This window comes from Myxine glutinosa, chromosome 5, assembly GCF_964187855.1.
Source record: "Myxine glutinosa chromosome 5, kmMyxGlut1.1, whole genome shotgun sequence".
NCBI lineage: Eukaryota > Metazoa > Chordata > Myxini > Myxiniformes > Myxinidae > Myxine > Myxine glutinosa.
In genome coordinates, this window is record NC_136265.1 from 29799925 (window position 1) to 29944103 (window position 144179).

A 144179-nucleotide genomic window follows, 5' to 3' on the forward strand; every position below is an offset into this window, starting at 1 on the left:
CTTCTTTGGGGTCTATAAGAGTCATCGGCGTCTTCATGGTCTTTAAGGGTCTAGGCAACATTATTCAGTCTTTGGGGTGTTTTAGTCTCAATACAAAACCTGCTAAAATATAGTGTTACTACCAGTTCAGAGATATAGCGACGTCATGTATGACTTCTGTAGTGAAATCGTATTAACGCTGAACCCAGGTGATGCTCGCTGCTCGCTGACACCGCTAGGGGGGCGCGGCTATAAGACCCGATGCGGCCGCTGCTCTAGGCGACTTCTCCTGTGACATGTTACAATGACTAGTAGACTCGCTAACGGTACGTACCGCATAGAATATTACGCTTGCTTTCATTGAACTATATTATGGATTGACCTATGTGATGCCAAACCTTATTTCTATTGCATTCCTGTATTTGCAGAATGATGTCAAAGGTCTTAATGGAATTAAACCAACAGATGGACTAAAGTTGTGGACTTGAATGATTTCCACAACACTTAATTCCATTAAAATCTACGGACATGGCGGGAAGCAAGATGCTGGTGGTATCGCAATTCTGCGCCGACCCGCAAGCCCCGGATGCTGGTTTGCAACTGACTCACTGGTTGAAAACTTTGGAGAACCAGTTCGCTGACCAGGACGCCGTGCCGACAGCTGCCGTGAAGCCAGCAGCGCTCCAGTCCAAAGTCGACTACAAGGTGTACAACAGTATTGCACGATGTGCGACGTACGACCTCGCTGTTGCGGAGCTCAAGCGATTGTACATAAAGAAAAGGAGTGTGGTGTATGCTCGGCATTTGCTGTCATCACGACGCCAGCAACCAAATGAGTCGATGGATCACTATGCCCAGGAGCTCCGGCAACTCCTGCTAGACAGCACCCAGGAGCCACGGACTCACGAGCAGGTTCAAGATGACCTTCTCCTAGACGCTTTCGTCTCTGGAGTCTCCTCTCAGGACCTCAAGCTCAAGCTCTTGGAGAAGACCGACCTGACCTTCACGGCGGCTCTAGAACAAGGAAAAGTATATCTCGAAGCGCGGCTGCAGTCGAACGACTATGATCGCATGCGCCTCTTGGCGGGGACCTCGCTACACGCACGGCTGGAGAGTGCTACCGCCGAAGAACCGGGAGCGGACCCGCTCGCGGAACTCCAGGTTGCCCCGGCGGAGGATCCGGGGATCCTGACGGCTGCCGCTACGGCCAGACCCAAGACCTTACGCGGAGCCACATGCTACTTCTGTGGGGGTCAACGACATCCCCAGTTAGTGTGTCCGGCTCGGGACGCAATATGCCATATGTGCTCGCAAAAGGGGCACTATGCAAAAGTGTGCCGGAAAATCGCACGCGGTTCGCGGCCGCGCGCGACCTTGAATGGGCTTATTGCAGAGCCTATGGGCTGAGCACGGAACACGGCGCCTTACCCGGCTTTGATGGGCAGTGCCCCTCCTCGCGGGCCCCTGGTCGCCCAACCGACCTTGGCAAGAGACACCGAACAGCCACAACTGTCTCATCCTCAATCGGACATGGAACGTGCGTCCTTGACGAGACTCCGGGCAACGCGAGGGACTTTGGGGTTATGCCAAACCCCAGTGGTACGTAACCGTCACGTCTCTCAAGAGCGTATAGCGTCCTCTGGCGGCGACACGTGTTTGGTACAAACTACGGAGGCCCATACTCGTCAAACAGCGATTTTGAATGGCAAGACAACGGACCGCATGGGGGAGCTCTCTGACGGCTCTAACTCCGCCAAAGACCGCGAAACTGCGGAATGCATGGGAAAGCTCTCTGACAGCTTCAACGAATGCCCCATGAACAACGAATACTCTGGCAACGACCGCAGAACTGCTGATTGCATGGGAACGCTCCCTGACAACTTATACGAAACTCCACGGACACCCTCTGACGCCCGGAAAACTGCACCTGGCATAGGATCCACCCGCGAGGCGCGACCGACTCACACGGGTGGTTCGGACCCACTCCCAGCAGGCTCGTCCGGCCTGGCTCAAGCCATTATTCCCCTCATGGTCGAGGGCCATTGTGTGCATGCCTTGGTGGATACAGGGTCTACGGATAGTTTTATCGATCAGCGACTAGTGCACAGGCATGGTTGGCAGGTCTTGAGGGCTACGAGACGGATCTTCATGGCTTCCCAGGGACTTTGGCTCAGCACGAAGGGGGAATGTCGATTGAAACTCGTGATAAAGGGACGGGTTTTCCCAGATGTACACCTCATGGTCTTACCTGCTTTATGTGCTGATATTCTGTTGGGACACGATTTTCTTAAGCGACATGGACGACTGGAAATGGAGTTTGGTGGGCCTGACACGCTTGCTGTGTGTGCCCTAGTGAAAATGGAAATCCAGCCACTTTCGCTGTTCCCCAATTTAACCTCCGACTGTACACCTGTGGCGGTAAAATCACGGCGCTACTCTCGAGCAGACATGCAATTCATTGCAGGAGAGACGGCTCAGCTCTTGAAAGACGGTATCATAGAACCTAGCCGGTCGCCGTGGCGGGCCCAGGTCTTAGTGGTGCGAAGCGAAGCACACCGCAGACGCATTGTAATCGACTATTCCCAAACGATTAACCGCTTTACACAGCTGGATGCCTACCCCCTTCCGGGGATGGACGCGCTGGTGCGACAGGTGGCCCAATACTCGGTCTACAGCACTCTCGATCTCCGTAGCGCATATCATCAGATCCCTATCTCTAGGGCCGATCGTATCTATACCGCATTTGAGTCGGGGCAACGGTTGTACCAGTTTACTCGATTGCCTTTTGAGGTGACGAACGGGGTCGCCTGTTTTCAGAGGGCCATGGATGACCTCATTGCGAGGGAGAACTTGACTGATGTTTACGTCTATCTAGACAATCTTACGGTTTGTGGGTATGACCAAGGGCACCATGATGCTAATCTGAAGTGCTTCCTCGAGGTCGCGCAGAGGTATCGCTTAACCATGAACGAGGCTAAGTGTCAATACTCCCTACGCAAGATAGATCTTCTGGGGTACACCGTGACCCATGGCTCTGTCGCTCCGGATAAGGAGTGTCTGCGACCTCTGCTCGACATGGCCCCTCCCAGCGATCGGGCGTCCCTGAAGCGCGTGCTCGGGCTATTCGCCCATTACTCGAAGTGGGTCCAAAATTTCTCCGTGAAACTTCGCCCCCTTGTGGCCTGCGACACTTTCCCTCTGCGTCAGGCCGCTTTGGAGGCCTTAAGGCCGACATCGCCAGTGCCGCTGTGGTGACGATGGACGAGGGCGGATCTTTCGTCCTAGAAAGTGATGCCTCGGATCATGCCATAGCGGCGACCCTCTCCCAAGGAGGGCGTCCGGTGGCTTTCTTTTCACGGACTCTTACCTCCGCTGAGCGGAGACATTCGTCTGTCGAAAAGGAAGCGTACGCGATCGTCGAGTCGATTCGGCGATGGCGCCCGTACTTACTCGGGCGATGCTTCCAAATCATCACGGACCAACAAAGTGTTGCATTCATGTACGACACCTTACACGCCCAGCGCATTAAGAATGAGAAAATCACTCGCTGGCGTATAGAGCTTGCCGACTTCTGCTACACTATCAAATACCGCCCGGGGAAGGATAACCAGGTCGCCGACGCCTTATTGAGACCGGTTACGTGCGCGGGCATCGTCATTCTGGAGGGCCTACGCGCTTTGCATGAAACTGCGGGGCATCCGGGCGTAACGCGTTTCGCTCATTTTGTGCGACGTGGCAATCTACCATACTCGATTGACGATATCCGCCATATCTGTCGCGACTGCGCTATATGCGCGGAAATCAAACCACGTTTCTATAACCCTCCCATGGGGACGCTGGTTAGGGCTACGAGGCCGTGGGAAAGATTGGCGATGGATTTCAAGGGCCCGTTGCCGGTGTCGAGTAACTCTCGCTATCTGCTCACTATCGTCGATGAGTACTCGCGGTTTCCTTTTGCTTATACGTGCGTGGATATGACGGCTGCCACGGTAATGCGATGCCTGCAGAATTTGTTCTCGATGTTTGGGTACCCGGCCTACGTGCATACTGATCGGGGTGTGGTCTTTTGTCTCAGGAATTGCGAGGCTACTTGCTCCAAAATAACGTCGCTTCTAGTTATACCACGCCGTACAGACCCCAAGCGAATGGGCAGATCGAACGCTTCAATGGGATTATATGGAGGGCCGTCGTGCTCAACCTCCGGACCCTCGGCCGGGGCCTCGATAAATGGGCTTGGTCGCTACCTGCGGTGCTGAACTCGATCAGGGCTCTACTATGTACGGCCACCAACCAGACTCCCCACGAGGGACTTTTCCACCACCCGAGGAGCACGGGGTGTATACGGTCTTTACCCAGTTGGCTCGCTGAGCCCGGGCCGGCCTATCTCAAACGGGCGGTTCGCACGAGCAAGTACGACCCCTTAGTGGATAAAGTGCAGGTACTCCAGGCTAATCCCTAGCATGCACGTGCGATGACGGCAGATGGGCGTGAGTCCACAGTCTCCGTACGCCATCTTGCCCCATGCGGGGTCACCGACCCTTATAAGGAACCGGACGAGCCAATCTATGAGACTATGGACTCTTCCGACACTTCCGTCACTGAACGTCTGCCGACCCTCCCTTCGCCACATCCACCCTTACCTGACGGTTTGGCGGTACCCCCCCCCCCCCGTCACCTGACTCCGGCAGCTACTCCGACGCCGGGGTCTCTGGGTTACATGATGCCATACCCGAGGAATTTCGGACCCGTGCTGGCAGGGAAATTCGCCGCCCGGACCGGTACGGTTGGGCCGACTGATACCATAATTCCGCACCCTGTTAATGCTGACGCTCACTCGATTCTAGCCGCGCGGCAGTGTAATTCTAACGGTGGGGAGAATGTAGTGAAATCGTATTAACGCTGAACCCAGGTGATGCTCGCTGCTCGCTGACACCGCTAGGGGGGCACGGCTATAAGACCCGATGCGGCCGCTGCTCTAGGCGACTTCTCCTGTGACATGTTACAATGACTATTAGACTCGCTAACGGTACGTACCGCATAGAATATTACGCTTGCTTTCATTGAACTATATTATGGATTGACCTATGTGATGCCAAACCTTATTTCTATTGCATTCCTGTATTTGCAGAATGATGTCAAAGGTCTTAATGGAATTAAACCAACAGATGGACTAAAGTTGTGGACTTGAATGATTTCCACAACAACTTCAACTTTATCCAACCAAATCATTCATCATATACAAATTATATTCCACACTGTGGAAGAAATATAGAAATTAAACAATTTGCTGTGTTTGTAACAAATTTAAAATGCAATGTATCATCATAACCAGGTCTTTCAATGTCCTAAACTTCAGTTTCTTCATCATGTTCATTGTTATCATCATCCACTGACACAGCAGTGATCGTACATTCATTCCTTCACTCATTGCCATGACTTGGAGAGAACATGGAACCTGACAGCTGTGCTGCAGATAAGCTGCAACGGGATGTTGAATATGGTCCTGAAGACGTGCATCCACACCTCATCTTCAACACCTCTACTAGTGCAGGGGAAACATATGGTGGCAATGCAACTGGCACTAACATCTTAGAAACCATGTCTGACGACCATCCATAAAGAACTGGGTTCAGAGCTTGAGGATCGGCATCCAGTGCTGCTTTCCAGATGGCTGTTTGGAGATGTGCTCTGTGTACGAGCCCTCAACTCTGGAGCTGAACTGAGTTTGCGATTGGACATCTTTGTCAACCATAACTCTTACCTGAGTGCTGCCATCTTATTGAATAAAGGTGATCCATAGCACGCAGCAATTAATTTAGTGGTCTGTTGTGAAATTGGGCATCTGTTCCTGTGTTTCAACGAGCTTTGTCAGTCTTTTACCGGATTTCAGGATTTTCACCACTGTCACCTTGCCAACCCCCCATAAGTATGACACAGCATCACACCCAGAGAGGACATGTGCAGCTAGAAGATCCCCAATGATGTCAGCATGTTTCTCAGCTATGGCTTTGATATCGATGCTTGATCTTACCTGGCTGGTAGCAAACATCACTAGATTACAGGAAAGTTGCTGTTTAACATAGAAATGGAGTAACATGGCAAATATACACAAAGAATTAAGTTAAGCACCCCCCCCGTTTTTTTACAACCTCGCACATTACAAGTTTGTTGTCGTCAAAACAGTGTAATATACCCATGATATTGCTATATTTTCTGGAGAAGTGATATTATGGTCACATAAAAACATAACAATCATGCCGTTTTCAATATTTTATTCTGAATAATTTAAGGTGAAATTTTTTGGGAATTTTAGGCATATTTTCACCTCAATTTAAGTATGGAGCTATAGGTCCATCACGGACAGTGTGGATGACGTTTATGTTTTCTAACGTACAGTCATTGTTCTGAGAAGACCTCTAGCGATCTTTGCGTCAATAACGTGTGTAGGACCCACGTGATCGGATCACTGACTCAACCCTACGTCTCATAGACCCTGTAAGCCGTCGTATGCGTTGCTGTGGCAGGTTGTTCCATTCCCGATGTAATGCACGTTCCAATTCATCCAGATTGGCTATTGGAGGGACCATCTTCGCAATTTGTCGTCCCAACATGTCCCAAACGTGCTCGAGGGGGTTCAACCTGCCACAGCAACGCATACGACGGCTTACAGGGTCTATGAGACGTAGGGTTGAGTCAGTGATCCGATCACGTGGGTCCTACACACGTTATTGACGCAAAGATCGCTAGAGGTCTTCTCAGAACAATGACTGTACGTTAGAAAACATAAACGTCATCCACACTGTCCGTGATGGACCTATAGCTCCATACTTAAATTGAGGTGAAAATATGCCTAAAATTCCCAAACAATTTCACCTTAAATTATTCAGAATAAAATATTGAAAACGGCATGATTGTTATGTTTTTATGTGACCATAATATCACTTCTCCAGAAAATATAGCAATATCATGGGTATATTACACTGTTTTGACGACAACAAACTTGTAATGTGCGAGGTTGTAAAAAAACGGGGGGGGGGGGGGGGGGTGCTTAACTTAATTCTTTGTGTATACATCAGTTTCATCAGCCATCACTCCAATACTGGACATGCCTGCAGCTATTGGGCATACAACCTGTTGAACAATGTTAACATCTGCTTCTGCATGTGTTCTGTGAATATTTGGCTTCTCTGATCTCTCTATCACATATCTCCACATGTGTTGGCTCTGGTCCAGTGATGATAAGCCGCTTCCCATTGTATGGGAGCAGTTCTGCTCGATCTTTCAAATGATGAGACAGATCAGCTGAACATTGTTCTCTGTGACAGTGATACTGACCTTCTGTGATGGTAATGGAGTGTTCAAGGACAGCCAAAGTCATCTGCTTGCATCTTTCCCAGCCCTGGCAGAGCATGTTGTTGCTTTGATACTGTTTTCATTGTGTAAGTGATTAATCTGCAAGCCTCCCGTGTGTAAGTGATTAATCTGCAAGCCTCCCATGTGTGAGTGATTAATTTGTGAGCCTCCTGTGTGTAAGTGATTAATTTGCGAGCCTCCCACGTGTAAGTGATTAATTTGTGAGCCTCCTGTGTGTGAGTGATTGATTAATTTGTGAGCCTCCCATGTGTATGTGATTAATTTGCGAGCCTCCTGTGTGTAAGTGATTAATTTGCGAGCCTCCCACGTGTAAGTGATTAATTTGTGAGCCTCCCATGTGCGAGTGATTAATTTGCGAGCCTCCCATGTATAAGTGATTAATTTGTGAGCCTCCCATATGTGATTAATTTGTGAGCCTCCCATGTGTAAGTGATTAATTTGTGAGCCTCCCATGTGTAAGTGATTAATTTGTGAGCCTCCCATGTGTAAGTGATTAATTTGTGGGCCTCCTGTATGTAAGTGATTGATTTGTGAGCCTACTGTGTGTAAGTGATTGATTTGTGAGTCTCCCTTGTGTAAGTGATTAACTTGCAAGCCTCCCCTGCGTAAGTGATTAATTTGAGAGCCTCCCATGTGTAAGTGATTAATTTATGAGCCTGCCATGTGTAAGTGATTAATCTGCTAGCCTCTTGTGTGTCACATCAGGCTTAAGACTAACATAGTCACCTCCCATGTGTCACATCCGGCATGTTGAGAAAGCTGCCGCCATTTCATCTCTCGCGATGTGGGGACGAAGTCTCCGTCAGAAGAACGGGGGGAGGGGAAGGGGATTTGATCGTAGTTGACTGATGTGAGATTCGGACTGTTCGATCAGCATTCTCATTTTGTTCTATACTCTGGTTGGACAGGGGTAAGTTCCTTTAGAAATGCTGAGATGCTTTATGATTATTCTCGTTGTTGAACCAAGCTTGTTGTGTCTTAATGATAATGCAGTTGTATTTAATTGCAAATAGAACTTAAAGTTACATGGTTTGTGTGATCTATGGGAGTAAAAATTATTAGATTTGATTGGGTAATTTCGTCACCTGTGTTGGTTTGATACAATTAATGAATTAAATAATCTTCTTGTTTAATTGAATTTGTTTTGATGATTCGCATCTCCATTATTTTTTAACATGGTACTGCAGCTGGTTCATAGGTAAGCGCATCCTTCAGATTAACATCCTTCACCTCTGAGGACCCAATACCCTTGAGCAAATGAGGAAAGTGTCATACATTGGTACTTGGCCAACCTTTATTTGCTTTTGCGAGACCGACATTGCGACTACCTGCTGTGTCAGAGGCTTGTGGAAACTTTTGGCCAGCTCTCTTCATACTGCTTCATTTGCTTAGTTCTTGTCTCAACAGAGTCGACTGCGTTTACGGAATCATGGGAGATTCTGCTAGTGACAATGTTGGTAAGACTGGAAGGAAGATGGCTGTCTGGTTGAAATGGATCAGGTTCAGATAAAAATTTCTCTCCACGGATAAGGTATTGCTCTGCGAAAGTTGAATGGGGTTCCTTCGAACCTACGACTCCGTTTTATGGTTGGTTCCACTCCGACTGCACTTTGGAGATATATCTCTTGATATGATGCTTTGACCTATGTAATGATGCACAGTTTTTATGGCACCGATAAGTTTCCCTGTAATCATGTTCTATTTGTACCTGTAGGACCCTACCCCTCCCCCCCTCCCTGTCCTGCACCCGATGCTCCCCCTCTCTCCTCATTAATGGTATGGACCTCAAACATCCGGGGCCTTCGCTCAAACCTGATTGATCTCTCCATTCAGGTTGTTTCTGACAATCCAGACTTGATCTGCTTAACAGAAACTTTCCTCCTTCAAGATGTCTCTGACTCCTTAATATCTCTTCCTGGTTACTCCCTCCAACGGTATGATAGACCTCAGCCTCGTCCTGGTGGTGGGGTGGTTATATTTATCAAAAACACTCTTCCTCACTCTCCTTGCACTGCCCTCTCTCCACCCCACCCCCAGGAGTACCTCTGGCTACGGCTTCCTCTCCACTCCCACCTTTTGTTCATATGTGTTCTGTACCGTCCTTCAAACAGTGATGACTCCATTTACATTTCGCTGTCGGACAACATGGACCAACTTCTATCAACTCATCCAAACTCTCTCTTCCTCATATGTGGCGACTTCAACTGTCATCATGCCAGCTGGCTGGGTGTGGGTTCCTCTCTCACCAGCCATGGCACCTCAGCAAAGGACTTCTGCGACTCATTGGGACTGACACAATCTGTCAATTTCTCGACCCGGTTCTCAGTCAATGGAGTATCTTCTCTTCAAGACTTGGTTATGACAAACTTCCCTGCAAATGTCTGCTGCGCTTCTTCTGCTCCAATCGGTTCTTCTGATCATGTGCTTGTTAAAGTGGACATCTCTCTGGCCATTCTCAGAGAGCCTCCTCGGTGCCGACACGTCTGGCATTTCACTCAGGCTGACTGGCACGGTCTGCAAGCAGCCATCAATCATCTGGACTGGTCTCCCATCTCTACTGCCTCTGACATCAATTCTTCCTGGGAATTCTTCCAAAGCAAACTGCTCTCTCTCATGCACAGATTTATCCCATCTCGTCTTCAGTTGTCTTACCCCTCCTCCCGTCCATGGTACACTGAATCTTGTGGTGAGGCAGTTGCCCTGAATCAACTTGCCTTTGCCTCTTGGAAGACAAATCCAACTGAAGGCAATCTCAGTTCCTTCCACCAAGCTCGGAACAAGTGTGTGTCTACCCTCAGGAGTGCCAGGAAGCACTATCTCTCCACACTCAAGATTGAACTCTCAAACCTGTCTCCTTCCTCCAAATCCTGGTGGCATCTGGTCAAATCCGTTTCTGGTGTTTGTTCCCCCTCCATCCCCTCCCTTTCCTCAAATGGCTACACAGTTGACACCGCACATGACAAAGCCGAATGCGACAAAGCCGAATGCCTCAACTCTGTGTTTGCCTCAAAATCTTGTGTCCCAAACCCATCTCTCTCTATTTTCACCTTTCCCAGTCGAACCCAACTGCTCCTGGACTCTGTGTCCTTCTCTCCTGACAAGGTGGAGAAGTTTTTGTCAAACCTCGATTCTGATTCTGCAACTGGACCAGACGGCATCAGCCCACAGGTCATAAAATCCTGCTCTGCCGCTCTATCTTACCCCTCTCTCTGTTCTTTTCACCCTCTCTTTTGCTCAAGGTCATCTGCCAGCATCTTGGAAATCAGCAAACATTACTGCTTTGCACAAAAAAGATGCAAAAACAGATCCTTGCAACTACAGACCAATCGGCCTGCTCCCAATTATCAGCAAAGTCATGGAATCCATCATTGCTTCGGATATCAAATCTTTCCTCTTCTCCAATGGCTTGATCTCTGATCATCAATTTGGATTCAGACCGGGTCATTCTACTCTGGACATGTTGCTTCTGCTGTCTCAACAATGGATGGCGGTCCTCAATGCCAAACAGGAAATCAGAGCTGGCTCCCTTGACATATCACGTGCCTTCGATACTGTCTGGCACCCAGCTCTGCTCACCAAACTCTCCTCCTATGGTGTCAATGGAAATCTCCACTCATGGCTTGCAGACTTCCTCTCTGGTCGTGGGCAACGTGTGGCCCTGAATGGATTTCTCTCATCTCCCCTTCCTGTTCTGGCTGGAGTTCCCCAAGGTAGTGTTCTGGGCCCTGTGCTATTTCTGGTCTTCATCAATGATCTCTCCGACTCTCTGGAAAATCCTCTCTATCTCTTTGCCGATGACTCCACTATCTGCCGCTCTATCCCTCATCCCTCAGATCGGCAGTCTGCAGCCTCCTCACTCTCTGCAGACCTGGACAAAATCACAGACTGGTCAAACAAGTGGAACATGTCTTTCAATCCTGACAAATGTCACACTCTTACTATGTCTCTCCGAAAAGACCGACTGGAAAACCCTCCCATCTAATTTCTCAACAATCCTCTCCAAGAAGTTCTGTCGCTCAAGCTTTTGGGTCTCACTATCTGCCATGATCTTTCTTGGGAAAACTACATTTCCAAGCTGGCCTCCAAAGCTAGTCGCCGACTGGGCATCCTCCATCGTGCGAAGTCCTTCCTTGGCACACCTGAGCTCCTCACCACATACAAGTCTTTCCTCCGCAGCTCAATGGAATACTGTTCCCCCCTCTGGGCCAGTGCTCCTGCCTCTCACCTAGCTCGGCTTCACGCTGTTGAAACCAAAGCTTTCAGAATCATTGGAATCTCCTGCGATGAAGGTAACTCCGAGTAGCCTTTCACTCACTCACCGCAGGCAGGTTGGTGGTCTTTCTGTCTTCTACCGACTCCTCTCCAGCCTTGCTCCCCCAGCTCTCTCTGTGCTCTGTCCCCCTAATATTCCTACAGGTCGCACAAGATCTGCCAGCTACCCTCTTATGGTTAAACTGCGAAAATCTAGGCTCTCTGCTCACCTTCTCTTTCATTCCTCTTTTCTCCCACCTCTGGAACAAGCTTCCCCACTCCCTTCAATCCCACTCCTCCTTCCAGGTCTTTAAAACAGCTGTTCACCACCATCTCTTATCTTCCCCCATCCAAAACCTTGATCTTTTCTACCCCCGCTAATTCACCCCAGATACACTTTTTTTTTGAAATTCCAACTTCTTTTCTGGAAGTCCTTGCAGTGTCCACATGTTTTATACCTCTCCCACCTCCCCCCAAGCCCTCCCAACTCCCACATTTCTCTCAATGTCCCTGCTCTCAAATGTTGTGTTTGTGTCCTTCCCCCTCTCTCCCCATTGTCTACCGCTCCCCTTGTTTTGTGTTTTATGTGTCGGTTTGACTTTTTGTGTGATTAATGTTAGCTCTTTCACGAGCCTCGATCTTGTATACAAAAAAAACAAAAACAAAACAAAAACAAACAAACAAAAAAACTATTGTCTGATGTGAGAGTGGTTCACAAAAAGTGAAACGACTAGACCCAGGAAGATTGTATGAGAAGTTCGGACAAACCTCAAATCAATTTCTACTTCATGTGTGAGACGTGTTGAACTGCAAGTTCACAACATCATGCATGACCCATCATCACATCCATAACATAATCGTTTTGCTATTCATGGTCCAGCCATTCCCCCTTTTTGTTCCATGGACTCGAATCTCTCCCAAATATAATCCATAACATGTAAAATGGCAATTCAGGAAAGGTTTCATATGATGTATACCACTGTAGATGTGCATCCTGATCCCTGATCTCTTACCTTCAACGTTCCGAAGATTATTACCTGGGCCTACCAAAGGTGGACAGAGGTTATGTTTTCACCCTGTCTGTCTGTCTGTTTGACTGTGAGCAAAAAGTTATGGACGGATTCGGATGAAACTTTGTGGACACGTTGGGTGTTTGACAAAGACGGACTGATTCAATTTTGGTGAAGATACGAGAGTGGATGTGGTTTGTATGCAGACTGTGGTTGCTTGGCTGCATCATTTTTCGAGAGTGTGGCTATGCCGCTGATGCAGTGCCCCCATTACCAGTAAGCTGGTACTCATTTTGCCGACCTGGGAAGGATGACAGGCTGAGTCAACCTACCTGGTGTTATTTCCACGGCACGACAGGGGCTCAAATTCAAGACCCTTAGATCTCCAGCCAGTTACCTTAACCGTAAACCCAACACCAGGCTTATTTTTAGCTCACCTGCAACAAAGTTCAGGGGAGCTTATGCGATGCCGCGTCGTCCGTCCGTCTGTCCGTCCATCCGTCCGTAAACACTTGAAACGGACGCTTCTCCGAAACCGCTTTCTACCCCCGTTATTTTCTACCCGTTATTTTCTACCCGTTATTTTCTACCCGTTAATTTCTACCCGTTAATTTCTACCCGTTAATTTCTACCCCCGTTCATTTCTACCCGTTCATTTCTACCCCCGTTCTTTTCTACCCCCGTTCTTTTCTACCCCCGTTCTTTTCTACCCCCGTTAATTCACCCCAGATCCACTTTTTTGAAATACCAACTTATTTCCTGGAAGTCCTAGCTGTGTCCATGTTTTTTTTTTTTTTACCTCTCCCCCCCCTACCCATGCCCCGTTCCCCCAAGCCCTGTCCCTCCCACAGATCTCCCGATGTCCCTGTTCTCTGCTGTTGAACTTGTATGCTTCCCTCTCTCTCCCCATCTTGTCTCCCGATCCCTTTATTATATTGTTGCGGATATGAGGACTGTATTTTTTTGATTGTGTGTATTATTATTATTGCTTGAGTCTGGCCCCTCCTGCCTCCAGTGTTGTGTAAAGGTCAAAGGGCGTCCCGGTAGTTAATTCCATAAAAGCACACATTGAAGGACACGATAAAACCCTTGTTCAGTAGCTTATATCTTTATTATGTGTTTTAGATTAAGGCTTTGTCGTCCATTAAAATGACACTCCATTGCACCAAGTGAAAAAGATAGATTCCCTTCATCCTTCATTCCCATTCCCAAAACCTCCATTTCCCCTTTCGTAATGGCCAAGCCTCAATTTGGCAATTACATCCCCTCCAAAGCCGCCATTGAACATGTGCTCGGGTTGGGGAAGAAAGGCGTGCCCGCCCGTCGTCATCAAGGGCGGAGCCAGAGGGTCGCGCGACCAACCATGGCCGAGGTGAGCACACCGATGGGCGTGTCCTGAAGGCCGGCGGCTTAATCGCCGGAGGCGTTATAAAAGCGCGGGCGCAAGAGTGAGAAGGAAGGGAGTCGTCAGGGCTGAGCTGCGTGGTGAGGTCCATGAAAAGAGCTGAGTCGTCAGAGGAAAGCTGCGGAGTTGTAAGGTCCAAGAGAGAGAAGGGAGATCATCCAGCAGCGATTCTTGTCCAAGAGAAGAGATCATCCAGCAGCGATTTTTGTTCAAAGGAGATCATCCAGGAAAGCACAAAGCCTGCTATTCGTCGCCTTGCTCGCCAGCAGCAGCATCCACAGCAGCAACAACCCTCAACAGCTGCTTGGGGCCCGGACGGCGGTTTTGAGCAGGGCCGCGAAGGAACGGCGGCTGCCCAACGCGCCGATCGTGCTGCCGGACCCATTGGACCTCCCTCTCCTTCCAGCCAATCCACTCTGCAATCCCCCGTGTGAGTCCGTTTCTGTTTGTTCTGTCCTGGGTAGTTAATTAAGCTTGTATAAGCTAGTATTTTCACTGTGTCTCTAAAAGCTTCTGTATATTATTTTATTATCTTTCCTTCTCCTTGGTTTCTTTGAGCCTGTACATAGTAAATAAATTTAGTAATATTTTCAACCTTTTGTCTTCTTCTTCTTCCTTTTCTTCACATCCGTCGTTTTAGTCTTTTCCATATTGAATAGCTGTGGCGCGATACGGCCAACGTCGGGTGAATCGGGTGAATCGGGGAAACTGTTAGGCCGCGGTGCCTCCGCTCGGCAAACAACATCCTTAACCGCGGACCGTAACAATATGTTTTGTGTGTCCGTTTGTTTTTGGTTCACGAGTTATCAAGTGACCACTATATTCGTCGTGTGTGTGTGTGTCTGTCTGTGTGTGTGTGTGTGTGTGTGTGTGTGTGTGTGTGTGTGTGTGTGTGTGTGTGTGTGTGTGTCTGTCTGTCCGCAGCATAACTACCCGATGATATCATCCGATCTTGATGAAATTTGGGTGGGAGGTTGATATGATCTAGTTGTGTCCTGCTTAGAGTGGGCGTATTGTGCCCATTGTAGGTGGAGCCACGCCCGAAAAAGATGTCTTTTTAGGGGGTAATCGAGTTCAAGCTACATCTTCTCCGAGGGGTTTGGTGGAATCTGACAGGGGTTTCGATATTTGGTTAGGCCAATGTCATGTGTCTAGCCCCACGGAGCTCGATTTTTCATTTTTTTTTTTTCATTATTTTTATTGATTTATTTATTTCCATTTCATTTTTCACCGAATTTTCGGTATTGTGTAGCTAACTAACCTCATAACTGATTATACATTCTTTTCTATCTCATTTCAAGGTCAGTTACCTTCGTTTTGACATTTCCGGGCCTGGCCTGTCCGGGCCTGTTTCGGTTATAGTCCGTCGTTTGTCATTGAATACCGCTCGCTCGTGAACCATCGTCGTCTCCTGACTTGTTTTGTGATTAATGTTAGCTCTTACACGAGCCTCGATGTTGTATACAAAAAAAAAAAAAAACCGCTAATGGGAGTATGACCAAACTTGGCACAAATGATATTTGTTGTGTTGTGACTAAAGTTTGTTCACGGCATTAAAAAAAATCGAGGTCTAAGGGGTTTTCCCGGGGTCAAAGTGGATCCAGGTTTGACCCCCCAACATCGATATTTGCTTTATTCTCCGAATCTACACACACAATTTCGATGAAACTTCACCACAACCTTAATCACCTGCGATGTACCGAAGTTTGTTCACGGCATTAAAAAAATCTGCCCCTTTGGGGATCTACGGGGGGAGTTGCCCCCCAAAATAGGTATTTGTTTGCTCGTTTGTTTAAAGTGTTATGATTATGTTAGTATTATTCTACCTGCTGCCCTGTCTCCTAGCAACCATTTAAATTGGTTTAAAATACCTTTAGTCAGTTCAGTATACTGTTTGTTCTCCCAGGTGAGCACCAGGGATATTGCCCCTGTGTTTTAAGTGATTCTTCACCGTTAATTGATCCGGCCAAAAATGATGTATAGCATGATATTTCAAAAAGTTGTGGATGGATTATGACAAAACTAGGTGCATGAGTTGGTTATGTGACAAGAACAAGTCGATTCGATTTTGGTTCAGGTCCGAATCCAGATCCGGTCTATCATTGGAATACAAAACGTATCCTGTTCAGCCTGGTGAAGGTATGCTCCCTACCGAGTGCCGCTCTCGTTATCCCGTCCCGCAGGCAGTGGGAGATGGTGTTTTGCAATCACTTGTGTGTGTGTGTGTGTGTGTGTGTGTGTGTGTGTGTGTGTGTGTGTGTGTGTGTGTGTGTGTGTGTGTGTGTGTGTGTGTATGCGTCCGTGCGTGTCGTCCGAGTCGTAACTTTTTATGCCCCCGCCTACGAAGTCGGCGGAGGCATTATGTTTTCAGGTTGTCCGTCTGTCCTTCCGTCCGTACGGGCTAAACCTCGTTTTTCTCAGCAACCATATGTCCGATTGAGACAAAACTTTCAGGGTATGAGTGGCAACCATGCAGAATGTTTTTATGATAATTGTGACATCATAGGTCGCGTGGTATGGCAGCCATCTTGGATTTAAAAATTTTTTTCTTGGAAACCGCTGATTGGAAAAATTTGAAACTTTGCACATTTTCAAGTTTTCCCAATGCGGAACAAAAGCCTGATAATGATGACTTCATAGGTGAAGTGGTATACCAACCAAAAATGTTTTAATCGAATTCCTTATCCTAAAAATCTGAAATTTCATTCACATGATCTGTGACCCATTTGTATTGAAGTATGAAATTTATGACACCATAGGTCACATGGTTTGGCAGCCATATTGGATTTAACCTAAAACCTTAAAAAAACATCTTCTCCCAAACCACCAAATTGATTGACTCAAAACTTTACGTTTGTCATTGACCAGGAATGTTGATTAAAAGATGATCACGAAAACATCATTGGTCACATTGTGTGGCAGCCATATTGGATTGAAAGAAAATATTAAATAATTATACCTCTGAAACCGCTTACCCTATCGATGCGAAATTTTACAAATATCTTTGAGCACCATTGTTGCATTTAGTTTGAAAATGATGATGTTATAGGTTACATTGTTTGGCAGCCATCTTGGATAGAGAAACGAACCTTATCCGATCAACACAAAACTTCACAAACGTGATCCCCTCCCCATACATAGGCAGAGTGTACATTTTTAAAGGTCATATGTCATGTGGTGTGGCAGCCATATTAGCTTGAAGGCCGATATTTTAAAAAATCCCTTCTCTGAATCCACTTCACTAATCGATGTGAAACCTGTTATGGCTGGTGAAAATGTGATACTTGAAAACAGCCGAAGGGATTTCAATTCAAACTTGTTTATTTTTAGGACAGTGAACGAGGGCATCTTGCATCCACCCGTTGTGGGACTATGCGAGGCATATTGGCGACACAGTCGCATTGTTCTGGTTTTACCATTTGAGCTTTTGTCATCAAATTCCAACAAAGCGTTATAATGAGAAGACGGAGAAGACAAATTATTTATTTTGTCCAAAGGTCAAAGGTCAGAATCACCTAAAATCATGAATTTTCATCCAATGACCTGAAACTTAAATTTGACATTTGAGCTTTCTCATCAAATGTTCAATAAAGCTTTATTGTGATAATGTAGAGAAGACAAATGAATAATTAGGTCAAAAGGTCAAAGGTCAGCATCACATAAAATCGTCAATTTTCATGCAATTAACCTGAAATTTTCAAAATTTGCATGTTGGGTCACTGAATCGGTTCACCAATCAAAAGCTGGAAGCCGATTTTTTTTTTTTGATCCATAGGTCAAAGGTCAAGGTTGTGTAAAATCTCCAACTTTTCGTTTCGTTTTTTTTCCCGCTGTTTCCGTTGTTTGGCATACGGAAGAAGAAGAATCCGTCGAATACAAAGCGGATGCGGATGTGCTTTGCATTCTAAGATGCCTTCTACTTCTAGTTGATTCTTGAATTTCCAGTGGATGTAAAATTTCTCTCTTTTATTAAATTATCTTAAATTCCGGTGTGGCATTTTGAAAGCTTGGACAAAAAATTCAAGTAGTCAAGTTAACTACTTGAACTTTTTGTCCAAGCTTAAAGTTGAAGTAGCTAACATCGTTAACATTTTAGTTATAGGATATTGATAATACAACAGGATGGTGTTGTGGTAATTTCCGCCATTTTGTTCACGTATTATATCGATAAATTTGTCATATATATATATATATATATATATATATATAGATCGATGTAGATCTGGAGAGGAAAAAACGTTTTTATTGCAATACAGTACAATCATAATACGAGGAGAAGAAGAGGACGTTTTATTGGAGATCTACCAAGGTGTGCAAAGATTGATTCTGCAAATAGAGGAAAAGGTGAGGAGGACAGGTACCGTCTTACAAGTATTTTGGTTCCGGGTTATTTCCACGTGTGTTCACGATTTGTATCTTGGGGAAGTTTGTCCCATTGAGAGTTGGTTGGACCAATAGGGAGAGATCGTCGTGCTTTGTACTTCTTCCCCCTTTATGGACTCCATGCTGGGGGTCGTGAACCGAGACCCCCCGAGCTGCGCCCCCGATCCGAGATCCTCGGACTCCAAGTGGAGCTCTGATGGAGGGAACAGAGGGGATCCGGGAGGGGTTGAATGTTGATGAGATCTGTGGGTTCAAGATCCTGGACGTTCAGAACCTTCCTGTTGGAGGAGTTGGGACACACCTGGGAACAGGTACCGTATGTGGTTTTCTGTCTGGTTCTGTATTTTATTCTCCTGAAAATCAAATTCTATTTCAACCTCTTGTTGTGTGTTTCCACCAGTAGGGAGGGTTATGCACCATGGAGCACGCCCCTGCATGTGCCAATACGTTTAACAAATCTGTCTGGAATGTTTATATGTAAGGAAAGATGTGATGGTTTATTTAGGGTGGTGGAAGAAATGTGGTTCAAATGTCATTATATTTTTTGTATCGAGTGTTACGTGCTCCTCTCCAAACGCCCTGGTCACGGTGTACCTCCGAGCCCCGAGAGGAGTCACGGCAGAAAAATGGGTTATTCTGTATGTCAAAGATCAATGGTGAAGCCACACCAATTGTTACCAACCAACAAATATTGTATTAAGATCACACAAGAATAACAACACAAAAACAATAGTAATCAATTGTACAACAAATAGTATATCATTCCTATGATGGTACCATCAGGTTCGTACAATATAACTCGCTGTGCTTCAAGTGAGCGAAAAGAAGAAGATTCCCAATGTCTCTATTCCCGGCTTCAAGCCAAAGTTGATTCCGGCTTCAAGCCAAAGTCGATCCGCTCCAGCGATCGTCCGTACGATGTCGTATCGAGACCAGAATATCCCGTTGGGTTGACAGTCACAGTCACGCGGCCAAAGCTGTGCAAAGGCGCCCTCAGGGCGACTGGGAAATCCAAAGGCGCCCTCCAGGCGACTGGGAAATCACACCCACGGGTATGGACGTTTCACGGCTCACAGTCGGGGAACCGCAAATTAACCTTCAAAATCCACGTTACACACACCCACACCAGATAAACGTCTGAATGCGGTGAAAACGGCTGAAGCGAAGCAAAGAAACCTTGCGCGACGCGCAAAGCGCACGAGTCAAAATGGCCGACGGCCCGTACTCGAGACGTAACAGCCCGACGATGATTCTCTTCGGAATCAACCGCAAAACCTGACACGCAGGTTGATCTGTCACAGCGATAACAACTCTGTCGCAGGAATCCCTTTCCCGGGAAACCAAAAGTTCATTCGTGACTCTCGTTCGTCAACGTTCCCTCCAAACCTCCAAGTAGCTCGGCTCCTTCTTGTCCGACTCACTCGCTCCGCCTTCTTTTTCTCCTCCTCCTCTTCTTCGTCGTCCGGTTCCGGTTTCATTTAAAACATTAACTTTTACCTTTTGAAAATAGCAATATCTATTTCCCTTAAACGACAACAATAATAGTACAGGGAATCAAAAATGTTTACAGTGGATGAAAACCACAACAACGGAAGTGACGAATCCGTAACAAGAGTCAAAGCTCATGGAAGAGTGAGAAGACAACGGATCAGGCCACAACACAGCAATTGGAAGAGTGAAAGAGGGGAGAAACACCAACGCCAGAGTTGAATGACAAAATAGAGGGGGACTTGGAAATATAATAGAGGTGGAAACGAATGACTGGTAGGACAGGACATGGGGTGGTCAAGATAGACACTGAAGCAAACTCTCAAGAACTGAAAACTGGGACTTTGGAAGGAGTTGGGCTTGGAGGTTGTGTGGGGTGTGTTAACGAGGGTAGAAAAGATCATAGTTTTGGATCGGGGATGATCTGAGATAGTGGTGAACAGCTGTCTCGAAGACCTGTATGGGAGGATGATATTTTTTATTTTTTATTTTTTATTTTTTTTTGTATACAGAGTCGAGGCTCGTGAAAGAGCTAACATTTATCAAACAAACAAATCAAACAAACAAGCAAACAAAGTATATAAAAAGGGGAGCGGTCGACAAGATGGGGAGAGAAGGGGAGGAAGCACACAAACACAACATTTGAGAGCAGGGACATCGGGAGATGTTTTTGGAGGGAGAGGGCCTGGGGGGAGGCAGGATAGGTATAAAACGCAAGGACACCAAGGACTTCCAGGAAAGAAGTCAAAAGTCACCTCAAAAAAGTGGATTTGGGGTGAAATTAGCGGGGGTAGAAAAGATCAAGGGTTTGGATTGGGGAAGATAAGAGATGGTGGTGAACAGCCGTTTTAAAGACCTGGAGGGAGGAGTGGGATTGAAGAGAGTGAGGGAGTTTGTTTCAGAGGCGGGAGAAAAGAGGAATGAAGGAGTGAAGGTGAGCAGAGAGTCTTGATTTTGGCAGTTTAACCATAAGAGGGTTGCAGGCAGATCTTGTGCGACCTGCAGGAATATTTGGGGGACAGAGCCCAGAGAGAGCTGGGGGAGCAAGGCCGGAGAGGAGTCGGTAGAAGACGGAAAGACCACCAACCTGCCTGCGGTGATTAAGTGAAAGGCCCTCGGAGATAGCGTCATCGCGGGAGATTCCAACGATTCTGAACGCTTTGGTTTCAACAGCGTGAAGACGAGCTAGGTGTGAGGCAGGAGCACCAGCCCAGAGGGGAGAGCAGTACTCCATTGAGCTGCGGATGAAAGCCTTGTATGTGGTGAGGAGCTCAGGTGTGCCAAGGAAGGACTTCGCACGACGGAGGATGCCCAGTCGGCGACTGGCTTTGGAGGCCAGCTTGGAAATGTGGTTTTCCCAGGAAAGATCATGGCAGATAGTGAGACCCAAAAGCTTGAGTGACAGAACTTCTTGGAGAGGATTATTCAGAAAGTAGATGGGAGGGTTGTCCAGTCGGTCTTTTCGGAGAGACATCGTAAGAGTGTGAGATTTGTCAGGATTGAAAGACATGTTCCACTTGTTTGCCCAGTCTGTGATTTTGTCCAGGTCTGCAGAGAGTGAGGAGGCTGCAGACTGCCGATCTGAGGGATGAGGAATGGAGTGGCAGAGAGTGGAGTCATCAGCAAAGAGATAGAGAGGATTTTCAAGAGAGTCAGAGAGATCATTGATGAAGACCAGAAAAAGCACAGGGCCCAGAACACTGCCTTGGGGAACTCCAGCCTGAAGAGGAAGAGGAGATGAGAGAAACCCATTCAGGGCCACACGTTGACGACGACTAGAGAGGAAGTCCGCCAGCCATGCGTGGAGATTTCCATGGATACCAAAAGAGGAGAGTTTGGTGAGCAGAGCGGGGTGCCAGACCGTATCGAGGGCACATGATATGTCGAGGGAGACAGCTCTAATTTCCTGTTTGGCATTGAGGACCTCCATCCATTGTTGAGACAGCAGAAGCAGCATGTCCAGAGTAGAGTGACCTGGTCTGAAACCAAATTGATGATCAGAGATCAAGCCATTGGAGAAGAGGAAAGATTTCATATCTGAAGCAATGATGGATTCCATGACTTTGCTGATAATTGGGAGAAGGCTGATTGGTCTGTAGTTGCTAGGATCTGTTTTTGCACCTTTTTTGTGCAAAGCGGTGATGTTGGCTGATTTCCAAGCAGATGGCAGTTGACCTTGAGCAAAAGAGAGGGTGAAGAGAACAGAGAGAGGGATTGAAAGAGCGGAAGAACAGGATTTTAGGACCCGTGGGCTGATGCCGTCAGGTCCAGTTGCAGAATCAGAGTCGAGGGTTGACAGAAACTTTTCCACCTTGTCAGGAGGAAAGGACACGGAGTCCAGGAGCAGCTGGGTACGACTGGGTATGGTGGGTACAGAGAGGGATGGGTTTGGGACACAAGATTTAGAGGCAAACACAGAGTTGAGGCATTCAGCTTTTTCACGTGCGGAGTCAGCTGTGTAGCCGTTTGAGGTAAGGGAGGGGATGGAGGGGGAACAAACACCAGAAACAGATTTGACCAGATGCCACCAGGATTTGGAAGAGGGAGACAGATAAGAGAGTTCGGTCTTGAGAACGGAGAGATATTGTTTCCTGGCTCTCCTGAGGGTGGACACACACTTGTTTCGGGCTTTGTGAAAGGAAATGAGATTTCCTTCCGTTGGATTTGCTTTCCAGGAGACGAAGGCAAGTTGTTTCTGGGCAACAGCCTCACCACAAGATTCCGTGTACCATGGACGGGAGGAAGGGTATGACAACTGAAGACGAGATGGGATAAATCTGTGCAGGAGAGAGAGCAATTTACTTTGGAAGAAATCCCAGGATGAGTTGATGTCAGAGGTGGTAGAGATGGGAGACCAGTCCAGATGATTGATGGCTGCTTGAAGACCGTGCCAGTTGGCCTGAGTGAAATGCCAGACTCGTCGACGCTGAGCAGGCTCCCTGAGAATGGTCAGAGAGATGTCCACTTTAACAAGGACATGATCAGATGATCCAATTGGAGCAGAAGAAGAGCAGCAGACATTTTCAGGGAAGTTAGTCATAACCAAGTCCAGAAGAGAAGATGCTCCGTTGACTGAGATCCGGGTCGGGAAATTGACAGATTGTGTCGGTCCCAGTGAGTCGCAGAAGTCCTTTGCTGAGGAGCCATGGCTTTTGAGAGAGGTACCCACACCCAGCCAACTGGCATGGTGACAATTGAAATCACCACATATGAGGAAGAGAGAGTTGGGATGAGTAGATAGAAGTTGGTCCATATTATCAGACAGCGAGATGTAGATGGAGTCATCACTGTTTGGTGGACGGTACAACACACATATGAACAAGAGGTGGGAGCGAAGGGGAAGCCGTAGCCAAAGATATTCCTGGGGGTGAGGTGGAGAGAGTGCAGTGCAGGGCGAGTGAGGAAGAGAGTTTTTGATAAAGATAGCAACCCCACCTCCAGGACGAGGCTCAGGTCTATCATACCGGAGGAGGGATTATCATACCGGAGATTGAAGAGAATGTGGAATTTGGTTCCACAGGTAAGAAAAAGGAGGATTGAGAACTTCACTCGGTAGAGCGCATACTTCCGCCAGGCTGAATTTGCATCCCACTGATAGGTCGGATCTGGATCCAGACCTGAACAAAAATCTAATCCGCTTGATCTTGTCGCCGAACCAACTTGTACGCAACTTTTTGAGATATCCTGTTCACAAACAGACAGACAAACAAGAAAGACGTCGTGCAGAAAACGGAACTTGTGAAATCCCGAAGGAAATTTTTATCAGCAAAGTAATCCGAAGTAATCCCGAAGAAAAATTTTATCATCAAAGTAATTGGTGGTTGAATATACAAATTGTTGACCAAATATGTAAATCCTCTTCAAAGAAATTTCAAGTCAACCGGATGAAAACTGACGATTTTATAAATTTGCCCGATGTTGACCTGTATACCTCAAAAATATTTGGTTGAATTTGGTGACTTGATGTGCAAATCTTTTTTAAATATCAAGTCAATCGGCTGAAAGTTGATGGTTTTAGAAAGTGCACCTAAGTTGTTGACCTTTGGCCTATGTTGAACTTTTGACCTAAAAGTCAAACTGCTTCTTTCTTATGACCAACTCTACCATTTGGTGAAGTTTCATGAAGATCGGTTTAAAATTGTGACCTGCAGGCGACTGATAGACAGACAAAGATGAATATTAACGGATTTAATTTTTGGGTGCAATGGGTCAAAGGTCATGTGCCCTTTGAGTAACTTTGCTCTTTAATGTTATGTGTAAACTGTATTAATAATCTTTATTCCATTGCTCTTTGCTTTGTTTAAATCACAGTTTGTTTTTGGCAGAATCTTCTGTTGTGGTGATGAAGGTGGAACCTGAACCTCCAAGAGGTTATCCCTCACAAAGTAAGAATCTAAAATAATAATATTGAAATTGAAGGTGATAATACTTTGATGATGGTAATTGTGTTGACTCATTGAGTTTGTATTCCACAACGTTATCTTTTGTCCTTGTATTCTTTGGTTTCCGCAATATTCGCATGGGTTTTAGGACAGCATAGTGGAAGCTAAAATTAAACCTGCCAACGTCCATGTGCATATTGGTAGGTGAATGGCCTCCGCTCCACAGACGCAGTGACCAATGAGGAGCAGAAACCATGCACTGCGAACCGTTTCCATGGATAGCCGATTGGAATTACTGTAATTTAGTTGACCTGAAGCTCAACCGAGCGGTGAGAATGTGCCTTGTGCTTCAATCGGGATCTAAATCCCATTGGTTTTTTTATTTATTTATTTATTCGAGATTTTAATCAATTTGACCCCGATGGCATTTTCCAAACCAAACTAAGACAGAGACCGCGTCCGGGACACAAGGTCAAGAGAGATGGCGTCGGCACTTACTCTATAGCCCTTTTTGGGGGGAGAGGGAGACAGCTCGGTGAGGCTCTGAGCAAAGCGCTCCTCTCCCTAGCTAACCAGAGTCCACAATACTTGTAACAGTCCTTTCCCAGGTTATCTAGCCATGGCACCCGGTGAGGAGCCGTTGGGCAATCCTTGCTCTTCCTTCCCAATAAATCCTGTGTCCCAGAATGGTTAGTCCCATCAGCCCACGTGCTTAGCACAATGCAAGACACCAGCACAATTGCATCCTGCATGAGCAAGTTTGACTGCATCAAAGCCAACCCAGAGCTTCCAATGCATGAAGACCTGCAGAATCTGGCAAATATGCAACTCAAGTCATCAAACCTTTCTGGGGGATGTGCAAATGTTTTGAGTGATGCAGGGTTTAACACAAAGGACGAGTGATGCAATTTCTCATGAGACAACAACGTTGCTAACAAAGAACTCGTGTGTGATCTGACAGAAGAAGAGTCTCCTGATTTCGACCTCCCCCAGAAGCAGTGGTCTACACTCAACAGGATCCATACTCTCCACACCAGGACATCACACCACCTCCACGTGTGGAATTTCAAAGACAGACCACCATGTGATTGGTCGCCTAGATCAGAATATTCATCACATTGTGACTGAGTCTTACCTATGGAAATTTGATGAAGGATTTAGGGCAATCCTGGGGGTCTGAACCCAAACTCACAAACTGGTCAAACACTTGGAATATGTCTTTCAATCCTGACAAATCTCACATTCACTATCTCTCTCCAGCAGAACCGTCTGGCAAACCCTCTTGTCTACTTTCCTAACAATCCTCTTGAGGACGTTCAGCCATTCAAACTCCTGGTTCTCACTATCAGCCATGATATTTCTTGGGCAAACCACATTTCAAAGTTTGCCTCACTAGCCGCCGACTGGGCATCCTCCTTCGTACAAAGCCCTTCCTTGGAATACTTGAAATCATATCCACTTACAAGGCGTTCATCCTCAGCTTGATGGAGTGCTGCTATCCCCTCTGGGCTGGCTTCCCTTACATCTTGCTCAGCTCGATGCCGTGGAAACCAAGGCCTTCAAGATTTTTTTTGGAATCTCCCATGCTGAAGCTGTGTCTATGGGTCTCGCACTTCCCCATCACAGACAGGTTGGTGGTCTCTCTGTCTTCTACCGCCTCCTTTCTGGTCTTGCACCCTCTACGCTTCCGTGCTTTTTCCCCCCCTCCGCCCGCCCCTAGGTTTCTGCAGGGCTCACATGGTCCACTATCAATCCCCTTCTGGTGAAACTACCTAAATCTAGGATCACTGCTCCCCTCCACTCATTTGTTTCTCTTTTTCCCCACCTTTGGAATCAACTTCCAATTCCTCATCAATCTCATTCTTCCCTCCTGGTCTTCAAGAAGGCTGTACCCCACCATTACAGATCGTCAATCCAAAACCATGATCTTTTTTACCCCCATTAACCCTACCCAAATCCCTCCTCCTTTTAAATGTTCTATTTTTCCAGTTTTCCCTCCTTGGAGTTTCCTTCTGTGTCCAAGCAAACGATCATTTGCCACGATGTCTTGAAGAGAACGATTAAAGGCCTCCATAAGAAAATGATGACTCATCAGAGTAGTGTCATGGTGTATGTTGCAGATACAATTCTCGAGGTGGGATGGGAAACCTAAACCAGGAGTACGCAATGAGCCCGAGCTTAAGTGTTGACGCTATTCCCGAATAAGCTGTTGCAAGAGCAATTTGTCCCTGTTTTTGAACATAGGGTAAAATCAAATTTAAAAGAGAAGTGTTGTCTGTTCCATCTGGTGTATCAATGAAGTGGATGCCACATTCTCTGCCATCAATTTTACTTTTGATGTTTTCAAAGGCAATTAGCTGATCCATGGTACGATGTTTTAAGCGTTTGTTGAAGTCATCTGCTGCAGGATCTTCTTTTTTCTTTTTTCTTTTTGTATACTGAATCGAGGCTCGTGAAAGAGCTGACATTTACTTCACAAACAAATCAACCAGACAAACAAACAAAACAAAACAAACAAAAATCAACCAGACAAACAAAATATATAAAAAGAGGGAGCGGAAGACAAGATGGGGAGAGAAGGGGAAGCACACAAACACTTGAGAGCACACAACATTTGAGAGCAGGGAGATGTGTGGGAGGGAGAGGGCTTGGGGGGAGGAGGCATGGGAAGGGGGGGGGGGGGTGGCAGAAGTATAAAACACAAGGACACCAAGGACTTCCAGGACAGAAGTTGGTATTTCAAAAAAGTGGAATTGGGGTGAAATTAGCGGGGGTAGAAAAGATCAAGGTTTTGGATTGGGGAAGATAAGAGATGGTGGTGAACAGCTGTTTTAAAGACCTGGAGGGTGGAGTGGGATTGAAGAGAGTGAGGGAGTTTGTTCCAGAGGCGGGAGAAAAGAGGAATGAAGGAGTGAAGGTGAGCAGAGAGTCTTGATTTTGGCAGTTTAACCATAAGAGGGTTGCAGGCAGATCTTGTGCGACCTGTAGGAATATTTGCGGGACAGAGCCCAGAGAGAGCTGGGGAGGGCAAGGCCAGAGAGGAGTCGGTAGAAGACGGAAAGACCACCAACCTGCCTGCGGTGAGTGAGTGAGAGGCCCTTGGAGTTAGCTTCATCGCGGGAGATTCCAATGATTCTGAAAATCTGACATTTTCAATCTGATTCCAATCCAATCCAATCCAATCCAGATTCCAATCTGATTCTATTTCCTCTATACTAAGGTCATACTGACTGCGCAGTTGCCAATCTCATTGCTGAAGGCTGAATTTGAGTACCGTGCGGCCCTGCTGCTCTATCTATTATTTATCATAAAGGCCCAATTTCGAGCTGCCAGCCTCTTCTTTGACTAAGGTTGTGCTCTTTGACTGAGGTTGTGCAACTGTTCTTGCCTTTTCTCAACGTCTTCATTTTGAAGGTATGTTGTCTTTGACTCTGGGCTTCAAATCGTGCTATTTTTCTTCAGGCTATTAATTTTGAAGATGGGTTTGTGCTCTTTATAACTAAGCCTATCCAATTCTGTCCTTTCTACTTCCAATTCATTTAATCTTAGTCACATGTATCTGTCTGGGGTACTGCATCCAATATGTTGTTATCTGTGAGGCACATTTTTGTCCCCCGTCGCACCGCGGAGCGAAAGGGGGACTATGGTTTTCCCCTCCGTCCGTGTGTCCGTCCGTGCGTGCGTGCGTAAGCGAAGGACAGCATTCGAATTTGGTGTGTGGGTGCAACCCACGTCAAAATCCAAGATGGCCGCCGCCATGTATGTCTGACGCCATGTATGTCTGAACCTTGTGAGCGGAATATCTTGAAAAATAAGCGAAGTACCAACTTCTAATCTGGTGTGTGGGTGTATATAGGCATAAGGAAGAACGCTATTGAAAATTGGGTCGCCACGTCAAAATCCAAGATGGCCGCCTTGCGTCTTCCACTTTGTCAACTCGCATCACTTCACCGACGGGGGACCTCGGCGTAACGCTTGTCTGTGTTAAGCTTTACCCGATGGATACTTGTTGAACCTTCTCCATCACGGTCGGCGCCTATAGATGTTTGCGTGCATTTCAATTTTAGCTGCTCTCTTGTTCTGCTTAACTCCCGGTGTGTACCCCTGTTTAGAATAGGTACACCGTATCCCTGCGCATCGTAAGAGGCGACTAAGGGTTGGCGCCAGGAAGGGCATCCGGCCATAAAAAAAACATTGCCTCAAACAGGGAACCATGATTGTCATGGGGCCCGCAAGGCTAACCCCTGCTCCAGCGGGGAAAATGGCCTTAAAACGATCATTCGTTTTATTCATTCATTCTTGTTCTGCTTAACATGAACGAACCCCTAAAGTGAGTAGCTGTATATTCGAGCCACGGGATCGTCCTCAAGTGTCATCGTATTCCCCGATAAAACCGAATGCACACTGCCGTGCGGCTGATAAATTAAACATAACCGCACTGCACCAAAGTGTGTGCGATCTGCTCTTCCCCAAGAACACAACCCCAAGATAGTCTTCAAAGTTTTTTTTTTTGCACGTTCCCCTATAAAACCAAATGCAACCTCATCTGATTAATTAAACCTAACCACACCACAGCAGTGTGTGCGACCCCGCTCAGTGTGGTGGGAGGTATTTTTTGCGAGCCTAATCACATTCCCATGTAAAACGTTGGAGTGCACCACGGTGCAGCTAATTGCCTATGTAGTGCATTTCAGCTGCACTTCCATTTTGATTTAGGGTCATGTAGCAGGCGAGTGTATAAATACCATTCCAGTATTTTTGCACTGCATGAGAAGATGATTTGTAATACCGGATACCACGAGGTGGCGCTATAGGAAACACATGTCTAAGAGAGAATTGGGGTCTTCCCCCCCACCTTGAACTCCCTCCCCCAGATATGTTACCTTGGCAGAAACCATACTTGGGGTACCCTTTGCCAACATGCCAAATTTAGTTTGATTCAGTTTTGTTTTTTTTTCGTTTTTGTAGCATATATAAATTAACTTTTGTATGAAAATTAATTAAAATCGAAAACGATCATGAATGATGAACATGGCATGCATTCAGTAATTAAATGCTGTGATGCTCCAACGTTGGATTTTGTGCAGGTGAAACGTGTCCAGTTGAGAGGAGAGTTCTCCTTGATAACGCTCTTCCTTCTTCAAATACCATCCAAGTGAAGGAAGAACCGAGCGAAGATTCCTTCGATGCCGAGGGTGAGAAAGTTTTTTTAAAAAGGCTTCTTAAAGTATAGAACCACACTTCTTGGATTTCCTGTTCCGAATTCTACCTTGTTCAGATTTATTTAGTCTGGAACATATCGAGATAATTTCCCTTTTGAAAAAGAACGAAGTTTGCTCTCAAAATGTGTTTGTTTAGAACGTCTGAACTTGCCATGAAAGACATGAGATTTTCTGAGAGTGGTTTTGGTTGCGTTTCGATATTGATTTACTGTAAGGTGTGCAAACAGCAAACAGGAAAAATTTGGAAGCAAACACAATGCTAAGGTCTTCTCAATTTGCACAGATGTTGTATCAGACGCATAGTGAATACAACACCAGAAATTTTTTCACAACAAAATGAAGGAAATAAATGTTTTTCTTTGACCGAGGATCTTGCAGCAGGTGATTGGTTCAATTTGGGTACACTGTCTTTGGGTACAATAATGTGTGGGCATCACATTGTGATATCATGTACAGTGCCTTCAGGAAGTATTCACACCCCTTGACTTTTTCACATTTTGTTGTGTTGCAGCCGGAATTTAAAATGGATGTGGTAAATTATTTTACAATTTGTTTATGGTTTGTCCTTTTTCACGGTCAGTTGACTAATATACAGATTATACTTTTTCAGCAAGTTACATACAATCTCAATCAACCACGAGGCTCACTACTCCACAAGGTGGAACAGAATTAGCATATTGGGTCATTAGTAGATGTAAAGGGGGATATCCAGAACAGCCCCCTCCCCCCCCAGAACACCTCCAACTCAGGCCACCCTCCCCACCTCAGACCACATTCCCCGCCGTCCCCACCCTCCCAACATTCCCCACGCCCCTTACCCCCAAACCGAAACTGCCTCAACCCAAAAACAGGAAGTGGCTCACCCAAAACCGGAAGTGACCAATTAATTAATTATTTTTTGCTTTTCACGAATTTCTCGAATTTCCCAAAATTTCCCATTTTCACGAAAGTAATTATAATAAATAAAAAATTGATTTTTAGTTTAACAGGATGAGAATTGTAATACAAATGAATAACCTAAATGAAAAAATAGATATTATTAACATTGATAATGAAATAATTAATAAATTTAACATGGAATTTGATGTACTTCATGGTGTGTTGTTATCCCTATTTGCATTATAATTATGTATACATATTAGAAGCGATTCAACCGACCGTCTAAATGTGTTAAATATATCTTGAAATATCTTGAAAATGGGTTCGTCCATTTTATATACTCGAACAAAAAAAGTTTTTTCTCAAATATTTTAAAAGAAGTATAACATAAATGTTATATTTCTATAATTTTAATTACAACTTGCCCACAACTCATCATGTAAATTTACCTGTGTGTTACCACAGTATTAACATCACTAAACATACACGTCGCCGCTGTCCCCATAATTTTTTTTGCGGTCGTAAGATTGCCCATATTAATCATCAACATGTCTGTTTTCAAAAATAGTTCTTGAACAATAACATCATTTACTTTCATTTGAATGGATGGTTTCGCATCACCGATAAAAACGTTTGATATTTCAATAGAGCAATCAACTTTACATCTCTTGTACACCAATTCCTCTGGGTTAATACAATGACCTACGGGGCATGATTCTTCGCTGTCTGTGTTGTTGTAAAACGAAGTTATAATTTCGAGGGGTTTATCCACTTCCCTATACCATTCATATTTAGTCAAAAGTTTTGGGTACATTGTCGGTGGGTATCCTTCAATGCAAACTCCTCCATCGCGTTTTCGCCAGAATATATCAACCCTGTTAACAATGGCTCTAAACTTGTTCTGTTCCTTTTTCATCTTTTCAATAACATCGGCTTTCATCAGATGTGCTTTAATGGCATTAAGAATTTCTTTAAACATTTCTATTGTTTTTGTTTCCGCCGTCGTCATGGATCCTCAAAAATTATACATAACAAGGGGCAACGAATATGATTCAACTATGCCCCCTTTAGCATTATTTTTATTTTCGTTAATACCCCATGAAAACAACGTTGAAGTTTTGATAAACAGTTTTCTAATATCACCTTGTGGGCGAGTATGATCATAATTATATTTAATCATAATGCGGTTATAGTTAGTTCCGTTGTTGTAATATTTTGGCTCTTCAAAGATAATATTTTTAATATCAAAATTCAGATAAGTTAACGCCATATGTATTTTATATAGGGAAAGTATTTTTTTTAAACTCAAAATCAATTTTTTAATTTTTATAATTATTTTAGTGAAAATCGGAAATTTTGAAAATTTTAGAAAATTTTAGAAAATTCGAGAAAATCGTGAAATTGTGAAAATTAAATAATTGGTCACTTCCGGTTTGTGGTGAGTCGCTTCCTGTTTTTGAGTTGAGGCAGTTTTGGTTTGGGGGTAAGGGGTGTGGGGAGGGTGGGGAGGGTGGGGAATGTGGTCTGAGTTGGGAGGGTGGCCTGAGTGGGAGGTGTTCTGGGGGGAGCTGTTCTGGATATCCCCCTTTACATCTACTGTCATTGAATTGGTATAAAAATGAAAATCTGGAAGCATGTTGTTTACTTGGATTTCGCAAGCATTGTGCGATGCACTACATTTTAAACTCTGCAACCAAAGGTGGATGGAGGTTTTGTTTTCACCAATGTCTGTCTGTCTATTTGTGAACAAGATACAGTCATTGCTAAAAATATTGGCAACCTTGCACCTTTTTCAAATAATGCGCAATTTCTTCCAGAAAATTGTTGAAATGAAAAAATATTTTTGTATCCACATTTGTATTTCTTTGGTTTGCAGTGGAACAAAAGAAAAAAAGCTAAAAAAAAATTACTAAATCTTAGCTTATTCCAGACAGAAATCCTAAAATGACCTGGACAATATTATTGACACCTTTTAGAACTTGTTAGAAATCATGAGATTTCAAGAAGGTGATTCTCCTTTACTTTGGAATTGAACTCACCAGTGGTGAGTTGCAGGTGCCTGCAATATTTAAAAAATCACTCATTCGACCAGTTTAAATGGAGAAAAGGAGTCATTCTGATGTTTTGTGTCACTGTGTGTACCACAATGAGCATGGAGAAAAGAAAGAAAACCAGAGAAATGTCTGAAGAGGTCAGACACAAGATTGTAGCCAAGCATGGACAATCTCAAGGCTACAAGTCTATCTCCAGAGACCTTGATGTTCCTGTGTCCACTGTACGCCATGTTATCAGGAAGTTTAAGGCCCATGGCACTGTAGCCAACCTCCCTGGACGTCGTCGCAAGGGAAAACTTGATCGAAGATTGCAGCGAAGGATTGTTTGAATCTGTTTGAATGGGTTTGAATGGCAACTCGATCAACTGCCAAACAGATTCAAGCTGACCTTCAGACACAAGGTATGACAGTTTCAACTTGCACCATCCGTTACCAACTCGATGAAAGTGGGTTCTATGGTAGGAGACCCAGAAGGACCCCACGGCTGAGAAAGCATGACTGGAGTTTGCCAAAAACACCTGAACAAGTCCAAACCATTCTGGGAGAATGTCCTGTGGACAGATGAGACCAAATTAGAGGTTTTTGGTAAAGCACATCATCTCTATGTTTACAGAAAACAAAATGAAGCCTTCAAAGAAAAGAACACCTTCCCTTCAGTCAAATATGGAGGAGGTTGAGTGATGTTTGGGGTTGCAGTGCTGCCTCTGGCACTGGGTGCCTTGAATGTGTGCATGGTATCATGAAATCAGGAGATTACCAAGGCATTTTGGAGCGCAATGTTCAACCTCGTGTCAGAAAGCTGGGTCTCCATCGAAGGTCATGGGTCTTGCAGCAGGACAATGACCTCAAACACACTTCAAAAACACCCAGGAATGATTTAAGACAAAACGCTGGACTGTTCTGAAGTGGCCAGCAATGAGTCCAGATCTAAATCCTATTGAACACCTGTGCGGAGATCTGAAAACAGCAGTTGGGAGAAGGCACCCTTCAAATCTGGGAGAACTGGAGCAGTTTGCACAAGAAGAGTGGGTCAAACTGCCAGTAAAGAGGTGTAGGAAGGTCATTCATGGCTATAGGAAGCGCTTGATTGCAGTTATTTTGTCCAAAGGCTGTGTGTGCTACCAAATATTAAGTCTGGGGTGTCAATTATTTTGTCAGCCATTTATTTTTATTTTCTGATTTACTGGATATATTAAGTTCTGAATCAAAAACAAAGGTTCTGTAATATTAACAGTAAAATAAAGAATTGTGGAGACCAAATACTTTTGTCAATTTCAACATATTTTAAAAGAAAATTGTGAGTTATTTGAAAAAAGTGCAAGGGTGCCAATATTTTTGGCCACGACTGTATCTCAAAAAGTTGTGGACGGATTCAGACGAAATTTGGCAGAGAGGTAGTGCATTTGACAAGGACGAAGTGATTAGATTTTGGTGAAGATCTGGATTCGGATCCGGCTGCTCGAATTTTGAAAGTGATTCTTCACCATTGGGAGATAGGGCCAAAAACGATACATAGCAGGATATCTCAAAAAGTTATGGATGGATTTGGGCGAAATTTGGCAGAGAGGTAGTGTATGTGACAAGGACGAAATTATTAGATTTTGGTGAAGATTTGAATATGGATTCGGATACGATAATTATTTAATTTTTAAGTGATTCATCACCATTGAGAGATCGGGTGAAAAGCGATATATAACATAATATTTAAAGAAGTTATGGATGAGTTGTGAATAAACTTTGTGGACGAGTTGGTGAGGTGACAAGAACAAGCCGATTCGATTTTGGTTCAGGTCCGAATCCAGATCCGGCCTATCGGTGGGATACAAAACGTTAAACTGTTCACCAGTTGGAGGTATGCTCTCTACTGAGTGCCGTTCTAGTTCTTTATTTATTTACATTAGCCGTGACGGTTGGAGGTAGAGCTGTTTAATGCATTAATCATAAATGTTTAATGCATAAAAGAAAAAGCATTAATCTCCACGGCTGTTTTATATGTGGGAAGGTTCAATCTCTAGTTAAGTTTTCTATCTACCGAACTGACTGTCCACCACGTAAGTCGAACACTGAAAGGTCAGAGAAAGATGTTTTTTCTTTGAGACTGAATATACTTGATATTTAGCCCATGCTTCAAAGTGAAGAGGAATATACAATGACCTGATGTCCCAATGGGATCAGTAACGTTGCCTGTGAAAATGTCTTTGAACTCAGATATGTTGATTGGCTTCCAGGTGAAGTCTTCATAAAACTGCAAGTTTCCTTATTAATTGCTGTTGAAAATGCATCTTCATGTGTTGTGTGTTTTTGATCCCTGTGACAAATTTCCTTTGTTTCTTTTTCTGAACAATCTTTAGAGAGACGGAGCCCGATCTTGGGATATGAGGATATGAGGATATGCGTGTTGCGGATATGAGGACTGTATTGTTTTTGATTGTGTGTATTATTATTATTGCTTGAGTCTGCGCCTCCTGCCTCCGGAGCTGTGTAAAGGTTAAAGGGCGTCCCATAATTAGTCCATAAAGCATCCACACCACAGCTAATCATAGAATACCCCTGTTCGATAGCTTATATCTTATTATGTGTTTTAGGGTAAGGCTGTGTCTCCCATTAATTGAAATACTCCATTGCACCAGTGAAAGAGATAGATTCCCTTCATTCCCACTCCCAAAACTTCCATTCCCCCTTTTTCGTCAATTGCCATTCGCATTGCCAACCAACAATTGCCGCCATTGGCCACGAGGCAGGGTTGGGGAAGAAAGGCGGGTCCCCACCTCGTCATAGAGGGGAGGAGTGAGTCAGCCCCACTCAACCAACCACGAACAAGGGGTTGGACTTGGAGAGGGTGTGGAGAGAAACATCGAGGAGGTTCGCGAAGGTTGAGGGGCGGGGCCTATATAACCCGCAGCTAGGGCGTTTCCCGAAGAGATGAGCCTTTACAGAGAGACGAGAGGGAGTCCAAGCGGTTGAGTCCAAGAGAGGCGCTTTGAGTTGAGTCCGAGAGAAGTCCAGAGTTGAGCTGCAGCTCGAGCCACCGAAACTGCATTTATTGCAGCTCGAGCCACCGAAACTGCATTTACTGCAGCTGGAGCCACCGAAACTGCAGCCACAGCAGCGTGAGGCCTGGACGGCAGTTTGGAGCAGGGCCGGGAAGGAGCGGCGGCTGCCCAACGAGTCGATCGGTTGCAGGACCAGTTGGACCTCCCTATCCCGCCAGCCATCCATCTCCCGCCAGTCCTATCATCATTCCCCGCGTGAGTCTGTCCTTGTTTGTTCTGTCCCTGGGTTAATTAAGACTGTAGGTAAGCTAGCGTTGCACTGTGTATCTAATATCTTCTGTAAATAAACGTGACTGCTTTCTTCCTGCTTATATGTGTAAATAATAAATCCAATTATTCATCTGTACGTCTTCTTCCTCTTTGTATTCGGTCGCTTTAGAGTTTTCCATATTGAGCAGCTGCGGTGCGATACGGCCAACGTTTGGGGTTGAATCGGGTTAGTCGGGGAATAACTGTTCGGCCGCGGTTACACCACCGCTCGGTCAAAATAACATCTTAACCGCGTCCGTAACAATATTTAGCCCATGCTTCAAAGTGAAGAGGAATATACAATGACCTGATGTCCCAATGGGATCAGTAACGTTGCCTGTGAAAATGTCTTTGAACTCAGATATGTTGATTGGCTTCCAGGTGAAGTCTTCATAAAACTGCAAGTTTCCTTATTAATTGCTGTTGAAAATGCATCTTCATGTGTTGTGTGTTTTTGATCCCTGTGACAAATTTCCTTTGTTTCTTTTTCTGAACAATCTTTAGAGAGACGGAGCCCGATCTTCAGGATATTCTCCTTTACCAAGAATAATCTCACATTCACTGAGAATTCTTTGCAGCAACACAAGAAGAGTGACGATGTGAATTCTACGGATTATAACGAGAAAAGTATTTGTGGCGAGGAGCAGGTGACGATTCCCACTTTTGAAAAGCTGCACAGGTGCACCATGTGCAATCAAACATTCGATTGCATTTCAATATATCAGGCACACATGAGGATCCACCCTTCAGAGAACCGGTTCAAGTGTTGTGTGTGTTTCAAATTATTCTCTGACACCTCAACGTATCAGAAACACAAGAGGACACATATTAGGGAAACACCGTACACGTGTCATGTTTGCAACGAATCGTTTGTTCACAACTTGTTATACAAGGTGCATATGAGGACACATCCTGGAGAAGAAACACACATGTGCATCGTCTGCAATAAAGCATTAAAGTGCAAGTCGATATTCCAGGCACACATGAGGAATCACTTTGGGGACAAGCCGTATCAATGCATTGTGTGCAGCAAAACGTTCAGTACAAATGGGTACTGCCAAGAACACATGAGGATTCACACTGAAGAAAATCAGCATAAGTGCCCAATCTGCAACAAATCGTTTCTTCGTTATGCCTCCTACAATAGGCACGTGACTATTCATACCGGAGAGAAACCGTTCAAGTGCGGCATCTGCAATAAATTATTCCGTACAAAGGCGGAATGTAAGAGTCATCTGAGAATCCATACTGTGCGGTTTGTGGAATAACTAGTTCAGCAAAATGGCAGGCCGCAACAAACGTGTGAGGATCCATAATTGGGAGAACCCACTACGCTCGACCATTTAATAAACTTATCCAACGGAGAACGCAATGGATGAGTGGTTCACCGAAGATAACACCTTTGTTGTCCCATAATCTGAAGAAACCAAACTGCCTCACAAATATCGGTCGATAACATGTCTACGAACAGCATACAAACATTTAACAAGAATCGTCACAGAAATGATGCACAACCACTGGACACAACAAATAGGTCAAAAGACAGAGCAGAATGGATGTAACAATCTTTTGGAACAATAAGCCATCTATTACTGAAGAAGAAGATCCTCTAAAACCACAAGCTGCGAAGGACCAAATTGTCCAGAGCCTGGAGAGATTATAAAAAAGCTTTTGAAAGCGTCAAGCTTCCTTCGATGGTAAAATGCATGTAAGTATACAAGATTAATCCCCAAGTAGTCAACTAATTGAGAAAGCAATGGAGCTTCGGAATGCAATGAGAATATTACAGCATTCAGAAGGAAAGTTTGAAATACCAGGAGTGAAGTTATGACACGAGAAGTTCATGAAGATACGAAGTGAAGACAAGGACACGATATGAGAAAGTGCAAACGCATGTGAGTGAATATTCCAAAAATACTGCCATTTTAAAGACCACATTGGTTGAACAACATAAAATTCATTGAAACCAACAATAACCCAACAAAAAAACATTCACAGATGAAGAACCCCAATTGGAGATCATAGTGGGATCTTTAACGTCCACCAACTAATGCCGGAAGACGGGTCTACCAGCTTAACGTCATTCCGAGTCACGGCACGTTGATGAATCACACTGCTGTGAAACACCGAGATGACACCGAGCTGTGAAACACCGAGTTTATAGCTGGGTCAGGATTTGAACCTCTGCCAGACAACTGAAGTGGCGAGTGTGCATAATCTCTCGGCTATCCTGCCAGGCCAGACAAGGAGCACAAGTTCGACAATGAGAAATGCTCAAAAGAACACCCACCTTAAAGAAGATCAACAAAGTTTTGCTGTAATGCTGTATATTCAGAAGAATTTGTATTTCTGTCTATGTATTACAATATTTGTATTTCTGTCTCAAAGTTTGTGTAACGAGCTTAAATATAATTATTCCCTCCTGATTGTTTTTGTTTTTATTTGTTGGACATTTTGAATGTCTATGATTGATCAGCCTTATCTTTTGATTTGCTTCAGATGGTTTTGTGTTGCATTTGTAATAAATACAGAATTCATTAACCACACCTGAGGATGGATGTTGCGGACTTGTTAAAAGATGAGATCCTGGATTGTGCTGCACTGATCATTCCAGTGCGAAAGGTAAACAAACCCATTGAGTTGAATGATTAGTGCCTGTTAACCTTGACAACTCAGGTAATGTCAAAAAAGGATATTGTTGAAATTCTTGAAAAGTCAAGTAATATACAGTCATGTGAAAAAGTAAGTACACCCCATGTAAAGTTTTGACTTTTTCAACATATTTCAACATACAGCTACTTGATCTTCAGTTGAACAATATTGATAGATAAAGGTGATATAATATAACAAATATCATGAAACATTTACATTTTGTCGTCCATTGTATAATTTAAATAAACATAAATGCAAATTTTGCATGTGGAAAAATTAAGTACACCCCTACATTTATCACTACTTCAAATACCGAAAATTAGAATCAGGTGCACCAGCTCAGGTGCAAATGATTAGAACATCGTCAGAGAGGATCCTGGAGGAACCTGTCTTATTTAAACCTCAGACATTTCGTTTGGTTTGCTCTTTATTGTTGAAGTGTGTGGCGTCACCATGCCTAGATCAAAAGAGCTCTCTGGGGCCTTCAGAAAGAAGGTTATGGATGCCAACGAGTCTGGGAAGGGATTTAAAAAGATCTCCAAACAATTTGAAATCAATCATTCGACTGTCCGGAAGATCATCGACAAGTGGAGGAGATTCCAAACAACTGCCAACTTGTTCAGGCCAGGCCGCCCCAGCAAGTTCAGCCCGAGAGCAGACCGCAAGATGCCGAAAGAAGTCTCCAAGAACCCCAGAATGTCATCACGGGACCTACAGTAGGGTGCATCAAACGCCCCATGATTTTCAAAAAGTTGTTGTATTTTAATGTCTATTCCCTCAAATGTTACACTTGTTGGTAGAAGTATGTATGCAAAAAATAGATGAAATCAGAGGTGGTCCTGGGTGGCCACCGGCCACTTTTATATATTTAGGGCCATTTAGGGCCACAGCTAAACTACTTTACAAGATAATGTAAAATTAACTACAAGATAATGTAAAATTAACCATTATACCTATATACAAAAGTAAAGTCCTACTTTTACTAAATGCCTTATATCAAACAGTTAAAACAACCTTACATGTCAATGTAAAATTAACCAAAATCGTTCTTCATATTACAAAGTTGTAGTACAGTGTTGTAGTATTGTACTTTCATTGATTAAAAGTTTGAAAATGTATTAAGCACAACGCCAATGTCACTACTCCAACTTTGCTCGTTTCCGCAAATTTGGCCTCGCTTTGCGGTCACATTCAACCACTTGAAGATTTTGGAAGTGGTCTTCTCTTCTTGCAGTTGAGACAAAATCAGTTGCGAGCTTTACTGCTCTCTCCGCAGGGTCATTCACAACATTAAGCCCATCCACAATGGACTTGGCTGCCTTGAAGTGCTCATTGTTCTGCCAAGTGTCAACATCCTCTGTTAGGAAGGTCATATCTAGGTGAAGAAGGTTTACTGTAAACCACGAGTCCTCGTTCACAAGATCAGCCAGGGTTGTCGCTTCTGTAATTTTTGGAAATGACGGTTTGCCATATCCAGAACCGTAGCGGTGTTTTGGAGTGCTTGGCATTTCATCTGGTTGTATGGCCAGTAACACATCTGCAAGGGCACGACGATCCTTTTGAGGAATTGCATTGCTGAACAGTGCCATAACAACCAGTTCTGGGGTTAAATACCACAAATGTCTATCAAAGGCTTTCACAGCGCTGACTGAAATGGTTGAGTTGACAGCTTTATAGTTGAGCAGAGTCTTGTAAAAGCACAAATCAAACCATGGGGCATTTGAAGCAGACTGACATATGAGCCACCAATCACAATAAATATAAACAACAAAAACAACAAACTCCTTCAGTTTTTTCTGTTGATGTTGTGTTGTTACAGTTCCTCGAGGTAGTAGAGAAATTTGCTCTTCAAGTAGGCATATTTTGATGGAATAAAGAATCTTTGACATCCACCTTGCTTTATGCATGGCCCCTGGTCTGTGGAGTGTTCCTTGTTTTGTGACATCATCATCGAGGACTACCTGGCAGAGTTGTGCCATTTCCTTGTAGTCTTCCCTACAGTATGAAGCGCTTGTGCAGATTGTGCTTAAAACCTTGTTTTTGCAGGATAAAAGCAGCTGTTGTGCATAGTCATTGTACATGGAAATGTCAATTTTGGTTAAACTTTCATTCTTTGCATGCGATATGCGTTCCCAATTCTTCTGGAATTTTTGGAACAAAGATACTTCTGGAGACTTTGATGCCTCAATTTTGAGAACGTCAAACACATGATCCAGGATTACCTCTCCAACATGATGGCGACATGCACACCACAGAAGAGCACGGTCCAGTTTTGATTGAATGGTAACACAGGCAGCTGTAACGTGTCCAGTGTTTGATGCTGTTGTGTCAAAACATAAGTTGACAACTGATTGTTTGCACTTCCATGAATGTAGATACGTGTAAGTGTGCTCGGCAATGATGTCACCTGATGACCTATCACTTCCAGGAGGATATCTAGCCACCCCCAGTAGCTTTACATCAGTGGCATTCCCAACCAACACTGGCAATCTTTCTTCCTTGACATTCTTGTTTGTGAGCGTTGGTATCTGCTTGCCATCCCAGTGAAGTGTTGCAGCTGTTGGGGCGATCCAATTTTCTTGAATATCTTTGGCGATAGCACTTGTTATTGATCGTCGAGCCTTATCAGCAGTTGAGTACGACTTGGCCACACGACGTGGATCACCTCCTGCCTCTTGAATTACAGCTTTGGTGAGCGCAACCTGTTGAACAGGAGTTATGTTTAGTCGAGTAGCAACAGACACAACTGAATGTCTTTTCAGAATATCATGAGGAATAAAGGCAGATGTACCTGCATATGTTGATCTGTGGTGACTACGCTTCCTTTGAAACTCTGGAATCGCCTCTTCTTCAGTTTCTTCCAAGCTATCTGCAGAGTCACTATCATCAGAGCATACAGAACTAATTGTCATCTCTTGTACACTGGATGATTCATGACGTTCTCGTCTTGAAGCTTCCGCTAAGAGGCGTTTTTCTTTTCTATGATCTTTATCAACTTTCTTCTTGTCAACACCACCAAATGAGGCTACTCTGTCAGATTTCATTGACTCTAAAAATACTCTATCTTCCTCATTCTTAATGTTTGTCATTGCATCTTTTGTCCATACACCAAAGGTCTTATCAAGACGTTCATTCATGGTTTGCAACTTAGCCAAAGTGCTTGGAGATTCTCGGCGAGAAACAGGTATTTGACGCAATTTGTTATTGTCATTAAGAAGGTCAAGTATTAGTTTGCAGCATTGATGGTCTGAAAGCATAGGAATATTTGCTTTAGTGTAGAATTTTTTCAGCTGGATAAGGACGATGCTGGCAGATTTCCATTTCAGTGGCTGAGTTTGTTTGCCTTCACATATTTCTTTCTGGATGTACCACATCACGCATCGAAGAACCTGCCGGCAAGTTGGGAGGCGGACTCCTGTCAATGTACCATCTGCTTCTGTAAAAGCATTGCCAAGACCAAAAATGGCACTTGCTAATCTGGTCTTCTTATCTGCCATCTGAAAGAAAATAAAGGATATTATTAGACTACTAGTATGGGACCCACGATTAGACCTCCGATTTCATTCATGTAAAAATACAAACTAATTATCAAACCATCGTTTTTTGCATAAAATTGTTATATTTGTATTCCTCTCATCAAGACCTTCAATTTGATACCAAACATGACTAGGTTTGGGTGTAAAATAACAAAATCAAACATTTTTACATAGTGCGGCCCCGAAAATGGCCCTAAATATATAAAAGTGGCCGGTGGCCACCCAGGACCACCTCTGATTTCATTTATTTTTTGCATACATACTTCTACCAACAAGTGTAACATTTGAGAGAATAGACATTAAAATCCAAGAACCTAAGGGCGTTTGATGCACCCTAACCTACAGGTAGCTCTTGCCACTGTTGATGTCAAAGTGCACGAGTCTACCAATAGAAAGAGGCTGCACAAATTTGATCTACATGGGAGGTGTGCCAGGAGGAAACCTTTGCTGTCCAGAAAGAACATCAGGGCAAGACTAAAGTTTGCCAATGAACACCTAGGCAAAGACCAGCACTTCTGGAACAATGTGCTCTGGACAGATGAGTCAAAGGTAGAGCTATTTGGTCACAGTACCAGAAGACATGTTTGGCAAAAACCAAAGACAGCATTTGACCACAAGAACCTGATACCAACTGTAAAGCATGGTGGTGGAAATATTATGGTTTGGGGCAGCTTTGTTGCATCAGGGCCTGGGCAGCTCACCATCATAGAATCCACTATGAATTCTTCATTGTACCAGAGGGTGCTTGAGGATAATGTGTGGCCATCTGTTGGAAAGTTGAAGCTCAACCGAAGGTGGACCTTGCAACATGACAATGACCCTAAACATACCAGTACATCCACCAAGGAATGTCTGAAAAGAAAGAAATGGAGGGTTCTGGAATGACCAAGTCAAAGCCCGGATCTAAATCCCATCGAGATGTTGTGGGGGGATTTGAAACGAGCTGTACATGCAAGAAACCCCTCAAACATCGTACAGCTGAAATAATTCTGCATGGAGGAGTGGACAAAAATTTCTCCCAGTCGATGTCAGAGACTGGTAGACAGTTATAAGAAATGCCTACTTGAGGTTGTTTCTGCCAAAGGGGGCAATACCACCTATTAGAGCCAAGGGTGTACTTACTTTTTCCACAAGCGAAATTTGCATTTATGTTTATTTAAATTATACAATGGACTACAAAATGTAAATACATACATACATGCATTTTAAAGGCCATTTTCCCTGCTAGAGCGGGCGTTAGCCTTGCGGTCCCCATGACAATCTTCTCCATTTTGCCCTATTTTCTGCATCTCTCCTTGTTAACCCCCTTGCCCACATTTCTTCTTCCACCATCTTTAGCCAAGTCTTTCTCGGTCTTCCCCGTCCTCTGCTTCCTTCTACATTCATTTCCATCACTCTTCTCAACCAGTCACTTTCATCCTTCCTCAACACATGACCAAACCATCTCAACCTGGTCCTCTTCACAGCATCAATCACAGGCTCTATTCCCATCATCTTTCGCAATTCATCATTTGTCTTCCTCTCTCTCAACGATACTCCGCACATCCATCGAACCATTCGCATTTCCACCCTTTCCAACCTTCGTTGCTGCTCTACGTTCATTACCCATGTCTCGCTCCCATAAATCATAACACTTCTCACACATGCAGCATACACCTTTCCCTTCAGCTTCAACGACACTCCCCTCATCATCAGCACGCCACTCAGTTCCCGAAACTTCTTCCATGCACATCTCACTCGAGCAACCGTTGCCGAGTCTGATCCACCTTCTCCATTCAGCATGTCTCCGAGGTAACAAAATGTTTTCACACCTTCCAGCTTCACGCCGTCTCCAAGATCCAACTCAACATTTCCTCCATCTGCAGCTCCCTCTGTGCACACCTTACATTTGAATGTAGCTGCCACACTGGTTAATGACCCTCTCAGACCACTACATTTTTGATGAACCCACTCAGTGCACATTGTACATTGAATGGAGTTCACTCCGACACCCTTCCTACACACAGCACAGGGCCACTTCCCAGTTCTTTCCACCTCACCACATGCTTCCAGCACAGGGCCACCGTCCCGTCGGCCCTCCTCACCACTTGCCATCACCTTCGTCTTTCCGATATTCACCTTCAGACCTTTTGTCTCCATACATTCCTTCCACGTGTTCACTGTTCAGCTTTTCCTTCAGTCCATCCATACTTTTCCGCAATCAACACCAGATCATCTGCATACAACAACTCCCACGGTAAACCCTCCTTTACGTTCTGAGCCAGCACCTCCATCACAGCTACAAATAGTAGTGGACTTAGTACCGACCCCTGATGCACTCGCACCTTCACCTCAAACTCACCACTGTTCCCGTCCTTCGTCCTTACAGCTGTGCGCGCTCTTTTGTACATTGCCATCACTACTCTGATCAACCATTCCTCCACTCCTAACTTCCTCAATGCCCATGTCAATACTTTGCGTGGTACCCTATCGAATGCTTTCTCCAGATCAACAAACCCAAGAAACAACTTCTTCCTCTTCTCCATGTACTTCTCCTGCAACTGCCTCACAATGAAAAGCGCGTCTGTCGTTCCTCTTCCTGGCATGAATCCAAACTGCATTTCGTTGATCTTCACTTTCTTCCTTATCCTCCTCTCCAACACCCTTTCCAATACCTTCATTCCATGCTCCAATAACTTTATCGCTCTGTACGAGCCACACTCCAGAGGGTCACCTTTCCCCTTGTATAGAGGGACGAGGGTACTCAGTTCCCAACCCACTGGAATGCGGCCTTCTTTCACCACCAGATTACAGATCTCTGTCATTCTCTTCACACCCCATCTTCCTGCTGCCTTCAACATATCTCCCACAACTCCCGTCGGCCCTCCCGCTTTTCTACCCTTCATTGCTTTTATCGCTTCCTCAACTTCCTTCTCAGTTATCTTCTCTGCCGGTCCTAAAACAGGGTTACTCTCTATGTTGCCATCCCATTCATTCTCTGTGTTCAACAGCATTTCCATATATCTTTTCCATCTTCCTTTAATTCCATCTGGGCCGACAACGATTTGTCCCACTTCATCCTTCAAGCAACTCACCCCCATCACATCACACCTCTCTTTCGCTATCTGCTTTGCAATCCTGAATACTGCTTTCTGACCCTCTTCCGAATCCAAGCGTTCTCCGAACATTTTCCTACATGCCTCCTGCGCCTTTGCTACCTCTTTCTTTGCAGCCTTCCTGGCTGCCTTATAACTTTCATGCTCTGCTGTTTCTGCTCCCGTACCCTTTGCCTTCTGCCGCTCCTTGAACTTCTTCCTCTTCTCATCAATCCTCTTTCCAACCATCATCCCACCACCATGTTTCCGAGTGCCTCGGTGGTCCTTTTGTCCATCCACATACCTCACCAACGGCTCCCAACAGACTAGCTTTCATCGACATCCAACCACTTTCAAGCTCAACCACATCATCCTCGACCCTACTCAGCCTCTCTTTTAATGCCTCCCTTACTGTCACCTCTTTCAACCTCCACACCTTCATTCTCGGTTGGTACTTCACCCGCCGAGCTCTCCTCGCACCTTTCGCCCTTACGTCGCAGACAACCAAGTGGTGCTGTGAAACAGCCTCCTCCCCCGGGATGACCTTTGTGTCCCGGAGGTGCTCCCTATCTCGCCTACGCACCATCAGGTAATCAACGGTTGTCGTCGATCCACCTGATGTGTATGTAACAAGCTTATTATCCTCTTTCTGGAACTGAGTATTACAAATCAACAAATCAGCTCCATCAGCAAACTCCAAAATCCTTTCACTTTCTCCATTTCTCACACCATATCCGTAACCCCCATGAACTCCGTAAAAACCATCCATACTCTTTCCCACATGTCCATTTAGGTCTCCTTCTACCACAACAACTTCCTCATCTTTCACGTTTTCCATCAGCTTCTCTATCGCACACCAAAACTTGTCCTCCATCGCTTCGACCAACCTGCGGAGCATATCCCGAGATGACGTTCACCAAGAGCTTTCCAATAATCATTTTCACCATCATCAACCTATCACTCACTCTTGTCACACTCACCACACTGTCTACAAACTCCTCAGAAAACAGGACACCAACACCATTCATGCCCTCCAGGCACCCTTGCCACACAAACTTGTATTTCTGTCCCTGCCTACCCTTCACCATTCTCACACCACTTCCCTTCCATCTCGTCTCTTGCACACAACATATATCCACTCTTCTTCTGACCAATACTTCCACCACTTCTCCTGATCTCCCTGTCATTGTCCCTACATTCCATGTCCCAAACCTCAGAAACCGATCTCCACTTCGGGCTGTACCCTGCCCATATGTAGTTGTAATTGTCATGGTTCCCTTTTTGAGGCAATGTTTTTATGGCCGGATGCCCTTCCTGACGCCAACCCTCTTAGTCGTCTCTTACGACACGCAGGGATACGGTGTACCTATTCTTCTCCAGGGTACACACCGGACTACAAAATGTAAATGTTTCATGATATTTGTTATATTATATCACCTTTATCTATCAATATTGTTGAAATTAAGATCAAATAGCTGTATGTTGAAATATGTTGAAAAAGTCAAAACTTTACATGGGGTGTACTTACTTTTTCACGTGACTGTATATATACGAGACCACACCTCCTTCCACTCGTATATCAATTTGCATATTCGAGTGCTGTAATGGGGGTGTTGTAGATGCTGTGTTTGTTTATCTCCAAAAACTATACCATCATATAGAATAGATCCTCCCAAGTCTTTTGTAAGGTCAGTATTTATTGACTTATCTGGCCTCCCCAACCATCCTCTCCCCCCCCCCCCCCATTTTTACCCTTTCACTTGCTCTCGCCTCCCCCCCCTCTCTCTTTGGTCGCTTCATTTTCTTTTAGCTGTCTGGTCCTGCATTTTTGTTTTCTTGAGAGTCAAATTCAATTTCATTATTTTGTCCTGCGGTTCCCCCAGTAAGGTGGGTTATGCACCATGGAGCACGTAATCCTGTCTGAAACTGCAATGTTTATTTGTAACGGAAGGAATAGAGAGAGAGAGAGAGTGTGTGTGTGTGTGTGTGTGTGTGTGTGTGTGTGTGTGTGTGTGTGTGTGTGTGTGTGTGTGTGTGTGTGTGTGTGTGTGTGTGTGTGTGTCGTGTGTGTGTGTGTGTGTGTCGTGTGTGTCGTGTGTGTCGTGTCGTGTGTGTCGTGTCGTGTGTGTCGTGTCGTTATTTCCATATGTGGGTTTCTGAAGGTGGATCGGAGGTCTCCCAGGTTTCGTGGTATCCACCTCCGTTTCAGTGAGGGATCATGATTCATGGATCAGTTTGTGAAGTTTGCTCGTTACCTCCACCACCGAAGGTGGATGGAGGTTATGTTTTCACCCCTGCCTGTCTGTCTGTCTGTTTGTCTGTCTGTGAACAAGTTATCTCAAAAAGTTGTTGACGGATTCGGACGAAATTTGGCGGAGTGGTCGTGTATGTGACAAGGGCGAAATGATTCGATTTTGGTGAAGATCCGCATCTTCCTTTTTGTGCAATCACCTTTTTGTGCAATCACCTTTTTGTGCAATCTGCTTTCATTACAATGAAAGCAGATTGCACAAAAAGGTGATTGCACAAAGATTGCACAAAAAGATTGCACAGATTGCACAAAAAGGAAGATGCGGATCTTCACCAAAATCGATAATTATATATACCTATAGAATATTAATACAAATATTTTAATATATACCTAAGTGTAGTCGACTGTTTGATAAAGGCTCCTTCGTTCACTGCTGTTGTATATGGGTTCTCAGCATATCTACGTACATGAAGAGCCTCAGAGCTCTGAAAAACACCAATAAACTTTAAAAGAAGACTAGGAAGATCCCTGCTTCTCCCTATTCAGTGAAGTGCCGTGAGGAATTTGCAAGCGATGGGTGGTATTTTGAGAGAGATCTGCAGTGCAGGCCCACGGTGTTCATCGACGTCAGATTAATAATGGTGCCTGAGGAGCACAAGCCTTCATCTTGGGAAAGTTGACTTCCCAGATAGTGATAGTGCTCCATCCTCCTGGGGTATGTTCCAATCCCAATCTGCTTGCTATTGCCTGCCAAGTCAGCCGGTCCTTACCGTTTCGTTTGAATGCTAGCTTGACTGCTTAAGGCACTTGGCGAGCGCTCTTCAAGGTTATTGATAAATAGAACACACCTCTGCTCCCTCTTCCTGCTCTGCCACCTCCTCCTCCTCTTGCTCCCCGCTCACCTCTCCTTATGCTCCCCGTGATGTTTCTTGACAGTGGTGTAATTGTCCCCCGTCGCACCGCGGAGCGAAAGGGGGACTATGGTTTGGGCGTGCGTGCGTACGTGCGTGTGTAAGCGAAGGACCGAATTCTAATTTGGTGTGTGGGTGCAACCCACGTCAAAATCCAAGATGGCCGCCGCCATGTATGTCTGACGCCATGTATGTCTGAACCTTGTGAGCGGAATATCTTGAAAAATAAGTGAAGTACCAACTTCTAATCTGGTGTGTGGGTGTATCTACGCATAAGGAAGAACGCTATTGAAAATTGGGTCGCCAAGTCAAAATCAAAGATGGCCACCGCCATGTATGTCTGAACCTTGTGAGCAGAATATCTTGAAAAATAAGCGAAGTACCAACTTCTAATCTGGTGTGTGGGTGTATCTAGGCATAAGGAAGAACGCTATTGAAAATTGGGTCGCCACATCAACATCCAAGATGGCCGCCACCATGTATGTCTGAACCTTGTGAGCGGAATATCTTGAAAAATAAGCGAAGTACCAACTTCTAATCTGGTGTGTGGGTGTACCTAGGCATAAGGAAGAACGCTATTGAAAATTGGGTCGCCACGTCAAAATACAAGATGGCCGCCACCATATATATGTCTGAACCTTGTGAGCGAAATATCTTGAAAAATAAACGAAGTACTAACTTCTAATCTGGTGTGTGGGTGTATCTATGCATAAGGGAGAACACTATTGAAAATTGGGTCGCCACATCAAAATCCAAGATGGCCGCCTTGCGTCTTCCACTTTGTCAACTCACATCACTTCACCGACGGGGGACCGAGGCGTAAGGCTTGTTGATGTTTATCACGGGGGTTGTCATTTTTGAAAATAAAATTACAAGTTGACATTCAAGACAATGTGAAGGTAGGTGATAAAACCGTTTCATTGGAGGTTAATTATAATGGGTAATTCTAAAGGTTAATTGTAATGGGTAATTCTAAAGGTTAATTATATAGGGTAATTCTAAAGGTTAATTATAATGGGTAAATCTAAAGGTTAATTATAATGGGTAATTCTAAAGGTTAATTCGAATGGGTAATTCTAAAGGTTAATTCGCATGGTTAATTCTAAAGGTTAATTATGATGGGTAAATCTAAAGGTTAATTATAATGGGTAATTCTAAAGGTTAATTGTAATGGGTAATTCTAAAGGTTAATTATATAGGGTAATTCTAAAGGTTAATTATGATGGGTAAATCTAAAGGTTAATTATAATGGGTAATTTTAAAGTTTAATTATAATGGGTAATTTTAAAGTTTAATTATAGTGGGTAATTCTAAAGGTTAATTATAATGGGTAAATCTAAAGGTTAATTATAATGGGTAATTTTAAAGTTTAATTATAGTGGGTAATTCTAAACGTTAATTATAATGGGTAAATCTAAAGGTTAATTATAATGGGTAATTTTAAAGTTTAATTATAATGGGTAATTTTAAAGTTTAATTATAATGGGTAATTCTAAAGGTTAATTATAATGGGTAAATCTAAAGGTTAATTATAATGGGTAATTCTAAAGTTTAATTATAATGGGTAATTCTAAAGGTTAATTATAATGGGTAATTCTAAAGGTTAATTCTAATGGGTAATGCTAAAGGTTAATTATAATGGATAATTCTAAAGGTTAATTATAATGGGTAATTCTAAAGGTTAACGAGAACGCCACTCAGTGGAGCGCATACTCCCGCCGTGGGTCAAGTTGGAATGGTACGATTTCACAAAAGTTTGAGGGAGTAGTTCAGTGACAACACAAGAAAAGACAGACACTGCACAGATATAGGCCTATATTTAGAATATATAGAAGATAATGTTTAAAAAAAACAAGGCAATTTCACTTACATTTTCGGATTCAGCGTTCAATTCTATATAGGTGAGTGTATTTTGAGGCATGTGTGACTTCAAATAAAATTGTAAGCCAGGAAAACGTTCGTTTCATTCCTCAGGGATACAACATGTAAAACTGGCCCAAACGTCAAAACAAAACTCGCGCATTAAGTCGGACAAGTTAATGCGACCACTCATTCTGGGAAGAATCCCGTGCACATGCTGGTCACACTTATAAGTCTTTATAAGTTCATCAAATACTGACACTGCGATTGACATTCGCTGAGGTAAATGTTGATATCTCTTCTGAGGTTAAAAAAACAAAACAAAACAAAAAAACAGTTTTAAAGCATTATACGTATCAAACGATACATTTTATGAAACGGAGAAAACTAATACACACTTTGGTGGTTTTAAAATCACAGAATATGTCTTTATTAGAAAAAAAAAAGAACCTTGAAGACGACGCTGCTAACAAAATACACCGCTTTAACGCATAACCACGAGTTTAAACTACATTTACAACAAATATGAAAACTATTTTCATATCACAATGTTAAATATAGAAGATAATGTTTAAAAAAATGAGCCCTATCTTCCAATGGTAAAAAAATCCTTCAAAAAATTCCTGGATCTGGAATAATATCCTGAGCTTCACCAAAAACTAATCAATTCTTCCTTATTCCAAGGGCAATCATCGCACCAACTTTCATCCAAATCCGTTCAGAACTTTTCCAGATATCTTGTTCACACACACACACACACACACACACACACACACACACACACACACACACACACACACACACACACACACACACACACACACACACACACACTCGAATGCATTACTCCCTTGCGGGAGTAATTATCTATCTATAATTCCAGTAATCTCTGTCTGTACGTTTGTACGTTTGTCTGTCTGTGACCGCTGTTTCTCGACAACCACGGGTCCGATATACTTTTAACTTGTCAGGTATATTGCTGGGGACCCGAGGATGTGCCTTTTCAAGGTTTCATATTAATCGGACAATTACTTACCGAGCTATGTCCAAAAAACGATTCAACCAATCAGAGAGCAGCGAACGATCGCGTGTGCCGGCGTTGCGAATGGACCAAACCATTCCATGTAAATAGAGGGGGGGGGGGGGGTTCTGTGGTCGTTGCGAATGGACGAAACCATTTCATGTAAATAGAGGGGGGGGGATTGTCACTGTACTCGCAAGCCGTTCGCCGTTCGCTTTGGCGTTGCGAATGGACCAAACCATTTCATGTAAATAGAGGGGGGGGATATAATTTTAGATAGATATATAGTACGGGCATATATATAGTACGGGCATGCCCTAGTAATGGATAATTCTAAAGGTTAGTTATAATAGGTAATTCTAAAGGTTAATTTTTATGGGTAAATCTAAAGGTTAATTATAATCGGTAATTCTAAAGGTTAATTATAATCGGTAAATCTAAAGGTTAATTATAATCGGTAATTCTAAAGGTTAATTCTTATGGGTAATTCTAAATGTTAATTATAATCGGTAATTCTAAAGGTTAATTATAATGGGTAAATCTAAAGGTTAATTAAAATGGATAATTCTAAAGGTTAATTCTTATGGGTAATTCTAAAGGTTAATTATAATCGGTAATTCTAAAGGTTAATTATAATGGGTAAATCTAAAGGTTAATTATAATGGATAATTCTAAAGGTTAATTATAATAGGTAATTCTAAAGGTTAATTCTTATGGGTAATTCTAAATGTTAATTATAATCGGTAATTCTAAAGGTTAATTATAATGGGTAATTCTAAATGTTAATTATAATCGGTAATTCTAAAGGTTAATTATAATGGATAATTCTAAAGGTTAATTATAATCGGTAATTCTAAAGGTTAATTCTTATGGGTAATTCTAAATGTTAATTGTAATCGGTAATTCTAAAGGTTAATTATAATGGGTAAATCTAAAGGTTAATTATAATGGATAATTCTAAATGTTAATTATAATAGGTAATTCTAAAGGTTAATTCTTATGGGTAATTCTAAATGTTAATTATAATCGGTAATTCTAAAGGTTAATTATAATAGGTAAATCTAAAGGTTAATTATAATGGATAATTCTAAATGTTAATTATAATGGGTAAATCTAAAGGTTAATTCTTATGGGTAATTCTAAATGTTAATTATAATCGGTAATTCTAAAGGTTAATTATAATGGGTAAATCTAAAGGTTAATTATAATGGATAATTCTAAATGTTAATTATAATAGGTAATTCTAAAGGTTAATTCTTATGGGTAATTCTAAATGTTAATTATAATCGGTAATTCTAAAGGTTAATTATAATGGATAATTCTAAAGGTTAATTATAATCGGTAATTCTAAAGGTTAATTCTCATGGGTAATTCTAAATGTTAATTATAATCGGTAATTCTAAAGGTTAATTCTTATGGGTAATTCTAAATGTTAATTATAATCGGTAATTCTAAAGGTTAATTATAATGGGTAAATCTGAAGGTTAATTATAATGGATAATTCTAAATGTTAATTATAATAGGTAATTCTAAAGGTTAATTCTTATGGGTAATTCTAAATGTTAATTATAATCGGTAATTCTGAAGGTTAATTATAATGGGTAAATATAAAGGTTAATTATAATGGATAATTCTAAAGGTTAATTATAATCGGTAATTCTAAAGGTTAATTATAATGGGTAAATCTAAAGGTTAATTATAATGGATAATTCTAAAGGTTAATTATAATAGGTAATTCTAAAGGTTAATTCTTATGGGTAATTCTAAATGTTAATTATAATGGGTAAATCTAAAGGTTAATTATAATGGGTAAATCTAAAGGTTAATTATAATGGATAATTCTAAAGGTTAATTCTGATGGGTAATTCTAAATGTTAATTATAATGGGTAAATCTAAAGGTTAATTATAATGGGGAAATCTAAAGGTTAATTATAATGGATAATTCTAAAGGTTAATTCTTATGGGTAATTCTAAATGTTAATTATAATCGGTAATTCTAAAGGTTAATTATAATGGGTAAATCAAAAGGTTAATTATAATGGATAATTCTAAATGTTAATTATAATAGGTAATTCTAAAGGTTAATTCTTATGGGTAATTCTAAATGTTAATTATAATGGGTAAATCTAAAGGTTAATTATAATAGGTAATTCTAAAGGTTAGTTATAATAGGTAATTCTAAAGGTTAATTCTTATGGGTAATTCTAAAGGTTAATTATAATGGGTAAATCTAAAGGTTAATTATAATGGATAATTCTAAAGGTTAATTATAATGGATAATTCTAAAGGCTAATTCTTATGGGTAATTCTAAATGTTAATTATAATCGGTAATTCTAAAGGTTAATTATAATGGGTAAATCTAAAGGTTAATTATAATGGATAATTCTAAAGGTTAATTATAATGGATAATTCTAAAGGTTAATTCTTATGGGTAATTCTAAATGTTAATTATAATCGGTAATTCTGAAGGTTAATTATAATGGGTAAATATAAAGGTTAATTATAATGGATAATTCTAAAGGTTAATTATAATCGGTAATTCTAAAGGTTAATTATAATGGGTAAATCTAAAGGTTAATTATAATGGATAATTCTAAAGGTTAATTATAATAGGTAATTCTAAAGGTTAATTCTTATGGGTAATTCTAAATGTTAATTATAATGGGTAAATCTAAAGGTTAATTATAATGGGTAAATCTAAAGGAATTATAATGGATAATTCTAAAGGTTAATTCTGATGGGTAATTCTAAATGTTAATTATAATGGGTAAATCTAAAGGTTAATTATAATGGGTAAATCTAAAGGTTAATTATAATGGATAATTCTAAAGGTTAATTCTTATGGGTAATTCTAAATGTTAATTATAATCGGTAATTCTAAAGGTTAATTATAATGGGTAAATCTAAAGGTTAATTATAATGGATAATTCTAAATGTTAATTATAATAGGTAATTCTAAAGGTTAATTCTTATGGGTAATTCTAAATGTTAATTATAATGGGTAAATCTAAAGGTTAATTATAATAGGTAATTCTAAAGGTTAGTTATAATAGGTAATTCTAAAGGTTAATTCTTATGGGTAATTCTAAAGGTTAATTATAATGGGTAAATCTAAAGGTTAATTATAATGGATAATTCTAAAGGTTAATTATAATGGATAATTCTAAAGGTTAATTCTTATGGGTAATTCTAAATGTTAATTATAATCGGTAATTCTAAAGGTTAATTATAATGGGTAAATCTAAAGGTTAATTATAATGGATAATTCTAAAGGTTAATTATAATGGATAATTCTAAAGGTTAATTCTTATGGGTAATTCTAAATGTTAATTATAATCGGTAATTCTAAAGGTTAATTATAATGGGTAATTCTAAAGGTTAATTCTTATGGGTAATTCTAAATGTTAATTATAATGGGTAAATCTAAAGGTTAATTATAATAGGTAATTCTAAAGGTTAGTTATAATAGGTAATTCTAAAGGTTAATTCTTATGGGTAATTCTAAAGGTTAATTATAATGGGTAAATCTAAAGGTTAATTATAATGGATAATTCTAAAGGTTAATTTTAATGGATAATTCTAAAGGTTAATTATAATGGATAATTCTAAAGGTTAATTCTTATGGGTAATTCTAAATGTTAATTATAATAGGTAATTCTAAAGGTTAATTATAATGGGTAAATCTAAAGGTTAATTATAATGGATAATTCTAAAGGTTAATTATAATGGATAATTCTAAAGGTTAATTATAATGGATAATTCTAAAGGTTAATTCTTATGGGTAATTCTAAATGTTAATTATAATCGGTAATTCTAAAGGTTAATTATAATGGGTAAATCTAAAGGTTAATTATAATGGATACTTCTAAAGGTTAATTATAATGGATAATTCTAAAGGTTAATTATAATGGATAATTCTAAAGGTTAATTCTTATGGGTAATTCTAAATGTTAATTATAATCGGTAATTCTCAAGGTTAAGTATAATGGGTAAATCTAAAGGTTAATTATAATGGATAATTCTAAAGGTTAATTCTTATGGGTAATTCTAAATGTTAATTATAATCGGTAATTCTAAATGTTAATTATAATGGGTAAATCTAAAGGTTAATTATAATGGATAATTCTAAAGGTTAATTATAATGGATAATTCTAAAGGTTAATTCTTATGGGTAATTCTAAATGTTAATTATAATCGGTAAATCTAAAGGTTAATTATAATGGGTAAATCTAAAGGTTAATTATAATGGATAATTCTAAAGGTTAATTATAATGGATAATTCTAAAGGTTAATTATAATGGATAATTCTAAATGTTAATTATAATCGGTAATTCTAAAGGTTAATTATAATGGGTAAATCTAAAGGTTAATTATAATGGATAATTCTAAATGTTAATTATAATCGGTAATTCTAAAGGTTAATTATAATGGGTAAATCTAAAGGTTAATTATAATGGATAATTCTAAATGTTAATTATAAATCGGTAATTCTAAAGGTTAATTATAATGGGTAATTCTAAAGTTTAATTATAAAGGTTAATTCCAAAGGTTAATTCCAAAGGTTAATTCCAAAGGTTAATTCCAAAGGTTAATTCCAAAGGTTAATTCCAAAGGGTAATTCTAAAGGGTAATTTTGAAGGGTTTTAAAGAGTAATTGTAATTATAAAAGGTCCTAAAGGGGTTTAAAGGGTAAGTCTAAGGGGGTTTAAAGGGTAATTATCAAAGCTTTCAGAATTATTGGAATCTCCCGCGATGAAGCTATCTCTGAGGGCCTTTCACTCACTCACCGCAGGCAGGTAGGTGGTCTTTCTGTCTTCTACCGACTCCTCTCCGGCCTTGCACCCCCAGCTCTCTCTGTGCTCTGTCCCCCAAATATTCCTACAGGTCGCACAAGATCTGCCAGCAACCCTCTGATGGTTAAACTGCCGAAATCTCGGCTCTCTGCTCACCTTCACTCTTTCATTCCTCTTTTCTCCCGCCTCTGGAACAAACTCCCTCACTCCCTTCAATCCCACTCCTCCCTCCAGGTCTTTAAAACAGCTGTTCACCACCATCTCTTATCTTCCCCCATCCAAAACCTTGATCTTTTCTACCCCCGCTAATTCACCCCAGATCCACCTTGTTTGAAATTCCAACTTCTTTCCTGGAAGTCCTGGCAGTGTCCATATGTTTTATACCTCTCCCACCGCCCCCTTCCCATGCCCCCCCCCCCCAAAGCCCTCGCCCTCTCTCAGATCTCTCGATGTCTCCATGTCTCTCGGTCCCTGCTCTCAAATGTTGTGTTTGTGTGCTTCCCCCTCTCTCCCCATCTTGTCTACCGCTCCCGATGTTATATGTTTTATGTGTCGGTTTGTCTTTCTGTGTGATTAATATTCGCTCTTTCACGAGCCTCGATCTTGTATACAAAAAAAAAAAAAAAAAAAAAATACAACAAAGTGTGTGATTCTAAAAGGTTCTTAAGGGTCATTCTAAGGGGTTCCAAAGGTTAATTCTAATGTGACCAAATGGAGTAAATGGCATTTTTAAAGGTTGGACAAAGCTTGAAGTAGTTCAAGGGAAGTTTGAGCAACAAGGTGTAAAATAATGTAGAGGAAGTGCCAACGGGTACTTCGTTAAAATAAATAAAGGGAGTTGCGCCAAAACGAAAGGGATTGTTCGAACAGAGGGCCACATTTTTGTGTATGTAATGGATTGTTAAGAATGTGTCATCCATAGATTCATGTAGATCTGAAAGAAGGAAAAAAAAATCACTTATCGCATCACAACCATAAAAATATGAGATTAACTTTTCCAAGAGATCCATCACTTAAGTGGGAAAAGAGTAATTCTGAAAATCGATCAAAAATATGCCGAGAAATGATCGTCCGATGGCAACTTGCTTCCGGTTTATATCCACGTGACTTCCGGTTTAGATCTTGCGAGAGCTGCCTCGACCGTCAGTGAAAGATCGTCGTGGTTTGTATTCCGTGTTGAGGGTCATGGACCGAGACCCCCCGAGCTGCGCCCACGACGCGAGATCCTCGGACTCCAAGTGGAGTTCTGATGGAGGGAAGATAGGTGATCCAGGTGGGGCTGATGAGATCTGTGGGTTCAAGATCTTGGACGTTCAGAACCTTCCTGATGGAGGGGACGAGACTGACACGGGACCAGGTACGTGGTTCTCTCGTCCAGGTACATGTAATTCTCCAATCTGCACACCAGGTGTGACGTTCATCATGTGGATATCGGGTTATCGGATGTTTCGACCGTTCATGAGGATCTTTTATTTAAACGGAGCAGATTCGTCCCTTTAAATATGAACCGGGGTTGCGTATGTGTCACGTTGCCATTGGAAACGCGCGTGAATCACGTGTTTGGGGACTCGCTGCAAACATGCGACGACCAAAAGTTTGTTAAAGTACATCTCGACCTGAGGTGTGCAAGGCCATAATAGCTTGGCCAGGTATGGGAGAACAACGAGAAAAAGACATAAAATGTCATAAACCCCATAAAATGTCATAAAATGTTTTTTTTAGTAATTTTGCTGTACGCAGTTAAAGGACTAGTTAGTCCACAAATACAAGATTATGTGTATGCTCAACTGACTTGAGTGGTCATGTGACATGGAAGATTGCGTACGATTGGCTTATTCGGTCATGAATATTAATGATGTGGGACACGTAGTTATACATTGTGTAAGATAAGTTGATCACGTGACATGTATGACCTTTTCGATTGGGAATGCAAATTTCGCGCAGAAGAGATTAAATGTTCATATATTTTGGGGGAGACATACTGAATTACACAAACAGTGTAACATTTAATAATGTTTATGTATAAAATAAGTTATATATAAACTGCAGTTAATAGAACATTGTCATTCAGTTGAAAATGCTCTGATAAGTTTTTGTAAACTGTACTTAAAGGTGGTTGGGGCGAAATTGAAAAGAGTAATCAGAATAAATAAATAAAAATTCATGAAAGATGCTTCTTGGTTCTGGTTTTGAAAAAAAATAGAATAAAACAATGGCCGCCAGTCGGCCATCTTTAGTCGGATTACAAAACAAAATCTTCTGCATATGCACAGTCTCATGTATTGTCTTTCTGCCAAGTTTGTTTCTGCCATGCATGTCCGAGAAATAGTGGGGGACACGTTTGAGTGACAAAATGGCCGCCAGTCGGCCATCTTGAATCTGATCTCAAAAAAAAAACATGACGTGCATATGTAAGCAATCATTCCTTATCTCTGTGCCAAGTTTGACCAAAATCGGTCCATGCATGTCCGAGACATGGTTGAGGACGTGTTCAAGATTGGGCTTTTACAACTAGAATGGCCGCCAGTGGTAATAAAATGATGTGCATATGTATCCCGTCATGTAATGTCTTTGTGCCAACTTTTAACAAAATTGGTCCATACACGTCTGAGATATAGCTGCAGGCAGACGGACGAGACCCAAATCCATAAGCCCCTGTTTCTGACGAAGTCCAACGGGGGCTAATAATGTCTTTTTGCAACATGATAACTCAATGGAACATGCAAAGAGTGCTTTGCAGAGGGACCGATTGCCTGAGTTTGCGTTTTTATAGCATTCACTGCAGCTTGCTGTTATAATGGTGGAAATCCATAAGTGTGGTGAGGAAGGCAAGATGGACACGAGATATGATGTTGATGGAAAATAATGTAAAAGGTGGACCAAAATGCCCAATGCAGGCATTCTACTCTCAGATTATTCATAAACAACCAGCAGGATACATCTCTCTCTCTCTCTCTCTCTCTCTCTCTCTGTCTGTCTCTGTCTCTCTGTCTCTCTGTCTCTCTGTCTCTCTGTCTTTCTCTCTGTCTCTCTCTCTGTCTCTCTCTCTCTCTCTCTCTCTCTCTCTCTCTCTCTCTCTCTCTGTCTCTGTCTCTCTCTGTCTCTCTCTCTGTCTCTCTCTCTGTCTCTCTCTCTGTCTGTTTCTCTCTGTCTGTTTCTCTCTCTCTCCGTCTCTCTCCGTCTCTCTCCGTCTCTCTCCGTCTCTCTCGTCCTGGATTGTATTCTCTTGAGAGTCAAATTCGGTTTCAACCTTTTGTTGTGTGTTCCTACCAGTAGGGAGGGTTGCGCACCATGGAGCACACCTTCCGCGTGGCAAAACCTTAACAGTCCTGTATGGAATATTTATTTGTAAACAAAGAGGTCACGGTTTATTTTGGGTGGTGCATGAAATGATGACACAAACAATTACACAGGAATAGATTTAATGTCATTAAATACTTCTGCCACGAAGGTCAATGGAGGTTGTGTTTTTCGCCCCCCCCCCCTTTTTTTTTTTTTTTGTCTACAACATCGAGGCTCGTGGAAGAGCTAACATCAATCACAAAAAAATATATAAACAAACGGACAGACAAAACATGCAAAAAAGGGAACGGGAAACAAGATAGGAGATAGAGAGGGAAGCACACAAGTACAACAGCAGATAACAGGGACAACGGAAGATCTGTGGGTGGGGGGGAGGTGGGAAAGTATAAAACACATGGACACTGCTGGAACTTCCAGGAAAGAAAAAAGTGGGTATTTCAAAGAAAAAGTGGATTTGGGGTGAATTAACGGGGGTGGAACAGATCAAGATTTTGGATGGGGGAAGATAAGCGATGGTGGGTGATGAACAGCTGTTTCAAAGGCGTGGAGGGAGGAGTGGGATTGAAGAGAGAGGGAGTTTGTTCCAGAGGTGTGAGTAAAGAGGAATGAAGGAGTGAACGTGAGCAGAGAGACTTGATTTTGGCAATTTCACCAGAAGAGGGTCACTGGCAAATCCTGTGCGACCTTCGAGCAGCTGAGCACCTTTGCTTGGCTCCATGGGTGGAGAATCACACGGTTCCTGCTTCACATGATCATTGCTCAAAGAATCCTTGGATGTCTGAAGAAGGTTGTTTTGAAAAGTTTCTGACTTCACCACTTGAGCTTCACCCCCAGAATGCGCCGTCGCCATCTTGAATGTGCTGTCGAACTGATTTTTTCAGCCCCTGTCCATTTGTTTGAGATATTGTCTTCACAGACAAAGTTTTGGACCGACTCAGATGAAATTTGATGGAGAGGTTGGGTATGTGACAAGCACAGGCTGCAGTACAAAGAGAAACCGATTTACATATTTGGTGCCAAAGACCAAACGTCAAGGGTCATGTGCACTTTGAGAATTATTGCTCTTTCATGTCCTGTTTATTCATGGTCTTTATTCCATTGTTCTATGTTTTGTTTAAAGCATGTTTTGTTTCTTGGCAGAATCTTCTATTGTGGTGGTGAAGGTGGAATCTGAACCAACAAATGATTCTCCCTCAGAAGGTAAGAATCTAAAATGATATCATTCAAATTGAAGGCAATGATGGGAATTTTGTTGTGAGCTATTGGCTTTGGATTCCACAACATTATCTTTTGGCCTTGTATGCTTTGCTTTTCACAATATTCCCAGGGGTTTTAGGACAGCATGGTGGAAGCTGAAATGATAAAAACCGAGATTTTGACCAATTTGACCCCAATGACATTTTCCAAACCAAACCAAGCTTAACAAAGCAAAATGACAGGAAAACGATGCTGCGCAGACACACCAAGACAATAAATTTATTCAATAAGGTTGTGTAAAAGAGTCAATGGCTATAAACTTCCGATTAGGTTTTTATTTATTTATTTATTCATTTGTTTTACAGCCTTTAAAATTATTATTTTATTTCAGTTGAATCATGCCATATATTTGACTGTAGAACACAAATTGCCTTGTTTGTACAATAAACTAGAGCTTCCAGGGAAACAGAACTCAACTGAACTGACTGGACAACTTTAAAGATAAAGTCTTAACGTCGTTTCGGAGCTGAAAACAATATAGCGGCCTATGGCGCCCATTTTGTGACGGATCGGGTTGGAATGCAATAGCAACCTACCTTGTGTGGTAAGGGTTAAACATTCTAAGTTTGATCAAAATCTGTTAATATTTGTGGACGCTAGAGTGTTAACGTCGTTTTCATGACTAAAAACAAAATTGTCGCCTATGTCCGCCATTTTACAACGGATCGGGCTGAAATGTAATACCAACCTGGTCCTTGGGGTAAGGATGATGCATGTCAAGTTTGATCAGAATCGGTTGATATTTGTGGACGCTGGAGTGTTAACGTCAAAAAGTTAACAGACGACGACGACGGACGCCGGAGGGTTCAGTATGTGATCGTCCAGTTGAGTTAAAAACCATCAGTTTAGCAGTACTTGGGCAAAATTTTATACCATCTTGACCAATCAAATTTGTCACACATTGAGAGTGGAGTATCAGTGAGATTCAGATAAAAATGGTGACGCGATGCGAAAAACTCTTGATTGGATTACCTTGTTGAAAATGATACCCTCAACAAAGGTTAAGTCCCTTCTCCCAGTTGCAACAACCAAGCAGCATAATGCTCGAGCAGTTTATGAGAAGTAAGCACTTTAGGTGAGCAACAGAATGTTACCTCGATTGCCAAAGCCTATATTCACAAGGCCTGTGATGCCTATCAGCTAAATATCCTATTAACTGTTTTGTTTGTTTTACACTGAAGGGAAAACTGGTAGAGAGGAGAGGGTGTGACGATTGTGAATTTCACAGCTTCGAAATATGTCTTTGACTTCGCATAGCAGTGCGCACCAAAATGGTGGCCGTAGTATAGAAATTGTGGGTGGAGTCAGGCAAGCTTTCCAACCAATAGGTGGAACTTGCTCGGATGCACATACACATGGACCCTTTTATGGCATCGATTAGCTGAGTTTTGAATGAAAATGGAATATGAATATTGTCGCGTCCCAGGGATCAAGACCCCTGGGTGACGGATAGCCGACTGAGCTTTAACTCCGAGGCGTACCCAAACTATGGCGGTTCCTTTTACACGCGTGAGGGTGGAGTGTAACAAGGCTTACCTGCACGGACGGACGCGGCACGGGGGTTATCCGATCCCCACAACAATTAAACGTACAAGACAGAACAATCAACAACACAACAATTAAAATGCAACAAATAATAGTTTAATAAAATAAATGCCAGGATAACAAAGAATGTGCGGTAAAACTAATTCCGAATTGAGGCGTCCCCTGCGGACTCAAATACAGACACAGGGAGAAATTAGAATGGCACTCAGTAGAGGACATACCTCCGCCTTGTTGGCCATATCACTCAATGGTGAAGAATCACTTAAAAAAATTAAATTATTCTCATATCCGAACCCATATTCAGATCTTCACCAAAATCTAATCGATTCTTCCTTGTCACACACACAACCTGTCCATCAAGTTTAGTCCAAATCCATCCATAACTTTTTGAGATATCCCGCAATGTATAGTTTTTGGCCCTATCTCCCAATGGTGAAGAATCACTTTTAAAATTCTAGTAGCCGGATCCGAATCCTCACCAAAATCTAATCATTTCGTCCTTGTGACATGCGCTACATCTCTGCCAAATTTCATCCGAATCTGTCCACAACTTTTTGAGATATTTTGTTTACAAACAAACAACAAACAGGCAGTGGTGAAAACATAACCTACATCCACCTTTGGTGGCGGAGGTAATAAATGAAAGTAAAATGTGTGTAATATTAGCTGGTACTCGGCTCTTGTCTCCGTGACCGTCCAGGGTCGCCAAAGGTCCCGCGTCCCTGCGCAGGAAAACATGCGTTGGCGCGAAGTGGCGTTCACCGCCAGCCGCCGACGCGAAGCGAACAGGCCCAAACTCCTTCCTCGTCCTTCCCACTCGGCTGCACCGAGCCCCGATGTTCCTTTCAGGTGCACACGGCACCAAGCACAGCCGTCACGGAGCCAACACGAAGGAGAGGAAATTGCGTCCGCCTTTCGTGTAGCCCGGAACAGAGAGAGAAGTGCGACTGCATGCAATGGAAGCCAGGACCAAGAATGCATCCACTCGCAATCAAACCCAGCACAAGAGAGAGCGAAAATGGCGGGCCGTGTCCTTTGTGTCCTTGGCGCTAGAATGTTCTGACGTCACGTGCGATCCAACCACCGAGCGCCCACCCGCTCACCCCATCATTTCTTAACCAATCGTCCTTCGGGTGTGGCCTCACGGCCCTCTTCGCGCCCATTGAGATGATTCGCTGGGCGGTGTCGTAGTGGTAGAATGTCCGGATCCGGTCGGCGATCGCTTTATTTAATTTAAGCGCTGATCGCATGGCTGGTGTTGTCAGTGTCATAAGGAACAAAGGGGAAACCTACAGAGGCAACTACACACAGGGAGTCTACCCTTATACCCTAACTAATTAGCATAGCTGCACCCCTTGCACGGAGACAAATATACACTTACGTGAAATCCGGCCCTACTTAGTTACAGGAAGGTTTCTACATGGCATACGGAGCACACTACCCTATACAATCTAACTGAATTAAGGTATTCCATTGCCTACCCCCATAAACGTAACCATATTAATTAAAATGGAAAGCAATCATTAATGATGAACATGGCATATATTTATGAATTAAAATGCTATGATGCTCGAACCTTGAATTTTATGCAGATGCAATGGATGCCGTTGAGGGCAGACATCTCCATGATAACTCTCTTCCAACTTCAAACAACATCCATGTGAAGGAAGAGCTGAGTGATGAATCTTTCAATGCAGAGGGTGAGTTTAAAGAGGCTTTTAATTTTCCTAATATTTGTGTTCCTAATTCCACCTTGTTCACAATTATTTAGTCCAGAATATATCGAGAGGATAGTATATTGAAGAGTATTGAAAAAAAAAAACAACGAAGAACGTGTTTGTTTAGAACGTCAAAACTTGCCATGAAAAAGATGTGAGGGATTTGATGAGAGCAGTTTTGGTTGTCGTACGAGATTGACTTGACTGTAAGGTGTATGAATGGGGATTTTGGAAGCAATCTGAATCATAAGGTTTTCTCAGCAACTGCTGGGTGGTGTGCGGTTTGTGGCAAGACAGTCCATGGGTGTACCATCATCTCAGACAGTGATTCTTGCCACCATTGCACAGATATTGTGGCAGACACACAGTGAATACAACACCAGAAATCTTTATGCAACAAAATGGCTTTTCCACATTTGGTAAACAATAAAATAAAGGAAATAAATGTTTTTCTTTGACCGACGATCCTGCCGTAGGTGATTTGTTCAATTTGGGTACACTGTCTTATTGAATCACAATAATTTGTGAACATCAATTTGTGATATATGTACAACCAAATTGGGTGCATTAGGTATTAGATTGAACTAAGTTGGAGAATAATAAAAATCAGGAACACAAATAGAAACTTGATGACAATGGGAAATGGTTGGGTCTATTTATTTAATTATTTACATAAACCATGATCGTGGAAGGTAGAGCCAATCCATTCTTCTCCACTGTTTTATATCTGATTTCTCCAAAGAGAGCATTCACCACAGTTAATTTATCTATCTATTTAACTGACTGTCCAAAAGTCTAAAACTGAATGTCGAAGATTTTTTTCTTTCGGAATGAATATACAGTCGGACCCCGCTATTCGCGGGGGATACGATACGTTCCTGGAAAATCTGCGAATTGCGAAACCCACGAATAGGGGGGCATTGTTTCAATGCAAAAAGGGGGGATAGGTTCCCGAGTCGCGAAAATTTGCGAATAACGAGGAACAAACCGAGAATAGCGATGCAAAGTCCACGAATGGCGAGGCAAAATCCCCCAAATGGTGAGGAAAATCCCAAGTATGTCGCCGATAATCCGCGAAGGTTGATGAAAGTCCCGGAAATGGCAAGACAAAACCCACGAATGTTGATGAAAATCCATGAATGCATGCTGTGCCATCTATCTATAATTCCAGTAATCTCTGTGTGTGTGTGTGTGTTTGTCTGTGTGTCTGTGACCGCTGTTTCTCGACAACCACGGGTCCGATATACTTGAAACTTGCCAGGTATATTGCTGGGGACCTGAGGATGTGCCTTTTCAAGGTTTCATATTAATCGGAGAAGTAGTTACCGAGCTATGGCGATTTCTTTACCAAACTCCGCAAGCCGTTCGCTTTGGACCAAACCATTTCATGTAAATAGAGGGGGGGGATTGTCACCGTACTCGCAAGCCGTTCGCTTTGGACCAAACCATTTCATGTAAATAGAGGGGGGGGGATATAATTTTCGATATATATATAGTACGGGCATGCCCTAGTTGTTTCAATGGGGGAAAAGGGAGACAATTAATTGCACAAATATATGCTGTGGAGTGTTTTCATTCTGTACAGTAACTCGCAGGGATGATGTGTTTGTTATGCAGCCGGTGGGATATCCTGCGAAACATTGTTTACCTGTGAACAGCGGCAGGATATCACGTGAAGCTATTCACATTGTGGATGACGGGATATCTCGCGAAACATTGCTTTCCTGTGAACAGTGGAATATCACATGAAGCTATTCACAGTGTGAATGATGGAATATCCCGAAAAAGCCATGAAAACGCGAAACACACGGCAGCGAACACAGGAGCAGGTCATGCTCGCGGCACGTACAAGTTTTTTTTGCGTACATCCAGCTGATTTATGCATGGTTAGTGAAAGATGGGTTTTATAAATGTGTCAAGCTCGCGGCTCGTGAATTTTTTTTTTGCACCCCTGAAAAACCACGAATTCGCGGAACATGGCCGCGAATAGGGGGAAAAACCGCGATTTCGTGGAATACAGCTGCGAAAAGAAAAAAAAAAACCTTTGAATTGGCGGGACATTTTTCCGCGAATAGAGAAACGTGTCGCATTTTATCGACCGCGAATACGTGGATTCCATGAATAGTGGAACCGCGAAAAGCGGGGTCAGGCTGTACTTTATATTTCGCCCACGCTTTAAAGTGAAGAGCAAGATCCCATAACCTTGTAATTTCCCAATGGAATCGTAAATAATCCCTCTGAAAAGGTCTTTGAACTCATCAGTCTCAATCCCTGAAATCTCATGAATGTTTTATTACTGAAACTTACAATTATGTTGCACTTTTATACCTCTCTCTCCACTGGCATGGTTAAAATATTTGCAAGAGTAAATGGTTTGCTCAAAAATATATTGATTGGCTTCCAGGTGAAGTCTTAATAAAAGTGTAAATTTCCTGATTCATTGCTTTCTAAAATGCATCCTCGTGTGTTGTGTGTTTTTCATCCCTGTGACGAATCCCCTTTTTTTCTGACCAATCCTCAGAGAGACGGGCACCGATCTTCAGGATGTTCTCCTCTCCCAAGAATAGAGTTGCATTCACGGAGAATTCTTTGCAGCAACACGAGAAGAGCGACAGTATCAATTCTATGGATTATAAACAAAACGGTGTTCATGGGGAAGAACCGATGAAGATTCCCACTTCTGAAAAGATACACATGTGCTCCGTGTGCAATCAAACATTCGATTGCATGTCAATGTATCAGGTACATATGAAGATCCACCCTTCAGAAAATCAGTTCAAGTGTTGTGTATGCTTCACATTATTCTCCGACATCTCAACCTTTCAAAATCACGTGAGAGCACATATTGGTGAAACGCCATACACGTGTCATGTTTGCAACGAATCATTTATTCAGAATTCTCTCTACCGGGCACACATGAAGAAACATCCTGGAGAAAAACCATACAAGTGCCTTATCTGCAATAAGTCATTAAAGTGGAAGTCAACATTCCAGGCACACATGAGTATTCATACTGGCGAGAAACCGTTTCAGTGCACGTTGTGCAATATAGCATTCAATAACATTACAGACCACCACGCACACATGAGGACTCACTTTGGGGACAAGCCGTATAAATGTACTGTGTGCAGCAAATCATTCAGTAGGAATGCGAACTGCCAGGAACACATGAGGATTCACACGGGGGAGAAGCCATACAACTGCAGTGTGTGCAATAAATCATTTAATCAGTCGACAAACCGGCAATCACACATGCGGATTCACACTGGTGAGAAGCCGTACAAGTGCCCTGTGTGCAGTAAAACGTTTCTCCGTTATTTAACCTGCAAGGAACACGTGAGCATTCACACTGGAGAGAAACCGTACAAGTGCACTGTATGCAGCAAATCGTTTATACATTCTTCAACCTACAAGGTGCATATGAAGATTCATACTGGAGAGAAATCATTCAAGTGCAGCATATGTAATAAATTATTCCGTACTTACTCAACTTGGCAAAATCACATGAGGACCCATACAGGTGAAAAGCCACACACATGCAGTGTGTGTAATAAATCATTCATTCAGTACTCAAACTGGCAATCACACATGAGGATTCACACTGGAGAGAAACCGTTTAAATGCAGCATCTGCAACAAATTTTTCCGTACAAACTCGCATTGTCGGAGTCACATGAGAATACATACCCGTGAGAAGTCATAAAAGTGTGGTACGTGTATTAATTGTTCAGTTAGATGTCAGGCCACCTCACATAAACATGTGAGGATCCACAATTGGGAGAACCCACTCTGCTCGACCATTTAACGTCTAATCCGAGGGACAGCACAGACATTGAGGCCTCACCCTACCTGCAAAACATGAGGATGATAGATTATAGCTGGGTCAGGATTCTAACCCAGGCAAGACAGCTCAGAGGCAAGAGCGCATAACCTCTCGGATATCATGCCAGCCCAGATAAGGAGCACAGCCTGGACACTCAGATAAATACTTACAAGAATATTAATCTTAAAGACTATGAACACTAAGTTTTCCTGTCGTGCTGTGCATCCGGAAGAGAAAGTAACCCGCAAACAATTCCCAAGAAAAAACTATATTGAAGACCAATGGAGAAAGGAACCTGGAAAATAGAACAATTTAAGAAGGGGAAGTGTAAACCCAAAGATGGAAAGAGAGTCGAAATTCAAGACAAACTGAAAAATAATCATCAGCGAAGGACCATAGAATTATGATTTGAGGTGGAGGCCATTGATATTTTGATCATCATTGTAATGGTGGTGGATAGGGGGCACCACCGGGACACAAAGGTGATCCCGGGGGAGGAGGCTGTTTCACAGCACCACTTGGTTGGCTGCGACGTAAGGGTGAAAGGTGCGAAGAGAGCTCGGCGGGTGAAGTACCAACCGAGAATGAAGGTGTGGAGGTTGAAAGAGGTGACAGTGAGGGAGGCATTAAAAGAGAGGCTGAGTATGGTAGAGGATGATGTGGTTGAGCTTAAAAGTGGTTGGATGTCAATGAAAGATAGTCTGTTGGGAGCCGTTGGTGGGGTATGTGGATGGACTAAAGGACCACCGAGGCACTGGGAAGTGGCCGTGTGCTGTGTGCAGGAAGGGTGTCGGAGTGAAATCCATTCAATGTACAATGTGCGCTGAGTGGGTTCATCAAAAATGTAGTGGTTTGATTGGGTCATGAACCAGTGTGGCAGCTACATTCAAGTGTAAGGTGTGCACAGAGGGAGCTGCAGATGGAGGAAATGTTGAGTTCGATCTTGGAGACGGCGTGAAGCTGGACGGTGTGAAAACATTTTGCTACCTAGGAGACATGCTGAATGGAGAAGGTGGATCAGACTCGACAACGGTTGCTAGAGTGAGATGTGCATGGAAGAAGTTTCGGGAACTGAGTGCCGTGCTGATGAGGATGGGAGTGTCTTTGAAGCTGAAGGGAAAGGTGTATGCTGCATGTGTGAGAAGTGTTATGATTTATGGGAGCAAGACATGGGTAATGAACGTAGAGCAGCAATGAAGGCTGGAAAGGGTGGAAATGTGAATGGTTCGGTGGATGTGCGGAGTATCGTTGAGAGAGAGGAAGACAAATGATGAATTGCGAAAGATGTTGGGAATAGAGCCTGCGATGGATGCTGTGAAGAGAAACAGGTTGAGATGGTTTGGTCATGTGTTGAGGAAGGATGAAAGTGACTGGTTGAGAAGATTATTGAAATGAATGTAGAAGGAAGTAGAGGACGGGGAAGACCGAGAAAGACTTGGCTAAAGGTGGTGTAAGAAGAAATGCGGGCTAGGGGGTTAACAAGGGGAGATGCAGAAAATAGGGCAAAATGGAGAAGATTGTCATGGGGCCCGCAAGGCTAACCCCTGCTCTAGCAGGGAAAATGGACTTAAAATGCCTGTTGTGTTGTTTTATTGTAATGGTGGTGACTGGTGAGAGTATAATCAGGTCAGAGAAAGAGTTACATACAGTAAAGGTACAGGTGGAATATTTTCTATCCCCAAGCCCACATTTTTCAGCTGTATCTATCTCCTTCACCCTCTGTGTCCTCCCTTTGCTCTCGTTCTCTGCCATGTCCCTCGTTTCTCCAAGTTTCCCTCCGTTTTGTCCCATTTGACTCAGTCTGTGTAACGAGATAATTCTCATTATAAAGAGCAAATAGAATAATTCCCTCCTGATTTCCGCTGTCACTGAAGGCGGATGTAGGTTGTCCTCACACCTGTATGTCTGCTACTTGCGAAAAGCGAAGATTTTGAAGCACGGTATATTGGTTGGTCGTGTGCGTTATTCTGTCTGCTTATTTGTCTGTATGCCAATTGACTACAGGTCCAAATTTAAAAAAAAGAAAAAAAAAAGCATTTTTACAAAATTTAACAGTTGGTGCATCCACTGAACCATAAGCAAGAAGCCTATTTATATTGAGGTCAAAAGGTCAAATAGGCCAAAGGTCAACTTCATTTTCGGGTTTTGCAAGTATCTTGCTCGGCACGACATTTTTCTTGGTTGTCTGTCTGTGAACAGGATATGTCAAAAAGTTGTGGACAGATTCGGACGAAACTTGGTGGACATGTTGGGGTGTGACAAGGAGGAAATGATTAGATTTTGATGACGATCCGGATACGAGAACTTTTACATTTTTAAAGTGATTCTTCACCATTGAGTGATAGGGACAAAAACAATATGTAGCAGGATATCTCAAAAAGTTGTGGATGACTCATGACAAAACCTTAGACAAGATGACTCATGACAAGAACAAGCCGTTTAGATTTTGGTTCAGGTCCGGATGCAGATCCGACCTATCGGGATACAAAACGTAAACTCTTCAGCTTGGCGGAGGTTTGCGCTCTACCGATTTCTGTACTAGTTACCCTCGCCAGAGGAGAGGGTATTGCATTTGAGACTGTTTGTCTGTTTGTCCGCACAGAATAAATTTGATTTTCTCTGCAACCGTTGGTCCGATTGACAGGAAATTTTCACCATCGGTGCAACTCCACCTGTATAAAATTTTTATGATAATTATGACGTCATAGGTCACGTGGTTTGTCCGCCATCTTGAAAAAACAGAAAAACTTTGCACCTCTATATCTCTGGAAGTGCTGAATAGAAAAAATTGAGACATGGCTCCTTCTAAAGAACTCTCCATGGGGAATAAAACATGTTAATGATTATGTCATAGGTGCCTCCATTATGACGTCATAATTCGACAAGTACAAAACTTCATCCGACCAAGATGAAATATCTTCAGCATAATCTAGGAATAAATTAGTTTAGAAAAATAATGATGACGTCATCAGTCACGTGGTTCGGCCGCCATATTTGTTTTAGCACAAAAGCCTTAAAAACCACTGAAAATGCATCCTGGTGAGGGTTTGCAATCTCTGATTGCTCTTGTTGCTTTTGTTTTTATTTGATTTTGATTTTCAATGTCTTTCATTAATCAGCCAAAACTTTTGATCTGCTTTTAATGCTTCTAATTTTGATGTTTTTGCATTGTATCTGTCTTTAATAATAAAAGAGAAATTGTGTGTGTTGGTGTGTTTCCTCCAATTTCTTCTTTTTTTTTTTTTGTATACAAGATCGAGGTTCGTGTAAGAGCTAACATTAAACACAAAGACAAACTGATATACAACATAAGATAAAGGTAGCGGGAGACAAGATTGGGAGAGAGAGGGAAGCATTCAAGTACAACATTTTAGGGTAGGGACATCGGTAGATCTGTGGGAGGGAGAGGGCTTGGGGGGGATGAGGCACGGGAAGGAGGGACAGGGGAAGAGATACAAAACACATGGACACTGCTAGGACTTTCAGGAAAGAAGTCGGAAATTCAAGAAAGTGGATCTGGGGTGAATTAATGGGGGTAGAAATGATCAAGGTTTTGGATGGGGGAAGACAAGAGATGGTGGTGAACAGCTGATTTAAAGACCTGGAGGGAGGAGTGGGATTGAATAGAGTGAGGGAGTTTGTTCCAGAGGCGGGGGAAAAGAGGAATGAAAGAGTGAAGGTGAATAGAGAGTCTTGATTTTGGCAGTTTAACCATAAGAGGGTTGCAGGCAGCTCTTGTGCGACCTGCAGCAATATTTGGGGGACAGACCACAGACAGCTGGGGTAGCTAGGCCAGAGAGGAGTCGGTAGAAGACAGAAAGACCCCCAACCTGCCTGCGATGAGTGAGTGAAAGGCCCTCGGAGTTAGCTTCATCGTGGGAGATTCCAATGATTCTGAAAGCTTTGATTTCCACAGCGTGAAGCCGAGCGAGGTGTGAGGAAGGAGCACCAGCCCAGAGGGGAGAACAGTATTCCATTGAGCTGCTGATGAAAGCCTTGTATGTGGTGAGGAGCTCAGGTGTGCCAAGGAAGGACTTCACATGACGGATGAGGTAAGGAGGCGATGGAGGGAGAACAAACACCAGAAACAAATTTGACCAGACGCCGCCAATATTTGGAGGAGGGAGACAGGTTTGAGAGTTCAGTCTTGAGAGTGGAGAGATATTGTTTCCTGGCTCTCCTGAGGTTAGACACACACTTGTTCCAAGCTTTGTGAAAGGAACTGAGATTTCCTTCAGTTGGATTAGCCTTCCATGAGGTGAAGGCAAGGTGCTTCATGGCAACTGCCTCACCACAAGCTTCAGTGTACCATGAACGGGAGGAAGGATATGACAACTGAAGACGAGATGGGATAAATCTGTACATGAGAGAGAGAGCAGTTTACTTTGGAAGAATTCCCAGGAAGAGTTGATGTCAGAGGCAGTCGAGATGGGAGACCAGTCCAGATGATTGATGGCTGCTTGAAGACTGTGCCAGTCGGCTTGAGTGAAATGCCAGACTCGTCGACACTGAGGAGGCTCTCTGAGAATGGCCAGAGAGATGTCCACTTCAACAAGGAAATGATCAGAATAACCGATTGGAGCAGAAGAAAAGCAGCAGATATTTGCAGGGAAGTTTGTCATAACCAAGTCTAGAAGAGAAGATACTCCATTGACTGAGATCCATGTCAGGAAATTGACAGATTGTGTCAGTCCCAGTGTGTCGCAGAAGTCCTTTGCTGAGGTCACATACTTTGTGTATGTGTGTGCATTTTCCGTGCGAGAGGAACCCACACCCAGCCATGTGGCATGATGACAATTGAAGTCGTCACATGTGAGGAAAAGAGAGTTGGGATGAGTGGATAGAAGTTGATCCATGTTGTCAGACAGGGAGATGTAAATGGAGTCATCACTGTTTGGAGGACGGTACAGAACCCTTATGAACAAAAGGTGGGAGCGGAGATGAAGCCATAGCCAGAGGTACTCCTGGGGGTGGGGTTGAGAGAGGGCAGTGCAAGGAGAGTGAGGAAGAGAGTTTTTGATAAAGATAGCCACCCCACCACCAGGACGAGGCTCAGGTCTATCATACCACAGGAGGGAGTAACCAGGAAGAGATATTAAAGAATCAGAGACATCTTGAAGGAGGAAAGTTTCTGTTAAGCAGATTACGTCTGGTTTGTCAGAAGCAACTTGTATGGAGAGATCAGTCAGGTTTGAGCGAAGGCCCTGGATGTTTGAGGTCCATACCGTTAAGGAAGAGGGAGGGGGAGCATCGGGTACATGACAGGGGAGGGGTAGTGTAAGATGATGGGGGAGGGAGGGAGAGTTGTTGCTAGTGTGTCGGAGATTGCAGAAGAGTTAGGAGAAAGGGAAGGATGAGTAGGACAAAAGATTTGATGGTGATGGGACGAGGCACAGTGAGGTGTTGTTTGAGGGTGGGGGGGCAGAGCATAGTCGAAGGTTGGAGGAGGTTGAGGTATGTGATGGAAGGGAGAGGAAGTGGGGAGGAGGCAGCTTTGAGGAGGAGGTTGTAGGGGTGAGATTTTGAGAGAGATTGCAGGGGGGGGGGGGGGGGGGGAGGAGGATATTTGAAGGGGAAGGATGAGGGGGCAGATTTGAAGGGGAGGAGTGAGGGGGAGTTTTGAAGGGGAGGGGTGAGGGGGAAGTTTTGAAGGGGATGGGTGAGGGGGAGTTTTGAAGGGGTTGGGAGAGGGGGGAGTTTAGGAGGGGAGCGGTGAGGAGGGAGTTTAGAAAGTGGACGATTGATTGATGAAAAACGAACATTTATTACAATCTGGGTTTATTGTGATTTTCAAGTCAGAGATCCGTTTGAGAACGATAGAGGAGGGGTGGAATAAAGGTGAGTTTCGAGAATGCAGGGAGGAATTTTTTTTGCAGGGGTAAGAGATTGATTATTTTTTTGAAGAGGAAATTTTAAAAAGCCTTTAAAATAGCAATACAAACTGTGTTGTAATAAACCACTGAATAAAAGACTGTAGGAGAAACTTTCAACATATTTAATCAAAACCGTGAAAAACAATCTGGGAAAAGTCCCTGAAGTGAGGGCGTGGATCAGAGAAAGGGTTAAATGAGATGGAGGAAACTAGGATTTTAAAGCCGAGTTATGGCTGGAGATGGAAGGAAGAGGTGGAAGAAAAGGAGATAAAGGGGGCGAGGAGAGAAGGAAATAGTAATTTTTTTTGTTGTATGTAAAACGTTAGACAAAGGGTTGATGTTTGGGGAAGTTAGGAGGAGAAGAGAAAATCTAATAAATAAGCAATACAGCGAAGGAAATAACAAATACACAAAACACCGACGGGGGGAGGAAGTCTCAAGTTACCAGGCCGCGCACGCCGTGCGAACAGAAAACGATTTAATTATATACAAGTTTGCACGAAATGCAAACCAAGATTAACTCGAAACACACAGTAACACATACACAATAAAATAATGAGCAGAAATTTGACAAACACACAAATGGGAAAATACTTAAACTTTGATGGCGTGCAGAGGTCGAAGTCGATTCCTTCCTCAAGGGACCAGAAGCGGAAGTTTTGAAGTCCCATAACTTCAAAACCATGAAACCTAGTGGCTTGAAACTTTGCGTGCAAACTAAGGGAGTGCCTGAATAAAAACTGGATAGTTGAGTAAATGTAAACATCCCTTTTGAAGATAATTAACCGGGTGCTCATCACAAAAAACCAAAATAAGCCTGACCAAGATGGCGGCGCACCATCTTTGTCGGGCTGCATTCACCTCACTTGGGTCTTAAGTCACTATTTTGTTCCGGCCTGCTCAACAATGCCGTGACTTTGAACAGGCCGCAACGGTTTCTCTACGATAAAGTGCTCAAAATTTATTTTTTCACTTTCTCACTCATATTGTCAAATGCCTGATCTTCATAACTATGAGCCACTGTATTGTCATGTGTCTACCCTGTAGTGAACACCACAGGGCGACGGATGACCAAACGAGCTTCAACTCCGAGGCGTTCAGTGAAAAATGACGGTGTTCTTTACACACGGGTGAAAGGAGAATAATGAACTTACCTGGACCGCTTCCACCAGACGTCTTCGCACTTGCGACAATTAACTCAAACTGACACGAAATTCAAATTGCAACAAATAAACAGGTTTAATGAAAATAAATGCCAGCAAACAGGAAAATGCACGATAAAACTAATATCCTAAATGGGACGTCCCCATGCAGACCCATATACACCCAAAGGGAAAATAAAGGTGAAATAAATGCATGTTTGTTTTGTGGTACTTAGCTCTGAGTGGCTCCTGAGCCCCGTCGGGAATCGTCCATGCCCCGAGCATGCAATCCGGGCGCGGCACAGGTCCTGGTGGGAAGTAGGCCTCAGCGCGCCCTCGTTCACTCAGCCGCGCTCGTCCTCGTCGTCCGCCTCACCAGCACCCACATCTCCCAGTGCAAGAGCACTATGAACTGTGGCTGCGCGGCACCAATGTTCCAATGCAAGAGCTCTAACACGACCGTTAACCTCTGGTCCACAAGCCGGGAGAAAGCCAAGAGCGCTCGTGAACTTCGACCGTTCGTTATGAAATCCTGAAGCAGAGAGAGATATAAAATCGTGACTGTTCTCAATGAATGTCCCTCGCTCAAGAGTGCACCGTATATGTGATCGTGAGCTCTGGAGGCCAGCCCAGAGAAAGCGATCAAACCAAAGAGGCAAAATGTCGGGAACACGACTGTTCACCACCAAACCCAGAAAATTCTAGCGAAAATGTCGGCCCTACAACACCTTTGTACTCAAGGCTCTGACATAATCCGACGACATCTGTGTGTCTGCTCCTATCAGCCAGTGCCATCTCATCGCTCTTGGTGTCCTTACAAATCGCTGCTCTTCGGGGCATGGCCTTAGTGCCCGAGTGGTGTGGTGATGTGGCTGCTGGCAGCGCCAGCGGTATTGTTCAACGTCTTGTTCCAGTCACTTTTATTTAGTGTTATTTATGCACGATTTCTTAGCTTGTGTGTGTGCTGCATTGTCATAAGGAACAGAGGAAAAATAACAGAGGCCAATACATACAGGGGATTAATTGCCCATAATCCCTAACTAATTAACATAACCCCACCCCTCGTGATGGGAGCGAAGATACGCTCTAACACGACATCTGGTCTAAACAAATTTCCTACTGATGATACATGAGGTTTCTTCTTCATCACGAAAATCGGAGCACACTACCTATACAATTCTACCTGGCTCTAAGGTGAGTAGTCGAAGAATGGGGGTTCTGAAGCACACTAAAATTTAACATTGAAGTCATTGGAGAAAATTAAGGTTAATTATTGACTCGCTGGATTTTCAATTATATTTTATCCTCCAATTCATCTCCATCCTCAAGATTTCAAGATGTTCAACAGACATTCGCTGACGCTTATTCTCACGCACTATGTTCGTTCGCTGTTAGTCGGCACATTCAAGACACCCCATTCTCCTACAACTTGTGGTGAAAGGGAAAATTGGGGGAAGGGGAATTAGGGAGGGTAAGGAGAGGGAGAAATGGGGGGAAAGGGTGAATTGGGGAGGGGGGCTGCATTTGATTAAACTCACTAAGTGGACCAATGAATATTTGTTCGTTTTATTTTAGGGAATAATTTAATTTTCTTATAACACTCATCACCATCAAGTATATTAACAAACAATATGTTGGAACTTGGTTCTTGGTACAAGTATCTTTGTTGCGCAGAGATGAAATGATAGACCTCTCTTAATGTCCTTGTTTGAGCACCTCCTGAGACACATATTATTTTAAGATTGTAGTAAATTATTTTCCCATTGATTTCTTGGCAACCATCAAAATTTTCTGTCCATTCAAGGATGCTGACTCCCCTGGGAGGAGCCTCTAACCTATTTGTACTTAAATTTATTTGCTTATTTGTTTTATTTACTTTTCTTTTTGTTATCTTTTCAAGAAGACTTATTTGATATTTTTCACATTCGTTATGTTTTCCATTTAAATACCAAGGCTGCATTGTATCCACTCTTTGGTTTGGTTATTGCTTAGTTCTATCATTTATATATCAGTAAAAAAGGCGGTGGTAGCCCGTTAAACCACCCACCCCCCTTTAAAAAAAAAATCTTATCACTTATGTTTATCTTAACTCTGATATTTATCTTAACACTTGTATTTATGTTATTGCTTAACACTTATATTATCTTATCACTTAACAAGTCACGTGAAAAAGTAAGTACACCCCATGTAAATTTTTGACTTTTTCAACATATTTCAACATACAGCTATTTGATCTTCATTTCAACAATTTTGATAGATAAAGGTGATATAATATAACAAATATCATGAAACATTTACATTTCGTAGTCCATTGTATAATTTAAAGAAATATAAATGCAAATTTCACATGTGGAAAAAGTAAGTACACCCTTGGCTCTAATCGGTGGTATTGCCCCCTTTGGCAGAAACAACCTCAAGTAGGCGTTTCTTATAACTGTCTACCAGTCTCTGACATCGACTGTGAGAAATTTTTGTCCACTCCTCCATGCAGAATTCTTTCAGCTGTGCGATGTTTGAGGGGCTTCTTGCATGCACAGCTCGTTTCAAATCCCCCCACAACATCTCGATGGGATTTAGATCCGGGCTTTGACTTGGCCATTCCAGAACCCTCCATTTATTTCTTTTCAGCCATTCCTTGGTGGATTTACTGGTATGTTTAGGGTCATTGTCGTATTGCAAGGTCCACCTTCGGTTGAGCTTCAACTTTCCGACAGATGGCCTCGCATTATCGTCAAGCACCCTCTGGTACAATGAAGAATTCATAGTGGATTCTATGATGGTGAGCTGCCCAGGCCCTGATGCAGCAAAGCTGCCCCAAACCATAATATTTCCTCCACCATGCTTTACAGTTGGTATCAGGTTCTTGTGGTCAAATGCTGTCTTTGGTTTTCGCCAAACATGTCTTCTGGTACTGTGGACAAATAGCTCTACTTTTGACTCATCTGTCCAGAACACATTGTTCCAGAAGTGCTGGTCTTTGCCTAGGTGTTCATTGGCAAACTTTAGTCTTGCCCTGATGTTCTTTCTGGACAGCAAAGGTTTCCTCCTGGCACACCTCCCATGTAGATCAAATTTGTGCAGCCTCTTTCTAATGGTAGACCTGTGCACTTTGACATCAACAGTGGCAAGAGCTACCTGCAGGTCCCGTGATGACATTCTGGGGTTCTTAGAGGCTTTTTTCAGCATCTTGTGGTCTGCTCTCGGGCTGAACTTGCTGGGGAGGCCTGGCCTGAACAAGTTGGCAGTTGTTTGGAATCTTCTCCACTTGTAGATGATCTTCCGGACAGTCGAAAGATTGATTTCAAATTGTTTGGAGATCTTTTTAAATCCCTTCCCAGACTCGTAGGCATCTATAACCTTCTTTCTGAAGGCCTCAGGGAGCTCTTTTGATGTACGCATGGTGATGCCGCCCACTTCAACAACAAAGAGCAAACCAAACTAAATGTCTGAGGTTTAAATAAGACAGGTTCCTCCAAGATCCTCTCTAACGATGTTCTAATCATTTGCACCTGAGCTGGTGCACCTGATTCTAATTTTAGGTATTTGAAGTAGTGATAAATGTAGGGGTGTACTTACTTTTTCCACATGCGAAATTTGCATTTATGTTTATTTAAATTATACAATGGACGACAAAATGTAAATGTTTCATGATATTTGTTATATTATATCACTTTTATCTATCAATATTGTTGAAATGAAGATCAAATAGCTGTATGTTGAAATATGTTGAAAAAGTCAAAACTTTACATGGGGTGTACTTACTTTTTCACATGACTATATCCACAATGGATGCTATCAATTCCATTATCTACAAACATAAAACACAGTTTGTGTGTGTGTGTGTGTGTGTGTGTGTGTGTGTGTGTGTGTGTGTGTGTGTAATGTTACCGATAGACTCCTAAACGGAGAGGCTCACGTGCTTGATATTTGGCATAGACATGGCCATTGAGCCTGGGAAGAACATGGCCGACCTAAAAAAAATTATTTCATAATATTTTTTTACCATATTTTTACCTCAGCGCATTTCAGCAAGGAATATTATGCACGGAATCTGAGGCGGTGGCAGAGCAGCGCGCTGATTCGCTCAGAGTGATCACATGATGTTCCTTGCCGCCATAAACTCACAGTTACGCGTTCGCATGTAATTCAGAGCGAAAAGCGATTGCGTTTTTTCACATTCCAGCGAGGAACATTGCCATTCACACCACATAGGTTTTTTTTTCTTTCATCTTTAGATCCATATTTTTTTTCAGCGAGGAATATGACACACGGAATCTGAGGCGATGGCAGAGCAGTGCGCTGATTCGCTCAGAGCGATCACGTGATGTTCCTTGCCGCCATAAACTCACAGCAAGTAGCATAGATTTTAGCATGATTAGCATTTAGCATGATTTAGCATAGATCGTGTTGTGAAAATCAATCAAGTCCACAACTTTGTCCCATAGGTAGGTTTAATAACAATCAGATCTCTGGCATCATCCTGTAGAATACAATCATGCAATATATATCAGGATCGTGGCATCATATAGGAAGGATCGATAATATTAGTCAATGCAAGCAAGCCTAGAATGTCTGCATGTACGTACCATCCGAGTCTACACGTCATAGAGTAAATGTCGCAGGAGTGGTCTGGGGTCGCGGACGTCCGAGGTCTTATCGTCGCCTCTCAGTGGTTTAAGTGAGCATCACACCCGGGTTCAACTTTGATACATTTTCACTACAGATAGTAGCATGTTTCACATAGATTTTTTTTCAGCGAGGAATATTATACACGGAATCTTAGCCGGTGGCAGAGCAGCACGATGATTCGCTCAGAGCGATCACGTGATGTTCCATCCCCGCCGCCAGACCATTGAACATAAAACACAGTTTGTGTGTGTGTAATGTAATGTTACCTCCCCTCCCCCCTCCGTCCTTCCCACCCCCTCCATCCTCCCCTTCCCCTTCTCCCTCCCTTCCCCCTCCACCCTACCCCCTCCCTCCTCCCCTTTCCCCCTCCCCCTCCCCCACCTCCCCGTCCCCTCCCCTCCCCCTCCGCCTCCCCCTCCCCTCCCCCTCCCCCCTCCCTCTCCTCCCCCTCCCTCCCCTCCCCTCCCCCTCCTGACCCCCTCCCCTCCCCCTTCCTCTCCTCCCCCTCCCCCTCCCTCCCCTTTCTCTCCCCTCCCCCCTCCTCTCCCCCTCCTCCTCCCCTTCCCCCACCTCCCCCCTCCCCTCCCCCTCCCCCTCCCTCCCCTTCCCCCTCCCCCCTCTCCCTCCCTTTCCCCTCCCCTCCCCCCTCTCCCCTCCCCTTCCCCCTCTCCCCTCCCTCTCCCCACCCCCCCTCTCCTCCCCTCCCCCCCGTTCCCTTCCCCCTTCCCCTCCCCTTCCCTCTCCCCCTCCCCTCCCCCGCCCGGCAATGCCGGGTACTTCTGCTAGTCTAAAATAAACCTCTTATCATCAAAAGCCCCTAATGCCTTTTTATTTATCTCCTCCATATAGAATTGATGTTTATAACTTCTTATTGTATTCATCCTTCCATACTCTTCCCTTCTCAACAAGCAATCAATCAAACTCAATCAAGAAAAATGATAATAATGCTCAAAATTTATAGTCTCTTGAATTACATTCTTCTTTATTCCCTTCAACTTTCTATCACTCTTTTTAACATCCCCATCAATATATTTATATGCTTAACCCTTTGAGTACGGATGACGTCCAGTGCCGCAACCCGCGAAAAAGTTTTGTGTGCGGATGACGTTACTACACGTCATCGACTATACCTCTAAATAGATCGTCAGTACGTGGTTGCATTCCCGTACCAAAATGCCAAATTAATCCCGTACCGGGGGTATTTTTATCCAAAAAAATCCCGTACTCAAAGTGTTAAACCTTCCCTCTCAATCCCACAAATTCACTCATAAGATTTCCACCCAATTCATCTTTCAACTTTCCAATAACCTTTTTATTCTTTGTAGAAAACAACTTGTTGTTTTGGTTATAATTGCTTGTAGCATAAGTATTAACATCTTGAGACATATCCTTATAAATATCTTCTGTATTTATTTTCAAAATAAAACTGTCTGTATCCATATAAAGTAAATTAATATCATCCACATATCTCCTCTTTAAGTTGTTGTAGTCGTAGTTGTACATTAATAATTTTGACAAGTCAAGAATTGTTGTTCCTATATAAATAGGCATATCCATTTCAATACTTTCTTGAATCGTATTAACTAGCCGAAACCCGTGGAACATCCACGGAAGGGAGGATGTGGTGTATGGATAGAGTGTACCATTATGGATGGCATCGGGGATTTGCTTGTCCGAGTAAGAGTAAGGAAGAAAGATGAGAATGAAGAGTGCGTATATGAACAACGTATTTATTGCAATCTACTTAAATGACAACGCTACGATATACTTTTGAAAAATGAATGGATTCATAATAGGAATCGGCATAGCACCACTCTGGCCACACTGGCGCAGTGGTATGTGTCAATGGAAAGGAACAGCAGTAGAACCATAGACTTTAAAAAAATGAACGGATTAGTGAGCGCGGTTGGAAGAAATTATGGTAAACCCACCTGATGAGGTTAGCTTACACCACGATCGACGACACCGGCACAAATGCATGCTCTGGATTGTCCACTCAGTGGACGGCTTGCTGTCACCTTCGACTGTCCAATCAGCGGACGGCTTGCATCGCCTTCACCCAGCAGACGCCAATAATATGGCGTCGTATCGGCAGTTAATCGGATGCTTTTGGGCCCCAACGTCGGCTAATTCAGATTTTTCGAGTATGGCTGTACGTGTTAAACAAAGAGCGCGGTTCGTAGATCGTAAATCCATTAGTGCCGTGGGCATCGGGTCACTGGGTGCGGCGTAAAAGGGATAACAAAGTCGAGCCCTTACGCTATTATTATATAGATAGCACAAAAGTTTTCTGAAAACACCTCTACTCTTTGAAAACTTGGTCTATTAATATTAATTTCGATGCTTGTTTCCAAGATGTAGCAAGTCTTATATTTTGTCTGTTCCTAACATTTTCCATTGTCTTTCCAAACACAGCATTGTTCATCAATTTATAAAAGTCCTTCTTAAAATCTGTCTTTGCCTCTGTTCTTCTCTTTGTAGTAAAGTCAATATATGTTTTCCACCAATGACTTTGTTTAAACTTTAAAACTCTATGAATCTTCTTTACTCTCAAACCAGTAGCCAAATATTGTCTCAAATTCCTTTGATGTAGAACATAATTTTCTTTATCATAAAATGTAGTAAGTAGTTTCTCTGCAGGCTTTCCTTTCGTAGAAATGATTGTTAATAATCACCAAACCATTCCTTCTTTGGTTTCATCTTATCAGGGGCATAGGGTAGGTCTTTGTTTGTTATGTAGTTCTTCCGGATATTTTAAATCAACCTCAAAATAATATCCTCCCTTTGATTTATCCAATTCACTTTAACTTGCTATAACAATAGCTTGTAGAACCTTTTCATATTTCTTTTCTTTTAGCCATTTAAGTTTTGCATGAGGTAAAGCCTGAGACAGGGAGACATAGCCCATCCATACAAATTGTTAGCATCATAATACATCAAGTAAGAACTATCTTTTGTTGCATCATAACCACGAAGATATTTGTTGTTTGCTTTAGCATATCTCTTTGAACATACTTGAGATATTGCTTCTCTTTTAGCCTTCTCTATCATCAATAGCATATCTGTAGGGCATGAGCCCCTCCCCCTTGATGTTGTCTTTACATTTGACCAAGTATAACCAATTATATGTTGGGTTTGATTGTTTACTGTACCCTTTTGATACTTATATTCTTTCCATGTCTTTGAAAGCTGGCTGTACTCTTAAAGTAAGTTAAATGCTTTACAAACCTTTGCCCTGTGTTGGCACAACCCCCCCCTCCTCCATACTTCGGCCTTGGTTACACTTTGCTATCTTTCTGGCCTCTGCTAATTTCCTGTATGTTGGCTGCAGTATGACTGATCACTCCCAACATACTTTCCCACCAAAGGACTCTTTGTTACATTACTTTGTTGTTTGAAATGCCTTTGAAGCATTATATACTTTATGTGATTGCATGCCTTGTAATGGCTTGATCTCTTTACCTATTGGAATCCAGAGTTTGTTCTCATACTGTGGCCTCGCCATAGTTGCATTGTTGCTATACGTTGCTATACTCCTCCATATTCCCAACATCCGTCTTGATGACAGCTTTACTCCTTATCTCCTTCTTTCCCTTCAACCCTCAATGATTTCCCTTCAAACCTCAATGATTTCCCTTCAAGCTTCAATGATTATGATATTGGCCCTTGAGTGGCCTCGGACTGCCTTAAACTAATTGAACAAACAGGGACTTAGGTAGGGGCCATGTGAGTCCACCCTTTGTCTCCTCTGTTCTGAGGTTAAACCACACCCCTATCTTTCCTATATATATTGAAGCCCTGATCAAACCTTTTCAGAGCATCTTGTTGTAGTGTTGGTCATTTTTGTGAGCTTCATGCGACATTGTGTTTTCCGCAAGCTTGTGTAAACGAGTTCTAATAAATATATCTGTTGCTCCTTCTCTGAGTCCTCTGAGTCCCAAGTTCTAAGTCCCTTTCCCGGCATATGGTGGCAGCGGTGGGATCAGTCTGTGCGGTCCGGGATGCGGTCCCAGGCAAGTGAGTGGTGAGACCAGCTGGCAATTGATCCGGGTCAGGTGAGCTGTGGTTTTCTTTTGTTTTTTCCTTTATAGCCTGGGGGTCACCCCAAATTGTAACCCACTCTCTTGCTCGGATGCCGTTTGTTCCATTTCCTGCTCAAACCTGAACCACGAACCTAAATTTAAATACGGACCGCTTGGGTCCCGGAGCAACTGACTGTTTATGGACTCGTCAGGGTAACATTACGTAAAGGGAAGTGCCCCACGTTGGGCGCCCGAGGGTAAGGGGTAATAGATCTCTGGGTTGTGAGGGTAAGGATAAGGGCGGCGTCCCAATCCGAGGCCTACCCGGGAGACATTGGAATCCTCTACCACCTCTGACATCAACTCATCCTGGGAATTCTTCCAAAGTAAATTGCTCTCTCTCATGCACAGATTTATCCCATCTCGTCTTCAGTTGTCATACCCTTCCTCCCGTCCATGGTACACGGAATCTTGTGGTGAGGCTGTTGCCCAGAAACAACTTGCCTTCGTCTCCTGGAAAGCAAATCCAACGGAAGGAAATCTCATTTCCTTTCACAAAGCCCGAAACAAGTGTGTGTCCACCCTCAGGAGAGCCAGGAAACAATATCTCTCCGTTCTCAAGACCGAACTCTCTTATCTGTCTCCCTCTTCCAAATCCTGGTGGCGTCTGGTCAAATCCGTTTCTGGTGTTTGTTCCCCCTCCATCCCCTCCCTTACCTCAAACGGCTACACAGCTGACTCCGCACGTGAAAAAGCTGAATGCCTCAACTCTGTGTTTGCCTCTAAATCTTGTGTCCCAAACCCATCCCTCTCTGTACCCACCATACCCAGTCGTACCCTGCTGCTCCTGGACTCCGTGTCCTTTCCTCCTGACAAGGTGGAAAAGTTTCTGTCAACCCTTGACTCTGATTCTGCAACTGGAACCGACGGCATCAGCCCACGGGTCCTAAAATCCTGCTCTGCTGCTCTATCTCACCCTCTCTCTGTTCTCTTCACCCTCTCTTTTGCTCAAGGTCAACTGCCATCTGCTTGGAAATCAGCCAACATCACCGCTTTGCACAAAAAAGGTGCAAAAACAGATCCTAGCAACTACAGACCAATCAGCCTTCTCCCAATTATCAGCAAAGTCATGGAATCCATCATTGCTTCGGATATGAAATCTTTCCTCTTCTCCAATGGCTTGATCTCTGATCATCAATTTGGTTTCAGACCAGGTCACTCTACTCTGGACATGCTGCTTCTGCTGTCTCAACAATGGATGGAGGTCCTCAATGCCAAACAGGAAATTAGAGCTGTCTCCCTCGACATATCACGTGCCTTCGACACGGTCTGGCACCCCGCTCTGCTCACCAAACTCTCCTCCTTTGGTATCCATGGAAATCTCCACGCATGGCTGGCGGACTTCCTCTCTAGTCGTCGTCAACGTGTGGCCCTGAATGGGTTTCTCTCATCTCCTCTTCCTGTTCAGGCTGGAGTTCCCCAAGGCAGTGTTCTGGGCCCCGTGCTTTTTCTGGTCTTCATCAATGATCTCTCTGACTCTCTCGAAAATCCTCTCTATCTCTTTGCTGATGACTCCACTCTCTGCCGCTCCATTCCTCTTCCCTCAGATCGGCAGTCTGCTGCCTCCTCACTCTCTGAAGACCTGGACAAAATCACAGACTGGTCAAACAAGTGGAACATGTCTTTCAATCCTGACAAATCTCACACTCTTACTATGTCTCTCCGAAAAGATCGACTGGACAACCCTCCCATCTACTTTCTCAACAATCCTCTCCAAGAAGTTCTGTCGCTCAAGATTTTGGGTCTCACTATCTGCCATGATCTTTCTTGGGAAAACCACATTTCCAAGCTGGCCTCCAAAGCCAGTCGCCGACTGGGCATCCTCCGTCGTGCGAAGTCCTTCCTCGGCACACCTGAGCTCCTCACCACATACAAGGCTTTCATCCGCAGCTCAATGGAATATTGTTCTCCCCTATGGGCCGGTGCTCCTGCCTCACACCTAGCTCGGCTTCACGCTGTTGAAACCAAAGCTTTCAGAATTATTGGAATCTCCCGCGATGAAGCTATCTCTGAGGGCCTTTCACTCACTCACCGCAGGCAGGTAGGTGGTCTTTCTGTCTTCTACCGACTCCTCTCCGGCCTTGCACCCCCAGCTCTCTCTGTGCTCTGTCCCCCAAATATTCCTACAGGTCGCACAAGATCTGCCAGCAACCCTCTGATGGTTAAACTGCCGAAATCTCGGCTCTCTGCTCACCTTCACTCTTTCAATCCTCTTTTCTCCCGCCTCTGGAACAAACTCCCTCACTCCCTTCAATCCCACTCCTCCCTCCAGGTCTTTAAAACAGCTGTTCACCACCATCTCTTATCTTCCCCCATCCAAAACCTTGATCTTTTCTACCCCCGCTAATTCACCCCAGATCCACGTTGTTTGAAATTCCAACTTCTTTCCTGGAAGTCCTGGCAGTGTCCATATGTTTTATACCTCTCCCACAGCCCCCTTCCCACGCCCCCCCCCCCAAAGCCCTCGCCCTCTCTCAGATCTCTCCATGTCTCCATGTCTCTCGGTCCCTGCTCTCAAATGTTGTGTTTGTGTCCTTCCCCCTCTCTCCCCATCTTGTCTACCGCTCCCTATGTTATATGTTTTATGTGTCGGTTTGTCTTTCTGTGTGATTAATGTTCGCTCTTTCACGAGCCTCGATCTTGTATACAAAAAAAAAAAAAAATCTCTTATCTTCCCCCATCCAAAACCTTGAACTTTTCTACCCCCGCTAATTTCACCCCAATTCCACTTTTTTGAAATACCAACTTCTGTCCTGGAAGTCATTGGTGTCCTTGTGTTTTATACTTCTCCCTCCACCCCCCCCCCCCTTCCCATGCCTCCTCCCCCCAAGCCCTCTCCCTTCCACACATCTCCCTGCTCTCAAATGTTGTGTTTGTGTGCTTCACCTTCTCTCCCCATCTTGTTTTCCGCTCCCGCTTTTTATATATTTTGTTTGTCTGGTTGATTTGTTTGTGAAGTAAATGTTAGCTCTTTCACGAGCCTCGATTCAGTATACAAAAAAAAAAAAAGAAAAAAAAAAGTAAGGTTAGAAGTATTATAAGGGCGTAGGACGCCAGGAAAGTAAAGTAAGGTTAGGTTAGACAGCTGTGAAGGCGGGCGAGCCTCTCAGGAGTTAGGTTAGACAGCTGTGTAGGCGGGCGAGCCTCTCAGGAGTTAGGTAGACGGCCGTACCTCGCGAGGCGGGCGAACCTCACGGGTACACGGCTACGTCGGTAAACTAAATTTTCCTAGGATGGGTAATAAGACTGTAAAGGCAGGTGAACCTCTCAGAAATACCCCAGCATTTTTCATGTTTAGGAGGCATGGCTATGACGCTGCGAGACCAGGGAAGTCATGGGTTGCGCTGACTAAGGACCTAGGTGAACCGTGGCCCGAAGGAGGGTCTTTTGCGCTGGAAAAATTGGACGCGTTGTATGGGGCATTAGAAAAGTTAGAACAGGACACGAAACACTTCCCGCCTGACTATTGGAAAGTCTTTGGTTGGTGGAAGGAAGAAGCGATGAAGCGACAGGCAAGGTCGAAACAGGCCAGCCTGGCCGGTGAGGTATCAAAACTCAAGGGCCTGAGGAAACAGGCGAATAAAATGCAGGACGAAGCGGTTAAGGAAATAGAGAGGCAGGCTAACGCGCGACTGATGCCGCTCGTTGAAAATCCAGACCCCGCGGTAGGGGAGGTAGTAACCAATCTACCCTCCCCAGCCCCAGACTTAAGCCTTGTCCCGGGGCTTCAGGTGCCACCTATCCTTTCTGCGCCCCCGCCACCACCTCCCTGCAACCCCGCTACCATCGCGCCCCAGTTACCCCAGGGGCCGACACCCCACGGCACGAAGGTCGTTACCCCCCAGAACCATCCGAGCCAGGGAAATCCGTTTGTACAGCTCGGGGCTAATGGGATAGATAACGGGACCGACATCGCAGGGTTCCCGCCACCAATGGGACAGGACGGGTTATACCCCTCGCTGGTAGGCTATGATGGGAACGAGACCCCCGAACCACCGGAATGTCTAGTCTATACCCCCCATTGAAGGAATGCCAGGAATTAACAGAGGGGGAAAAACTGTGCCCCCTACAAGTTATCGGAGTTGATGCAGCAGGTCATGGGGTTCGAGAAAGGGTACCATGGAAGGAATCCGCCTTAACGGTGATGCGGGAAAGGATTCAACATTTGCTCATCGAGGACCCACGACAGATAGCACCGACCATAGCGAATTGGATCACATGCGAGCATGGCGATTGTGACTTTCGAGATATAACTCATATGGGAACTTCCGTGCTCCAAAACCAAGGTATGGGATAAGGCTAAGCAAAGAGCACAGTGGCCGATGGCAGACCCAAGGGTGGTGGGTGCAAACCCCCAGATAACACAAGGGCAATGGGGTGATCTAAAGGTCCGGCTGCTAGAGTCTATTGAGCAGGCGCTGTTGCCAGCAGGAGGTCCGGATTGGGGAAAGATCGGGGCCATAAAACAAAAGGCAGGAGAATCAATTGGAGATTACCGGGAAAGGTTGGAAAGGGCCATCGCGCGCTGGGGAGGGCTGGGCCCGATGCTGCTGACAGAACTACCCAACCCATTGGTAAACCAATATTTAATAGAGGGGCTCCGGCCAACATTAAAGAAACAGGTACAGTCCGTCCTTTTCGGCTGGAAGGGAATGACAACCAACGATTTATGCGACAAGCTGGAACAATGCCCGGGCTCCTCCTTAGAGGAGAAGAAGGATATTAAGGAGGAAATATTGCAAATGTATGTCCAGGAGAAACGGGCTCAACTTAATCAAAATAAAAAGGGGGATCGGAGTCAGAGCCACATACGCGATCAGTGCCAGAAGTGGGGGCCCGTCCGGAGTTATGAGGACCCCTGGAGGGATTGGCCTTTCTATAAGGGCCAATCCCCCAACGGAGAGTGGGCCCACCATGAAGGCAACGACTGCGACGGTTGTACCGACCAAGACCATGGACGAATTAACATGGACGAGATAAGACAACAATGGACAATACCACCCCCTCTTCCCCCTCCTCCTCAAAACCCTCAAATTTGGACCGTACCAGGGCCCCCTCTCCAAATTTGGTATCCACCAAGACCCCTTCTCCAAAACCCTGGACCACCCCCCAATAGTGGGACGCAGAATGGAGCGAAGGGGACCTGGGCCCCCCCGCCTCGGGGTCCGCCGCAATGGCAACAAGTAAACCAGTCACAGTGGGGGCCGCCAGACCGACGGCTGGGTGGAAGGGGTGCCGTAGAGGGACGACCTGCGCCCTCCGCACCGCCGGTTCCGCAGGAACCGTGCTTCTATTGCAAGCAAATGGGACACTGGAGACGCGATTGCCCAAGTGCTCGTAGGGGGTTTCCGTACCAGGGCCATCGCGGGGCCTATTGACGGGACGCTAGCGGGTCACCTAAGGAGTGTCCTCTCTTGACCATGATGCCGGCAGAGGAGCCGACCTTGACGCTGGACGTGGACGGACGACAATTAGAGTTTCTTGTCGATACGGGCGCGACCCGCAGTACAATTAATGAGGGGCAACTGCCATCTTTGCGCCCCACGGCGAGGAACGTTCAAATAATGGGCGTTTCGGGCTTACCCCAAGCGCTTCCTATTTCGGAGGAAGTGCGAGTAACATGCGGCCCGCTAGAGGCTAAACATGCTTTCTTGATGACCACTACCGCCCCAACAAATTTGCTGGGACGGGACTTACTGTGTCGATTGGGCTGTCAAATTTCATGTACAGAGCAGGGAGTTTTCGTAGATGTCGCGGAATCTAAACACGACTCGTTGATGATGGCATTGTCTCGTCCCGGCCCCACTGCGTATTGGTGGCGCTTGGACGAAGGGGCTCTGGCTACTTGGACGCATATCATAGATAATGTGTGTTTGGACAGTCCAGTTCTGCGAGATTGGCTACAACTGCACCAAATTTCGATAAAACACTTAAAGGATAATCCACCCCATTGCACGGCGTATTATGATGCAAAGGGCGAGGACGAGGATTATCGAGAGAAGGTTAAGGAAAAGCTGGGCAAGCGCACGCCTCTACACTTATCACGGATATGGATCGGCCATGAGGGGATAGGTATCGAGGTAATCCTATCCGCGAGTCAGCGTGCGTTGACCCAATACCCCGCAGGAGTGGCCGCCCATGTTACCCTCACTACTGCCAAGGGGTGGCCGCCGGAAAGTGTAGGTTGGATGGTGGGGCGATTACAGGAAGTTCCCTTACAAGGTTATTGGTTTAAGAGGGGCCGCTGGACTGTGAGACGGCTCAATAACGGTGAAGGGTTCTCGATTGACATTATAGGGGGGGGGGCCTGGGGCATCAGTCACTTCAAGTTTTTGAAAAAGTTTGATTTTTGGTACCATTTTGAAGCTTAGGGTCTAAGTAAGAATTTTGGTCCGAGTGGACAAAGATCACATGGAGTCTTCATACATTCCCGCCATTTTCCAAGATGGCCGCCATCAAAATCTAATACTGACAATATCTCAGAAACTAATCAAGCTAGAAACATGAATTTGGTGTCTATACCTAGGTTTTCATGGTCAAGGAATCCAATAAAACCATTTCTGACTACATCAGAGTATTTATTTGTCCCGAAATGGTAAATTACACAACAAACGTTATAGCAGAATTTAGCAGAATTATGCATGTTAACAATTAAGCACATACGAACGTAAATTCTATAAAATACCATGAATATAAACCGAACATTCTATTTTCATTGTTCTTAGTGATATTTGATTGATTAGGTAAGTGCAACTAAAAAATCATTACTCATTCTCACAACCATCATGGTCATTTAGTTGGGACATGTGCACTTGCATAAACGTGAGCACTCCTCTTGGATGCTAGATGGAAGACTTTCAAGGTCTCTGATGAATACGGGAACCCACCTTGCATAATTCTGGTGATCAAGTGCAAAGAACAGAAGCACAAGGTTTTGCAGAGTAGCCACCATAAGTTTGAACTTTCGCTCTCTGTGTGATCTAATAAACATGAAGATGAGCTGTTCGTACTTGTGAATGAGTAACCAGAACTGCACTGTTGGTTTCTCTTTGCAAGCTACAGAGACCCAGTCGTCGAAGGTCATTTCACTTCCGCCGTCCTCATAGGCTCGTTTCAGTAGACTATCGAGCACCACAACAGTAATCTGGTGAGCATACCGTGTTCTCATTGGATCATTTGCTCTCAAGTAAGATGTCGCTGCAGCTACTGTCAAGGCAATGCCAGCCTCTGCAAAGGCTTCAGGCCATCCAGACCCTCGTAGGAAATCTCCCATAGTCGCCCACAAAGCCATTTCGATGTGGAGCCCTCCCAACATCACCAGAAACGTATCTTCTCCAAAGAGTTCAGGAAAGGTCCATTGCATTTTCTTGGCAATATCAAAGAGTGGCTGGTCCACTGCCATGATTGGGATTTGCTGTGGGTTGAGGAACTCGGTTGTTTTCTTGACCAGGTCCATTTCATGTCGAATCATTTTTGGTGTAGCTGCTTTATCACGGAATAGTGGTAGCATGGCTTCAATACATTTCTCTGTTGATCCCACAGCATCCGATCGAGAAGCATGATATGCCGACCACATAATTGGAGGAACAGTTTCACTTTCAAATTCCATTTGCATATTTTCCTGCACCATTTTCATCCAGGCCTTTTCATGGTGTTCCTCCTTGTCAAATGACGCCATGGACTGTGGCTGCACGTCTTTCACAGGAGGTTGGGTGACAAGATTCCGGCTCATAGGTGGAACAAACGTGTACAGAGGAGGCAGCATTGGTCCCTTGGTGCTTGATGCTCGTCGATGGAAGTCGATTTCTATAGGTTCTTGGTCCAGCCCTGGGTTTTCTACTGAAGGAAACTGAAACATGGAGATACCTGTTCCATGAAATGAGGATGTGGCTGTTCTGGACGTAGGATTGTGATCTAGATTGTCAAGGGCTGCAACCGTAAAAATCTGCTGACGAAGGTTGCTAGGACAGACTATATCAGCGTTGGCATGTGCTCTTTCAGCAGTAGCTTGTGCATATCCAACTTCAATGGTAAGCACTCTCTTATATGACACGCTAAGGCAATACTGATGTAGCAGTTGTACCAGTTTCTTGCTCCTTGTTTGGGAATGCAGTTTTAAGGCCAAAAACACTGCAAGAGGAGGCTCACATCTCCAGTTTGCAGGAAGAGAAGTGATGTTCAACATGGTTAGTTGACTCATGGAGAGAACTGTCCTGGAATTGTCTTGCATAGGAGATGATTTAGGACCAGTAAGCAGTTGACGAAAGAAATATTTCAGCTTTGTTGGAACAGCAGATTCCTCACAACCTTCAGGAAATGACCCCTTGAAATTGAAAGCAGTATCATGATCCAAAACTGCTTTACGTAGAATTGATGCTGCCAACAGTAAGGTACGTGATTCTTCCTCTGGTGTCTGGCTCGCGCTGGAGATGATTTTTCGAGCTGTCTCTGAGCAAACAAGGAATACTCGATTTCGGATCCCTTTTTCTTCTGTCAGATGTGGGAAGTGTTCAAGTACTCTCTCTTTCAGGCGTGTGCAGTTCACTGTCTTACGAATCTCATGCTGTCCCAACCTTTCCGTCATCATATCTGTCAAATATTGGAGAGCAAAGATTCTACGTCCTCCAGCAATTTCTTCACTGACGAATTGTAGTAGCTCATTTTCTACTGTGATTTCAGTGTCTTGGGTGACTTGACCTTGTTTTGTACTGATTAGCATTTCATAATGCCGACGGTTGAATTTAGTGTAGCAATATCGATGATAGTTAGCTTCAATAGCTACCAGATCTCCTTCTGCAAGCCGTGCTACAATGCAATCCTCTCCCAATGAAACTGCTTTGTCATGGATGTTCTCGGTGAGGGAAACTTTTTGGAATGAATGGTCATCTTTACTCGTTTCTTCATTACAGAAGAGACATAAATTTCGATTAGTTTCTGTGCTAGATCTTCTTGGTCGTTTTCGTAGAGGTGGCAAGCCTTTGGAAGAACGTGTTTTTGCCCGGTCAAGTGCTGATGCCTTGTACAACTGACGACATGTTTTGTGCCAGGATGCTCGATTTGCTTGCATAGATCCTTCATCTGGAAGTTCCAAGTTTGGGTGAGGTGCAGCATCAACATCTCGGAATTGATTTACAAGGCTGATAATATCTTTGTATGCCTCCGCCCTACGTACACCAACTGGGTTGTCAAGAGGACAGACAAGTTCTTCGTTTGTTTTTTCTTGGCAGAGGACACACAACTCACAGTTCGTTGTCTCAGCCATCACACGAGCCTGGAACGAAAAGAAAATACATGTAAGTATATAATAACCAAGCATAATCAAGTATACATGGACATAACATAACACAAAAATCTGACAAGTAGGGATTCAGCAGAAGCAGTTGCACATACATATGAATTATCCAAACCGATTTCCAAATATACAAAATGTATTCATGTGTGCTGACTTATATAACACAATGGCTATTGTATTTAGATATTTGGATACATACTGATATATCAACAGATATATAATGCGACTAGAAAATGTGCTAATGAGTTCGTGTACTGCACAGATATTCCAGCAAACAACCTAAGCTGATTCCATGATCACAAAGGATAAATGTGAGATCCTAATTGCCATGGTTATTTTTCTACTTTTGGGGAACAGAGATACACCTACTGATTTAGAGACATAACTGTTTGCTTCCCTGGCCATAAAATTCTAGGCATGGACACCAACAGCATGACTGAAGGTTTAGTGGTTTTGGAAGTATAGCCGATATAGGATTTTGGTGGCGGCCATCTTGAATTTTACCATTTCGGGACAAATAAATACTCTGATGTAGTCAGAAATGGTTTTATTTGATTCCTTGACCATGAAAACCTAGGTATAGACACCAAATTCATGTTTCTAGGTTGATTAGTTTCCGAGATATTGTCAGTATTAGATTTTGATGGCGGCCATGTTGGAAAATGGCGGGAATGTATGAAGACTCCATGTGATCTTTGTCCACTCGGACCAAAATTGTTACTTAGACCCTAAGCTTCGACCTGGTACCAAAAACTAAACTTTTTCAAAAACTTGAAGTGAAAATGAAAATTTGTTCATGGTGGGAACCCCACTATAAGACACAACTGAGGGATGGAGTGTTCGAAGAGGCAGAGTTGCCCCCTAAGGGCACCTATGCCATGAGGGCAGTGCTTACGGACCCGGGTGAGTCAGACTACCTCCTGGCGGAGGTGCCCGACGACTTATGGCCTCGGTGCGACGATGAGGTTGGACGGATGCGAGACGCCGAACCTTTAGTGATATCAGTGCAGCCGGGGATGCGCTTGCCAAACGTGAAACAGTATAAGCTACGACCTGAGGCCGACGAAGGTATAGCACCGGTAATTCGATCCCTAGTGGAGCAGAAAATTATCGTGGAAACTAACAGCCCATGTAATACACCAATTTTGCCAGTAAAAAAGCCGACGAAAGATAAATGGAGGTTTGTACAGGATTTAAGGGAGGTGAACAAGGTGATACAAGGCATACACCCACTAGTGCCGAATGGAGAGACCCTTATGATGTCAATTCCGCCGGACGCAACATACTTCACAGTTATTGACCTTTGTTCTGCGTTTTTCTCTGTGCCTATCGCGGCTGAGTCACAATACTTGTTCGCTTTCACCCATAGGGGGCGACAGTATACTTGGACAGTACTACCTCAGGGGTTTTCAGATAGCCCCACTCTGTTTTCCCGGGCGCTGCACCGCGACCTGGCGGATGTGGAATTGAAGGGAGGGTCAGTGTTGTTGCAATACATTGACGATTTGTTGATTTTCTCCCCTTCTAAGGAGGCGTGCGAAAAGGATTCCATGGCCCTATTAAAGGCCTTGGCGGCCAAAGGCCACAAAGTAGGCAGACCAAAACTTCAATTTGTGCGGAAGGTTGTAACTTACTTGGGACATGCCATTTCGCATGGGAAACGGGAATTGGATGCTGGACGGGTGACCGCTATCATGGAGATGCCTCGCCCACGCTCGCAACGGCAAATGCTGCGCTTCCTAGGTATGACGGGATACTGCCGCACTTGGATACTTGATTTTGCGCTGCTGGCTAAGCCACTGTACGAGGCGACCAAATCAAACGCCCCGGAAGAATTGGTATGGACGGATGAATTGAAGCGATGTTTCGTAGGGCTGAAAAAGGCGTTGGTCACGGCACCGTCATTAGGACTCCCGGATTATGCGAAACCATTTACCCTTTACACTCACGCCGTGGGAGGTTTCGCCCAGTCAGTCTTGACACAGACCCATGGGGATATGGAGCGGCCGGTGGCCTACTTTAGTAAAAAGTTAGACCCGGTCGAACGAGGGTTTCCGGTGTGCCTGCAAGCCATGGCAGCGGCCAGGTATGCAGTAGAAAGAACAGCGGACATTGTTATGGGACACCCAGTAACGCTACGGGTGCCGCATTGCATCACTTTGCTGTTGTTACAGCGAAGCACACAGCATTTGTCTAACACTAGATTGATGCAATACGAATCCGCACTGATCACTGCAGCCAACATCACGATCGAACGTTGCACGACACTCAACCCAGCCTCACTGATGCCCACCCCTGAGGAGGGCGAACCCCACGTGTGCGCCGACGTTGTGCAGCTAGTCTCCACGGTGCGATCGGATTTAAAGGACAATCCCCTAGACTACCCCGATTGTACATATTATGTCGATGGATCAGCTAGGCGCGCATGGGATGGGTCCCTGTTGTCCGGGTACGCTATGTGCTCAGATAGTGAGACGGTAGAAAGCGGGCGTCTTCCACCTACATTTTCCGCACAGCAGGCGGAGCTGTGCGCCTTGACCAGAGCGTGCAGCTTGGCGGAAGGCTTTGCTGTTAACATTTACACAGATTCGGCCTACGCTCACGGAGTAGTCCACGATAAAGGGGCCATCTGGAAGATGAGAGGTTTCCTCACATCTGCCGGTTCAGTGATAAAGAATGGCGCGTTGGTAGAAGGGCTCCTCCGAAGCATTTTACTTCCCCGCGCTATCGCGGTAATTAAATGTCGTGGCCACCAAAGGGCGGACACTGACGTTGCCCGGGGCAATGCAAGGGCGGACGAGGCGGCAGGAAAGGCCGCCAACCAACAGATAGAACGCAACATGCCGATGGTGACACGAGCAAAGGCGACATCCGCACAGATTGCCGACATACCGACTGAAGGACCACTCGCCACACCAACTAAGGATGATATCATAAATTTGCAAAACGCTGCGCCAACGGCCGAACACGAGGACTGCATCAAACGAGGGGCGATACGCCCCGGGCTAGGGGAAATGTGGACCCTTGACGAGAAACCTATAGCACCCCAGGCCTTACTGCCTTGGCTGGCACGCATGGCACATCAAAATGGTCATGTGTGCCAGAGGGGGGTGATGGGACAGATAAACTACACTTGGGCGGCACCAGGACTGTCACGAGTTGTATCCGAAGTGTGCCGATCGTGTGTGGTTTGCCAGCAACACAATAGAGGGGCGCCGCCGAGACATGCACATGACGGGGGTCGACCCCCGCCGAGTGGGCCATTCGCAAATATTGAGTTCGATTTCACAGAACTGGAACCAAGCATGTCGTTTCGCTACGTGTTGGTAATCGTAGATACATTCACCAAATGGGTCGAAGCCTACCCATGCGTCAAGTCAGATGCCCCGACAGTAGTGAAGCGCCTCGTGTGGGATTTTATGTGCAGATTTGGCATCCCCCAGATAATTTCGTCAGATCAAGGGGGCCATTTCACGGTGCAGGTGGTCACGGGCATCCTGAAGGCGTTGGGCGTGAAACAGTCCTTCCATTGCGTTTACCACCCACAGTCATCGGGACTTGTGGAACGAACGAATAAGACTTTAAAAAATAAACGAGCGAAACTTTGCGCAGATACAGGCTTGAAGTGGCCGGAGGCTCTCCCGCTTGCATTGATGAGCATCCGTTCCACCCCGGGTCGCACTACGGGCCTTTCCCCCCACGAAATATTAATGGGACGACCTATGAGCTTGCCCGTCTCAGCTCCGACGGACATGTCCACCCTTACTTTGCCGGTGATGGATGACATGCTTTTGAGATTTTGCATAGGCTTGTCCAATGTGGCACGCAGCATCCATGCTCGAGTACGAGAGGCGCTGCCTGAACCAATAGGCCACGCCATCCACGACTTCCAAGCCGGCGACTGGGTGCTCGTAAAGCACTTCACCCGCAAAGCTGCTTTGGAGCCACGGTGGAAGGGACCATTTCAGGTGCTACTGGTCACACCGACGGCAGTCTTCTGCGAGGGTAAACCTTCGTGGATTCACGCCACCCATTGTAAGTTGTCCATTCCCGCACCACAGGCCACACAAGACACCGCACCTCACACTGCTAAAGACAATGCACCGTTTAGGGCACTACAGTCTCCTAAGGGCGGCAATGATGGTCACGATGATGGGAATTCTGGGTAGCTGCCTAACAAACCCTGCCAAAGATAGGCTTCTGCATTTTAACCCACTGAGAGAGGATCTCCCCAAATACCCAGGACCCGACAACTACACGTTATTTAAACTGTACCCCGTCAAATACATAACGGCTCCCCGGGGACAGGGGATAGTAGTACATTGCTGTGAGTTGGAGACAAATTTCAAGTGGTTATCTGTAAGATGGATGGAAGCCATGGTGGTACACAATGGGACACCACAGGCACGCATGACAACCCCACGCATAGTCTTAACTAAAATTAGAAAAGTGGAAAATGGAAAGTTTACTGGGACCGTGAATAGCCACGCCGCCGCAGGATATCAATGGGGCACGGCATCGACAATACTACTCTCCTACTAACGCATGCCCTCGTCGGCCCACACACCACGATAATACTTGAATGTGGAATATGGCCCCCACGCACGCTGATTAAAAGGAACAAAAAGACGGGAGATACCCAACACCAATTCCGGCCTAGTTGCGCCGCCTACGTCATTAAACCCCCTCCTGCCCAGGAAGTAAGGAGGGAGCCAGAGGAGAACACATACTGGAAGGTCGCACGGCATATGGCCACAGTACAGAATAGGACACGGTGTTGGATGTGTATGCACCTTCCCCGCACCAGCACAGCAGGAATACCAATGGTAGTGTTACCCCTATCACTCAACGATTTGTGCTCAAAGCCACTAGACACCAAATGCATTAGTACAACCCTGACAAGCCAAGGTTCTGACGGAACCACGTGTAAACGAGTTTTTCAGTACTCCCCCCCCATCCAGTCCCGACACTTTGAGGAACGTCCGGTGCCGGTTTGGGTCAAGCCGGCAAGGGGGGCCCTCTGCTTAGAAGGAAAGGGCCAAGTAATGGTAGGCAAATCCGCGTGTAGGAACACCCTCCCCGCGGACCCTAGGAAAGGGAAACACAGGCTGTTAGTGAATGTTACAAGCTCGTCCTTACATAACCTCACACATTCTTTACCTCACATTACCTCACACATTACCTCACATTACCTCACATTCCTCACACACCATTACCTCACATTACCTCACATTACCTCACACACCTCCAGTTGGCATGGAGAGGGGAAAACGGGACAAACACTATCCCAGGCCTTCTCACTTGCATGACCACCCATTTAGTGGCTCCGCACGGGACCATGTTTGTATGCGGGAATAAAGCTTACCCGTATTTACCTGATAATTGGGGAGGAATTTGCTATTTAGGATCAGTTTTCCCAGAGATGGAAATGCGACAACACTTGCATAATACCACTGCACTCATAAGGACACAAAGAAGCACCTATTGGCATGACGACGACACCACCACCTTACACGGCGCTGATTGGGAGAAAGCCGTTAGTTTCTTCTTCCCATGGGCTGGGACGGTCATGAACAGTTACCGCATTGACAAAATTGCGTTGATCTTAGAAAGGGTGGCCAACGACACCGCTACAGCACATGACAAAATGTTGGACACGGTTGTCCACTTGCGTACAATGGTTATGCAAAATAGGGTTGCTTTAGATATGCTACTGGCAGAACGAGGAGGGGTATGTGGGATAATTAAGGGTAAATGTTGTACTTTTATTCCTGATCCTTCACAGGGGGTCAGTGCTGCTATTATAAGGTTAAGGGAAAGTGCTCATATATTGACAAAGGATCGAATGGATCGGGAAGCCTCCCACCAGTGGCTTACTGACTGGTTTAAAGGATGGACAGGTACGATAGTAAAGTGGATATTGACCGCCTTGGCAATAGTCCTTGGAATCGTGGTTTGTTGTGTACTAATCAAGGCTTTAGTCCTTGCGTGTGTGAGAAAGTTTACCACAGGATGGTCTCTGAAGACGACACCAGAAAAGGCCATGGTGATGACCGACAAGCTGACCACGGATCCAGATGACACTCCGGCCGTCGACGTGACTGCAGATCACGGATCCTGGAACGACGACCCGAACGAGTCACTGGGCCGCGACAATGAGATCTCCGCTTCTGAAGATTGTTCTTCCGTTGTTGATGTTACCGATAATGATTTTGATTACACAGTTGCGGACCTCAGAGCATTTCAGGCTGCCAGGACGCCGATTACTCTGGACCCCAACATGTCGCATGCAGACGCCAACGAGTACCTAAGAGAGACCTCTCGTTTTTTCTCGATGTGTAAGGCTATGACTGTTGCTGGCCGTCTATGCCGCAGGCCTAAGCCACCTGAGAATAATGTTACTGATGATGATTCCGATGATGATGTGGGCCACTTGCAAGGGTCCCCGACTGATGTTTATGTCTCAATGCAGGCTTTGCCTCTTTATGTTTCACGAGCTCACCTTTATGTCTCACAAGCTCACAGTGAGTCAAACGTCACTGACCCAACTCCGGACCCAACTGCAAACCCGGGCCTGGATGGTGAGGAACTCAACATTGGAGATACTCTGAGTTCCGAATCTGATTGTCCTGAAGATTCGTCCATGGATAACGGCGGTGGAAGCAGCATCGCCTCGGACGACCTCGACTTTGACCCAAAGGAAGTTTCTCTCCCTCCTTTGGACCATTATGCTTTATTTTTTGGCCATAGGTTTAAGCCACCTGATACTGATGACGTCGTGTCTTCCCCAGACCACCAGCACATAAGAGGCCTCATGAACATGAATATCGATTGAGCGCTGAAGATCTACAAGGATTGCGCCTGGAAAGCTTGGGCGAGCTCCAGTCGGTGGGGAGGGCCGGCCGCACCTCTGTGGACGAAGGGTGGGTCGGGAGATCCTCCTGGGTGTGGACCCCGGCCGAACCAGAGGTCTTCGTTGTGGATCTGACACGCTATTCGATCTTCATGCCTCTACGGTCTCACATCATACACCCACATACACCTGACTTACATCATACACCCACATACACCCACATACCCGCGGATCATCCTGCTGAGTGCGATGTGTGGTACTTTGGGTGCGGGACATGCTCACTGGGCTGCATTCGCGTGGTATGCTTAGTGACACTGCCTATTCCACTACTCTTGGAGGATTTTACATGCCATTTGATCACCCTGTCTTTACGGACTTACATTGCATACTCACATACAGACGCGAATCATCCTGCTGGGTGTGATGTGGAGTGCTTTGGGCACTACATGCTCACTGGGCTGCCTTCGCGTGATATGTTGAATGATTTTCCTAATTTGCTTTTGTTCCTGCTTTGTTTGAAATAAAGGCCTTTGATTGGCTCGTAGATAACGTTGTATCTTAGATCCAAAAGGGCGGTATGTAGGGCATGAGCCCCTCCCCCTTGATGTTGTCTTTACATTTGACCAAGTATAACCAATTATATGTTGGGTTTGATTGTTTACTGTACCCTTTTGATACTTATATTCTTTCCATGTCTTTGAAAGCTGGCTGTACTCTTAAAGTAAGTTAAATGCTTTACAAACCTTTGCCCTGTGTTGGCACAACCCCCCCCCTCCTCCATACTTCGGCCTTGGTTACACTTTGCTATCTTTCTGGCCTCTGCTAATTTCCTGTATGTTGGCTGCAGTATGACTGATCACTCCCAACATACTTTCCCACCAAAGGACTCTTTGTTACATTACTTTGTTGTTTGAAATGCCTTTGAAGCATTATATACTTTATGTGATTGCATGCCTTGTAATGGCTTGATCTCTTTACCTATTGGAATCCAGAGTTTGTTCTCATACTGTGGCCTCGCCATAGTTGCATTGTTGCTATACGTTGCTATACTCCTCCATATTCCCAACATCCATCTTGATGACAGCTTTACTCCTTATCTCCTTCTTTCCCTTCAACCCTCAATGATTTCCCTTCAAACCTCAATGATTTCCCTTCAAGCTTCAATGATTATGATATTGGCCCTTGAGTGGCCTCGGACTGCCTTAAACTAATTGAACAAACAGAGACTTAGGTAGGGGCCATGTGAGTCCACCCTTTGTCTCCTCTGTTCTGAGGTTAAACCACACCCCTATCTTTCCTATATATATTGAAGCCCTGATCAAACCTTTTCAGAGCATCTTGTTGTAGTGTTGGTCATTTTTGTGAGCTTCATGCGACATTGTGTTTTCCGCAAGCTTGTGTAAACGAGTTCTAATAAATATATCCGTTGCTCCTTCTCTGAGTCCTCTGAGTCCCAAGTTCTAAGTCCCTTTCCCGGCATATCTACATCACCGATTAAATCCAAACCTTGTTTTGTCATTTTTAACATAACACTCTAAGCCAACCCTGGGGCTGTATAATAATGAGCAGGGTCTAATCCATATTAATCCTTGTTATGACAAACTTCTCTGAAAGCCTCAAACACATCAGCCAATAAGAGCACATCAGTCTTCAGATATAAATCATGATACTCACCGAGATTCTTTATATTAAACTTCTTCCAAACATTTTGTGCTTGAGTATAATCGTTATCAGTTATATGAGTTTTATTCAACTTGTTGTAGAAGTCTTTAGATAGGAGTTGTGTCTCTTCAAACCTTTCAAATGAGTTCATATAATCATATGGATATATTCCCTTTTGTGATAGGAGTTCAATACCTTCTCGATTTGAAAAATGTGATTTAAGATTAGGAAACTTTTTAATGTTGATGCCAAATTAGATAAAGGACTTGACATAAATTTTAATGTGTCAAGAAATCTAATACGAGTTATGTGAGATGTATGAATTGTTTTTGTGAAAGATGTATTTCTGATCTGTGTTAGGAATGGCTGAAATGTCTCCAGGTGTTTTACTCAATTCTTTTATAAATAGATGTGTATCATAGTGTGGGTTGTTGTGAAGAAATACTGGAATGAAAGAGGGGAGTTTATAATTAATATTACAAATTTGATGAGCTGGACCCCTATGTCATAAAATTGTGTCTAAGTTCGAGCCCAGGAGTCATGCGACTTTTGTCCACTGTGCGGCGGTTATAAAGATCCAGGACATTAAGCGCAGTGTCCACTCCTGTGCCATATATCGTGTGTTACTTAGGTGCATGTCTAGAATGGTACGTAGAATCACTTTGCTCATCGCTTGCTTGTTGCTTGGATGTTATACCCATTATTGTTCCAGATGAATGCTGAGTATTGATATCATATTTGCTGATGTCTTCCACAGGTATTGCTAGGGATTGAATCTGATTAAACTCATGATTTGAGACATTTTTGTATCCTTGATTTTTACAACACTTAATCAGATTCATCTCTCATCTTGATCGAGATCGCCATGTCTCACAAGTTGTTACAACTACCTACTTTTGGAGGAGACCCTCAGGCGACGGACTCACCTGCCCAGCTCAAACACTGGCTGCATCTGCTGACAAGCTATCTACAATCCCAATCGGACCTCATGGAAGATATCTGGCCAGCTGTCCTACATTCTCATGTGACGCACACCATTTATGAGTATATTTCTCATTGTGAGACCTATGCCACCGCCGTAGCCGAGCTACATCGAATTTACATTAAGACTTGGAGTGTGGTCTACACTCGTTACCAGCACGCTTCAAGGCGACAGGATGCTTCGGAATCCATTGACCACTTCGTTCAGGAGCTTCGTCGTTTAGCCAAAGACTGTACTGCTGAAGTCCGAACGCACACACAGGTGTGCGATGACCTTATGCACGATTCGTTCGTCTCGGAGATCTACTCTCCGATAATACGTCAGAGATTGCTGGAGACGCCGAAGCTAACATCACAGGCGGCTCATGATTTGGCTCTCGTACTTCATGAGGCGCAGACACAATCTGAGGCGTACGGCCGCCCGTACGTCATGGCAGGCATAACCGGGGAGAGACGCCCGGAGAGTGATGCTACTACGGAGCGCACAGTTGCCGATCTTCCACTGGAATCGGAGACAACGGAAGCTTCCGAAGCTTCAAGTACGAGTTTGGCAGCCGCTGCTTCTGCGGCCCCTTCTGCTGGGAGTAACGCTAAGTGTTTTTTCTGCGGCAATAGAAATCACCCGTGGTCAGTTTGCCCGGCGCGGGAAGCGACGTGTCACTTGTGTGCCCGGAAAGGTCATTTTGCAAAAGTATGCCGCACGTCACGAGGCCGGCATACGCGCTCGACACTGGCTGGGATCCTCTCACCGCCAGAGGCACAATCGGCTCCACGCGCGACGTTGGCTGGGATCATCTCATCGCGCAAAGCTCGATCGGCTCCACGCGCGACGCTGGCTGGCATCGGGCCCACGCGTAAGGCTCGATCGCCACCTCTAGAGGTCTTGACATCAGCCCGCCCGCCGAGACTGTCCAGCGCTGTTGTCCCGGTGCTGATTGAAGGACAGATGGCAAATGCTTTGATCGACACGTGCTCGACTGAGAGTTACGTTGACATGAGACTCGTCCAGCAGCACAGCTGGCCGATTCTCGGGACATCGCGCCGTATTTTCATGGCTTCCCAGGCACTTTGGATGCGTACTGAAGGAGAATGCCGTGTGAAGCTAGTGATCAATGGCATAATGTACCCGGATGTTCGTTTAATGGTCTTACCAACGTTATGTGCAGAAGTATTGTTGGGACATGATTTCCTCCATCGTCATGGTTGGTCAGAAATGACATTCGGCGGGGATAATACTCTCTCTGTATGTGCTCTGGACGGAATGGAAATATAACTCCTGTCGCTGTTTCCCAACCTGACTTCTGACTGCGCCCCGGTCGCCATTAAATCACGCTGATACTCCCGGGCTGATACGCAATTTATTGCTGAGGAGATTGGTCGCCTTCTAAAAGAGGGTATAATCGAACCTCGTCGATCGCCTTGGCGAGCGCAAGATTTGGTTGTTCAGACTGAAAATGATCACAAACGCTTAGTAATTGACTACTCGCAGACTATTACTAGATTTACGGAATTGGATGCCTACCCACTCCCGGGATTGGATGCCCTGGTCTGACAGGTGGCACAGTACGCAGTGTATAGTACTTTAGATCTCCCTAGTGCGTATCATCAAATTCCGATTGCTGCAGCAGATCGCATCTGCACTGGCTTCAAATCCGGTCAGCGAATGTACCAGTTCACCCGTTTGCCCTTCGGAGTCACAAATGGGGTTGCGTCTTTCCAAAGGGCCATTGATGACATAATTGCTAAGGAATGCTTAACAGATGTCTTTGTTTACTTGGACAATTTAACGGTTTGTGGATATGATCAAGCTCACCATGATGCTAATCTGCAGCGCTTCCTCCAGGTTGCGTGCAAGTACCGTCTGACCCTGAACGAGGCTAAATGTCGCTACACAGCCCGGACAATAGATCTTCTGGGGTACACCGTGACCCAGGGCACAATCACCCCCGACAAGGAGCGACTGCGACCTTTGCTCGACATGGCCCCGCCACATGAGCGTGCTTCTTTGAAACGCGCCCTCGGGCTGTTTGCACATCATTCGAGGTGGGTCCAAAATTTCTCCGAAAAGCTCCGTCCCCTTGTGGATTGCAAAGTGTTCCACATGTGTCATGCCGCCAAGGTCGCCTTCCATGGACTGAAGTCAGACATAGCTGGTGCCGCTGTGTCGTCTATAGATGAAAACATACCCTTTGTTTTGGAAAGTGATGCGTCGGACCACGCGATAGCTGCCACGCTCTCTCAAGGGGGGCAACCTGTGGCCTTTTTCTCAAGGACTCTCTCCTCAGCAGAGAGACGTCACTTGTCTGTCGAGAAAGAAGCGTACGCCATTGTTGAGTCTATTAGGCATTGGAGACCATAGTTGCTTGGCAAACGTTTTGAGGTCATCACTGTTCAGCAAAATGTCGCTTTCATGTACGATACACGCCATGCCCAACGCATTAAGAACGAGAAAATCACTCGGTGGTGCATAGAGTTAGCTGATTACAGCTTTTGCATCACGTATTGCCCGGGGTGGGATAATCTCGCAGCGGACACGCTATCGCGGCCAGCGGTGTGCGCGAGTCTCACTTCCTTTGAGGATCTGCGTGTTCTTCATGAAACGTTGTGCCATCCTGGCGTGACTCGTCTCACTCATTATGTGCATTGTCACAATTTGCCCTACTCTGTTGAGGACATTCACCATCTGTGTCGCACTTGTCCTGTTTGCGCTGAATTCAAACCACGTTTCTATAAACCGCAGATGGGTACACTGATCCAGGCTACTAGGCCATGAGAGAGATTGGCTATGGACTTCAAAGGGCCCCTACCGGCTTCGAGCCTACCTGCTTCTGCTCGTCTACTGGCCTCGGGTAGCTCTCGCTATCTCCTCACAATAGTGGATGAGTTCTCAAGATTCCCTTTCGCGTTGCCGTGCAGTGACATGACCACAGGGTCAGTAATCCGGTGTCTGCAGATTCTGTTATCCTTGTTCGGCAATCTGGGTTACGTACACACCGACCGAGGTGCTGTGTTTTTGTCCCAAGATGTGCGTACCTTTCTGCTTCAGCGGAATATCGCTTCTAGTTATACTACTCCGTACAGGCCGCAAGCGAACGGTCAGGTGGAAAGATTTAATGGCATTGTATGGAAAGCCATTACTCTGGGCCTTTAGACCCACGGATTAGGACTAGATCGATGAACCTGGATGGTACACGGGGCGTTAAGTTCGATTTGCACATTATTGTGTACCGCTACGAATCAAACTCCTCACGATTGTCTGTTTCATTACTCCCACCGTGCAGGTGCCGTTCGATTTTTGCCTGGCTGGCTTGCCGAGCTCGGACCAGCTTTCCTCAAATGCGCGGTATGCCCGAATAAATACGACCCACTTGTTGACAAGGTTCGTATTCTCCAAGCCAATCCCGAGCATGCTCGCGTGCTGCTGCCAGATGGATGCGAGTCTACGGTTTCGGTGCGTCATCTTGCTCCGTGCGGGGATATCGCTGGGCCGGAGCTCAGTCCGGGGAATCCGATGATGGGGAATTCACCGTCAGCCCCGCCCCCTCATGCGTCCAATCCGATCGACATTGAGGTGCCGCCGCCATCACCCGAGATAGGCGGTTATCCCAGCGAGGGCGAATTCGGACTCGCGGTTGAAGCCCTTGACGTGTATCGAACGCGCACCGGGAGAGAAATTCGTCGTTCCGATCGCTTTGGCTGGGATTAACATAGCTTGCTGCATTACGTAATCATCTGTTCACTGAAGTACCCTCATGCTGCTATATAGCTTGCTAGCTTGGTTCTAACCTCCGGGATAAGTGAAGTTTTAGCCTCTGGGAGAATGTCATGAAATTGTGTCTAAGTTCGAGCCCAGGAGTCATGCGACTTTTGTCCACTGTGCGGCGGTTATAAAGATCCAGGACATTTAGCGCAGTGACCACTCCTGTGACATATATCGTGTGTTACTTAGGTGCATGTCTAGAATGGTATGTAGAATCACTTTGCTCATCGCTTGCTTGTTGCTTGGATGTTATACCCATTATTGTTCCAGATGAATGCTGAGTATTGATATTATATTTGCTGATGTCTTCCACAGGTATTGCTAGGGATTGAATCTGATTAAACTCATAATTTGAGACATTGTTGTGTCCTTGATTTTTACAACTCCCTATGAGATGACAATGAGACCTGTGAGATGATAATTATCTCTTACCTTCACACCTTCACGAATTTCCTCTTCAAAAATATGACAGATATTGTTTTGCTTTAATTCCCTTTTCTCTCCTTTTGTTAAATTAATTAACTCATTGTGTTTTCTCATTATCCCACTTAATTGAACACAGTCCTTTTCCAGTCGTCTACCAAACTCTTCTGAAGCATCTTCTCCTCTATAAAGTTCTAACTTGTTGTATTTATCGTCAACAGATGATTTCATATCGCAGCAGAAACCACAAGGAGTATGTTGTTGATATTTATTTGTGTATGATTGTTTGGGATTTGGAGTAGTATCTATCTTTTCAAGGATACATTCAGAATCAGCATATATTAGAAATTATTGTTTTATAGGCTTGTTGAAATCTTTAAATGATATGTTTGAACCTTGACTTGCTACATCTTGGAAACAAGCAACAAAATTAATGAATAGACCAAGTTTTCAAAGAGTAGAGGTGTTTTCAGAGAACTTTTGTGCCATTCATATGATTTAAAAAAGTGTTGAAATGGATATGCCTATTTATATAGGAACAACAATTCTTGACTTGTCAAAATTATTAATGTACAACTACGACTACAACAACTTAAAGAGGAGATATGTGGATGATATTAATTTACTTTATATGGATACAGACAGTTTTATTTTGAAAATCAATACGGAAGATATTTAAAAGGATATGTCTCAAGATGTTAATACTTATGCTACAAGCAATTATAAACAAAACAACAAGTTGTTTTCTACAAAGAATAAAAAGGTTTTTGTAAAGTTTAAAGATGAATTGGGTGGAAAGCTTATGAGTGAATTTGTGGGATTGAGAGGGAAGGCTTAACACTTTGAGTACGGGATTTTTTTTGATAAAAATACCCCCGTTGGCACGGGATTAATTTGGCATTTTGGTACGGGAATGCAACCATGTACTGACGATCTATTTATAGGCATAGTCGATGACGTGTAGTAACGTCATCCGCACACAAAACTTTTTCGCGGGTTGCGGCACTGGACGTCATCCGTACTCAAAGGGTTAAGCGTATAAATATATTGATGGGGATGTTAAAAAGAGTGATAGAAAGTTGAAGGGAATAAAGAAGAATGTAATTCAAGAGACTATAAATTTTGAGCATTGCGTATAAATTTATTGATGGGTATGTGAAAAAAATGTGCTGAAAAACACTTATCGCACCTGTGTTAATGTTGAAATCCATTTTTCGCACCTGTGCTAGTGTTGAAAACCACTTTCCGCACTCGTGCTAGAAACCACAAGTTTCGTATTTACCACAATTTTACATTCTCTGTAACGTATTTACCACACAGAGAATGTAAAAATACATGTATTTACCACAAGGAGAATGTAAAAATACCTGTATTTACCACACAGAAGATGTAAAAATACCTGTATTTACCACACGGAGAATGTAAAAATACCTGTATTTACTACACAGAGAATGTAAAAATACCTGTATTTACCACAAGGAGAATGTAAAAATACCTGTATTTACCACAAGGAGAATGTAAAAATACATGTATTTACCACAAGGAGAATGTAAAAATACCTGTATTTACCACAAGGAGAATGTAAAAATACCTGTATTTACCACAAGGAGAATGTAAAAATACCTGTATTTACTACAAGGAGAATGTAAAAATACCTGTATTTACCACAAGGAGAATGTAAAAATACCTGTATTTACCACAAGGAGAATGTAAAAATACCTGTATTTACTACAAGGAGAATGTAAAAATGCATGTATTTACCACACAGAGAATGTCGACTGACAGAAAACAAAACAAAAACTCAGTGATGAAGAAGAGTAAAATAGCTATTTGTGGCTGCACTCGACATTAAAAGATTAAATTCACTTCGTGTTCAGAAAGAAAACTGTGTCAGGTACCTTCGTTGCATAATATTCGCAGTCGAATCTCGCACAGGTGAAATCCAGTGCCGGATTAACCATTAGGCAGACAAGGCATGTGCCTTAGGGCCAGCCAAAAATTCGGGCCACAAAAATGGACAAGCAGTTTTCGTCAATTTTTATTATTTTAAACAAATTATTTCTAATTTCTGTCCCTGCCGGGGTAATATATGTATCTCAATTTTCGCAAATATTTTCAAGGTGCGCTACATCACTGTATAGTGTTTAATGTGGTTTGTATCTTATAATAAAAGGTTTTTAAACTTATACATCTGATGTTCTATTTGCAGATTCAATCCATCGTTATGTCAGGACGCAAAGGTGGCTGGGAGCGAGCTCAGGAGTTGAAGGTGACACAGACACTAGGGGCGAAGGTGCTTCAGTATCGACTCCACTGATTCCCAACGATGTCGGGTTGTTTGGTAACATCACAGACAAACTGCGCCATGTGTGCATCAGCTTGGGCACTGACCACTTTCGGAACTTGCATGACAGTTATCCAGAAACGAAGCGCGAATACTCTGGGGTGAATCTCTTTCTTAATGCCAGTGCCTTCAAACTGGTTTTGCCAAATGGGGAGGTAGCTGATCGTGATTGGCTTGTTTATTCTCCTGCCAAAACTTGCGTTTTCTGTTTTCCATGCACTCTGTTGTCCTCTGACAGAGGTGCACGGCTTTCTGGCTCGGGATTTACTGATTGGAAGAATACGGCTCAGTACTTGAAGGCCCATGAAATCAGCCCAAAGCACATAGAATCAGTTCTAACATTTTGTCAGCGGAGTGCTGATGCCGGTCGAGTTGATAAGCAATTACATCAAAAAATGCTGGAGCAGCGCAGCTATTGGAAAAATGTGTTGACACGTTGTGTTGCCACAATTACTTTTCTTTGCGAGAGGGGTCAGTCGTTTCGAGGTAGTCACGAAATTGTTGGCTCCAGCAGCAATGGTAATTACTTGGGCATTTTGGAGTTGATTAGCCAGTTTGATCCGTTTTTGTCCCAGCACATCCATTACCATGCCGATCAGGGTCGCGGTCACACGTCTTATTTGTCAAAAACAATCTGCGAAGAATTAATTGCTGTGATGGGCAAGCAAGTACTTGGTCGCATCAAGGATGAGATTTCGAAGTCGCGGTATTTCTCCGTTTCAGTGGACTCCACACCAGACATTGCCCATAAGGACCAGCTCACTATCATCCTCCGCTACGTCAACATGACAGATCACAAGCCTGTCGAGCGTTTCCTCACGTTCATTAGTATCTCTAGTCATACAGGTCAGAATCTTGCTGATACTCTTCTCCAATACTTGAAGGACCATGGCATCGACTTTGACAATTGCCGCGGTCAGACGTATGACAATGCCAGTAATATGTCGGGCAAGTACAATGGTATGCAGCAAATTTTGAAGAACAAGAACAGTTTGGTTGATTACATTCCCTGTGCAGCTCACTCTTTGAACCTAGTTGGTCAGTCTGCGGTGGATTGTTGCATTGACGCGGTTTCATTTTTAGGGTTTTTGCAGGGACTGTATGCGTTCTTTATGGCATCCACGCACCGTTGGGGTGTCCTGCAGATCCATGTGGAACAGCAACCTGGGTGCCTTGTTCCGAAACACCCATCGGATACCCGGTGGTCTGCCCGAGCTGATGGCACTGAAGCTCTGTTCCGCGGTTACCGCCAGTTCCAGAGTGCTCTCGAAGAGATCTCTGCAGATGAAAATCAGAACAGGGAGACACGAAATGAGGCGGATTCTTTGGCAGAAAAGATGGGCACCATAGAAGTTGCCCTGATGTGTGAACTTTGGAATGATATTTTGCATCGGTTCAACTGCTGCAGCAAGTTGTTGCAAAGTGCCACCATAGAATTAACACCGGCTATTGGTCTGCTGAAGAGTTTGAATGAGTTTTTACATGCGCGCAGAGAAAATTTTGATTTATATGAGCAACAAGCATGTGATCGCTGCGGCAACAGCACTTACAAATCCGAAAGTCAGCGAATTCCCAAGCGTAAGAAGCGTGTCAATGATGGAAATGCTACTGATGCCACAGAAGGGATGACGGGCCAACAAAAATTCAAAGTTAATACATTTTATGTCAACATTGACCAACTGCGAAGTGCATTGCAGAAACTCATAGAGGCGTATTCTGGAGTGCTGCAGCGATTTGTTGTTCTGACAGAGTTTGACTCTATGACCGATGAGGATATCAACACTGCTATTACAGGGCCTGTCAGTGTGTATCACAAGGATCTGAATACTGATTTTGCATCAGAGTTCCGTCAGTTCATTTGCTGGTATAAGGACCAACTGCCCTCAAGTTCCCCCTCAACAGGGTGTGCACAGGCACAGCATATGTTTGAGCTGCTGCACACCACTGGAGTTCATGCAGCCTTTCCAAACACTGCAGTGGCTCTCCGAATATACTTAGCACTGATGGCCACCAATTGCTCAGGAGAACGCTCATTTTCGCAGCTAAAGAGAATCAAAGATGTGAAGCGTTCTACCATGCATCAACAGCATCTTGGTGCGTTGGCCCTTTTGTGCATTGAAAGTGATTTGCTCCGAGAACTGGACTTCAGTTCCGTAATTGAAGAGTTTGCAGTTGTAAACGTGTGCAAGGTTACAATCTAAGGTCTAGTAAACTGTAAAGCAAAGTGCCAAATCTGTGCGTGTTTTGTCATGCATATATTCATACACTGCAAATTGTATAGACTAAACTAGTTTGAAAGTAGTTTCTTTTCACATTAAATATTTGTCTTTTTTTGTATTAAATATTTTGTTCATGAATCAGTTCATCTTTTAGTCAGGTTCACTATGTTTTTTCGTTCAAAATCATGGTAGATTAGCAAACCTATACATTTTTGGAAACGTTATTACATGGAAAATCTGAAAATCAATGTTTACATTTGCCAATTCCGACCAATTCGATTCGACCAATTCGACCAATCGACCAATTCCATTCGACCAATTCGACCATTCGACCATTCGACCAATCACTTCGATCGACCATTCGACCATTCAATCGATTCGATTCATCGAATTCGATTCGATCGACCATTCAACCAATTCGATTTGCCAATCAATTTGACCGACCTTTACTTGTGTGGAACGGACTGTGAAAACTATGCGGACTATATTGTCGGATATGACACACAGGACAGTGATGACGAACTCTAAATGGCATATTCTGTAATCGTGTATGTTTGATGCCATTGACTGCCTGTGTATATTTTGTCATTGACTGCCTGTGTAGATGTGAAGTTATACTGACTGCATGTGTATATATGATTTTGCTGACTGCCTGTGTATGTTTGGTGTTGGCTTAGCGGTTAGGGTGGTGGCTTGGGATCCTAGGATCCTGGGTTCGAATCCCGGTCGATCACTGAATTAACGCCAGGGGGGTTGACTCAGCCTGTCATCCTTCTGAGGTCGGCAAATTGAGTACCAGCTTGCTGGGATGAATGATCACGGTGAGTACCCCGATTTAGAATAGGTACACCGTATACCTGCGCATCGTAAGAGGCGACCAAGGGTTGGCGTCAGGAAGGGCATCTGGCCATAAAAACATTGCCTGAAACAGGGAACCATGATTGTCATGGGGCCCGCAAGGCTAACCCCCGCTCTAGCGGGGAAAATGGCCTTAAAACGATCATTCATTCATTCATTCATTCATTCATTCCTGTGTATGTTTGGTGATATGAATTATTGTGACACATTTTGATGTTATTAACTGCCTGTACAAAATGATAACATGTATTTGATTATGCAACTTATCACGAATATAAAGACAGTATTTTGCAATTCAAAACCCATGATTCGTGTCTTACCATTCCCCATAGCACTAATTTGATACTTTCATTGGATTCCTTGTCCCTGAAAATATAGGTTTAGTATATTTTAAAAAGTTTTTATGGTAATTAGAGGCAGAAATAGAACAAAATATGTATTTTACAGTGGCCATTTTGAAAATCCAAAATGGCCGCCATACAGGTATCTCTCCAAATGTAAACATTGATTTTTAGTTTCCTTATGCTATAACCTTTCCAAAAATGTATAGGTTTGCTAATCTACCATGATTTTGAACGAAATATAATTTATTGACATAGTGAACCTGACTATTTTGTCTGGGGTCCATTTCCATGAGCCCGAGATCTAATTTAAATTGTTCAGGCCATTCTCTAAAATTTCAAAATGTGCCTTAGGGCCAGCCGAGGCTTAATCCGGCACTGGTACGATTCGCTCACTTCTGACACCTTGTTTCAATGAGTAGTCATGAACAAAGATCGGTGGGTCATTCAGGCTTTAATGAAGCACATTCAGCCAGCACCATCCTCAAGCATCGCCATTCCCGCCAGTGAGGATCCGCGCATGCGCACCGGCCTCATGGACTGTACAACATTTGAACATTGTAACACTGTGAATAACGTGCTGGTCGTGGCCACATCATATATCCTTGATGTGAGCTGGTTAGCCATCGTTTTCCCCTTTTGATTTACCTTGCCATTGGTAGATCTCATCAATAAAGCGTTCATCTGGCTGATGAATGTTGTGCCGAATTGTCTATGCGAATCCTGAAAGACTTCGCATAGCAGGATATCTCAAAAACTTGTAGACGGATTTGGACGAAATTTGGTGGAGAGGTTGGGTGTCTGACAAGGACGAATCGATTGCATTTTGGTGAAGATCTGAATATGGATTCGGCTACAAAAATTATTTAATTTCTAAGTGATTCTTCACCATTGACAGATCGGGTGAAAAGCGATATATAACATGATATTTCAAAAAGTTATGGACGAGTTATGAATAAACTTGGTGGATGAGTTGGTTCGGTGTTGGTTAGTTAGGTTAGGTGAGATACAAAACGTAAACTGTTCACCAGGACCGAGTGCCGTTCTAGTTGTGTATGTAATAGATAGATATAAGATTATGTCATCCGTAGATCAACGTAGATCTAAAAAGAATAATATTATGAGATTCACTTAATTTTTGTCATTAGACTCATTACACAATCATGAAAATGTGAGGAGAAGAAGAGGAGCCTTGATAAGAGATCCATCCAGGTGGGCAAAGAGTAATTCTGCAAATCGATGAACAGGTGGTACCGTTAAATCATCTTACTTCCGGTGTATATCCACGTGTGTTCACGATTAGGATCTTGAGAAAGTTGGTCCATTGAGAGCTAGTTGGACCAATAGGGAGAGATCGTTGTGGTTTGTACTTCTTTCCTGTTATGGACTCCGTGTTGGGGGTCGTGAACCGAGACACCCCGAGCTGCGCCCCCGATCCGAGATCCTCGGACTCCAAGTGGAGCTCCGATGGACGGAAGAGAGGGGGTCCAGGAGGGGTGGATGAGATCTGTGGGTTCAAGATCCTGGACGTTCAGAACCTTCCTTTTGGAGGAGACCGGACACACCTGGGACCAGGTACGCGGTTCTCTCGTCCAGGTACATGTAATTATTTACTCTGGTAAAACTCCACACCAGGTGTTTCGTTCATAATGTGGATATCGGGCTATCGGATGTTTTGTCCGTTCATGGTGGATCTAAACGGGGCAGATTTGTCCCTTTAAATATGAATCGGGATTGCGAGTGTGTCACGTTGCCATGGCAAACGCGCATGAATCACGTGTTTGGGGACTCGCTGCAAACATGCTACGACCTGTAAACACACATCGGCTGTTGTGATGCCAAAAGCTTTTTAAAGTACATCCTGACCTGAAGTGTACAATACCATTAGCTTGCCCAGGTATGGGAGAAGAATGTCTTTTTGCAATATAACTCGATGGACAAGAACAGAACTCTGTAAAGAGCATAGCTCCACCAAGGTGAACAGTTCACGTTTTATATCCATTGATATGTCGGATCTGGATTTGGACCGAACCCAAAATCTAATCGATTCGTTCGTTTCACACATCAAACCTTTGCCACCAAGTTTCAGCCGATTTAGTCCATAACTTTTTGAAATATCATGCTCCATATCGTTTTTGGTCCAATCACTCAATGGTGAAGAATCACTTAAAAAATTAAATAATTCTTGTATCCGGATCCGTATTCGAATCTTCACCAACATCGAATAGACTCGTCCTTATCACACACTCAATCTGTCCACAAAGTTTCCTTCTAAATCCGTCCATAATTCTTTGAGATATCATGCTCTATATCATTTTGGTCTTATCGCTCAATGGTGAAGAATTAAAAATATCTAGTATCGGAATCCGGATTTGGATCTTCACCAATATCAAAACGATTAGTACTTTTTCGGTGGAGAGAGGTGGAGGATGAGGGGAGGGATGGTGGAGGGATGGTGGAGAACTGTAGGTTATCGAATCTAACCGAATATCTATGCACTTCCCAAGATGAAAGGCCCCCCGGCCTGTGCTCCTCGGGCACCATTCTTAATCCGACTTGTGTGTGAACACTGTTGGGTCGCACCACAGATCTCTATCAAAGTACCACCCGTCATTTGCAAATTCCACCTGTCGCTTTGCTGAACATGGCGGGATCTTCTCGTCTTCTCCTTTTTAAGTTTTGTGAAATTTTCAGAGCTGCGAGGCTCTATATACGCCATGCGCCAAGACATAACAGGAAACAAAAAAGCCTTTATCGAATAGTGGACTTACTTCAGTATATATTAGTATGTAGCGACCCATGGGTCCCCCAAAGCTCGAGACCAGCAACAGAATCTCCTGGCCCAAGCCGGTGACGTAACCGGCGGCCAAACCGCGGCGCCGAGGTTATAAACCTTTGCACCTGTCGGTCACATGACCACCAAAGCGTGCCTCGCCTGAGAGGCGGGGCTTTGGTTCTGATGTATGCTTTTTGGTTTGGATATACACAGACAGACACAGACAGACACATATGCGAACCCGATAAACGGGCTTTCAGAGTTCCCGAGATGATTATACAATAAACATCTTCTCGGACGAGTTTGTGTCTTGTCCGTCTCAAGCAGGAGCGCTGCTCCTTCAAGTATATATTTCAGTATGAAAATTCCCTCGGTATATATTAATATATTTGTATTAATATTTTATAGGTATGTATAATGAAAGCAGATCGCACAAAAGGGTGAAAAAAGAGACCGAATACGTAATTGCGGAATAGAGGACCTCTGTTGACTGTGTAGCCATGGGAGGGAAAAGCAGCTTGGCGAGCTCGGCGATCCTGCTGGTTAATAACTTTCATTGCAATCAATGAAGTTACTTTCTGCACATTATTTAATCTTCTGTTCAATCAATTTAATCGTATTAGTTTAATGCTTTGCCAAAATAAATACACTTCGTTATAAGAATCGGTAATTTCTTTAAATTATTCACACACCATATAATAGGATGGTTTGACGTCTCCATGTATATAAAATATTGACGCATATCTGGTGTTGGGTAATATCCCTGGTGTTGGGCTAGTGGCTAGGGTGCCGGCTTAGGATCCTATGGATCCTGGGTTCGAATCCCGGTCGATTGCTGAATTAACGCCAGGGGGGTTGACTCAGCCTGTCATCCTTCCGAGGTCGGCTAATTGAGTACCAGTTCACTGGTAATTCCCTGTTTGTCGTTAAAGGCGGCAAAAAGGGTTGGCGTCAGGAAGGGCATTCGGCTGTAAAACATTGCTTTTAAAAGGGGACCGAAAAACAACAACAACCACGGTTCCCGAAAAAGGCCAACCCCCGCTTTGCGGGGAAAAATGGGCTCTAAAGGTGTTTTTTTTTTTTTTTAAATCTGGTGTCACATTTAATTACTTCTATGCTCATTCTAAATGCCCGATAATGAAATAACTACGCTATATTTAACACCAACAGGGGTACCCGGCGTTGCCCTGGGCTGTTCTTATCCTGTTGGCATTTTAAAGAAATCAATTTTTTTTCCTTTTTTTTCTGTGGTGACCTTTTTTTTTTTTTTTTTTTTTTTGTATACTGAATCGAGGCTCGTGAAAGAGCTAACATTTACTTCACAAACAAATCAACCAGACAAACAAAACACACAAAAAGAGGGAGCGGAAAACAAGATGGGGAGAGAAGGGGAAGCACACAAACACAACATTTGAGAGCAGGGAGATGTGTGGAAGGGAGAGGGCTTGGGGGGAGGAGGCATGGGAAGGGGGGGGGGGGGGTGGAGGGAGAAGTATAAAACACAAGGACACCAAGGACTTCCAGGACAGAAGTTGGTATTTCAAAAAAGTGGAATTGGGGTGAAATTAGCGGGGGTAGAAAAGATCAAGGTTTTGGATGGGGGAAGATAAGAGATGGTGGTGAACAGCAGTTTTAAAGACCTGGAGGGTGGAGTGGGATTGAAGAGAGTGAGGGAGTTTGTTCCAGAGGCGGGAGAAGAGAGGAATGAAGGAGTGAAGGTGAGCAGAGAGTCTTGATTTTGGCAGTTTGACCATAAGAGGGTTGCAGGCAGATCGTGTGCGACCTGTAGGAATATTTGCGGGACAGAGCCCAGAGAGAGCTGGGGGGGCAAGGCCAGAGAGGAGTCGGTAGAAGATGGAAAGACCACCAACCTGCCTGCGGTGAGTGAGTGAGAGGCCCTTGGAGTTAGCTTCATCGCGGGAGATTCCAATGATTCTGAATGCTTTGGTATCAACAGCGTGAAGACAAGCTAGGTGCGAGGCAGGAGCACCAGCCCAGAGGGGAGAGCAGTATTCCATTGAGCTGCGGATGAAAGCCTTGTATGTGGTGAGGAGCTCAGGTGTGCCAAGGAAGGACTTTGCACGACGGAGGATGCCCAGTCGGCGACTGGCTTTGGAGGCCAGATTTGAAATGTGGTTTTCCCAGGAAAGATCATGGCAGATAGTGAGACCCAAAAGCTTGAGTGACAGAACTTCTTGGAGAGGATTATTCAGAAAGTGGATGGGAGGGTTGTCCAGTCGGTCTTTTCGGAGAGACATCGTAAGAGTGTGAGATTTGTCAGGATTGAAAGACATGTTCCACTTGTTTGCCCAGTCTGTGATTTTGTCCAGGTCTGCAGAGAGTGAGGAGGCAGCAGACTGCCGATCTGAGGGATGAAGAATGGAGCGACAGAGAGTAGAGTCATCAGCAAAGAGATATAGAGGATTTTCAAGAGAGTCAGAGAGATCATTGATGAAGACCAGAAAAAGCACAGGGCCCAGAACACTGCCTTGTGGAACTCCAGCCTGAACAGGAAGAGGAGATGAGAGAAACCCATTCAGGGCCACACGTTGACTACGACGAGAGAGGAAGTCCGCCAGCCATGCGTGGAGATTTCCATTGATACCAAAAGAGGAGAGTTTGGTGAGCAGAGCGGGGTGCCAGACCGTATCGAAGGCACGTGATATGTCAAGGGAGACTGCTCTAATTTCCTGTTTGGCATTGAGGACCTCCATCCATTGTTGAGAAAGCAGAAGCAGCATGTCCAGAGTAGAGTGTCCAGGTCAGAAACCAAATTGATGATCAGAGATCAAGCCTTTGGAGAAGAGGAAAGATTTCATATCTGAAGCAATGATGGATTCCATGACTTTGCTGATAATTGGGAGAAGGCTGATTGGTCTGTAGTTGCTGGGATCTGTTTTTGCACCTTTTTTGTGCAAAGCGGTGATGTTGGCTGATTTCCAAGCAGATGGAAGATGACCTTGAGCAAAAGAGAGGGTGAAGAGAACAGAGAGAGGGAGTGAAAGAGCGGAAGAACAGGATTTTAGGACCCGTGGGCTGATGCCGTCAGGTCCAGTTGCAGAATCCGAGTCGAGGGTTGACAGAAACTTTTCCACCTTGTCAGGAGGAAAGGACACAGAGTCCAGGAGCAGCTGGGTACGACTGGGTACGGTGGGTACAGAGACGGATGGGTTTGGGACAGAAGATTTAGAGGCAAACACAGAGTTGAGGCATTCAGGTTTTTCACGCGCGGAGTCAGCCGTGTGGCCATTTGAGGTGAGGGAGGGGATGGAGGGGGAACAAACACCAGAAACAGATTTGACCAGACGCCACCAGGATTTGGAAGAGGGAGACAGATAAGAGAGTTCGGTCCTGAGAATGGACAGATATTGTTTCCTGGCTCTCCTGAGGGTGGACGCACACTTGTTTCGGGCTTTGTGAAAGGAAATGAGATTTCCTTCCGTTGGATTTGCTTTCCAGGAGACGAAGGCAAGTTGTTTCTGGGCAACAGCCTCACCACAAGATTCCGTGTACCATGGACGGGAGGAAGGGTAAGACAACAGAAGACGAGATGGGATAAATCTGTGCATGAGAGAGAGCAGTTTGCTTTGGAAGAATTCCCAGGAAGAATTTATGTCAGAGGCAGTAGAGATGGGAGACCAGTCCAGATGATTGATGGCTGCTTGAAGACCGTGCCAGTTGGCCTGAGTGAAATGCCAGACTCGTCGACGCTGAGGAGGCTCTCTGAGAATGGTCAGAGAGATGTCCACTTTAACAAGCACATGATCAGAAGAGCCGATTGGAGCAGAAGAAGAGCAGCAGACATTTTCAGGGAAGTTAGTCATAACCAAGTCCAGAAGAGAAGATGCTCCGTTGACTGAAATCCGGGTCGGGAAATTGACAGATTGTGTCAGTCCCAGTGAGTCACAGAAGTCATTTGCTGAAGAGCCATGGCTGGTGAGAGCGGTACCCACACCCAGCCAACTGGCATGGTGACAGTTGAAATCACCACATATGAGGAAGAGAGAGTTGGGATGGGTAGATAGAAGTTGGTCCATATTCTCAGACAGCGAGATGTAGATGGAGTCATCACTGTTTGGTGGACGGTACAACACACATATGAACAAAAGGTGGGAGCGAAGGGGAATCCGTAGCCAAAGGTATTCCTGGGGGTGAGGTGGAGAGAGGGCAGTGCAGGGCGAGTGAGGAAGAGAGTTTTTTGTAAAGATAGCAACCCCACCTCCAGGACGAGGCTCAGGTCTATCATACCGGAGGAGGGAGTAACCTGGGAGAGATACCAAGGAATCAGAGACATCATGAAGGAGGAAAGTTTCTGTTAAGCAGATCACGTCTGGTTTGTCAGAAGCAACCTGTATGGAGAGATCAGACAAGTTTGAGCGAAGGCCCCGGATGTTTGAGGTCCATACTGTTAAGGAAGAGGAAGGGGGAGCATCGGATACAGAACATCGGATACAGACCTAAATACTTTCCTACACCATTTAAGGAATATGGTTGGGGATTATTTAATATCGCCTTTCACATAGCTACAAAGGCTCAGGCATGATCGAACGATTTTAAAAAATCCAACTTTCTTTTTTTCAAAATTTTCTTTTTCCTAAAACACTCCCTGGCACTCACTGATGGACCTCTGAAAGTTTGACGAAGATCAGTTTGGGCATCTCGGAAAAAAATGGTCACACAGACACAGACACAGACACAGACACAGACACAGACACAGACACAGACACACACACACAGACAGACAGAGACAGACAGACACAGACAGACAGACACAGACAGACAGACACAGACAGACAGACACAGACAGACAGACAGACACAGACAGACAGACAGACACAGACAGACAGACACAGACAGACAGACACAGACAGACAGACACACACAGACAGACACACACAGCCAGACACACACACATGGACACACATGGACACACACACACGGACAGACACACACAGAGACACACAGACACATGGACAGTCGGACACACAGACAAACATCTTTCTTGTACCATTGATTTATTATCCCCTCGGATACCTAATCATTTCATTAATTTTCTAATTTTTAATTTTTAAATTAATCCTAATTTAATTACCTAAATTAATCATTTTTCAGGAGGCATGTAGGAAAATGTTCGGAGAACGCTTGGATTCGGAAGAGGGTCAGAAAGCAGTATTCAGGATTGCAAAGCAGATAGCGAAAGAGAGGTGTGATGTGATGGGGGTGAGTTGCTTGAAGGATGAAGTGGGACAAATCGTTGTCGACCCAGATGGAATTAAAGGAAGATGGAAAAGATATATGGAAATGCTGTTGAATACAGAGAATGAATGGGATGGCAACATAGAGAGTAACCCAGTTTTAGGACCGGCAGAGAAGATAACTGAGAAGGAAGTTGAGGAAGCGATAAAAGCAATGAAGAGTGGAAAAGCGGGAGGGCCGACGGGAGTTGTGGGAGATATGTTGAAGGCAGCAGGAAGTTGGGGTGTGAAGAGAATGACAGAGATCTGTAATTTGGTGGTGAAAGAAGGCCGCATTCCAGTGGATTGGGAACTGAGTACCCTCGTCCCTCTATACAAGGGGAAAGGTGACCCTCTGGAGTGTGGCTCGTACCAAGCGATAAAGTTATTGGAGCATGGAATGAAGGTATTGGAAAGGGTGTTGGAGAGGAGGATAAGGAAGAAAGTGAAGATCGACGAAATGCAGTTTGGATTTATGCCAGGAAGAGGAACGACAGATGCGCTTTTCATTGTGAGGCAGTTGCAGGAGAAGTACATGGATAAGAGGAAGAAGTTGTTTTTTGGGTTTGTTGATCTGGAGAAAGCATTCGATAGGGTTCCACGCAAAGTATTGACATGGGCATTGAGGAAGTTAGGAGTGGAGGAATGGTTGATCAGAGTAGTGATGGCAATGTACAAAAGAGCACGCACAGCTGTAAGGACGTAGGACGGGAACAGTGGTGAGTTTGAGGTGAAGGTGGGAGTGCATCAGGGGTCGGTCAGGGGTCAGGGGTACTATTTGTAGCTGTGATGGAGGTGCTGGCTCAGACCGTAAAGGAGGGTTTACCGTGGGAGTTGTTGTATGCAGATGATCTGGTGTTGATTGCGGAAAGTATGGATGAACTGAAGGAAAAGATGAACAAGTGGAAGGAATGTATGGAGACAAAAGGTCTGAAGGTGAATATCGGAAAGACAAAGGTGATGGCAAGTGGTAAAGCATGTGGTGAGGTGGAAAGAACTGGGAAGTGGCCGTGTGCTGTGTGTAGGAAGGGTGTCGGAGTGAACTCCATTCAATGTACAATGTGTGCTGAGTGGGTTCATCAAAAATGTAGTGGTCTGAGAGGGTCATTAACCAGTGTGGCAGCTACTTTCAAATGTAAGGTGTGCACAGAGGGAGCTGCAGATGGAGGAAATGTTGAGTTGGATCTTGGAGACGGCGTGAAGCTGGAAGGTGTGAAAACATTTTGCTACCTCGGAGACATGCTGAATGGAGAAGGTGGATCAGACTCGGCAACGGTTGCTCGAGTGAGATGTGCATGGAAGACGTTTCGGGAACTGAGTGGCGTGCTGATGAGGAGGAGAGTGTCGCTGAAGCTGAAGGGAAAGGTGTATGCTGCATGTGTGAGAAGTGTTATGATTTATGGGAGCGAGACATGGGTAATGAACGTAGAGCAGCAACGAAGGCTGGAAAGGGTGGAAATGCGAATGGTTCGATGGATGTGCGGAGTATCGTTGAGAGAGAGGAAGACAAATGATGAATTGCGAAAGATGATGGGAATATTGCCTGTGATTGATGCTGTGAAGAGGAACAGGTTGAGATGGTTTGGTCATGTATTGAGGAAGGATGAAAGTGACTGGTTGAGAAGAGTGATGGAAGTTAATGTGGAAGGAAGTAGAGGACGGGGAAGACCGAGAAAGACTTGGCTAAAGATGGTGGAAGAAGAAATGCGGGCAAGGGGGTTAACAAGGAGAGATGCAGAAAATAGGGCAAAATGGAGAAGATTGTCATGGGGACCGCAAGGCTAACCCCCGCTCTAGCAGGGAACATGGCCTTAAAATGCATGTTGTTGTTGTGTTGTATACCTAATCATTTCCACAACACCGTGATCAGCTTTTCCCCTTCCATGTACCTGAAGCTGCACATGCTTTTGTGCCCTCACGGCCGAAGGCATTATATTTTCCGGCTGTCCGTGTGTGTGTCCATCCTTGCATACATGCGTGTTCCCCGCACATGCATGCGTGGGTGCATGTTTCTTCAACTCGACTCGTGCCAACATGCAGCCCTCTTTGTGTGAAAACACTGTTCACACTGTTATCGGCTCTGGCCCTGACTTGTATTGATCGTCATGCGTAGCACGTTCTGGTTACTGCGATAACTTGACGCTGAAGGGATTTTGACCAAACTTTGTCCAGGTATGTACTTTGATACAAAGATGAATCGATTACATTTTGGGTTTAAAAGGTCTGAGGTCATGTAACCTTCAAAGGAATATCTTTGTTACCGTAATAACTACTGAACTCCCAGAATGGTTTTACCATTCTTGACACAAGTTTAGGCTGTAATACAAAGATAAACCGACTTACATATTTGGTGCCAAAGACCAAACATCAAGGGTCATGTGCCCTTTTAGAATTATTGCTCTTTAATGTCCTGTGTTTATTTATGGTCTTTATTCTATTGTTCTATGTTTTGTTTAAAGCAGGTTGTGTTTCCTGGCAGAATCTTCTATTGTGGTGGTGAAGGTGGAACCTGAACCGATAAATGGTTCTTCCTCACAAGGTAAGAATCTAAAATGATATTGTTGCTGATTCGGGGGTCGGCGCTCCCCTTATCAAGGGGGGGGGGGGGGGGGTTAATCCCCTTGTCTTTTAAGCTGGCCGTCCCCCAATCCTGGAAATTATGACGTCACTTCTGGTCGGTGGTAAGTAGGGTTGTAAGCCCAATTAGTCTTATTACCTAAGTACTACCACCGGCCGTAAGCGAGGAGATAACTCCCACCCGAGCCGCAGCGGTAATGGATACGCCAAGCCGCGACTCGGGCCGTTAACCATAGACTAAACCCGATTAAAGCGGTTCCTATCATGCCACAGGTACTCGATTGAAAGAAAGGACGCAAACGATCGAATAAGAGAAAACCCAGAAAATAAGAAGAACAAAGAGTGGGTTTATTAATTATATACAAAAACCCAAAGAAGAGGAAACGAAAGGAATATACAAGAGCAAAAGGACACAGGGCAAGCTTATCTAAACAGTCTTACTTACAACCCCAGGACAAACAGACAGACTCACACGGGATGGTAGTGGTAGGAGGAGAAGGTCCAAGCAGATGGTTCCAGGCTCTGGGTCCGCGGTGAAGAATGGCATGCAGCTTTTCATGTCGTTGGCGCGCGACCGGACCTTATAGATATATCGGGGGACTAGGATGCGGCGTACGTAATATGTGTGCCAACTCTCTCTCTCTCTCTCTCAATGTTCGTATCAGAGGGTACCCTCATGCAGTTCCGTGATAGCGCTTTCTCTCGCTCCGTTCCATTACCAATCAGTCTCCTCGCGCAGTCCGCAGTCTCGCTTCGCCCTCTCCTCTCTCTCTCCTCTCTCCAATCCTCTCTCCAATCCTCTCTGTGAAAAGGCGCCGCGCTTGCGCTTATATAGTCCGCTTAGAAATCAAGCCGCGCACTCTCAAACCACGCCCACCAGTGAGCTCACCTCAGCCCTGATTGGGTTGCGAGGGCTCACCGGCTCCGCCCCTTGACGGAATATTGACGGCCACGCCTCGTTCTTGGCGCTCCGCCCCCTTCTTCTCCAAGCTTGACCGCGTGCGTAATGGCGTTTGGAGCGAACGCTGAGGCGGCTGCGGCTGGCAGAGGCGCGTAATACAATTTGGAGAGAGAGACTGGCAAAATGGACGGAATGGGGCCTATTTTATTTAATTAATGCAATGCAGATTCAACTATTGGGAACACAGCCTTATCTGAAACACATATTAAGGAAATAATTGACAGTCCTATGGTGTCCTACGTGTTGCATATGGCCTAACTATGGGTGCGACCTTATTAAATGATGGGATATTTACAAGAGTTATTATTTACAAGTATTTACAAGTGAGGGGTTCTCAAAACCGCAACAATATCATTCAAATTGAAAGCAATGATGGGAATTGTGTTGTGAGTTGTTGAGTTTGGATTACACAATGTTATCTTTTGTCCTTGTATGCTTTGCTTTTCACAATATAATATTCCCAAGGGTGTTAGGACCGCATAGTGGAAACTGAAACGAATCCTCCCCATATACGAATCCATATCGTTATGTGAATGGCCCCCACTCCACAGACGTCATAACCATTGCAGAGCAGAGACCTTGCACTGCGAATCTTCCCTGTGGATAGTTGATTGGAATTATAGTAACTAGCAACGGTACCCGCCCTACGGGCAGGGCTTCAATTGGGAGGCCCAAATGAAAAGGCAAAATATCAGAAATTGAAAGCTTTTTTTATTTTAAACAATTTATATAAACATCCGTTAAATCATATCACATGCAAATCATCAAAATCTAAACAGTATTTGTGAAATTTCAATAAAAGCCACATCACTGTTCATATTGGTAAATATTATTCCATCGTGTTTGGAAAAGTGGAAAATTTGGAAATTGGGAAATTGCAAAAAAAAATGGAAAAACAATATAGCCTATTTTACTGCAGGGGTTCCCAGGATTACCCCCCCACAATTTCGTTGCGATCGGTTCAGCCGTTTTTGCGGTACCTGGGAACAGACAAACAGACAGATATTTGGTGAATTACAGTAAGATTTGGGTGACTCATAAAGCACCCGAGCGATGAGAATGTGCCTCGTTCTTTGATTGGGATCGAAATCCGATCGATTATAAATCGAGATTTTGAGCAAATTTATCCTGATGGCACTTTCTTATCCACACCAAACTTGACACAGCAAAATGGCTGGAAAACGATTCCGCACAGACGTACAGCTTAAAATAATAAATATTCATTTAATGGATAAATGAGAGACGATGATGAGACTAACAAAAACAGTACGAATCCCATCACATAAGACAATCAGCACATAAGCAAGGGGACATTCGACAATCCTGGCTCTTCCTACCCAATTCCAACACTCTTCCTCCCCATAATGTGCTCTGTACAATGCAAAACCATCTTCACTCATTTGGCCTGATATGGTTACAGACATGGGGGAACAATATTTCAGACACTGTAACCTCTCTCACAACTATAGGTTATAACACCGTCTTTCCATGTTGCATTAAGTCAGTGAGACCTTTCCATAACCACAGGCCCTTCACTCAAGGATAAAATGACTAACCTACACGATGGTCCGACAGTGTTGAGGCCTTAATCGATAAACCTACTCTCCCCTCCCCCACCCCACCCCCCCCCCCAACCCCCTCCCCCCCTACCGCCAATAAATTCAACATTTTCCTCACAATGCAAAGCAGCATATGCTTTATAAAGTTGTCCAGCAGATGTTGAGAGTTAGAGATTTTCACCTAACTCATTTCTTATGGGCAGCAGGAAGCTGCTGCACATAAATTTGAATCATGCGGGCCCCTGTCCATCAGCATTCCTTGGAGGACCCATCAATAGATAAACCACACCATGGATGCTTTGGTCACCCTCCCACCATTATCTCATCCGTAGTTTTCACGTTTGCCATCGACAATCCTGCATTTAATTTCCTGATGTGTGGTTGATGGTAATTCACTGTCAACTCATCTTGAGGATGAAGATGATGAAGTTGAAGTGGTGGATAAAGAACATTTGGGACACAAATTTTACCAGGCGGACAACACATACTGAATTGTGGTTGGCTGATGATTCCTCCAACATGCTCGTCTGTTCACATCGACGCAGTGCAGTGACCACACAATGAATTGATCCATTCACCCGCAGGTATGCTCGTCTACAGCATGGTAAACACAAGATATTTCATCAATATCGTATTGCCATGCTGCATGGTAAGATAGAGCATGGTGGCGTTGTCGCTGCAAAATATTCCTGATTTCCTCACATGCTAGATAGCGACAGTGATTTTTATTTTTTCAGGATTAGGAGTGGCATAGGCTTGCCAAGGTTGAGCTGTATCAGTGTCGCGCTCTGCTTGCTGACTCACTTTGCTCAAATTGGCATGGCGCAGTTGTTGACGCTGTCTTGCAAAATCACATCGGTGTTGTGCTGCACATGACACACACACACACACACACACACACACACACACACACACACACACACACACACACACACACACACACACACACACACACACACACACACACACACACACACACACACACACACACACATATGTTGTTACGGATTCGGCCCTCGTTATGGTTGTTATCATTGTTGGTTCTAGATATTATGCTTATTGTGACTTAAGGGAAAGGGTTGTGGTGGTTAAAAGATTTAAAAGCGCTCCTGGTAAGATGTGGCTGGAAATCCGGATCGTGACCGGAAGAGGTGGAGCAAAGAGAGAGAGAGGCGGGAGGAGATCGAAAAGAGACGTGGTTGTTGAAGCTCTGGCCCGAGCGTTCGACGTACAGTGCGAGTGAACTTTGTGTCCTTGAAGGGAAGTTCGGGCGATAAGAAATATCGCCGGAGTGCGTGGAGCCTGTGTCCTCGGGTATTCTCATTGATGCTCAGGAGGATCCGGGCCTCAAAGCCCAGGTTGGAGTGAAAGCCGTCCGCCATCTTCGCCACGCGAGCAACCTGCAGTGACCAGGTTTTTGTCGTGTCGGCTGGGCATTATTCCCCGGTGGTTTGCCGGGGACGGCTGTGCCAGAAAGGGGCACGTGAGAATTATACGGAGGCTCGCGGATTGAACCGCAATGTGTATGTCGGAGTGCGTCTTTGTGAGGTTCCTTTCCACCGCTGTGTTGCTGGGTGCTGAGCACGTGACCTCGGGGTCGTCTCGCTCGCCTACGCCTCAATTGACCATCGGGCCTTGACTCCCCGATCGCGGGAGCGCACAGAGACATTGGGAGTTCGCCTTGGAGGGGTGCAGAGACATTGGGGGAGGTGCCGTGAGTGTGGGGTTAAGGGGCTTGACAAGGATATCATCGTAAGATTTGAAAGTAGGGGTGATTGCCCCATTGTTGTATGGCTCTTTGTGTGTGATTTATAATATATTATTGTTTGTTTATAAGCTGGTGTGGTTGCATTATTGATTTGACTGTTTCATTTGCTGGTTCCATTGAGGGTTTCATTATTTGCTGGATTTCAACCAGGGATAACACATCTTTCTGCCGGGGACCCTGAGGTCCACCGAGACCAGAGGTAAGGGGGGGACCCCGTAACTATATATATATATATATATATATATATATATATATATATATATATATATATATATATATATATATATATATATATATATATATATATATATATATATATATATATATATATATATATACATACAGTGGAACCTTGACTTACGAGTGCACCAACTTACGAGTTTTCCGAGATACGAGCCGTCGCTCGGGCGGTTTATTGCTTTGAGATGCGAGCCGAGATCTGAGTTACGAGCTTACGCCAGCCGCCACCAGGTGGGTTCCGGTCACGTGGTTATCTTGCCGTGCAAGCATATCTGCCGTATATCGCTGCTGTTTTGTTTTTGCATGTTGGTTATTTTGGAGCTTACGCCAGCCGCCACCAGGTGGGTTCCGGTCACGTGGTTATCTTGCCGTGCAAGCATATCTGCCGTATATCGCTGCTGTTTTGTTTTCGCATGTTGGTTATTTTTGAGCTTACGCCAGCCGCCACCAGGTGGGTTCCGGTCACGTGGTTATCTTGCCGTGCAAGCATATCTGCCGTATATCGCTGCTGTTTTGTTTTTGCATGTTGGTTATTTTGGAGCTTACGCCAGCCGCCACCAGGTGGGTTCCGGTCACGTGGTTATCTTGCCGTGCAAGCATATCTGCCGTATATCGCTGCTGTTTTGTTTTTGCATGTTGGTTATTTTGGAGCTTACGCCAGCCGCCACCAGGTGGGTTCCGGTCACGTGGTTATCTTGCCGTGCAAGCATATCTGCCGTATATCGCTGCTGTTTTGTTTTTGCATGTTGGTTATTTTGGAGCTTACGCCAGCCGCCACCAGGTGGGTTCCGGTCACATGGTTATCTTGCCGTGCAAGCATATCTGCCGTATATCGCTGCTGTTTTGTTTTCGCATGTTGGTTATTTTGGAAAATTTCTTAGTTTTAACCATGGATCCTAAGTAATTGAGTGCCAAGGGCAGTACTGAGAAGAAGAAGAGGATGATGTGCTTGGATATAAAACACGCAATCGTCGAAAAACATGAGCGAGGTGTGCGTGTTGTCGACTTGGTGAGGAAGATGTGAAGGCAGCTGAAGATTTTATTATAACTTTTGCCGAACTGATAGAAGCCGAACGATACATCCCCCAGCAAATCTTCAACTGTGACGAGACAGGCTCTTCTGGAAAAAGATGCCGAGGAGGACGTATATAACGGCAGAGGAGAAGAGCATGCCAGGCCACAACTTGTTCAGAGTGCCGGCGATAGCTCGCCTTCTCTTTGTGGAAGACACGGTGAGATTCTTAACATCCAACAACTAATGGGACGCAAACGGGGCGCCCAGTTTAGCGGTACACACATCGATGAATCACCCTGCCTGTGAAACACCGACATGACAGGTTATAGCTGGGTCGGGATTCAAACCCAGGCTGGACAGTTTAGAGTCAAGTGTGCGTACCTCCAGTCCAGGCCATCCTGCCAACTTGTATGCTGCATACAGGTGAAATATAAAGCGCGAGATATTTTTATATATACTGCATATTTTAAAAAAAATTGGTGTGGTTTTTGGCGGGCTGGAACGGATTAATAGCATTTCAATGCATTTTAATGGGGAAATTTGATTTGAGAAACGAGCAAATTGAGTTACGAGCTTGGTCACAGAACGAATTAAACTCGTAAGTCAAGGTTCCACTGTATATATATATATATATATATATATATATATATATATATATATATATATATATATATATATATATATATATATATATATATATATATATATATATATATATATATATATATATATATATATATATATATATATATATATATATATATATATATATATATATATATATATATATATATATATGTCGGGTGTGACTCCTTGATCGTAACAGAATTCCACCATCAGTTTGAGAATGACAAACGTTTATTAAAAACCAAGTACACAGCTGGGAGGGAGCAAGACATCTACAGCATGAAAGGACAACATGCCAAGTCAACCTTCCTAAGGACACATCGATTCGCAGTTCATTTATATAGAGGCACACTTTATCAGAGAATCTCCGCTAGAGTCTGAGAGGACAAAGAAACTGGACTAATGGTCCTCCCACCGGCATCCCCAGTGGGCCATGTTCCCCACCGTCATCCGTCCTTTCGTCTTGGAGGAGTGAAGCACGCACCGTTAGGATCCGGACCAGATGTGTTTTCAAGGCTCCGAGGTGACAAGAAATATAACTCACTGAAGGGGGATTGCATTCCTGGTCCTGATAAGGCCATAAAATGTATGAGGACGTTCTGATGAGTTCCAGGTGTTGGATGTACCTTTCAGCTCACTTTCTTATTTAAACTTAAATCCAGAGTATATTTATCATAACTCGAGCATCATTTGATTATACGAAATATAGTTAATGTTTTAACAGTCTATCAGCAAAGGTCTATGTCTGCAAATTCAAGCATCCCACGTAAGGTTCACATTTCACACACATATAATCCGCATTCCTGCCCGTGGCTCGAGACGCCGTTTGCGGGCCAAGGAGAGAGTTTTACGACAAGGCTATCTGGCCTGTAAAGAATTCACGTATACAACAAAGCCATCTGTTCTGCACAGATGAAGCGTGTATTTCTCATTTTAAACTATGGCAAAGCGAAAACCTTTTTATTAACTATGAAATAACATTTTCAAACAACATTTATAACAGAGCTCATGCAGTAACAAATCAGCTACCTGACAATTAACCTTCCTCTTGTCTCGTCGAGACAAAGTATCTCAAGAGACAACCTGCCGCATCGGGCTTTATTGAAAGACAATCGTGTAATGCGGGTATCTCCCAAGGGCATACCGTGCGCCCATAGCGCCTCGCCCGTGCATTTGGGGAACGTGTCGTGTGGTGCGTGCTTGGAACCTGAGGGCTCAGAACATGAAAGTCCATTAATGTTTCGGATCCACAACGAAGGCGTCTGGTCCAGATGAGGTTCTGCCCCGCCAGGGGGCCAGCCACCTCCCCTGCGGAACTTGCTCCCCCCACCCTTTGCAGACGCGGTCCTTGCAGATCTTCGAAGTTAATCAACGATCATGCCCATGAGATCTCTCACATGCTGCTGTTCTGGGGAATACATAATTTTGTCAGTATCTTGTGTCTCATGTTCCTGGTCAGGGTACAGAGCGTTAAAATCCGAATCATTTGAAGCAAAGAGAGGGACGTCCTTTATGTTAAAGTCTCCCATCGACGCCTGGTCGGCTTGCGGGTCTAGGATATCCATGTCGGGTCCCTCGACTGCCAGACCCAGCGTCGCAATCAGATCCATAGTTGGGTCGGAAGGGGGTGTACAGCTGTGAGCTTGTAATACATAAGAGGCGTTAGCCAGTTCACGCAAGGGGTTTACAACACAAGTATCAGTCATCACAAACATCAATACAGGCATCAGCCAGTTCCCACAAGGGATTTTCAACACAAGTATCACAGTCATCACAAAAATCAATACAATCTTCTGAAGCGCCGGTCACATCTGCCTTGTTGAAGGACCCATTCAGGTCGACGGCCTCTGTGGTCAGAACCATGGTCGTTGTCGGCGGCTTCTTCGTTTTCCATCCTGTAAAGTACTTTCTCATACAGAGGAGGACTAAATATTTCATTAGTGCCCCCCAAATTACTACCTCGATTATCACGGCCAGTGCGGTCAATAACCACTTCACTATAGTGCCTGTCCATCCCCGGAACCAGTCAGTGAGCCAGCTAAATTTATAGGAGTTCTCGCGCGCGATCCGGTCGATCGTCAGAGCGTGGCTAGTTTCCCTTAGTCTCACTATTGCGGCTGACACTCCTTCGGATGGATCAGGTATGTAAGTGCAACATTTTCCCTCTATTATTCCGCATACCCCTCCTTTCTCTGCCAGGAGCATGTCCAAAGCCACCCGATTCTGCATCACCATTGTACGCATGTGAACTACCGTGTCCAATAGTATGTCATGAGCCGTAGCGGTGTCGTTTGCCACCTTTTCTAGGGCCAAAGCCAATTTATCTATCCGGAAGCTGTTCATGGCTGTGCCCGCACCTGGGAAGAAGAAACCTAACACCTTTTCCCATAGGCTCCCGTGTAGTTTAGTGGTTCCATCTTCGTTCATGACTGACCTCTTATGTCGCCTGTCCAGGGACTTAGGCTCTAGCTTGTCCAGTATCTCAACGTCAGGAAGGACTGAACCAAGATAACATGTGCCCCCCCAATTATTTGGTAAATAGGGGTAAGCCTTGTTGCCGCATATAAACATTGTCCCATGGGGTGGGACCAGGTGGGTAGATAAGCACTGGAGTCCCTTTGTCACCCCCATTAAACCTACTAACCCCCCTAGAGAATGTTATAGCCGTTATGTTGTGGTTGTGTTTATCTTGCAGTACTATTCGTAGTGTAATCCCAGCGCTCCCTTTTCCCAGCTTCCCGGGGAGAGTGTAGGCGCATTCTGATTCTCCCATAAGCAAGTGGCCGGAACCCTGGAGGCAGACCATCCCTTTCTGTGGTTTGACCCAGACGGGGGCAGGCCTCTCGGCCACATGGGCAATCATTGAAGGGCGATAATTAAATTGTCGATTGCAACTCTTGCCGTTGCCAACCCCTTCTCTTTCCAGCGTGGTGACTAAACATGGGGAATCGATAGGTTGTGAGCAAAGGTCATTGAGGGACAGAGGTAGCACTATCATGTGTATTCCTGTGGTGCCTGCTTGGGGGAAGTGTATGCACGACCAGCAGTGTGTCCTATTTTGAATTGTCGCCACCTCTCTTGCCACTTTCCAATATGTGTTTTCACCCTTCTTTGGGGCCTTGTCCTGGGGGTGCGGCGTGAGTATGTATTCAATGCATGGTGGTCGGGGAGTCAATAATTGTATGGTCATAACTTCACATTTCAATATCAGGGTGGTATTTCTTTCTAGTAAAGCGTCCGTGGTTAAAGTGTTCAGACCCTTTCCCCATTCGAATCCTGCTCTGGCGGAACTTGCTGTTGGTCCAAACTTTCCTCCCCGTTTTACTTGCCTCCGACGAGAGAGGGCAACTTGTGTTGACTTCGTTCCGTTTGGATTTGTCCTTTCCGCCCTCCACATTATATATATCCACGGGGGGTCCTTTGGTGGTATTAGACAACATGGTACGTTTATCTTCTGTCCCCAAGTAACGCTTTGATAATGGACGTGAGACTTCGAGGTTAGGTTTTCATATAATTCTTCAACATATGCCACCATGTCCGCCCACTTGAGGGGTGGGGTGGTGGGCGCTGTGCTGGCGAGGTGGTATAATCCTAGCAGTGCAAGTGTAATTCTGTGCAGCTCCTGCCCCATCCTGTGTGACGGTGGGTGTGGGTAGGGCCAACTTACAATGTGTGGTGTGGATCCAGGAGGTCTTGCCCTCGCAAAAGACAGCGGTTGGTATAGTCGGCAATACCTGGAATGGTCCCGTCCACCTTTTCCAGGGCGTTCTTGCGGGTGAAGTGCTCCACGAACACCTGGTCTTTTTCCTCTGGTGGAACACCTGGTCACCAATTTCCTAATCCACTTTTTCCAAGTGGATCCAATTTTATCCAATATTCGATTTTAAATTCAATCCAATTTTCTCTAATCCTTCTCGCAGCATCCCATTTGCCTGTTTCCTACATCAATAATAAATAAAAATAAAAAATAAACGAAAATTATTTCAGCTAGAGTTTCAACTAGAATTACCACAACCAAACCACCATAAACCTCCATTAACCTCCCCCTAATATTTATTTATTTTCGCGAATAAACAAATAATAAAAATAACCTGGTCTATTTATTGGAAATAAAATAGTTCTCATATGTCTTACTGTCTTGGTCAATTTTCCCCACCCACTGTGATTCGCTTAAAATAGATTCTCACTGTTGTTATGTCTGACATTCGTCTCATGAAAACCCATCCAAGAGTCCGGTGTAACAGACAGACAAACACATAGACACGCTGAAGACCCCAGGGTACCCATCAAACTAGCTTGTCCCCAGATCCACAAAACAAAACATGTAACTTACTCAATTTTTTCTTTTCAATTGTCATCCCAATTGTCATTCCCTGTGCAAATTAGAACACTCCGGACTATGTCAACAACTGAACTTCCAAGACAACAACGATAACACACACCACCTGTCATTCACAGTAGACAACTGCATCTCCTTCCTCTCATTCATCCAAAGCAAAATTGATGACATTTTCAACAGCTCAATCACCACAACCCGCTCTATCCTGACAAACTGCATCACTGAAATAAAATCCTGGCTTCAGATCAACAACAACCAACAACGACCTCAACCACCCATAACTCTGCCCTCAACATTGATGGTTTCCCAGTATCCACCTTCCCTCCCATCCGGAATCTTGGCATCATCATTGACCAAACCCTCTCCTTTGACAAATACACTAAACAGATCATAAAGACAGCCTTCTTTCACCTTAAAAACATCGCCCATCTCCATCCATCCCTCTCCTCCACGGCTGCAGAAACCCTCATCCATGCTTTCATCACCTCCTTCCCACACACTGCATCATTTAAGCTGACTACTCCCTTCTGAGACTTGCGCTTCCCAGTCGCCTCTTATACTATTGCGCTCCCCCGTCATTATAATCCACCAATCTGTTACGTCCCCTACTACAGGTAACTCTTCCTCAGCGAGCTTACACTGCCATATTTACCTCCATGGAACAGTTGGTGGTCCTCCCAAAGGTGCATTCCGATGTTTAATACAAGACACCTGAGCACTCAATTAGCCCTCCATCGTACCACAGACTTACAGACAGACAGACAGACAAATAACAGAGGCGTGTCACCAGCCTCAGCACAGGACATCACCTCTCCAGACAGGCACAATATAATCCACAGTATCGAAATGCCAACTTCTATCTGGAGCCTCGCAAAGCCAAAAGTCGGGCATGTTCACTGCATTTCACGCAATTGCAACCTCCAACCGCACGGGGTGTTCCACCCTGCTCCATGCTCCATGCATGCTCCAAGCTCCACCAAGCAACCCGATCTCTACTTGGTGCGCCCCCCATAATCAGCAAGTTATAATAACCACAATACACCTGGGCACCCACCTCTTGATACCACAACTTAATCCATGTTACTTGCATCTCTTTGCATCCTCCCAAATGTCCTCCATTTAACATGACTATCCCCAGAGCTCAATCAAACACGTCACTGTACTCGGCCCGGTTAAATTAAATTCAAAGCATACTGTACCTGACGCTTCCGGTCGGCACCGGAAATCTGTTTATTTCTTGAGTCCCCTGAATCACCTATTGAGACGTCAACGACAACTACAACAACAAAAAACAGAACTCGATATTCTCTGTTCACTAATTACGTACATGATTTCAGTTTTAACCAACAATATATGTCCTTTCTTTCCAGATTTAAGTTCTATATCCTGCCGTTAAAGCAACACCCAGTAGATTGGCTCAGCCTGTCGTTCTTCCAAGGTTAGTGAATTACCTCTGACCTCTTTCCCTTGCATATCTCGAACAAAGGTCAAATAAACTTCAAAAGGTCAAACTTCAAATTGGGGTAACCAGCGCTTTCATCCCACAAATAATACAAGTCCGGCGACATCCCGCCCCTGCAAGAACTCCACATCCGGACAGATAAATGACCATTATTGAGGCTCCACATTGCAAAATGCTAACACCCTACGAATCAAACAACCGTCAACAATCCGCCCAGGAACTTCCGTGGGAGGCGTGCTCTACCATGCAGCACCCTCACTACCTGGTGCACACCTTTCGCACGTCCCTCCAACTGATATCAACACCAAATATTGTTAAACCCTATAGCCGTGTACCATTCGATGTTCCTTATTCACACATCCAGGTCTCCATGCCCTTTGTCATTGCACTTTCTCTTGCACCTGGAACAATATCCTGGAACACTCCTGCACCTGGAACACCTGGAACAATATCTTGCACCAAATACACTCATTCCCCTCTCAGGCTTCGTTACACACCTGACCACAGCACACCTTTGCACACGCTCGTCGTTCGCACACTTCATCAACACACCTCCTCGCGCCCACTCCCCCTGCACTCTCCTGCACGCCCACACAACTGCAGCCCCCAGTGCCCACCCAGAGTGCCCAATCCACGACCCACAATCTTCTCAGGGCACACACCTCCTCCTTGAAATCCATGCCTCAGAAATATAACTCTGCAGCCAGACACAGCAATGAAACCACAACCTCCGCTCTCCCTCCAGATCAAAGGTGTGTATTTCGCATCTCTGGCCGCATTTCACACCATGACATAATATCACACCAGCAAAACTGTAATCTTTCTCATTACACGACCCATTGACTCCCAAGGTCACATCGGCCTCAGGGATATACTCATACAATCCACAAGTCATCAATACACAATATAATCGTTAATCGCATAATTCCTGCAGGCAATTCAAGAAACCCTTTGCCAACCATTCACGGACCTCCCACCGTGCGGGGCACATCCTTTTTGAGTAGGCAGGTTATCACCTGCACTCTGAGCAAACTCCGTATTCTAAATTCAACTTCTGAATTCAGTTGAATTGACTGAATTCTTCAATCTGTCATTGAATGAACTCTTCAATTCAAGTCAAACACACATTTCAATTCAAATTCTGGATTTAATTCAACAAATTCCAAATTTCTGCCCGACTGCCGCTCGAAAGGCAAAGGCAGCCCATCTTGTAACCATCTCCAAGAAACCGCTTCATATCAACGTTCCTCCGAGTGCTCTCCTGACCCGATTTATATCAAATCGCTCCCAAACACTCCCAAACAAATGAAAATCCGGACTCAGTTAAGGACCTCACCTGGTCCCTCGGAGACGCTAAAATCGACATTCCCGGCCTGGATTTCCCGCACGTCAAGCAGACCACTTACAAAGCTTCACACCGAAACCCTCTGCTTTGCATATGTCATACAGACAAATACATTGGCCAGATACACACGTCAATTAATATCCCAATATACATTAATTCCTCATTCGTATACCAGTGAGTCTCCCAGACGTCGCGCGAACACCAGATCGACTCAAATCATGCCCCTCCTCCAGCCACTCCCATGTGCAATCTTTGTTCATTCATATTATGTCTCTCATTCAAGGAAAAAGGATTTTTGGGACGGGTTGGACGGGGTGGGTTGAGGTGGAAAGGGTATGGCAGGGCGGGGGGTGTTGGGGTGTTGCCTAGAGCCCCGGGACTGAGCTCAGGTCTTGGGGGGGTGGGGGGTCTTGGTCCGGATCTTGGACCAGAGGCATCAGCCGCTTATTTGCTTGCTTAACTACCTCCCTGATTGTTTATCCTGAACTTTGTCTGCTTGCTTCCTTTGGCTCTGAAGCTTCAAATTCCTACAATGCAGCTCCTGCTTCAATTTTCAATATTTCAAAACCCACTTCCGTTCTTTCTACCTGGATTTCTGCTGCTTATTTCCTCTGTCCCTAAAGTTTCAGCTCCTTTCCTGCCCTCCTGTCTAGAACTTTGTCTAGAGCTTCCTGGCTTGACCTAGTAGTCGTCACTACCCTCTTGTCCAGCTTGTCTGGTACCTGTGCGTTTCCCTATTCCTGGCCATGTTCCTTTGGCCCTCTACGTTAGCCACAGCCCTTCTTTCCCTGGCATGCAATGGCATACCCCATCTTGTCTCTGGGCTGATCCTTCCTGGAAAGTTCTCGGTCACCGGTGCAGCCTATGGCTGTCCGACCTCACTTGTCCCCCTCTCCTTGCTAACTGTAACGTTATCCTTAGCGTTACCCTCTGATACATCTACTCTTAACGTTATCCTGGTGGATTAACAAAGGCTTGTCATTCTGAGGCTTAAAATAGCCTTTACTTACAATTTTCGTTCGGAGAGCAGGCAGGGCAGATGGCAAGGGAGCGGACTGAGCCCGCTCAAGGGAGGGAGGTTCAAATTTGGAAAATCAGCCCTTTGATACAAGACAATGCTCACCTTAAAACAAATCAGCGTGCCGGCGCCGGCCTCAGGCAGCCTCCCTCCTGTTGTTCGGGGTCCGCTCCTCTCGTCCTCCTCTGCTGCAATCCGAGTCACGGCACCATAAAATGTCGGGTGTGACTCCTTGATCGTAACAGAATTCCACCATCAGTTTGAGAATGACAAACGTTTATTAAAAACCAAGTACACAGCTGGGAGGGAGCAAGACATCTACAGCATGAAAGGACAACATGCCAAGTCAACCTTCCTAAGGACACATCGATTCGCAGTTCATTTATATAGAGGCACACTTTATCAGAGAATCTCCGCTAGAGTCTGAGAGGACAAAGAAACTGGGCTAATGGTCCTCCCACCGGCATCCCCAGTGGGCCATGTTCCCCACCATCATCCGTCCTTTCGTCTTGGAGGAGTGAAGCACGCACCATTAGGATCCGGACCAGATGTGTTTTCAAGGCTCCGAGGTGACAAGAAATATAACTCGCTGAAGGGGGATTGCATTCCTGGTCCTGATAAGGCCATAAAATGTATGAGGACGTTCTGATGAGTTCCAGGTGTTGGATGTACCTTTCAGCTCACTTTCTTATTTAAACTTAAATCCAGAGTATATTTATCATAACTCGAGCATCATTTGATTATACGAAATATAGTTAATGTTTTAACAGTCTATCAGCAAAGGTCTATGTCTGCAAATTCAAGCATCCCACGTAAGGTTCACATTTCACACACATATAATCCGCATTCCTGCCCGCGGCTCGAGACGCCGTTTGCGGGCCAAGGAGAGAGTTTTACGACGAGGCTATCTGGCCTGTAAAGAACGCACGTATACAACAAAGTCATCTGTTCTGCACAGATGAAGCGTGTATTTCTCATTTTAAACTATGGCAAAGCGAAAACCTTTTTATTAACTATGAAATAACATTTTCAAACAACATTTATAACAGAGCTCATGCAGTAACAAATCAGCTACCTGACATATATATATATATATATATATATATATATATATATATATATATATATATATATATATATATATATATATATATATATATATATATATATATATATACATATATATATTTATATTTATATATATATATTTATATATATTTATATATATTTATATATATATTTATATATTTATATATATATATTTATATATATATATATATTTATATATATATTTATATATTTATATATTTATATATATATTTATATATATATATATATTTATATATATATATATATTGTTGCGGTTTTGAGTTTGTGAAGTGAACCTAATAAAGGTTAAAATCTGCCCCTCATAGATAGTCACACAAGCAACATGTAGCCTCGCAATAGTATAGTTATGTCTTAGTATTTGTGAGCTTAGTTCCTTTCCATCGTTAGTTCTGCGTTGAGTAAGAGCCAGGAGGAAATAGGCCCTACTGCCACCGATCATCCTACGTCCATAGCCTCGATCCCTTTTGCGTTAACGTTGGTTCATATTGGGCGAGTTAACACGAGGCAGGCAGAGGAGGACCGGGGCGGAGCAGCGGAAGCGCTGACGGTAAGCACTAGCCGCCAATCAGAGCTTAGAGGTGGTGACGGCGGCGTTGCGTCACAGGATTGATGAGAGGACTTGAAGCAGAGGACTCGCAAGTGGAGAGCGTTAAAGGACTCGCGAGAGAGGGACGTGCATAAAAGAATCCTCGCGGCAGTTGATGAACTTGAGGACTCAAACTAAAGGACTCACGAGAGAGGGACGTGCATAAAAGAGGACTCGCGGCAGTTGATGAACTTTATGAACTTCACGCACTTGCACGAGAACGGTACAGATACGCGGGCGCAGCCAGACGCGCTTGAACCGAATACAGTACATTTGAGACGCGCGAGTGAACGGCTGAGTAACCGCCAGTCGCGCTAAAGTCCGGCCCTTTGCCGTTCCGCCCCAACATCTGCCTTGTTCGGGAGACACGCTACGAGTCCCTGCCATCGCCTGCCACCATCTTCGCGGGACGTGCCGGGGCTGTGGAGAGCTGGACGGGGACCGTCTCTGGACGACCACATCGACGCGTTGGGGAACATCTACCCATCTGCAATTCCCTGTGTGAGTGTGAGACGGGCCCGTTGTCCAAGGGATAAGTTAAGACTGTTTAAGGCTACTCTGTGTCTCTGCGTCCCTGAACATTGTATATACATGTGGGAAATAATTAAACCCTTTGTTCTTCCTTTCTTCCTGATTCGACTGTTCCTGTGGTTTCCTCATTTGACTAAGCGTGGCACGAGCACAACCGCTCTAATCGGGTTCCAACATCTAAGTAACCACGGACCATGTGTACGCAATCCGCTCGGCATACTCAAACCACACGTGGTTCGTGCGAGACTTGTTTCCTCGCTCCCAGGGCAGCGCGGGGAATTGGGTACGAGCGAGAAGTGGTCCCGAAACCCTACTCCGCGTGTGTCTGGAAGGGACGTCTCAAGTCTCGGTTCCGCCAAGTCCAGAAAGACGAGGGGATTAATCCCCCCTTGATAAGGGGATTAAGGGCGGCGTAGAGAACCGTAACAATATATACACATGTATACAAAAATTAAAATGCTGTGATGCTCTAACCTTGGATTATTTGCAGGTGTAATGGATGCCATTAAGGAGAGACATCTCCATGATAACTCTCTTCCAAATTCAAACAACATCCATGTGAAGGAAGAGCTAAGTGAAGATTCTTTCAATGCAGAGGGTGAGTTTAAAGTACAGCACTATTTTCCTTGGATTTCTGTTCCCAATTCGACCTTGTTCAAATTTATTTAGTCTGGAATATATAGATATAATTTCCCTTTTGAAAAAGAGCGAAGTTTGCTCTCAAAGTGTTTGTTTAGAACATTGAAAACTGCTATGAAAAAGACATGAGAAATTTGATGAGAGCAATTTTGGTTGTCGTACGAGATTGAAACGTACGATTGAATTTTGGTTGTCTTACTGTAAGGTGTATGAATGCGGGTTTTGGAAGCAAACACAATGCTAAGGTCTTCTCAGCAACTGCTGGGTGGTGTGCGGTTTGTGGCAAGACAGTCCATGGGTGTACTATTTGATCATCTCAGACAGTGATTCTTACAACCATTGCACAGATATTGTGGCAGTGAATACAACACCAGAAATCTTTCTACAACAAAATGGCTTTTGCACAACAACAAAATAAAGGAAGTAAATGTTTATCTTTGACCCAAGATCCTGCAGTCGGTGATTTGTTCAATTTGGGTACACTGTCTTATTGAATCACAATAATTTATGAACCTCGATTTGTGATAGACGTACAACCAAATTGGGTGCATCGAGGTGCTAGATTGAACAGAGTTGGAGAATAATAGAAATCAGGAACACAAACAAATTTGTTGACAATGGGAAATGGTTGAGGTCTATTTATTTAATTATATACATAAGCCATGACGGTGGTAAGGTAGAGCCAATCAAATCGAAATAGATACTGCACAATAATGTGGGTTTCTTGTATTTGATTACATAATTCATAAAGTTTATTGTTGACAGCAAAATAGTCTTCTGCACACCTTGTTAACAGTAAAATTAAAATTGAAAGGACCAAGGCAGACCAGCTTTGTGGAACCCACCCTGTTGCCTACACACCACCCGGGTTCAATTTTTTGTTCGTTTGAAAAAAATTATAAATTTCCTCGCAGTTTGGAATAATTTAAAGCAGCTTTTACTGAAACCTTTTTTTCTCTTTGAGGAGAATTTCCATGTTTCACAGTGGGACAGACAGAGGGCATTATCCTATTATATATAAAAATAGATTTCTCCAAAGGGAAGATTCTCTTTAGTTAAATTATCTATCTACCTAACTGACTGTCCACAATAATCAAAGACTGAATGTCGGAGAAAGATGTGGTTTTTTTTCCTTTCGGACAGAATATATTTTATATTTCGCCTGCGCTTTAAAGTGAAGGGCAAGACACAATGACATGATGATTTCCCAATGTGATCATGAAGAATCCTTGTGAAAATGTCTTTGAACTCATTGGTCTCAATCCCTGAAGTCTCATGAATATGTTTTACGACTGAAAATTTCATTCTGTTCCACTTTTGTACCTCTCTCCCCACTGGCATGGTTAAAGTTTTTGCAAGAGTAAATGGTTTGCTCAAAAATATGTTGATTGGCTTCCAGATGAAGTCTTCATAAAAGTGTGTATTTCCTGAGTCATTGCTTTCTCAAATGCATCCTCATGTGTTGTGTGTTTTTTTTTTTCCCTGTGGCGAATCCCCTCTTTTTTCTGACCAATCCTCAGAGCGACGGATACAGATCTCCAGGAAGTTCTCCTTTACCAAGAATAGAGTTGCGTTCACTGAGAATTATTTGCAGCAGCACGAGAAGAGTGACGGTGTGATTACTATGGATTATAAACGGAACGGTGTTCATGGGGAAGAACTGATGAAGATTCCCACTTCTGAAAAGATACACATGTGCACTGTATGCAATCAAACATTCGATTGCATGTCAACGTATCAGGTACATATTATGAAGATCCACCCTTCAGAGAATCAGGTCAAGTGTTGTGTATGTTTCACATTATTCTCCGACATCTCAACCTTTCAAAATCACATGAGGGCACATATTGGCGAAATACAGTACACGTGTCATGTTTGCAACGAATCATTTATTCAGAATTCTCTCTACCGGGCACACATGAGGACACATCCTGGAGAAAAACCATACAAGTGCCTTATCTGTAATAAGTCATTAAAGTGGAAGTCAACATTCCAGGTACACATGAGTATTCATACCGGTGAGAAACCGTTTAAGTGTACTTTGTGCAATACATCATTCAATAACTTTACCGACCACAACACACACATGAGGATTCACTTTGGGGAGAAGCTGAATCACTGCCCTGTGTGCAGCAAATCATTCACTAGGAATTCGTCCCGCCGGGAACACATGAGGATTCACACGGGGGAGAAACCGTATAAGTGCCCTGTTTGCAGCAAATCATTTCTTCGTTATTACACCTGCAAAGAACACGAGCGGATTCACACTGGAGAGAAATCATTCAAGTGCAGAACCTGTAATAAATCATTCCGCACTTACTCGACCTGTCAAAATCACATGAGGACCCATGCTGCAGAGAAGCCGCATCAGTGCACAATGTGCAGTAAATCGTTCAGTTGTTACTCCAACTGCAGGAAACATATGAAGGTTCATACTGAAGAGAAGGCGTTCAAGTGCAGCATCTGTAATAAATTATTCCGTACCATGGCGCATTGTCAGAGTCACATGAGGACCCATACTGGTGAGAAGCCGTACAAGTGTGATGTGTGCAACAAATCATTCATTCAGTCCTCAGCCCGTCTGAGACACATGAGGACCCATACTGGTGAGAAGCCGTATAAGTGCACCATGTGCAGTAAAGCGTTTAATTATTGCTCAAACTTCAAGAAGCACATGAAGATTCATTCTGAAGAGATGGAGTAATCCACTGGCACATTTGTAAACATTTCAACATACCGGTCTCAGGACAATCATGGAAACACAAACCACAATCATGGAAACACAAACCATATATTGAGATAACAACCAACATGAGAAGGCATAAAACGGTGGTTTGTGCAATAAATTGTTCAGCAATATATCATGCCACAACAAACATGTGATAATCCATAATTGGGAGAACCCACTACCTACTACGCTCGACCATTTATTCAGCTTATCCAATGGGGAAATGCAATAAACGAATGGCTCGCAGAAGATAACATCCCAAAAGCTAGAACTGCACTCGGTAGAGAGCATACCTCTGCCAGGCTGAACAGTTTATGTTTTGTATCCCACTGATAGGCCTGATTTGGATTTGGACCTGAACCAAAATCTAATCGCTTGTTCTTGTCACCTAACAAACTCATTCATCAAGTTTCGTCCAAATCCGTCCATTACTTTTTGAGATATCGTGCTATATATTGGTTTTAGCCCTATCACTTCATGGTGAACAATCAAAATTCTCCGATCTGGATCCGAATTTGAATCGTCACCAAATTTCGCTTTCTGCCAAATTTAGTCCAAATTTGTCTAAAACTTTTTGAGATATCTTGTTCACAGATAGTTAGAAAAACAACCAAACAAAATATGCAAAAAAGACATTGTGCAAAGCACGATACTTGCAAAATCCACCCCCCCTCCCCCCCCCCAAAAAAAACAAGTTGCCATGGATACATTAAATTGTCCACTTCATCAAGATTAAAATTGACGATCTTGATCAAAGCTCAGGTCAATTGGATGAAAATTGATTATTTTTCAGATGAAAATTGATGATTTTAGAAGTTTGACCTTGAGTTGACCTTTGACCTTTTGACCTCAAAATAGTTGGTTTCCCAATTCAGTGACCCAATATGCAAATTCTGTTGAACTTTCAAGCCAATCGGATGAAAAATGAAATTTTACAAATTCGACCTAAAGATAATCCTTGATATTTGACCTCAAAATCAATAGGCTTCTCAGTTGCGACGACCTCTACAACTTGGTAAGGTTTCATGATGATCGGTTTAGAATTGCAACCTGCAGGCCATTGACAGCCATGGTGGTAATATTGGCTGCAGAGTCTTGGAGAGGGGTGGGATGCTGGATTATGCAGCAATGCCCACCAGATGCAGCAGTCAATGACGACCTGCCATGTCTTCAGGGTGAGCCAAAGGACCCGCTGTGCAAAGGGTGGGGCCTCTGGAAAACCACCCGAGCAGTTGGAGCTTCAGACATCCAGAGATAATAACTCGCTCTCTGTTTGGTCGCTATCCGACAAGGACATGTTATGCTCACTGATCCTACTCCTTGCCATTTCTACTCTTCGCCATCATGTCCTGAGCCTCACTTTTCCTGTCCCTCCACAGTCCACACCCCCAAACCAAGTCATGCTTGTGCCTGCCTAAAGTCCTCGCCTGTTTCCCGTTGTTGTAAGAAACTGGTATTGTCAGCACCATTGGAGGGTTAGGCCTTATTTTCATTGTATATAAGATTGCGTGTTCCTGGTTCCCCTTTTCTTGTGTTATTTGACCTGCAGATCTGTACTGTTTATTGAGTGTCTGGTTGTCTTACCTTATTCCCCATGTTTATTTTGTAAATAAGCCCCCTTTTAATAATAGGTAGCATGTTCTTGCATGAACACTGCCAGGTTCAGTTATTAATTGGCAATCCTTGGGGAATATTAGACTTGGTAATTCTAATCGCTGCACAGTAATATTC

The 144179-nt window shown here is 44.2% G+C and overlaps 4 protein-coding genes across 5 annotated transcripts in view; all 4 read left to right on the forward strand.

The window, feature by feature from the left end:
• LOC144892093 (uncharacterized) overlaps positions 1 to 500 on the forward strand; it is a 44083-nt gene extending 43583 nt beyond the window's left edge. The window contains exon 5 of the mRNA XM_078777266.1: positions 408 to 500. Within this exon, the coding sequence (XP_078633392.1) occupies positions 408 to 412 (5 nt within the window). The 3' untranslated portion in view covers positions 413 to 500. The remainder of the gene's footprint in view (positions 1 to 407) is intronic.
• A 17737-nt stretch (positions 501 to 18237) lies between these two features.
• On the forward strand, positions 18238 to 38275 carry LOC137427763 (uncharacterized). 2 transcript variants are annotated; one of them, XM_068117480.2, is made up of 4 exons: positions 18238 to 18713; positions 24216 to 24275; positions 29360 to 29467; positions 36234 to 38275. In XM_068117480.2, the coding sequence occupies exons 1-4, from the start codon at positions 18599 to 18601 to the stop codon at positions 36995 to 36997; spliced, it is 1047 nt and encodes a 348-aa protein (XP_067973581.2). In that variant the 5' UTR covers positions 18238 to 18598; the 3' UTR covers positions 36998 to 38275. The 2 variants fall into 2 exon arrangements, with proteins under 2 accessions (XP_067973581.2, XP_067973583.2); XM_068117482.2 differs by lacking the exon at positions 36234 to 38275 and adding an exon at positions 34779 to 35826 and having other exon boundaries at positions 18300 to 18713.
• An 18638-nt stretch (positions 38276 to 56913) lies between these two features.
• Positions 56914 to 70677, forward strand: LOC137427762 (uncharacterized). The gene is made up of 4 exons (XM_068117479.2): positions 56914 to 57186; positions 60273 to 60332; positions 63527 to 63634; positions 66174 to 70677. The coding sequence occupies exons 1-4, from the start codon at positions 57015 to 57017 to the stop codon at positions 67352 to 67354; spliced, it is 1521 nt and encodes a 506-aa protein (XP_067973580.2). The 5' UTR covers positions 56914 to 57014; the 3' UTR covers positions 67355 to 70677.
• Positions 70678 to 113315: 42638 nt separating this feature from the next.
• LOC137427761 (uncharacterized) overlaps positions 113316 to 144179 on the forward strand; it is a 142751-nt gene continuing 111887 nt past the window's right edge. Inside the window, exons 1-4 of the mRNA XM_078777267.1 lie at positions 113316 to 113508; positions 122423 to 122482; positions 139572 to 139679; positions 141241 to 141461. Of these exons, the coding sequence (XP_078633393.1) occupies positions 113316 to 113508; positions 122423 to 122482; positions 139572 to 139679; positions 141241 to 141461 (582 nt within the window). The remainder of the gene's footprint in view (positions 113509 to 122422; positions 122483 to 139571; positions 139680 to 141240; positions 141462 to 144179) is intronic.

Bases quoted from the DNA above. Each gene is read 5' to 3' on its own strand.
- LOC137427763 (XM_068117480.2), top strand. From the start codon at position 18,599: ATGGAGGGAACAGAGGGGATCCGGGAGGGGTTGAATGTTGATGAGATC. The intron at 24,276-29,359 runs GTAAGAATCTAA...GATTTTGTGCAG, and splicing joins AAGAGGTTATCCCTCACAAA to GTGAAACGTGTCCAGTTGAG. The intron at 29,468-36,233 runs GTGAGAAAGTTT...AACAATCTTTAG, and splicing joins AGATTCCTTCGATGCCGAGG to AGAGACGGAGCCCGATCTTC.
- LOC137427762 (XM_068117479.2), top strand. From the start codon at position 57,015: ATGGACCGAGACCCCCCGAGCTGCGCCCACGACGCGAGATCCTCGGAC. The intron at 57,187-60,272 runs GTACGTGGTTCT...GTTTCTTGGCAG, and splicing joins CGAGACTGACACGGGACCAG to AATCTTCTATTGTGGTGGTG. The intron at 63,635-66,173 runs GTGAGTTTAAAG...ACCAATCCTCAG, and splicing joins TGAATCTTTCAATGCAGAGG to AGAGACGGGCACCGATCTTC.